The 121,896-nt window shown below is 40.9% G+C and overlaps 4 protein-coding genes and 1 pseudogene across 7 annotated transcripts in view; all 5 read left to right on the top strand.

The window, feature by feature from the left end:
• The first annotated feature begins 251 nt into the window (after positions 1 to 251).
• On the top strand, positions 252 to 17,445 carry LOC100019744 (zinc finger protein OZF-like). Of its 4 annotated transcripts, none has more exons than XM_007490224.3 (5): positions 252 to 5,553; positions 7,197 to 7,285; positions 7,958 to 8,084; positions 8,465 to 8,560; positions 12,647 to 17,445. In XM_007490224.3, the coding sequence occupies exons 2-5, from the start codon at positions 7,250 to 7,252 to the stop codon at positions 14,176 to 14,178; spliced, it is 1,791 nt and encodes a 596-aa protein (XP_007490286.1). In that variant the 5' UTR covers positions 252 to 5,553; positions 7,197 to 7,249; the 3' UTR covers positions 14,179 to 17,445. The 4 variants fall into 4 exon arrangements, with proteins under 4 accessions (XP_007490286.1, XP_016288421.1, XP_056677245.1 ...); XM_016432935.2 differs by having other exon boundaries at positions 7,134 to 7,285; XM_056821267.1 differs by having other exon boundaries at positions 255 to 5,553; positions 7,958 to 8,137.
• Positions 17,446 to 24,715: 7,270 nt separating this feature from the next.
• Positions 24,716 to 44,879, top strand: LOC103098608 (zinc finger protein OZF-like). The gene is made up of 4 exons (XM_007490229.3): positions 24,716 to 26,303; positions 34,487 to 34,613; positions 35,088 to 35,183; positions 36,276 to 44,879. The coding sequence occupies exons 1-4, from the start codon at positions 26,265 to 26,267 to the stop codon at positions 37,442 to 37,444; spliced, it is 1,431 nt and encodes a 476-aa protein (XP_007490291.1). The 5' UTR covers positions 24,716 to 26,264; the 3' UTR covers positions 37,445 to 44,879.
• Positions 44,880 to 45,585: 706 nt separating this feature from the next.
• LOC130458158 (uncharacterized) lies at positions 45,586 to 53,233 on the top strand. The gene is made up of 2 exons (XM_056821265.1): positions 45,586 to 50,546; positions 50,794 to 53,233. Exon 1 carries the CDS (start codon positions 45,603 to 45,605, stop codon positions 46,827 to 46,829), a length of 1,227 nt encoding a protein of 408 aa, XP_056677243.1. The 5' UTR covers positions 45,586 to 45,602; the 3' UTR covers positions 46,830 to 50,546; positions 50,794 to 53,233.
• Positions 51,729 to 111,156, top strand: VN2R520P (vomeronasal 2 receptor 520 pseudogene; annotated as a pseudogene).
• The window catches only part of VN2R519 (vomeronasal 2 receptor 519), a 20,104-nt gene continuing 14,780 nt past the window's right edge, over positions 116,573 to 121,896 (top strand). The window contains exons 1-3 of the mRNA NM_001099556.1: positions 116,573 to 116,748; positions 117,828 to 118,119; positions 120,894 to 121,697. Of these exons, the coding sequence (NP_001093026.1) occupies positions 116,648 to 116,748; positions 117,828 to 118,119; positions 120,894 to 121,697 (1,197 nt within the window). The 5' untranslated portion in view covers positions 116,573 to 116,647. The remainder of the gene's footprint in view (positions 116,749 to 117,827; positions 118,120 to 120,893; positions 121,698 to 121,896) is intronic.

The raw sequence follows: 121,896 nt of genomic DNA, 5'->3' as shown, positions 1-121,896 counted from the left end.
TTAAACATATAGGATTACAAAGGAAATTGTGTGAAATTAAGTTATCATTTAAAAAAAATAAATTTATAGACACCGGGAAAGTGTTCTACAGGCTCTCCTGAAGATAGATGCAGTATAGACAGGGCTGGTTAAAGATTAAAGCTGGTGATATATATATATATATATATATATATATATACATATATATATATATATATATATATATATAGAGAGAGAGAGAGAGAGAGAGAGAGAGAGAGAGAAAGATTTTAATAGCAAATAGATCAAGGCAGAGAGAGAAAGCACTAGTAGCCAGAAAGCTCCATGAAGAAGGCTTTTTTGAGACTGGATATTGAGCTGGATAGTGAAGAAAGAAGATTTGATCAAGGAAAGTTGAAGTATTTTCCAGGAAAAGAAGATGGCTAGTATGAAGACAGAAAATAAGGAATAGTGAGAACTTTGTAAATGTAGACTTAGGAAGTGTGAATTTTAAAACTATTCCACCCTAATTGTCACGGGCAAAGTCCACTCTTGCCGGAGACTCCAGGGGATCCTGACTGGTGGCGAACGATCAGTCAACAAAAATAACAAAGGGAAGACCGCTTAATCGTAACAGCCATGGGATTGCTTTGCATCTGACAGCTACTCCACTTTCCCGATGTCTGATCTTTATTTTTATACCCATTCTCTTGGCACGCAGATACACAAAATTGACGGGCACATTAGCCAATTTTTTAAAGGCATAAATGACTGCAAGAATTTCTGTACGCTGTGCGGAACATTCTCAAGTTTCTTGTATAAATGGCTCATTATTGATCACTGTCCCTTCTTTCCTATTGGATGACCCATCTGTAAAAACCATGGCGGCGGGCAGGGGGAGAGGGTCCGGGGAAAACCGGGAGGGAAAAATGCCTGCCTGTGTCTTTAAGAACTGCAGCAAAGGACTCTGAGGAAGGCGGTAGAGGATTTCTCCAGAGTAATTCGCCAAAGCGATTTTCCAATCGGTGGAATGACAATACTGATGGTCAACTCGCATTGCATTTAGAGGGGTGATAAAGAAAGGGGGGTCCTCGCCAAAGAGTTCCCGGCTTCTCCTATGACCTTTGACGATCAATTCGGTGATTACCATGACATAGGAGGAGATGGCCTTCCGTGTAGAGTTGGGCAGGAGAGGCAAATCTTGCCACTGGCACCCGGTTGGATTGTACTCAGTGGGGAGTATTATAAGAGACCGAGGCTGACTAGAGTCTAAGCGGACCACTTCTGATTGTTAATGGCTCCATTGACTAGAGAGTGCGGGGTGAGGCGGGGGAGGGTCTCCTCTCAGGATCTCAAATAGAGGCTTGAGCTCTGCAGTGGTGATTCTTAAGAATGGCCGGATCCAATGGATGCCCCCTAACAGTGTTTGAAAGTCATTTAGTGTACTGAGATGATCCACTCTCACTTGTAAGTTCTGATGGGAGATCCGATTCTCAGTCCCAATGGTGCGTCCTAAGTACCGGATGGGGAGTTCAGTCTGGATTTTATCGGGTGCCATTTTTAACCCGTTTTCTGCCAGAGCCTGAACAGTGCTGAACATAATCTCGTGCAATTTGGCACGATCAGGGTGGGCCAGCAGGATATCATCCACATAGTGTATTACCTAGGCATCTGGGAATTGTATTCTTATAGGATTTAGGGCAAGATCCACACATTTCTGCCAGAGGGTGGAGCTGGTCTTGCTGCCCTGGGGCAGACTTTTCCAGTGGAAGCCTTGATAGGGTCTTTACTGAGGGCAGCTAAAGGCGAACCTGCTCTATCTTGGGGGGATAAAGGGATGGTAAAGAAACAATCCTGTAGATCCATTGCCATGATCTCATACCCCTTGGGAATGGCTACTGGGGAGGGAAGCCCTGGTTGGAGGCTCCCCATCGCTTCCATGATATTATTTATTGCTCTTAAATCTTGTAAGAGCCTCCACTTGCCTGATCTTTTCTTAATGACAAATACAGGCATGTTCCATGGGCTGTCACTTGGCTCTATGTGTCCCAAACATAATTGCTCCTGTACTAGTTCTTGTAAAGCCTGTAATTTCTCATCTGTTAGAGGCCATTGCTCAATCCAGATTGGTTTATTGACTTCCACGTTATTGGATCAGCTGTTATCTTGGCAATGGCCCCTCCGGAAAATCCGGAGGTTCATCATGGGGGGGGGGGAATTTGGGCATCTTCCTCTGGTGTAACTAAGGAGACCTTCATTTGTGATAGTAGATCTCGTCCCCATATAGTGACAGGGAGAGAAGGGACCATGTGTGGACAGAACTGTCCTGACAGGTTCCCGTCTGACCAAGTTAATATCTGAGAACTGGGCTGCATTAGTGACCTTTCCAATACCTATGAGGTCAGAGGGGCTGATTTTGGTGGGCCACGTCGGTGGCCAGTGTTTTCCTGCTATACAACTAGTGTCTGCACTCGTATCCAGGAATCCTTCTATATTCTTTCCACTTTCCACGAATTTTCATGGGTCTTGAATTTTTTATTTCTTAGACCCAGAATGCCCAATTCGAGGACCCAAATCCTCCCTGACCTCTAAATGTTTTAAGGATTGGATTATCTGTTTGTACATAAGGGAGAATGAGCAGTCAGGCAATTCTCTGTCCCTTCATTATTGTCACAGTTTTAGATGGAGGTTGTACTATTATTTGTAATTCCCCTGTGAAATCTGAGTCTATTACTCCTGGGGTTACAACTATTCCCCTGAGGGAGACAGAGCTCCTTCCTATAATGAGGCCAATTGTCCCCTTGGGCAGGGGATCCTTCACCCCTGTAGGGATGAGTGCAGGGGGAGAATCAGGGGTCAATATGAGACCAGAGGCTGCACAGAGTTCCAATCCTATGCTGCCTGGGGTTGTTTGATGCAAGGAGCGGATTGTTGCGGAAGGAATGGGTTTTTCTGACTGAGCCCTACAGTTGTTGCCCCATTGTTTTGAGGGGCCCCAGGGCTGGGCCCCGTTTGAAGTTTCTCTGCTGCATGTTTTGAGGAGGCCTAGCAGGTAATAAGTGCCCATTATGGTGGTACCTTGATTGACAGTATTTGGGCAAATGGTAACCTTTTCCACATCTGTTGCAGGGACCTGGTCCATAGTTGAATGTGGGTGGTGGGGTTCTGGTGGGTCTGATGTCACCCTGTGGGCATTCTCTTCCATAGTGTCCTATTCCCCCACACTTGAAACATTCTTTTCTTGCTCTTGTATTTTTAATCATCTCTCGATATGCCTTTCCCTGGAGGGCTGCTGCTATGGCCACTCCTTGGACAAAGGAGGGAGTGAAATCCTCACAAGTCTTTACAAAGTCACTGATGTTCCTTGTTCTTTTTACATTTTGGAGCATCCCCTGGCAGGTCTTATTGGCATTTTAGTGTGCAAGCTGATGGATTACAATGTCAGCCGCATCCTCGTGGGGGATAGTTCTCTTGACTTGTTGAATCAATCTATCCAAAAAGTCTGCATACTTTTCCTCTGAGCCTTGTTTGATATCAGCCAGCCCTGAAGTTAGCCCTTCTGATACTGGGATTTTTTTGCCAGGCTTCTAAAGCACAGGTGGTACATTGGTACAGAGCTTTCTTGGGCAGTTTGATTTGCTCTGCACAGTTTGTCCAATCATCCATACCCAGCAACATGTCTTTAGTGATCCTATTTCCCTTTCTTTTGTTGTTAGCTGCTTCTCTCTTAGGGGCTTCTCTCTTAGTGGCTTCTTTGTATTCTGCTTTCCAAAGGAGGAAATCTCCCCATTAGACATGCTTTAGCAGTCTGATGCCACTCATAAGGGGTCATCTAGTTCCCTTCGAGGGTCTCTACTAAGGTTAAAGTGAACAGGGAAGTGGGGCCATATGAGGCACATGCTGCTTTGATTTCTTTAATCATTTTGTAGGGGAGAGACTCCCACTTGGGCTCCTCTTCATCATCTGAGCCTCCTCCCCCCAGGTAAAGGACAGGGAAGAGAGAGAAATCTCCATCACTTTGTGCATTTTGTATTGCCCCCCTGAAAGCCTTGGGTGGGGGTGGAGGTCCACTTTGTTCTCCTTTTCCCTTCCTTTTCCCCTTTTGTATTGAGGTATGTATAGGGGGTGGGGATGACTTGAGCCTAACCAGAAAGTCCAGATCAGTGTTATATTTTGCTGTCTCTCTGGAGGGGAGTTTCTCGACATTGTCCTCCTCCTCTTCAGACTCCTGAGACCCTGAAGATTTCAGCCCTGGAATTTTGCTGAGATAATAAGGGTGTTTTTTCAGTTGCAGACAAGTTTGAGAAAGTCTGCGCAAGGCGAGTGGCCTCCTGAGTGGGATCTAGTGCATCCCTAAAGAGGGACCAGAATGAGAATGCTTCTGTGGGGACATGCTCTGGGCCATGTTCGGTATAAGAGTGAGTGACGCATTTTAAGGAAAATTGAGAATAAACCCCAAACTCCCAAAGTCATAAATTTGTCTAGTCTTGGAAGCACAGAACCATTCAATCTTTCACTCTCCTTCACAGATAACTGGTTTCCTTGGTTCAGCTTGAATGGCAAGGGGCCAGGATAGTGAGGAGCAAAGGGATTTGCAGATAAACTGTTCAGCTCTGATTTGGACTTTAACCTGTCCCATAGTCACTCAGAGTAGGCCCAATAGAAATGATTATTTCCTTCTGGCTCTGAGTCTGAGGCCATGTACGATGATTTCACCAGTATCGTGTTCTTTCTTTGTGACCTCCTCAATGTTTGGTGCCAACAGCTTTGAAACGAAGCCCAGCTCAAGTGGAAATTGGGCTGGATTTGGGCTTGGAGGGGCCAGGCCTAACTCTGCCACTCTTTCAGAAGTGGGCAAGAGACGGAGTCCCTCCTGGCCTCAGAGTCCGCTTTTGTCACATGAGAAGTTGGAATAAACTTCTGTCCCTTCCAACTCTGCCTATGATCCTTCCATGTACGGTAAGCTCCTTGAGGACAGGAAGTCCTCGGCTCTTCTGTATGCCCAGCGCCGCCTTGGAAGCACAAGGCCTGGCAAAGAATGAGAACTTTCTGTGTATGATCTCATTGGATGCTCACGACAACCCTAGGAGGTAAGGACTGTACTAGGGCAAGGCCCAGTGACGGGTCCAGGGTTACCTAACTAGTGTGAATTTTGCTCTAGAAAGATCAGCCCCTGGGATCGTGAAAAATATTCATTCCGGATGCTGCTCAGCTGGTTCCCGCCATTATCTGCCCTGCGTGAGCCGGTTCCTGACACTTAAATCCAACCCACCGGGTGCTTCGGACCTAGCTAGGCTCCCTACTGGGCAAGCGAACTATTCGCCAGCGCTCTCCGTACTACGTTTCCCAGACTTCTTTGCTGGTTTGGCCCGCGGCCTTCCGGGTGGTTGCCATGGACACTCTGACGCTCAGGAACCCAAAGTGGTTAGAGCCAGAAGAGGTATTCTCTTTCCGCTTCCCGCCGACGTCATTTCCGGTCCCTTTCCATTCTTCTCGGCACTGTTTTCGGCCTAGTCAGGATCCCTTGATCCCTTCAGGCCGTCCTCAGCCTCCGCCAACGTAGGGGCCCGAGTCCTGTGTCTGTCCCCGGCCACGGTGAGTGGGAGCTGGAAGCCAGGCCGGGCGGGAGGAAGGGGCAAAGCCCCCGGCTCCTGTTCGCAAGTCCCTGGGGAGGACCTGGGCGGGGGGCGAACCATGCGCGCCCAATGGCTCTGTCCAGGCCCTGCCCGCTAAGCCAGTGGGTCCAGCCATTGGTCAGTGCTGGGACCAATGCCGGAGCTCTAGACTCCGGGGCTCCCGCCTACTTCCAGCCGGCCTTAGTGAAGCTGGGTCATAGGCAGGCTGCGCATGCTCAGGTGCGAGCTCGGCCCTCGCTGCTGGAGTGGAGGGGGGGCTGAGGGCGGGGCTGCCCCACCGCTCCTCCTCCTGTTTGCTGCCACCCTCCTCTTCGACTGCATCCTGAGCATCCGCCCCGGCAAAGGAGCAGTTTGGCCGGGACCACCTACCAGCTCCGCCCCTAGTGGTGAGCTGCTTCTCTTTCCCGTTAGTCTTTGCTCCCCCGCCCCCCCCCCCAAGCTGCCCGCGTTAGGGGAGGCCCAACCCGAGCCCCCCCGGAGCATCCAAGCAGGTAGAGCGGCAGAAGGCGGGCTGCTGCCGAGAGCCCAGCTTCTTTGCCCGAGGGCAGTGACTGCCTGGCCGAGGGGACGGGAGAGTCCGCACTGGCCCTGATGGAGCACGGACCAGGGGCCGTCAACTCCGTTGTGTTGGGTAACGAAAATCCCGGAAGCTTCTAGACTTCTCTGCCCACGGAACATTAGCCCCAACTTGTTCCAAGCACCTTTCTCCCGGGGCCTGGCTTCAAATCCTGCCGCCAACAAAGCTTTCTGTAGTCTCCGAGGCTCATTTCCTGTAGCTGCTCCTCTGGCCGGGCTTAGCATGGAGGAGGTGGTAGATGTAAAGGTCCTCTGGGGGCGCAGGACAAGCCCCCAACCCCCGTGGCCCAGCCTGAGGCCTCTCTACCAATCGCGGGTGGTCATTGCCTTGGCCAGAGGCCTCAGAGCTTCCAGGGATGCTCATTCCGGGCTTGCTACCCTGTCCACTGGTGTAGGCCAGAACCCCAAAACAAGGGAGGTTCCCGGAACCAGTTCTTGTCCAAAAAAGACTCCCGGGACCTGCCCGGCCCCCTCCATCCTCTCCCTCATATGGGACCTCTTTAATGGGCTTCTCTCCTTGGGCCCCCCCCTTTGGGGTGTAAGCGCCCGGCTCTCCACCCCCTTTGTGCTTCCAGAGCCCCCCAGCTTAGGATGGAAGCTCTTCTGGGCTCTTTATTTCTTTCAGAAGATGGCCTCTCCTCATCGTGGGCCTGCCGGCCCTTTGTAGGCTAGCCAAGTGCTCCTTCTCCTCTGCTTCCTCCTTAGTAGAGGGGTGACCCTGGCAAGTCACGTCACCTCCATTTGCCTCCGTTTCCTCCGCTGTGAAAGGAGGAGAACAATAGTAGCCAGCTCCTGGGGTGGTTGGTTTTTTAACCTTTGTGTGCTAAGACCGGAGCTTGGCAAGGGCTTGGCCATGGGGGCACCCAGCTAGGCAGTGTCTGAGGCCCAATTGGAACCCAGGACCTCGTGCCTCTGGGCCCGGCTCTCCATCCACCCAGACTCCTTAGAGTTTGTCTTGCTCAGGCCAATGGGCCCGCTAGGGCGCTGCCCTCCGCCTGATTCCACCTTCTCCACCCCTGTGGACAGCCTCCTGCGGACGTTGGCCCCAGCCCGGAGGAGGGAGCCTCCATGAAGAGAGAATGTCCCCCATGCGCTCGGCAGCCCTCGGCCCGCAGGTGAGCCGCGTGGTGGGGCTTGGACGGGGAAGCTTCTCCCTCCGGTGCTAGAGACGTCGAGGCCCTCCCATCCACACAGTTATAGATTCAGGGCTGGAGAGAAACTGCACTCACAGAAGGCCACCCACTCCCCCAGGGCTAGCCTCCCTTGTGGCCCGATGCTGAGGCAGCACTCCATGCCAGTCACTGTGGGCGAGTGGGGCCGGCCCCCTCCCACAGATCCAGAGCCTCCTCACAGCCCCGCTCCTTCCAGGTACAGCTGGGCCCAGCCCTGTCCCTACACGCTGCTCCATCCGCGTCTCGGGGTCTCACTGTGGACTCCCAGCCCTCCCTCGGTCTACCCAGCTGCCCTTCTGGCGCGTGCGCTGTGTGTGTGTGTGTGTGTGTGTGTGTGTGTGTGTGTGTGTGTGTGTGTGTGTGTGTGAGAGCTCCAGAGTAGCAGGAGCCCCTTGTAGGGGTCAGACCCCGACTGGAGGCAGTTGGAGGACCGAATGCGTTGCCTCCCGGATCCTGGTGACCCGGGACGCAGAACAGGCAGAAGGGACTAGTTCTTAGGTTGTCCGATTCCGAATCCCGAATGACAGAGCCCTGAGGCCACTTGGGCCTCTGGAGGACTGCCGTCTGGCAGCTAGGAGATGGGCCCGGGAAAAGGCACACACTTTGGTCTTCCAGGGGTTGGTGACATTCCAGGATGTGGCCGTGATCTTCTCCCTGGATGAGTGGGGGCATCTGGACCCAGCCCAGAGGGAGCTGTACCGGGAGGTGATGCTCGAGAACTACCAGACCCTGGCGTGCCTGGGTGAGGAGGCCGGTGCTCCCCATTAGAGCACGGTGAAGATTCCGGGATGGCTTGTATGTTTGGCATTTGTGCAGCTGGAAATGAGCGGCTCGTGTCGCCCCAGTAGTTCCCCTTGAGCTGATTTTCCCTCCAGATCCAGAGCAGCTGTCTGCAGATGTCCTAGTGCCCGCAGGGAGTTGGCCGCATGACTTTTGTTCCAAGTCCAAATTCACTTAACGCCTTCATGGTTCAGAACTTTTTTTCGAGGTTCATGCCATTACATCATCCTGGGGGCCCTTTTTACATCCTCCCCCTCCCCCAGACCCCGGTCTGCATGTTTCTAGAGATGGAGGCTAGGCTGGACCTGGGGGAGCTCAGCATGTTCCCATTTCCCTGAGCAGGGCTGGCGGTTTCCAAACCAGATGTGATCGCCCAGCTGGAGCAAGGGGGAGCACCCTGGAAGCTGGAGAAGGACATCCCAGCCAGCCCCTGTCCAGGTGAGCAATAGCCAGGAACCAGGCTGCTGAACGGCAGCGACCGCCAGCTCCACTGGCTGCCATAGGCCAGACACAGCTGGCTCAGGAAACTCCACAGGCTTTGGCAGCCGCCCCTGAGCTGCATTTCTACTTTTCTTTACTTCAAAGCAGCCTCCTGCTTACCTTACCTCCTCAGCAGGTAATCAATCATTCTTGATCCCAGCTCAGGTCTTCCAACTCTGAAGAATTCACAGGTTTTTTTCTATTTGTTACATGGTAGAAATGTTCCTCTTTCCCTGAAATGGGAGATCAGTAACATCCCATTTCATCCAAGTTCTTTTTTAATTGAGAATTTGAAAACTACATGTTGATGATTAACTCATAAACCAATGGTATGTGTGCCTTGAGGCTCTAATTTCATTTTTCATTAGGCAATCTGATTTTCTCAGTATGCTTTAGTGATGAAAAGCCCCTGCCTAATGTTTTATGATCTTATATTTATAAACACTAAACTATTATAGGATTTCTATTTCAATTCTGGACTGTGTGTCTGGCTCTATTATTTTTTTCTAATGTTAATTTTAAAAAATGAATTGTGTCAATGACCTTTAAAACATCAGTGTCACTTGCTAATGATCCACCCCCACCCTAAGGACCCTTTCTTATAACAGTGCATAGTTAAGCAAAACAAATATTGGCCGTCTCTAATAATGCATGCTTACTTATACTCTACTTCCTTGATTAAAAGTGATAATATTGGATACTGGCTAAGCTGCTGCTAAAATACTTTTGACCCTATAAATTTGTATAATTTTGGAAAGCAATTTGGCAGTGTGTGGCAAGAGTTTAAAGCAGGAAGTAACACTTTTCTGCTTCTGTATAGTTACCATCTTTCCATTGTGAATTTTAAAAGTCTCCATCTTGGTCTAGCACCCAAAAATTGTGCACACCCACACTACACGGGCATGTGCTAGTCAATGACAAATCAGAAATAACTAACTGCCCACCTGGGCTGTCCTAAGCCAAGCTAGAGCCAACCATTGGCACTTGTGAGACACAGGAAGTGAGGTAGGGAACAGCCTCTGGAATTCGCTCACTTCATGTGGAGAGAGCGAGAAGGGAGTTGGTGTTAGAAGCTTGGACAGGGAGGACGCCCGCAGACAGCTTTCCTTCAGATCACTCACATGAGTTAAGGACTGATTCTTTCCACCTTGGCCCTTTGGGCCTAGAACTCACTCTGCCTTGGTCAGAGGTTGAGTAGCCCCTTTCCCTTTTCTCTTCTCTCCTTCTCTCCCTCTCCTTTCCCTACTCCCAGTGTGATTAAACCTCCATAAACTCCATTCTGACTTGAGTATTTCATTTTAGGAATTTCATAAGTAAATTCCTTGGCGGCCATTGGTCTGAGAGGCTCTCTCTCTTGGCTCTTTTTGGACTTCCATTTTGGAGCAGGTACATCTCTTGCGTGATGTGAGGTTATTTTGTCTAGGCCTCTGGCCTAGGCACATGTTTCTTACTTGTATATTCTTTAATCTTTAACCTTTAATAAACCTCTAAAAAAATATAATACTTCTTGCACAGAGAAACTAATTTCTTCCTGCCTCAGATGCCTCAGTCTCCCCATCTCCCCTACATTTTAATCTTTACACCATCAAGAATAGACTTTGTAAACTATTGTGCTGAAATTTAGATGAGTAGTGGAGAGGCAGCTAGGTGGAAAGCTGGACTAGAGTAAGGAGGTCCTGGCTTTAGATAATTCCTTGCTGCGTGACCCTGGACAAGTCACTTAACCCCCCTTGCATAACCCTTACTACTCTTCTGCCTTGGACCCAATACTCAGTGTTGATTTTAAGATAGAAGGTAAGAATTTTTAAAAAATCATATTGGAAAGGCAACATGAGATAGGGTAAAAACAATGAATTTCAAGTTGGAGGACTAGTTGGAGATTATTCCTATATCCTTATCCCCTCCAAAGTCACCAATGCCAAGTCATGAAATGTCTGATACATAGCTCCATCTGGATGTTCTATAGGTATCTCCTAGTTAATGTGTCTAAATCAGAATTTATCCCCATGATATGCCCACCATTCCTTTAATCTTCCCAATTTCTTTTAAGGATTTCATTATCCGTCCAGGCATGCAGGTTTGTCATCTCAGGAGTCTGACTCTTTCTTTCTGGCATTGTCCTCTTCCATGGCCAGTATCTTGTTGAACATTTTTTTCTCTACCACTTATCTTACATGTCTCTTTTCCCCTCGTACAACCTACTACCTACCCCATGTCCTCATCTCTTCTCACTTAGACAAAAGCTCTCAATGACTCCCTGCCTGTGCTGAGCCTATCCACTCTAATCTATCCAGCTGCCCAAATCATCTAACTAAAGTATGTCTGCTTACATCATGCCCTTGATTTTCTTGGCCCTCCACTGTAAGATCGAGATTCATGTGCAATCCTTAAAGTATTATTTTTTAAAATTTATTATCTGACAAAATAGAACCATGTGACTAAGTTTTTCTACCTGCTTAAAAATCCCTGCTCCACCAAAGCTGTGACAGGAAGGAAAGAGACCAAGAGATGGAACTCCATCCAGTTTATAACCTGTCTATGTCAGCACATAATGACAGGAAGTGAGCAGGGTGCTGTGAATTGTAGTTTTCCTGGGGATTGTAGTTTTTAGGGTAACATTCTAATTACACAATCACCCCTGGCATCCTTTGAGAGACTAGTCTCCCCAGTGGGTCATGTAAACATAACCAACTTCTAAATTACAGTAATTTGGGGATAAAAGGGAAAGAGAACAAAACCAGTGATTGCTAGACGCATTAACAAAAAGCCAATTAGGGGACTGTCCCCATTGGCATAAGAGTATACATACAAAATAAATGTGTTCAACCCCCCACAGTTCAATTTCACTACAACCCAAAGTTCATTCTGGATTTTTCGGTGCAGTGTGAGGTTTCACAGCAAGGGATTGTGAAGATGGGATTAATTCCCCTTGCCAACTTTTAGATTTAATCACCAGAAGCATATACGCCCCCACATTTCCTTAAGTGAGGGGAGGTCTGCACCCCATGTGCTAGAGTGAGTGACAACTCAGAAACAACTGACTGCCTCTTCAGCAGTCCTAAGAAAATTCCAAAACTGGGATTGGTCCACGTAAAATGAAAGGAAGGCACAGGAAGTGATGCAAAGAAGGGTCTTTAAAAGTAGTTGCAACTCCCTGTGACTAGCTCTTTTACCTTCAAACTTGGCTATGGAGAAGCTCTGGCTTAGGACCTTGGACTGCTTCTGGATTTTCCCTTTGGGTTACCATGTGGGTGAGTGGAAAAGGCTGATTTTCCTTTCCTGACTGATGGGAGAGATGAACAACAGGTTGTCCCCCTTTTGGAGGCCATGTGGGTGATGCCTAATTTACCTCTGGGCCTTCTAGCTGGGCTTCTGGAGCCCTGCTAGGCACCAGAGCAGATATTTAACTTGTTAAGCTAGATTTCCTACTCTGCCCCCTTTCTCATTTCTCTACCTTACTCTTTCCTTCTTTTTTATAAATAAATAACTTCTAAAAAGTCATTTGACTTGAGATGTATTAATTTCAGCGATCACATTCTGTCATATTTAGTCCAACCTTTATTTTTTAACCCTTGCATCACTTTGTCAGTACTTTTCACCTCTTGGAATGTCTTTTACTTTATAATTATTATCTGTATTCATCTTCTCTTCCTCAGTAGAATGTAAGGTCCATGAGGACAGATGTTTTAAGGGGTTTTTTTATTCTTTTTAACACATGCTAAAATGATAATTCTATATGATAGTTGTTTAATAAAGGAACTGAATCTGTAGGCCAAGTAATTTGGGGGAGAGAGGGGAAGGAACATTTCACTTATTAGCAGTGTTAACATGATGAATTACTCTGAGACTTTCCCCTTTTGGAAAACAGCTGCGAACTTTGACTCACAAAATTGTGAGAATCAATGCAAAAGCTTTTATAGAACTGGAAATGATAATCCAAAGTAAAGTGGTATTTCTGCTTTTTAAAATTCAAGAGTAGCTTTTTCTAGGTGGAGCAGATAGGAATGTGGAGGAGAATACTTATATTTTGAAATTTTCTTTCAGATTGGGAGCCTAGACTTGAAGCCAAAGAGTCAGCTCCAGAACTGGGCATTCTTCTGGAAGAGTCATTCCAAAAAAGGCTCACAAGGAATGGCATTTGGGTCACCAAGTTGAGAAACCATGTTGCCACTTTGCAGGGGCAGAAGATAGATAAGGAGGAATATTCCATGCATTTACAGACTGTCAAAAGGAAAATTTCCGATAAAGAGAGAGGTCACGAGCATCAGCAATATGTAAGAATCTTTAATTTAGGCCCAGTTCTTTTTCCACAACAGAGAATATTTATAAGAAAGAGATTTCATCCATGTGAGATGCACAGGAAGAGTTTTAGTATCTATTCATACTCAAGTAAATGTAATAGACTATGCTCAGAGAAAATGTTTTCTCATTATGAATGTAGGAAGTCCTTCAGTCATAATTCAGATACTGTTGATTACTATAGAATGCAGTCTGGAGAGAAAACTAGTAAATGCAATGAATATTTGAAAACCTTTGACTGGAAATCATCTGTTACTTCCCTTCAGACAATCCATACTATAGAGAAACCCCAGAAATGTAACAAAAACATGAGAATTCATACCAAGGAGAGGCCTTATGAATGTAACGAATGTGGAAAATCCTTCCGCTGGAGTTCAGGACTTGCTGAACATCAGAGAATTCATAAAGGAGAAAAACCTTATGAATGTAATGAATGTGGGAAAGCTTTCAACCATAGATCATCTCTTACTTCACATTATAAAATTCATAGTGGGGAAAAACCTTATGAATGTAATAAATGTGGCAAGGCCTTTTGCCGAAGTACACGACTTACTGAACACCAGAGAATTCACACTGGAGAAAAACCTTATGCATGTAATGAATGTGGAAAAGCTTTCCGCTGGAGCACAGAACTTACTCAGCATCAGAGAATTCATACAGGAGAGAAACCTTATGAATGTAATGAATGTGGGAAGACTTTTCGCCGAAGCACAGGGCTTACTCGGCATCAGAGAATTCATACAGGAGAGAAACCTTTTGAATGTACTGAATGTGGGAAGGCCTTCAGTCGAAGCATACGCCTTACTGAACATCAAAGAATTCATACTGGAGAGAAGCCTTATGAATGCAATGAATGTGGGAAAGCTTTCCGCCAGAGTACAGAACTTACCAGGCATCAGCGAATTCATACTGGAGAGAAACCATATGAATGTAATGAATGTGGGAAGACTTTCACTCACAGGGCATCTCTTACATTCCATTATACAATTCATACTGGAGCAAAACCTTATACATGCAATGACTGTGGGAAAACTTTCCGCCAGAGTATACAACTTATTGACCATCAAAGAACCCACACTGGAGAGAAACCTTATAAATGTACTAAATGTGGGAAGGCTTTTAGTCATAGGGCATCCCTTGCTTCTCATCATAGGATTCATACTGGAGAAAAGCCTTATGAATGCAATGAATGTGGAAAAGCATTCTGTCGTAGTGCAGGACTTACTCAACACCAGAAAATTCACACTAGGCAGAAGCATAGGAACTTTGAGTCTTAAGAATGTAATAAATGTTAGACAAAGACCATATGCTTTCAAAGAAATTAGAGACTTCAAATGTGAATAGAAACAATAATTGTGAAAAGAAATATTTTTTTCTCCCAGTAGCTTTTCTGAATGTTTTCTTCTCTCCTTATTCCTTTAGTCACTTCTATTTACAACATAGAATCTGAATTGAGAAAATTGAAATTTTATAAATGTGTGATGCCAGTAATAAAAAATTATTAGATTAATAATCTTCCCACTCATCATAAGAGGGGAGGTATTCTTTCTTCTTACTAAAAAGTCTTATTTTAATTTATATTATTCTTCTCTGGATCTTATCTCTTCTCAAATATTTCAGGTTCTCAAATATTTCAGGATTTTATACCAGCAATGATTAATCCTAATGCATCTGTTATTCAATAGCTACTAAAAGAAGAATGTTCAGATCTTCCCCTTTCTTTAAAAAAAAAAAGATAATTTGGATCCTTTATCATTTAGCTTTCTTCTCTCCGCTGACCTGGAAAAAGGTGTCTCCTGAAATTCCTATAGTTCCTCACCAACCAACTCATTGTGTTAAAATATGGGTTCTGCCACAGTAATTTCACTTTTCTTTTTAGTCATAAATGACTGTCACATGGTAAAATATCTTTTTTCCCAGTTTTTTTCCTTTGTCAAATGGATTTGTGATTTTAATAAGGTGGGAATTCCTTCCAGCAATAGTTTGTAATCCATTCATGCCTCCCCATTTTGTGCAGTTTTCATCCATGTCCTTCCAAAAGTTTTATCATATGGAGTCAATCTAATTTCATCCATTTCAATTTTATATTTCAGCGATACCAATGGAGGATTGGCCAGCCTCCTGTCATTTTTTTTATAACATAATTTAATTAAATCCTGTTCTTTTTAGTCTCTTGATTATGTTGCGGCCAGCTCATACCATCAGGAACCATTTCATTTCCTTATTTGGGTGGCTCATCTTTATCTCTTTAGAGGCATTTGTGGTCCAGAACTTGCTGCCATATTTTCCTAGTAAAATGTTTTTATTAAAAAGATGGGCCTTTAGTGTTAGGGAACGCTTACAGTCAGTAAAAGTGCTTTGTAATTTCTCCATCCTTCACATTTTTTTCATTAGTTCCCTTGAAATTCTTGACCCTTTGTTCTTCCAGATGAATTTTATTATTTTTCCTAGTTCTATAAAAAAAATTTTTGGTAGTTTGATTGGATGGCACTGAATAAGTAAATTAAGTTAGTATTGTCATTTTTATTATATTAGCTTGACCTACCCATGAGCAATTAATGTTTTTCCAGTTGTTTAGATCTAATTTTATTTGTATGAAAAGTTTTGTAATTGTGTTCATGTGATTCCTATGTTCATCTTAACATAAATTTCCAAATATTTTATATTGTCTAGAGCCATTAAGGCAAAACTTTTGGAGACCAAGTGCCCAAACTGTACCCTCATGCCACATGTGAGCTGCTCCCTTATCTCAGACAGGGGAGGAAGTGCTCCCATTGGGCTGCTGGGCCCAGAGGGTCAGGTGATTTGAAAAATGTCCTCATGAGTGTTAGAGAGGGGAAAAAGAGCAGCCCCCTCCAGCATACATGCCATAGGTTTACCAGCACAGGTCTAGAGTGATTTTAAATGGAATTTCTCTTTCTAACTCGGTTCTGAGTTTTGTTGGAAATATAAATGCTGATGATTTATTTGGTATTCTACAACTTAGTCATTATTTTGACTAGTTTTTTCCATTGATTTTATAAAGTTCTCTATATCATCATATTGTTCATAAAGTGATAGTTTACATTCCTTATTGCCTCCTTTAATTCCTTCAATTTCTTTTTCTTCTTTAATTGCTAAAACTAGCATTTCTAGTATAATATTAAATAATAATGGTGATAATGGGCATCCTTGCTTCACTCCTGATTTTATTGTGAAGGCTTCTAATTTATCTCCGTTGTAGATGATACTTGCTGGTGGTTTTAAATATGCTCTTAAGTGTTTTCAATAGGAATGGGGGTTATACTTTGTCAAAGGGTTTTCCTATATTTATCAAGATAATCATGTGATTTGTTTGTTTGTTATTGATATGGTTAATTATACAATGGTTTTCTTAATATTAAACCAGCTTTGCATTCTTTGTATAAATCCCACCTGGTCATAGTGAATACTCCTTGATATATATTACTATAGTCTCTTTGCTAATATTTTTTTAAAGAATTTTGCATCGATGTTCATTAAAGAATTTGGTCTGTAATTTTCTTGTTCCGTTTTTGGTCTTCCTGGCTTAGGTATCAGTATATTTGTGTAATAAAAAGAATTTGCTAGGACTCCCTTGCTTCTCTTGCCAAGTAATTTGTATAGTATTGGAATTAATTGTTCTTTAAATATTTTATAGAAATCACTTGTAAATCCAGTTGGCCCTGGAGATTTTTTCCTTGGGGAATTCACTGATAGCTTGTTGAATTTCTTTTTCTGAGATGTGATTATTTAAGTATTCCATTTCCTCTTTTGTTATTCTAGGCAATTTATATTTTTGTAAATATTCATCTATAGTATTAGATTTATTATATAATTGTGTGGAAAAAGCTAATAATTGCTTTAAATTTCTTTTCATTAGAGGTGTTATAACCCTTTTCATTTTTTTGATACTGGCAATTTGATTCTCTTCTTTTTTAAATCAAATTAACCAATACTCTTAATTGCGTTTTTCATAGAGCCAGCTCTGAGTCTAATTTCTTAGTCCAATAGTTCTTTTACTTTGAGTTTTATTAATTTCTTCTTTGATTTTTAAGATTTCCTATTTAATCTTTAACTGGGGATTTTTAATTTGTTCTTTTTCTACTTTTTTTAGTTGCATGCCCAATTCATTGATCTGTTTTTTCTCTATTTTACTGATATAAAAAATTTAGGGATACAATTTCCCCCCAAGTACTGCTTTGCTGTATCCTATAAATTTTATTATGTTGTCTCTTCAATGAAATCAGTGATTGTTTCTATGATTTGTTCTTAGACCCACCAGTTTTGAAGAATTATTTAGTTTCAAATTGATTTTTAATTTGCCTTTCCATGAATCTGTACTGACTAATGTTACTGCATTATGATCTGAAAAAATTGCCTTTATTATTTCTGATTTTCTGCATTTGGTTGTGAAGTTTTTATGCCCTAGTACACGGTGAATTTTTGTGTATGTGCCATGTGCTGTAGAAAAGAAGATATATTCATTTTTATTTGTATTCATTTTTCTCCAGATATGTATTAAATCTAACCTCTCTAAAATTTTATTCACTTCCTTTACTTTCTTTCTTACTTATTTTTGGTTAATTTATCTAGTTATAATAGAGGTTGAGGTTCCTTGCTAGTATGGTTTTACTATCTATTTGATGTACATATGTTTAGTACTTGATATTTCTTCATTATTTATACTACCTTTTAAAGATGTAATTATCTTTATCTCTTTTAATCAGATTTATTTTTGCTTTAGCTTTGTATGAGATCATGACTGCTACTCCTGCTTTTTTTCTCAGTTGAAGCCAAAACAGATTCTGCTATAGCCTCTTACCTTTACTCTCTGTCTACCTGCCTGAAATGTGTTTCTTGTAAACAAAATGTTTTAGGATTCTGGTTTTTAGTTCACTCTGCTATCTGCTTCCATTTTATGAGTGACTTCATCCCATGAATTCACAGTTATGATTACCATCTGTGTATTCCTCTCTATCTTGACCCTCTCTTTTAAGCCTACCCTTTCTCCTTTCACTCTTTCCTTCCATACCAGTGTTTTGCTTTTAGTCACTCCCCCTTTACCCCCCTCCCTTATGTTATTTCCCTTCCCACCATTTTCTTATTCCCCTTCTATTTCTCTATATGGTAAGATAGGATTCTATACCCAAATGAATCTGACTTAATTCCAATGAGATTAAGGTTTATGTATTAGCCATCACCACTGTCATCCTCCTCTCTACTGTAACAGTAACCTCCCCATCCTCTTTATGTGATATAAATTGCCTCATTTCATTTCTCTTCCCATTTTAGTACAATCCTTTTTTTTCACTCCTAGTTTTTTTGCATATCATCCTAAACAGCACACTACCACACCCTCTATATATACACGTTCTAACTACTATGAAAATAACAATTTTTAAGAGTTACAGATATCTTTCCATATAGAAATATAAACAATTTGACCTCATTGAAGCACTTCAATTTTTTCTCTTATTTACCTTTTTATGCTTCTCTTGAAATTTGTATTTTGACATCAAATTTTCTGTTTCATGTCTGGTCTTTTCTTCAGGAATGCTTGGAAATCTTCTATTTTATTAAATTACCATAATTTCCCTTGAAAGAATATAGTCAGTTTTGATAGGTAGGAGATTCTTAGTTGCAAACCCAGTTCCCTTGCCTTCCAGATTATCATATTACAATCCTTTCAGTCCTTCAATGTGGAAGCTGCCAGATCCTATGTAATCCTGACTGGGGTTCTATGATATTTGAATTGTTTCTTTCTGACCGCTTATAGTATTCTCTCCTTTGCTGTGGGATGGACCAGCCTCCCACAGGGGATGGGATCTTGGAGGTTGGACGGTATCGGCAGAATGATGAATGGGACACAGCTTTCTATTCAACTCCCAGCACAGGTTTCATAAGATAAACTGCTCCCCCTTGGCTGAGGTTTGGCTTTGATACCCTCATGATCACACATCTATTTGGCACACAGTTTCATTCTCAACATACATGTTTCCATAGAACCTAATAATAGGCACGAAGCCTAAGGAGATAGTCAACAAAACATTGTTGCTAAGTGCAGGGTCAGAGGGTAGAATCAACATGACCCAGATTTAGGTTGAGGAATTCAGAGCAGATTTGCCAGAAGTTTTTAATGCCTAGAAAAGAGGATGCAATGTAAGTGGGTACATAAGAATCCTTAGGTTTAATTTTGTGAGTGGAATCTCTTGGTAATATTCTTGGGGTGGGAAGAGTAGGACATCTGTATTAACCAAGCAAGCATGTTGCTTTCATCTACTTTTCCTGGGGCTAAGTAAGAATAATAATCAGCAATTTTAATAATAAGGGGATGTTAGTGAAAGAAGTCACACAGAGGGGTCTGAGTGGGTGATTCCACAAAGAGGAGCCACTTTGTGACCTCTTGTCTTCCATGAGTGACCCTGTCAAGACATCGTGGCTTGATGGCCCCTGGCACTCCTTGGCCTGAGAGTTCTTTAACTTGGCTATAACATTCCTAGATGTTGTCATTTGGGGACTTAATTGCCAGATGTGATCTATGGAGTCTTTCCATTTCTTTTTTACCCTCTTGTTCAAGAACATCAGGGGCAGTTTTCTTGGATAATTTCTTGTAATATGATGTCTAGTGTTTTTGTTTTTTGGTCATGAATTTCAGGTAGTCCAATAATTCTTAAATTGCCTCTCCTGGATCTGTTTTCCACATCAATTTTTAAAAAATGAAATATCTTTCATTTTCTTCTATTTTTTCATTCTTCTGATTTTGTTTTATTGTTTCTTGATGTCTTGTGATGTTATTAGCTTCTATTGGCCCAATTCTGATTTTTAAACACTGAATTTTTTCTATGACCTTTTGATTCTTATCCTTTGGCCCATGGCATTCATTTCTTCATTGGATTTTTGTGCCTCTTTTTCCAATTGACCAATTTTATGTTTTAAGCTATTATTTTCTATTTGCATTACTTTAATTGTTTTCCCATTTTTCTTCAACTAGTCATTTGATTTTTTAACTCCTTTTTGAGTTCTTCCAGAGCTTGAGACCAATTTCCATTTTTCTTTGAAGTTTTGCATATGGTTGCTTGGATCTCACCATACCCTTTTGGTTCTGTAGTTTTCTTTTTGTATCCAATGAAAACTTCATGGGTTTAGTATTTCTTTTGTTTTTTTTTTTAAAACCCTTACCTTCCGTCTTGGAGTCAATACTGTGTATTGGCTCCAAGGCAGAAGAGTGGTAAGGGCTAGGCAATGGGGGTCAAGTGACTTGCCCAGGGTCACACAGCTGGGAAGTGGCTGAGGCCGGATTTGAACCTAGGACCTCCCGTCTCTAGGCCTGGTTCTCAATCCACTGAGCTACCCAGCTGCCCCCTTCTTTTGTTATTTGTTCATTTTTCCAGCCTTTTTTTTTTTTTAACTCATGGACTAGAAATTGTAAGGGAAAAAAGCAGTGATTTGTTTTGAGGGTTGGACTTGATTACTTAAGAGTGGTTGCCAGGAATTTAATTCCAAAGAGATTTATTTTACAATTTATTTACAAAATGTAGGAAGAGTGAAGTAAGAAATCAGCCTAAACACTAAGTAATTTATCTCCAGTTCCCCTGGAAAGGGAGAATTAGTTTCAGCCGGCCTTGGCAAAGCCGAGGACCCGGGAAGCTTCTCAGTAGTCTTTTCCTGAGGTCGGTCTCTTCAGAGAAAAACCAGTAGTTAAGAGTCAGCCTTTCACTCACCACGTATAAGTCCAGTCAGGAACAGGGTCTCTGGTCCCATCAGCAGATCAAAGAATGAAGAATTGCCTCTCAGGAAGTAATAGCTCCTTTTAAAGATGCTTCTTTTGTGTTACTTCCTGTGTCTTCCCCTAATTTTATGTCTACCAATTACAGTTGACGCTCTATTTTAGAACTTCCCAGGGGCAGTCTGTTGATTTTGATTTGTCACCCATTATTTCACACGTGGGTCACAGACCTCTCAATGTGTGAAATGGGGTGTTTACATCTTTAATGATTAGATCTAAAATGGGCAGATCTTCATACTCAACTTTAAGTAGTGTGTTCCAAATATAGGCAGGGATTACAATTTAAATCTTCACAACCAGGAGAGTTAAGTGTTTTCATTTGTTATAATCAGAGGAGAGTTAAATTTAATCTTCACAGAATTCCGAGTTTTTATATGGAGACTCATATCAAGACCTCCATAAGTTTCTCTACCCTCTTGTCCCCAGTAGACAATATTGGCGAATAAACTATTTTCATTATTTAAACCTGTATCTTTTTTGCAAATACTTATCATTTATACTACAATATGTGACACTAAGTGTCCAATGAGATCATGTTTCTTTTGACTTCTGACACAAGTTAAAACCCATTCCACCACCTCTTTCATTTTTCTCTCCATGGGCTACCTATAAACCATTCTCCCATTGCGCTGTAACTTCTCCCTTCTGTCTTCATTTATAATAAGAATGTCAAGATTAATAGCATTGAGCTTATCTACTGATTATACATTGTTTGGCCATCAGACAAGGCTCTTCCTTTTGGAGTACCAGTCATCAAACTGAAAAACAAGAAGGTCAGTATTCCTGGGTTATAGAGTATATGGAGGGTAATGAGCTGTAAGAAGTCTGGAAAGAAAGCAGGGACCAGGTTCTAAGGGACTTTAAAAACCAGAAGATTTTATATTTGATCCAGGAGGTAATAGGGACTCACTGCAGTTTAATGGATAGAAGAGAGACATAATCAGACATGAGCTTTAGGAAGATCAATTTGACAGCTCAATGGATAATCAACAGGAGTGGGGAGATGAGTCAGGGAGACCAACCAAAAGACTGTTCCAGTATAGGCAAAGGATTAGCGAAAGCTTTCATCAGATTGCAGCACTGTCAGAGGAGGTAAAGGGGCATATACAAGAAATGTTAAAGTTGAAATGACAAGATTTGACAACTGATTGGATATGGCAGAGTGGGGGTGGGTGGGGTTAGAGTGAGAAGTCAAGGATGGCAGATAAGTTTCAAACCTATGTGACTAGAAAGATGGTGACACTCAACAGCAATAGAAAAGTTAGGAAGTCTGGCATGCTTGCCTTTATCTACCTACTGGCTACTTTTAAAAAATTCAAAGTACAATTTATTCTTTTAAAGGAAGCCTTTTCCCACACTTCTTAATTTTAGTTCCTTCCCAATTTTAATAAGAGATGAGTAGCTACAAAAACATAAATTGCCTAGGTGAACAGATTTGGAAATGGAATACTTAAAGAATTCTATCTTAGAAAAAGAAATTAAACAAGCCATCAATGAGCTCCTTAAGAAAAAAAAAATCAGGACCATAGTTTTACAAGTAAATTCTCCAGATATTTAAAGAAAACTTAGTTCCAGTAAACTGTTTGGAAAAAATAGGTAAAGGAGTCCTATAACAGAAATACAGTTTTTGATACTTAAATCAGGGAGAGTAAAAACAAAGAAAACTATAGATCAATTTTCTTAATGAATATTATTGCAAAAATTTAAAATAAGATTACATCAATATATCACAAAGATCATACCCTATGACTGGATTTATACCAGGAATGCTGGTTTTAATGTTGGGAAAACTATCAGCATAAATGACCATATAAATAACACCCCCTCCCCCAAATAACAAAATGCATTGATAGATGGAGTAAAGGCTTTTGAGAAAATACAACATCCATTCCTATTTAAAACCAACAAAACACAGAAATAAATGGAGCTTTTCTTTAAAAGATAACTCATCTATCTAAATCCAAGATCAACTACTTTCTCTAAGAAGGATAAATGGAATCCTTTCCAATAATATCAGGAGTGAAGCAAGGGTGTCCATTAGCACCACTATTACTCAATATTATACTAGAAATGCTAGTTATAGCAAAAAGACAAGAAAGAGAAGTCAAAGGTATAAGAATATCAATGAAGAATCAAAACTCACTTTATGCAAAGTTGCAAGGTATAAAATAAACCCACAACAATTATCAGCATTTCTATATATTACCAACAAAATCTAGCAATAAGAGATAGAGAATTCCATTTAAAATAACTGCAAATGGTATAAAATATCGTTAAGTACACACAGGAATTATAGAAATGCAATTCTGAAACACTTCACACAAAGAAATCTAAATAATTGGATAGATATTAATTGCTCTTCTGTAGACCAAGCTAATACAATTAAAATGGCAATACTACTTAATTTACTTATTCAGGGCCATAACAAAGTAAGTTCCTTTACAGAGCTAGAAAAAATGTAATTTGGAAGAACAAAAGGTTAAGACTATCAGGAGAATAAGAGAAAAAAAAGTGAGGAATGTGGACCTAGCAGTATCAGACCTCAGACTACATTGCCAAGCAAATAATCATCAAAACGATTTGGTAACGGATAAATAGAGAGGTTGATCAATGGACATAATATGTAGAGCACAGCTTAGGGTTTGTTAAACCCAAAGATCCCATTGGATCTTACTATTGGAGTAAGAACTTACTATTTGCTCAGAAAGTAGGAAAGTAGTCTGGCAGAAACTAGACACAGACCAGCACCTCACATTGTATATACTAACATAAGCTAAAAATGGGCACATAAGGCATAATGGGTAAATAATATGAGTCAATTGGGGGCCATAGATGGGGGAAGAGTTCATGACCAAACTAAAGATGGAGAGGTTCATGAGAAGTGAATTGGATCATTTTGATTACATAAAATTAAAACCTTTTTACACAAAACGAATGCAGTCAAAATTAGAAAAAAAAAGGAAACTGAGGAAGAAATTTTTATAGAAAGTTTCTTTGATAAAGGTCTTGTTTCTCAAATATATAAAGCATGGGTCCAAATTTACAAGAATAAGCCATTTCTCAATTGATAAATGGCCAAAGGATATGAACAAAGTTTTCAGAGGAAGAAATCAAAGCTGTCAATAGTTATAAGAAAAAATGGCATAAACTGCTAATAGAGAAATGAAAATTTAAATAACTCTGAGGTACCACTTCAAACTCATTAGACTGGATATGTCAGAAAAGAAACATGATGAATGCTGGAGGAAGTGTGGTACACTAACTAAAGCACAGTTCCTAGAGCTGTGAACTGGTCCAACTGTTCTGGAGAACAATTTGTAACTATGGTCAAAGGACTATAAAAATAATGTATACTTTTTGATTCAGCAATACTGCTAGCAGATCAATACCTCAAGACATCAAAGAAAAAGATTCATTCATACCAAAATATGGTAGCATCTTTTGTGATGGCAAAGAATTGGAAACTGAGAAGATGCCCATCAACTGGGGAATGGCTAAACAAGTTATGATATATGATTATTATGGAATATTATTGAGATTTGTGAATTTTAGATGTACTCCACCCTTCTTAGTCTTTAGAATTTTAGCAACCAGGAATGTTCTGTGACTGGCATTTGCTAGCAAGTGACAAATCAGAAACAACTGACTGTCCCCTAAGAATAAATAGGTTTAAATAATGAAGAACAACATAAGTATCTAAATGATTTCTTTTTCCAAATTTCTAAATTCATGTTTATAAGCCACTGGTAAAAAGGAAATTGTGGGAATTATCAAATTTACTTAAGGAGTAAAGGATTAAAAATCTTAAGAGCAAGGAAGATTAATCATTCATCACATGGGCACAAATGGCCCACCTTGGGCCAACCTCTGTCTAAGGAACTGCTGATGTAAGGTGTGTAAGGGATTAATGCTACAGAAAACCTGGAAAAGCAGAAGCAATGAATGGAAGCTTGAAGATCTGTCCATCAAGGAAAATTCCAGAGAAGAATGTGGCCTAGAGAAGGCAGTTAAACAAACTGCTTCTTACTCACTCTTTTTCCTGGGACTTTGGGAGAAAGAGCCAAAGGAGATTTCCCGGCCTTTCTGGTTATTTGCTTCTCTCTGACAGATTTGGAGCTTTGCTCTGAAGACCTTTGAAAGCTGTTAATAATATCCCTCTTAAAGACTATACAACTTTACCAATTCATCTTGAGATTTATAATAGATTAGGGAAATCCTAAAGTCCCTCTCTCCCATCCAGATTCCCTTTACCCCTCCTTCCTTTAAAATAAATCCCCCTTTCTAGTATTTTAGAGAGTGAGTTATCTGTTAAAATGTCCGTCAACTTACCCATTCTGATCCCAGCTTGATTTCCAACTGAAAAAGAGCCGAAGTTGGTGGGGGAGGAGGAGGGAAAGAATTCTGTCTCCCCATTACCTTATTGCTCGGTGTGTTTGCCCAGCACCTCCAATGACCATAAACAACCCAGCAAAGGAGCCACCTAATACAGGTGGAACAAAGAACAGACCCCGCCCTTGAGGAGCTCATGCCTTAGGCAGGAGTGGAGTGGACCAAATCCCACGTTCTCCTGGAAGTGAATCAGTATCTTTTATAAGAGGACACAGCGGAGCTGACGTCATTCCAGCCCAGAGGTCTCCCCTCAGCAGGGAGACGACTGAGGAAGGAGGGAGAGCGGCAGAAAGCGAGTTCTGCCCTAGACATGGACATGGAAAAGGCTCGTGGAAGACCATCCCGGGACGGGGGGGAGGGGAGTGAAGGGTCGGACGGCGCGCCTCTAGGGTAGGCTCTGTGTGACCACCATAGGAGAGTGCAACCGGGGTCACTGGAGCAAGGGTGAGGCCAACGCTCCCTGAGACCTTCCCGGGGACCCCACACCATCGGGTTCACCCAGGTGGACGCTGCTGCTCTGTCCTTCTACGGGGCCAGCGAGGAGCCCTTCCTTGGCAGCTCTGGCTCCCTCCAGGTACCCCAGGATGAGGGAAGCCCCGGCTCTAGGCGCGGAGCCAGTGTGTGAAGAGTTTAGAAGGAGCAGGGTCTAGTCTCTAGGCTCCGCCCTGTTTGCACTTCTGTAGTGAAGGGGAGGATCTGCTCCTGGGCATGCGCACAGAAGCCTTTTTTTCGTCTGTAATGTGTCCTCTCACGCCTTCGGTCACTTCCTCCTACGCGGCTTACGTCACTTCCGATCGTGTTCCTTTCTCTGCACCGCCCTCAACGATCTTTGCCCCAGTTTAATCTGAGCTGCTTCCTTTCCTTCCTCATTCGTAGCCTGGGACCTAGGTAGAGCCCTGCGGCCTCGTCTGGGCTCGGGAGTTGGAGCTGGGAGGAGCGTGAGCTGGGAAGACATCTGCGCGTGCGCCGTCCACCTCTGCCCATTCGTCGGGTCAGGGGCGTGTCCAGCAGTACAGAACAAGTCCCGGACGGCTCGAGAAGGCCAGCCGGGCCACTTTCTCCTTCTCCGACCCCCGGGAGCCTTTATCCCCGGCGTGGTCCGGCTGTCCCCCGCCGTTTGCAGCCTTTGCACCCTTCCGCTCCCCAGATCCGCCCTCCTCGAAGCCGGACCCGGAGCAGCAGGAAGACATGGTGGGCCCCGAGCACCTGACTGCCTGGGCCCCGCAGGTGAGGGGCGGTCGATGCCCAGCGGGAAGAAGCGCTGTGGGGCGCGGGGTTGGACCCAAGTCCAGGCAGGGCTCGGAGGGGTCCGCCGGGGAGCCTCGGTCTGCCCGAGGAGGGTCTCTTCTGTTCCGTCTGAACCGGGGCGGGGTGGGGGCCGCTTCAGGGATGACACTTAATCACCTGAGGGCGGAGTAGGGAGTGGAAGAGGCCAAGACAAGCCCCAGATGGAGACCACTCCTCGGACCGAGCCTCGGAGATAATAGGTGGCAAGGCCGCCGGCTGGCATAGGGTGCCCCGGCCCCAGATCGTCACCATCCCGAGGATTGGAAGGAGGCGCCCCCAAAGGGTGCCCCAGCATAGGATGGACCTCAGCGGCCCAACTTGTTCAAACCCATCCCCTCCAGCAGATCTCTCTGTCATCGCTACTCTCCTTTCTCCTCAGTCTCTCCTTCCCGGCTGGCCCATCCTCTGCTGCCTACAAGCGGGCCCCCGTGTCCCCCATCACTTCTGTTAGCCTGGGCCTTCTGCCCTTTGGAGCTAAATTCCTCTCTCTCTTTTACGTCATCTGGCTTCCAATCTCGGAGTTGCCAGATCCAGTGACCTCTTCATTTTCCTCCTCTCTGCAGCTTTGGACACTGCTGACCACTCCTCCTCCTTGATATTCTCTTCTCTCTAGGTTTTCAGGACCCCCTTCTCTTCTGCTGCTTCTCCTACCTCTCTGACTCCTTTGCTGGATCTTCTCCTGATCGTGTCCTCTAACCATAGCAAGATTGCAGGTCTTATTGCCTCAAATCTGTCCCTGTCCAATCCATTCTGCAATGTAGGTCTGATCATGTCACCTCCTCAGGTTGGGGTTCTCTTTTTTCCCCTCCTTCCCCTCCAGTAATATTTTTATTGTACCCCTCCTTACCTTTAGGAACAGTTTTAACATTAGCTTTCTGATACATTATGATCCAAACTCTCTCCCTCATTCTCCTCCTCCCTCTCTGAGATGAAAAGAAAATTGATATGGGTTATCCATGTGTTATCATGCAACACAGATTTCCATATTCATCTTGTTGTGGAAGAAGACATATATCACACATACAAAAAAAAATGAAGAAAAAGAAATTTAAAAATGCTTTGCTCTGCATTCAAAGCCCGTCAGTTCTTTCTCTGGCAGTGGATAGTATTTTTCATCTTTGTCCTTTGGACTGATAGTAGTTGCCCTCCATAGTTGATTATATACAATTTTGTTGTTGCTGTGTGCAGTCTTTTCCTGGTCTGTCCACTTCATTTTGCAACAGTTCATTTAAGTCTTTCCAGGTTTAAAAAAAATGCATTTAATTAATTAATTTAGAGTATTTTTTCCATGGTTACATGATTCGTGTTCTTTCCCTTTATTCCCCCCCCCCCCCCCCCCGCCCCCAGCCAATGAGCAGTTGCACTGGGTTTTACATGTATCATTGATCAAGACCTATTTCCATATTCTTAATATTTGCAATAGAGTGATCACTAAAGTCTATATCAGCAGTCATATCCCCATTGAACCATGTGATCAATCATGTTTTTCTTTTGCATTTCTACTCCCACAGTTTTTTTTTTTTTGGATGTGGATACATTCTTTCTTATAAGTCCCTCAGATTGTCCTGGATCATTGCATTGCTGTTAGTAGAGAAGTCCATTATGCTCGACTGTGTGTGCCATAGTGTATTGGTCTCTGTGTGCATTGTTCTCCTGGTTCTGCTCCTTTCACTCTGCATCAGTTCCTGGAGATCATTCCAGTTTCCATGGAATTCCTCCATTTCATTATTCTCTTTAGCACAATAGTATTCCATCACCATCACGTTGGGGTTCTGTCCTGAGTCCTTCTTTTCTCACTCTATACAACTTGACATGGTGATCTTAGCCATTCTATGGACCATCTATGCCTGTGATTCTAAAATCTTTGTTTCTTGCCTCAGTCTCTTTGCTGACCTCCAGTCTTGAAGCATCTCAAGTGGCCTTTCAGATGTCTCAAACTGACTGTCCATTTAGCATCATAAATGCATTATGTCCAAAACAATTCCTTATCTTTTTCCCTAAAACACTCCTCCTCCTACCTTTCCTGTTACTGGAGAGGCCACTCTTATTTTCTCAGTCTCTCAGTCTTACAACCTAGAAGCTATCCTGAACACTTCATATCTCTTACTTTCCCAAATCAAAAATATTTCCAAGATCTGACATCTTTCATATATATCCCCGTCTCTCTTGTGACACTGTCTCCTCTCTGGTGTTACAGACAAAAGAGTGGTTGCCATAAACTGTGACCGAGAAAATATGGGTTCAAGACTTTGAATTGCCAAAAGCATAAAGATAATTTTTAGTGTCTTGATTTAAATAAAAAATAAGTGGTCGCCATGGGAAAAATTCCCAAATATGAAATACCCAAGTCAACTGGGTTTTATGGAGATTTTAATTAATATAAATGAAGGAATTAAGAAAAGGGAAAGAGACAGAGTAAGAGGAAATAGGAAAAGGCTAGGGTCTAGGCCAATGGCCTAGGCCTTTCTCTTTGAGAGAGAAACTAAGTCAGTCTTTAATCACTCACCACAAGATCTTTCCAAGCAAAACTCTAGTGTTCAGAGACCCAGCTACTCCAACTAGTCTGAGCTCCAACTCAGCTACCAAAGCTGAACTAACTCGAACTTCCCTGAACTGGTTCAGACAGCTCCTTTTAAAGAGAATTTTCTCCTATGTCACCTCCCCTAAATTTTCACATCTACCAATCACAGTAGACGTTTTCCAAAGGACTGATCATTCTTAATTCACATCTTGTTATCACCTTCTTAATTCACATCTTGTTATCACCTTCTCTGGGTAGACTAAAACTTCTGAGTATTTCACATCTCTTTGCTAAGCTTGCCCTTTTAGTGATTAATTTAACCTTTATAGGTACTTAGTACCCTTTTGTATTAGATCTAAAAATAGACCTAGCTTAAGGGCTTTTGCCTCACTATAAGTATGGGTTAAGTACTTTTTCATTGTTCAGTAAGGAGTTTTACAACTTTATCTTCCCCTTAAGGTATGCCTAAATATGAGTGGAGTAAGGTTAAGTTCTCAATACATTCCTGACCAAGTACCTCCATTGTTTAAATGGAGATAGACTTAACCAAATATTTTAAGGTAGAGTTTGAGCAGTTTTAAGATATGATCATTGGGAGACTAGTCTCCCCATTGATCATTTTAACATAATCATCTTGTAGTCCTAAATGCACTTCAAACTACAGATGTATACGACATTCAATTTTCTTAAGAGGAAATTAGAGTAGTGAGGGAGGAAATAGAAAAGAAAGAAAGAAAAACCAATGTTTTGCTAGGCGAATTGACAGAAAGCCAAATTAGGGGCAGTCCCTTTTGCCATAAAAGTGTACATTTACAATAAATGTTCAATCAAACTTCAGTTCAATCAACCACATCCAAAGTTCATTCTTGATCTTCTTGATGTAGTGTGGTTTTCCTGGCATCTTTCTGCAACAGTTCATTCTCTGGATATAGGAGTTAGCTAGCTTCTTCCTTGAAGATCTTTTCTTGAACAAAAAATTAAAATCTTGAATTTTTATAGAAATACAATCTCAAAAAAAATAAAAAATCTTGGATTTTAAATTAAAATACAATGGTACAGGATCTCATCACCTTATACTTTGATTACTACAGGTCTTCTGTCCCCAATCCAAATCATTCTGCATTCAACCACTGGTGTGATTTTTCTAAACTGTGGGTCATATCATCTCCTTACTCACTAAATACAAGTGACTTCCTATTGCCTCCAGGAACAAATACAAAACTCTCTGTTTGGTATTCAAAAACCTTCATATCCTAGATCCCTCTTGCCTTTCCAGTCTTTTTATACCCCGATTCCCAAATCACGGTCTTTAATCCAGTGACATTGACTTCCTGGCTGTTTCATAAATGCCTCTCAGCTCCAGGTATTCTCTCTGAAAATATCTGAAACTCTCCTTCCTCCAGTCTGACTGTAAAGATTAAAATTTAGGAATATTGGGCAACTGGGGAGGTAGAAATTAGTTTCTCTCTGCAAGGAGTATTATATTTTTTAGAGGTTTATTGAAGATTAAGGATTAAAGAAAATACAGGATAAGAGACACATGTCCAGGCCATAGAGAGGCCTAGACACAACCTCACCTACATTATGAAAAAAAACCACGCCTGCCCCAAAGCGGAAGTCCAAGAGACTGGACAAGACCTTTGCCACTAGCTTAAATCCTTCCTCCATCTCGGCCCACCTCAGAATTCCTGTGAGATTACAAAGCATTTTGGGGAAGTGGAGCAAAGGCTTGTGGGGATTGTAGTCCTGTATTTGAGTCTATTATTTACATTTCTCCGTGTGATCATTTTTGGAAAAATTAATTTTTCCCCAAAAGGATCATAAAAACATAATCAACTTAAAAGATTACAATAATGTGAGGATAAGAGAAAAAAAGAAAAAAAAGAATAAAAACAATAATTGCTGAATGCATTGACAAAAAGCCCGTTAGGGGGCAGTTCACTTTGGCATGAAAGTATACATACAAATAAATGTTCAATCAACCACACCCAAAGTTCATTTTGATCTTGTGCAGCTTGTGGTCTGGAGGCTTCTTCATGGTGGCTTCTCCAACAGTTCAGTTCTGGATTCAGAGATGTAGCATCTTCTTTACCTAAAATTCTTCTCAAAAGGAATTTAAACTTTGCAATTTACAATAATATTTTTTTTTTAACATTTCCCCATGTTGTGGGTGATTGAAAGATACAGAATCAGTTAGGGATGCATGGCTGAGGTATGAGGTATATGAATCAATTGGCAAGAGATATTAAAAAGACATCGGAAAAATCAAAAAGAAAAGAAAACTTTCTGGATGAAAATATAGACTCTCAAAGTCTTATGTGTAAAAATTCCAAGTAGAAGAAAAATAAATCTATAACAGGTCCTTCAATCAGGGCCCAATCAAAATGATCTAAGTAATGATGCATTTACCCAGTCAATAGCCAGGACTACAGAAAGGTACCACACTATGAGAGGCAGAAAAGGAAGGGACCAGATTATAGAAGCCAAGTAGGAGCCAAGGTTTTGGGGATACTCGTCTGTGAGTATCTTCAGAGTGAGTGTGGACACAAGGAAAGCCTATGTCTAGCAATGATAAACACAGTAACCTCGAGTCTTCACACTAGGTTCAAGACCTTTGTATTGGCCTAGAAGTGCATCAATCCATCCTGGATTGGCCTTTCTTTGGCTCTGTGCAATGGCTCTTGTGTGTATATCTTGTCCTGGAATCAGACAGAATCATTAAGCAAAGTCCCATAATTTCTTTTAAATAATTAGTGGCATCATTTTTAGAGTCACAAGCTTTTTGGGCATGCTCTGACAAATGTATTTCAAACTTGTAGCACTGAAAAGTCAAGAAGTTAAAGAAAATCTTAATGCTGGTGACATGTGTTTCAAATATAAAAAGGAGAGAAAAAATAATAAAAAAAACTGAAAAAGTATATTGCACGTGCAAGAAAATATAATAATAAAAGAGCTTTAAAAAATTCAAAAATATAGCTTATAATCATTGACACTCTGTGTCAGCTAAGAAAATATAAAATTCAAGGCTTTCTCACCAAAAATGAGATCCATTTTCTCTTAATATCTGGCCATGATCACTGTGAGTAGAAGGCAAATGAATTGAACAAGGTTAACATTTTTTCATTTTTTAAAAATACAGTAGTACAAATATGTAGTTATCAATATCCCCAAAATTCTCAATAGCCCAATTAATTACAATAGCAAACAAACACACGATCATATTTCACATAAGTTGCTGTATGACATTTTTCAAACCTGTGAATTGATGGACATTTGTCACAATTTTTACAAACATAGCAATCTTTCAACCTTGGTAATAAACATATTTTTAAACAAAGTAAAACTCATCTTGGGCTAAGAACATAATCAAGAAATCTATATATCATTCTGGTGGAAGTTAAATAGTGAGCTGAAGAGTATAAATAAAGGGGTGCTCCTTTTGGAGGCTTTTAGGGATACAAATGCCCTGAGATTAACTGCCCAACTTCCATTCACATATTTAGAAATGCGGGAAGGTTGGGGGTTATAAAATGTATTTCACTTCAGCTAATGGGCCTTACCTCGTGGTAGGGGCAGGCAAAAATAACCAGATTGTTAAAAAAAAATTCCAAAAATCATATTTAAAAAACCCTTAAAATCAAATCATTTGAGGTATTTAGCACATTAAAATTTCCAAAGGTTGTTAATACAATTATAACCAGTTCTGAAGTCCATCTATCCTCAGCAAAATAGAAAAAAGCTGTTTCTTCATATATGGGCTTATTCACAATAATATTTGTTCAACACAGTTATAGTGGAAAAACAACAGAATTTTTAAAACTCAGCACATTCAAAATAAATTCAATCAACCTTCAGTTCAAGCAGAATAATATTGAATCCAGTAATATATGAACTTAAAGTCACAAAGTTAAACCATAACAAAAAATGCAATAGAATACAGAGATTTTTTATAAACCATTGGAGTCTGAAAAGCCTTAGAATATATAGCCTTTAGTCTCTTCAAAGTTCCTTGGGTGGGTTTTTTTGTTTGTTTGTTTGTTTTTAATTATCCATTTAAATGTCTATTGTCCGAAGGTAGAGTAGTAAAGGCTATTGATCTGCTCAGCGCCCCACAGCTGGGGAGAATCTGAGGCCAGATTTTAACCCAGGACCATGCTCTCAGTTCCCTGAGCCACCCATTTGCAAATTCAAAGTTGAATCTTTGGGCTGAATGTTTCTTCTGGCATGCAGGTGAAATCAATGAAATTACCAGAACAGTCAAAAATCCTTTTAAATAGCCCATTGCTTTTTAAGTTTCTGTTTGAAAAAATCTGTTTCTTCTCCTCTAGTCTCTCTTTCTCCTCTCCCCTGATATGATCCCTCCTCCTGCCCCAGTCCACGTGGAGCTGTTTGCTCAGAGGCTTAGCCTAAGGGAAAATTACCCGGTCTCCTTTCCCTCTCCTCTCTCCCTTCTGCCCACGTGACCAATACTGTTACCAGGTGGTTGCAATGAGTCCTCAGCAATCTGCTCCAAGGATCTGGGTGATGAGCCGGCTGGGGTCACACTTGTGGGTCTGGGGCTGGGGTGATGAGCCATCTGGGTCGGAGGCCAGATGGGTGAGAAATAGACCGCCGGGGTGGGTAGGGCCGGGAGTTCGGGCACCAGGTGAGAGGCCAGGAGCAGAAGCAGGAGCCGATGGTTTTCTAAAGAGCATCTCGGAGAACCGTGGCTTTAAAAAAATCATTATCTAGGCTAAAAAATTTGAGAATTTCTCATCCAATCTAGTGGTCACCAAAACTGTAAAGATTAAAATTTAGGAATATTAGGCAACTGGGGAGGTATAAATTAGTTTCTCTCTGCAAGGAGTATTATATTTTTTAGAGGTTTATTGAAGATTAAGGATTAAAGAAAATACAGGATAAGAGACACATGTCCAGGCCATAGAGAGGCCTAGACACAACCTCACCTACATTATGAAAAAAAAACCACGCCTGCCCCAAAGCGGAAGTCCAAGAGACTGGACAAGACCTTTGCCACCAGCTTAAATCCTTCCTCCATCTCGGCCCACCTCAGAATTCCTGTGAGATTACAAAGCATTTTGGGGAAGTAGAGCAAAGGCTTGTGGGGATTGTAGTCCTGTATTCGAGTCTATTATTTACACTGACTACTGACCTCCCTGGCTTCCTTTAAGTCTCAACTAAAATCCCACCTTTTACAGAAAGCCTTCCCTGACTTCTCTTAGATTGTTGGCTCCTTGAAAATATCTCTTTTGGCATCCCTAGACAGCACAGTGCCTAAAACATAGTAAGTGCTTAATAAATGTTTACCAACTATTGGTTAGCTAGTTTAAGGGAGGATATGGAAAAGAGTCACATGGGTTAGACAGCTCGGGATGGGTGGTGATCTGCATGGCTAAAGTGAATGTCCACTTTGATGAGCTCAGACCTTTTGGAGCACATTGAGGATTACTGTTTGGTTCCCTGGTTCAGAAATGAATATAAACCTAGGTGCCAAGGAAGTGAGGGATCTGTTCCTAACAATTTCTACCAATTTCACTCCTATCTTTCTGGGTGAATAAGAGGTATGATCCTTGAGTAACCTCGTATGTATGTGCTGTTTCAGGAATTAGTATCATTCAGTGATGTGGCTGTGGACTTTTCCTGGGAGGAATGGGGGCATCTGGCCCCTTCTCAGAAGGAGCTATACCAAGAAGTGATGTTGGAGAACTACAGGAATCTTGTTGACCTGGGTAAGAATAACTCCCACTAGGACTTAGAACATGGCCTTTAGATGGTCTTTGCTTCCTCCCATAGTCACTTGTTTGACATAGCTACTTCCTGAAACATTTGTGGGTATGAGGCCTGGTACTTCTGCCTCACATAAACATTGGTTGTTTTGTATACGTGGAAGCTGGGTGGCTTGCTCACATTGCCTTAAGTTGTATCTATTCTACTGTTCTCCCGGGTGAGAGACTCTCCTAAAAACCTAGGGCAGATTACAATCCTTTGTCAGGGTTTGGGCCCACTGACCTAATTTTCTTCACGCTCAAATCTATTCTTCAAACTCTTTCCATTTTCTTCTTTGGGGATGCAGTAGAGAATAGCCCCAGAGGTCTTTTGTAGAGTTCTCTGGGGGTTCCTACTGTTCCCATTGTTCCTAAAATAAAGACTGGTTTTCCAAGTTAGCTCTCTGACTCCAGTGCTTTGCTGTTTCTTCTGAGCAGGGTTTGCCATTTCCAAACCAGATGTGATTTCCAAGTTGGAGCAAGGAAAAGCACCTTGGATGCCAGAGGAAAAAGGCCTAAGATGCGGATGCACAAGTGAGTGAGAGAAACAAGGTGGATGAGGATGCTCAGCTGGTCTTTTGAAGATCTGTGTTATCAAGGGAAATAACTAAAAAAAGATAGGAATGGAAGGCAGAATAGTACTTTCAGATATCAAACTATATCATGAAACTGGGGTCGTCAAAGCGTTTTGTTACTGGCAAAGAAAGAAAGGAGTAAATCAATGAAACATGGCAGATGAAGGAGAATCAGAAATCATGGAACTCAATAACCTAGTGTTTGATAAAATACAAGCCATAAGTTAAAGGACTCCATTTTTGATAAGAATTTCTGGGTGAATGGAAAAGCAGACTGGTAGAAATTATGCTCAAATCAATATCTTATACCATATTTTACAATAAATTTAAAAGACATACACCTGAATATTCATATAATAAAATGTTAGCTGTGGGTTAGAGATGTATTCTTAACCAAACAAGGGAAAGCATATTATAAAAGATAAAGTAGACAACTCTGATGACATGAAATTGAAAACTTTCACAGACAAAATTAATGGATAAGAGAAATAGTCAAATGACAATGATAGACTTTGTATTAAATTTCTCTGCTGTGGGTTTGATATTTATGATATACAAACAATTAACAGGCATATCTATATATCTTTATCTCACATTAAATATATACGAGGCCAAAATCTATTCCCTAATAGGTAACTAGGTACAGAATAGGAACAAATAGCTCACAGGAGAATTGCAAATTTATTAAGTATATGAGGAAATGCTCCAAATCGCTAAAAAATGAGAAATGAAAATCAAAAGAACTTTGAGGTTTCATCTGATATCTTGCTAGCAAAGATGACAGAAGTCAATTTTGGAGGGTTTGTGGGAAGATAGGTACACTGGTGCATTGAGTCTGTTTCCTCATTTAGAAAATGAAACAAGTGACCTTGCTATCTTACAAGACCATTCTGATGCTATTTGAGAAAGCCTTTTAAACATTGCAAATAATGCTAGCAACCTATGGTAATTGTTTTGTTTAACTAGTCATTTGAAGTTTTATTTTGAGGAGATACAGATGACAGTACTTAATCATATGATAGAAGATTGTGACATGACTTATTTTTTTCAGCCTGGGAGATGAGGCCTAAAATTCCCAAGATGGGCATTTCTATGGATCTGTTATCCCTGGAAAGACTCTCAAGTGAAGGCATCTGTGACTCCAAATTGGGAAAATCATGTGAATGTACAGCCAGATTAAAGAGGAAGCAGAACAATGAAGAGAAACATTTTCGAGTAAAAATTATCCAAAAGAACTCGTTGAATGCAGTGAAGAGCAACAACTATAACAAGTGGTTTGGTTTATGGCCAGTCCATTCTTCACACCAGGGAAAACAAATAGGAAAAAGTCTCTACAAGTATAATAAAGATCAAAAAAGCTACTCACTCAATTCAGACCTAAGAAGAAACAGTGATATATACTTAAAGAAGATACTTTCCAAGCATAATGAATATGAAAAATCTTTCAGCCATAATTCTACTTTTATGGAATATCAAAGAAATTGTACTGGAGAGAAACTTTGTGAATTCGATGAATGTGGGAAATCGATATGCCTTGATTCATCCATTGCTTCATATCACAGGATTCATTCTGAAGAGAAACAGAATAAATCTGATAATTGTGGGGAATGCTTCTCCCAGAGCCTACAACTTATTGATCATCAGGTAACTCCTCCTGGAGAGAAAGCTTATGAATGTAATGAATGTGGAAAGACCTTTAGATACAGCTCATCCCTTACTTCTCATCACAGAATTCATACAGGAGAGAAACCCTATGAATGTAATGAATGTGGGAAGACCTTTAGACACTGTTCATCCCTTACTTCTCATCACAGGATTCATACAGGAGAGAAACCTTATGAATGTAACGAATGTGGGAAAACTTTTGGCCAAAGTATACAACTTCTTGGACATCGGAGAATTCATACTGGAGAGAAACCTTATGAATGTAATTACTGTGGGAAGAACTTTAGACACAGCTCATCCCTTATTTCTCATCACAGAATTCATACTGGAGAGAAACCCTATGAATGTAATGAATGCGGGAAGACCTTTAGACACTGTTCATCTCTTACTTTCCACCTCAAGATTCATACTGGAGAGAAGCCATATGAATGTCGTGAGTGTGGAAAGGCCTTCCGCCAAAGGTCACATCTCACTTGTCATCAGAGACTGCATTTTGGAGAAAAACTTAGCAAATATAATGAAAATCAAAAGGATTTTAGTCATACACTTTGCTGAAAATTCTAGAATGCATATTAAAAAGAAACTGTAGATGAAGCAAATTCTTTAAATTCCTATAACCATTCTAAATCTTTTCTTCTCTAGTTTCCAGACAACTTCTACATCCAGTGTCAAGACTTACTGCAGATTTTTTCAGTGGGTGTGTGTATATAGTAGGAGGTCACTCCCTCAATTTTCTTTCTTTTATTAAATATATATGTATATATATAAAACATGTCTTTAATCATGACCAGAGAGACAACAATCACAGCCACCACACAGAGCAAACCACTCTCAGATGAACCTTATCTCAGGAAAGATGCAAATAATGGGGAAATCCCCCCTCAAATTTATTTCTATGTCATCATTGCTCTCTTTTTTTCCCCCTTCTGGTCTTTTTGTGTCCTCAGAACTTAGTACATTGCCACTGGCACACAGCAGGAGCAAGCCAATTCCTTTTTTGGCATCTTTGATATTCTGGCATCCTTAATGCTACCCTTCTCACTTGTTCCAGATGTTATTCATATTTCTTAAATCCAGAGAGTATAGAAATAGAAGCCTAGAAGATATGAGTTCCAATCCCATTACTGACATTTATTTTATTTGAATGGAAAAGTTTTCTCAGTGGTAGAATGGGATTAATAATACCTGCAAATGCATAGAGTGACTATGCAGATCAATTAAGTTATAACCTATATGTATAATTATTATTTTAAATTGAAAAGTTTAAATTCCTTTTGAGAGTAATTTTAGGTTAAGAAACATGCTACCTCTCCAAATCCAGAAAGTGAACTGTTTGGAGAACAGATCCAGAGTGAACTTTGGGATGTGGTGATTTGAACTGTGTGGGGTTTGAATGCATTTGTTTTGAATGTACAGTCATGCCAAAGGGGACTGTCCCCTAACTGGCTTTTTGTCAATGTACCTAGTAATCATTGGTTTTGTTCTTGTTTCCTTGTATCCTCAAATTATTGTAATTTCCTAGCTGGTATGTGTAAACCTTAAAATTTCTTAGACTTATAAATGTTGGAAATTTCACCATTGGGAAATTTCATACTTGAAAAATTTCCTATTGAGAGTGGGAACTCATTGGAATGTGAACCCCATTGGCATGGGAGGTTCCTCCTCCTCCCTTCTTAAGATTACTTTAGGACAGAAACCTTTTGCTGAACAATGGAAAGGGCTTTGGCCTATGCTTAAACATAGAACAGGAAGTTCTTTGAGTCATGATTGATTTTAGAATTGATACAATAGAGATACTTGGAATGACAGAACCAGGTCTTGGAAATTACAATCTCCACCCTACTCAGTCCTAACAGGATTTAGGAAGAGCTGCAGCATAGATCAAAATTTAATTATTCCAATCTCTACCCTACTCAGGGTAACAGGATTTAGGAAGGGCTGTAGCAAAAGATCAAGATTTAATTATTTGAGAATATGACCTTCAACAGACATGTGCAAAGCCAGAGACCTCTGGGCGGACCTGGGTTAAGCTAGAGCCACCATTGGCACAGGGAAAATGATGGACAGTGATTGGTAGATGTGAGAACTGAGGGGAGGGAACTTGGATGGTTTCCTTAAAGATAGAGGGGTCTGAGGACGGAGGGTTGGTTGGAGAGTTTTTTGGCTCTGAGAGGTTGTGCTGCTCTGAAGGAAGTTGGAGGTGGAGGCCGCTAAGACTGTTTCTCCATTTTGGTCACGTGAGTAATAGGGACTGATCTCCTTTCTTTGCCTCAGCTATCTAAGGGCTTGGGCCTTTTGGCCCAGCCTAAACAGAAGGGGTATTTAAGCCCTATTCCCTTCTCTCCCCTTTCTCTCTCCCTCTCTCTCTCTATCTCTAATACCTTTCTTCCTCCTGTTTGTAATTAAACTCTATAAAAGGTTGACTGCTGACTTGAGTTTTCATTTAGGAATTACGTAGCTGAATTCCTTGGCAACCTTAAATTAATATATATCAGTCTTTTAAAGTGATTTCCTTGTCACATATGTTTACAAGATCCGGTTGGGGGGGGGGGAGAATGTAAAAATGGAGATTTTGAACTCTAGACTTCAATCCCCAGAAGTCCTTGGTATTTCCCAGAATTCCCTATAATCTCACCTGAGTCTCCATATAGGCAAGATCACAATTGTATTTAACTGGCAGTAACATTGTAATGATGTAGCAAGTATAGTGGTAAGCTAAGTGCGGGGATTTTGAGTGAGCTAATCAGCCATGGGCATGTGGTTTTATTTTGTATCTTCTTTATTCCTTGATTTCTAATGATCCTTAATAAACCTCATAAAATATAGTATTTTATTAGTGGAGATATAATTTAATTTTTACATTTATAAAAGTGATTAGCTGACTTCATTGTGTTATGTGAATACCAGCAGTTTTTAGTAATATTCCAACCATTTCTCCTACAGCTTTCATAGCTGGTTAAGCCATGTGTATGTGTTGTCTGCCTATCATAACCCTTTTTCTCTTCAGTCCTTGACACATCCAGCTGCCATGTCAGCTTTTCTCTCCTTTTCTGCTAAATTTCTTGAAAAAACTAGCTGTACCTATTGTTTCAAGTTCCTTATTACCCCCCCCCCCATTTTAGTGCCTTCCAGTGAATGGTCAACTTCTTTGACTAGTCTTGCTCTAAAAAGGCTGTAATCACTTCATAATGGACTTACTACATCTTTTTCCTGAATTTCTAGATACAATTGAACACCCTTCAGATCCTTTCTAGATATTCCCTTTTCCTTTGTCTTCAAAGTCTCCCAGTTTTGGCTGTTCTAAGACACCACTGACAAGTTTTCTTTTTTTACTTTGGCTTTATTATTTTGTCTATTGTGTTTTCTGGGATCCAATTTAGTTACAAGGCTTCGTGTATGACTTCCAAGCAGCTCTGGCTTTACACTACCATTATCACTTGCCTGTTGTACATCTGATTTCTATGTTGGCACCCTGTTTCACACTCTGTATCTCATGTTCATAATCTTGATGTTCTTTTTAATCCTTCTGTGTCTCTTGCCTACTCTTACTTACTAACATCTACTGAATAACTCTTACTTCTTTGTTTTCCTCTCTTTTCCCAATAGCTATCCTAAATGCAAACCTTCAAGAAGACCTCTCTGGACCACTGCAGCAGCCCCATTCCTTATCTCCCTTTTCCCTTTGATGCCCCCAACATTAACAGATTAATCTTCCTTAGGATCTAATCATGACTAATTTGCTCAAAAATCTTTGTCTTTCTCAAATATTTACAGAATGATTTTCATACTCCTTTGACTAAGATTTAAGTTCCTCCTGCATCAGATACTATTTTCTGTCTTCCAGTCTTCATGATACAACCTCTGGAAAATCTGTGGTACAACCCAACTTGGATCATTTTCAGTCTTATTAATATATCCTATACCTTCCTACCTTTCCTTAGGATATTACCTTTGACTGGAATGCCCCTTATTGCTATCTCCCCAAGATTTTTAAAGCCAAACCACCATAACTCTTTCCTGTAAACCCAGGGGTGGTGTACTTATATGTAATTTGAGGACTTTTTTTCATTGTTTTTTCTAACCAAATTACTAGTTGAGTCATTAAGTGCCTACTATGTGCCAGGCATTATATTAAGTGTTTGCTGCCAGCATAATAAAAAAGAATTCAGAATAGCTTTTTTTTTTTCCCATCATGTCCCCCCAGTAAATGAATGTCTATTTAATTTTAAGGTTGTATTGGTGCCTTTTATTATTATTATTTTTAAATTAGTTTTCTTATACATTATTTTCTAGTTAATGTAATTTCTATGGATTCCAGGCTCTTTGAGGGCAGAGACTATGTGTTATTGAAGCTTTTTACTTTTACAATAATCAGTTCTGTGATCTTAGCAGATGGCATCTTTTTTTCCCTCAAGTACCACCCATCTATTTTTTTTAAATTTAATTTATTTAGTCAATTTAGAAGATTTTTCCTTGGTTACAAGAATCATATTATTTCCCTCCCTCCCCTCCCCCCACCCTTTCTGTAACTGATGTGCAATTTCACTGGGTATTACATGTGTCCTTGATTAAAACCTATTTCCATGTTGTTGGTGTTTGCATTAGGATGTTCATTTAGAGTCTACATCCCTAGCCATTTCCCCTCAACCCATGTATTCAAGCAGTTGTTTTTCTTCTGTGTTTCTGCTCCCACAGTTTTTCCTCTGAATGTGGATGGTGTTTTTTCTCGTAGATCCCTCCAAGTTGTTCAGGATCACTGCATTGCCACTAATGGAGAAGTCCATTACATTCGATTGTACCACAGGGTATCAGTCTCTGTGTACAATGTTCTTCTGGTTCTGTTCCTCTCACTCTGCATCAATTCCTGGAGGTTGTTCCAGTCTCCATGGAATTCTCTCTGATTATAAGAGATGTAGAGCACTTTTTAGAACTGCCAATTCATGTCCCTTGCCCATTTATCAATTGGAGAATGGCTTGATTTTTTGTACAATTGATGTAGCTCTTTGTAAATTTGAGTAATTAAACCTTTGTCAGAGGTTTTTGTTATGAAAATTGTTTCCCAATTTGTTGCTTCCCTTCTGATTTTAGTTACATTGGTTTTGTTTGTACAAAAACTTTTTAATTTGATGTATTCCAGATTATTTATTTTACATTTTGTGACTCTTTCTAAGTCTTGCTTGGTTTTAAAGCCTCTCCCTTCCCTTCTGACATGTATACTATTCTGTGTTCACCTAATTTTCTTATAGTTTCCTTCTTTATGTTCAAGTAATTCACCCATTTTGAATTTATCTTGGTGTAGGGTGTGAGGTGTTGATCTAAACCTAATCTTTCCCACACTGTCCTCCAATTTTCCCAGCAGTTTTAGACCTAGTTTTAATTGTGTGGAGAGTGTTTTGTAGTTGTGTTCATATAGTTCCTGTGTTTGTCTTGGCAGATAGATTCCTAAGTATTTTATTATGTCTAGGATGATTTTAAATGGAATTTCTTTTTCTAATTCTTGCTGCTGAGATGTGTTGGAGATATATAGAAAAGCTGATGACTTATGTGGGTTTATTTTGTATCCTGCAACTTTGCTAAAGTTGTTGATTATTTTGACTAGCTTTTTTGTTGATTCTCTAGGATTCTTTAAGTAGACCATATCATCTGTAAAGAGTGATAGCTTCATCTCATTGCCTAGTTTAATACCTTCAATTTCTTTTTCTTCTCTAATTGCTACTTCTAGTGTTTCTAGTACAATGTCAAATAATAGAGGTGATAATGGGCATCCTTGTTTCACTCCTGATCTTATTGAAAATGCATCTAGTTTATCCCCATTGCAGATGATGTTGGCTGATGATTTTAGATATATACTGTTTATTATTTTTAGGAAAGACCCTTCTATTCCTATGCTTTCTAGTGTTTTCAATAGGAATGAGTGTTGTATTTTGTCAAAAGGCTTTTTCTGCATAGCAGATGGCATCTTTTTTTTTTTTTAAACCCTCACCTTCTGTCTTGGAGTCAATACTCTGTATTGGCTCCAAGGCAGAAGAGTGGTAAGGGCTAGGCAATGGGGGTCAAGTGACTTGCCCAGGGTCACACAGCTGGGAAGTGTTTAAGGCCAGATTTGAACCTAGGACCTCCAGTCTCTAGGCCTGGCTCTCAATCCACTGAGCTACCCAGCTTCCCCCAGCAGATGGCATCTTATTGCATTTGAGTAACTAGATAAAATTCCTTCTGGAATTCTAAAATTTCTGAATTAGAAGGGACATGGAGGCTATTTAGTCTAATTTAGATCTGAATTAGTACCACATTGCAGTATCCTTGACAAGAGGTTATCCAGGATCTACTTAAAGGCCTCTAGTGAGCTATAACTCACATTCTATATCTGGAAGAGCCCAAACATTGGGAAGTTTTTCCTTCATTGACTTGTATAAGCCTCTTTGAGATATCCCCCATTGTTGTTGGTACTTTGAAATGAGCTCTAATGTCTCTCCACTCCCCAACTCCCAATTTTCTCCTGAAAATTTATATTTCTTTCAAATGGTCATAAAAAGATTTGTTCACAGCCCTTTTCTAGAGTCTCCTGGGTTTATTAATGCCCTTTTGAAAATGTGGTCCCTAGTTAAAATGCTCTTGATCTAGTCTCATATCAGGACAGAGTACAAGACTATCATCACCTCTTTATATCTTCAAGTTATTTTCTCAATCTTATTAGATTTTAGCATTTTGAAGTGCCAGATCTGTTGTGATACTATTGACCCATACTGAGCTTGCAATCCAGCAAAATCTTAACGTCCTGGGGCAACCAGGTAGCCCATTAGAGTGCTAGACCTGGAATTGGGGGGAACTAGATGCAAATGTGACCTCAGACACTTCCTAGGTGTGTGACTCTGTGCAAGTCTCTTAACCCTGATTACCTAGCCCTTGCTGCTTTTCTATCTTAGAAGTGATACTAAGTAAGAAAGTAATTATTTTTTAATCTTAAAAGTTCTTTTGAAAGCAATGGCCATCTAGCCATGCCCCTTCCTCATCTTGTGAAGTAAACATGAAATCAAATCTAAGGATATACATTTATCCCCATTAAGTTTCAGCTTTGTTGATTTGATGCACAAGGAATCCATCAGAATCTTTTGGAATCAAGACTTCCCAGGCCAGTGTGTTGTGTAAACCTTAAAATTTCTTAGACTTATGAATGTTGGAAATTTCCCCATTGGGAAATTTCATACTTGAAAAAATTTCCTACTGATACTAAGAACTCTATTGGAATGTGAAACCCCTTGGCATGGGAGGATCCTTCTCCTCCCTACTTAAGACTACTTTAGGACAGAAACCTTTTGCTAAACAATGGAAAGGGCTTTGACCTATGCTTAAGCATAGAACAGGAAGTTCTTTGAGTCATGATTGATTTTAGAATTGATACAATAGAGATACTTGGAATGACAGAACCAGGTCTTGGAACTTACAATCTCCACCCTACTCAAGAGTAACAGGATTTAGGAAGGGCTATAGCAAAGATCAAGATTTAATTATTTGAGAATATGACCTTCAACAGACATGTGCAAAGGAAACAGACCTCTGGGCAGTCCTGGGTTAAGCTAGAGCCACGATTGGCACAGGGGAGACATCGACAGTGATTGGTAGATGTGAGAACTGAGGGGAGGGAACTTAGATTGTTGACTTAAAGATAGCGGGGTCTGAGGACGGAGGAGGAGTTTTTTGCTCTGAGGAGGTTTTGCTTGGAGGAGGTTTTGCTCTGAGAGGTTTTGCTCTGAAGGAGTCTGGGAGTGGAGGCCCCTGAGACTGTTTCTACATTTTGGTCACGTGAGTGATAGGGACTGATCTCTTTTCTTTGCCTCAGCTATCTAAGGGCTTGGGCCTTTTGGCCCAGCCTAAACAGAGGGGGTATTTAAGTCCTATTCCCTTCTCTCCCCTTTCTCTTTCTTTCTCTCTCTCTCTCTCTCTCTAATACCTTTCGTCCTCCTGTTTGTAATTAAAAACTCCAAAAGGTTGACTGCTGACTTGAGTTTTCATTTAGGAATTACATAGCTGAATTCCTTGGTGACCTTAAATTAATATATTATCAGTCTTTTAAAGTGATTTTGATATCACACTGTGGCTGACCACACGGGAGTCTAAAGAATTCTCTCAATAAACTTCTGAAATTCCTTGCCTTTTTACTCTACCTTCTCACCACTTAGTCCCTTTTAACAGCAAACTTGGCTTAAAGACACAGCTGCTAGAACACGTGAGTATAAAAAACTTTTCTCTCTTCTCTTTTCTCCTTAAGTTAAATTGGAATCAGCAGTTTTTCTTCTTCTTCCCTTTAATCTTAAGGGACAGCTGGGTAGCTCAGTGGATTGAGAGCCAGGCCTAGAGACAGAAGGTCCTAGGTTCAAATCGGACCTCAGATACTTCCCAGCTGTGTGACTCTGATAGTTAGATAGAAAACAGCTGTTTTAAATCTCAGCAACAGGACCCTAAAGTCCTGGCTGGAAGAGCTGTTTCTAAATATCCTTTCCCTTAAGGAACAACTTCCTAGATTAGAAAAAAAACCCTGTGGAAAGTTTGTTGCTTTGCCCTGCTCCCCACGTGTTTTGTGGAGACTATTAGAGAAATAATTACAAAATATATATATATATATATATATATATATATATGTATATATATATATATATATATATGTATATATATATATATATATATATAAATGAGTACTACATTCTTTGACATTTATATGGCAGCAGAAGAATTAGGGGCATTGAGGAATGCAGGATACCTCCAAATTTTTATATTAATAGGTACTGTCATTTTTGTACGCCTCAATACTATATTTAGAGATGCTAAAATAAAAAACATTGAGGATAAAATAGAAAATATTGAGGATAAAATAGAAAAAATTGAGGATAAAATGCAAGCCCAATTAGAAGATCTAAAATGTTTCTTACAGGATCAATGGGCAAACACCCACTCTACCAGAAACAGACCTGTTTCTGAACCTTTGAATGAGGAAATTTCCTTCCCTGAAATAGAGATGGAAAACACCTTCCCTATAGCCCAGTTAACAGACTGCTTCTCTCGTGCAGTGCAAATCTTGACTGAATTTAATCCCCAAAACCCTTCCCCTGCAATCCCAGTTTCTCATGTTCCCTCTCCTACAGAAAACCAAATTCCAATGCAAAGGAGATCTTCTCCTCCTAGAGAAACCTGTCCTTGTCAAACTGACCCACAGGTACAAAATTCAACTAGAGGCCTGTTTCCTCTAAGAGAAGTACCTGAAATAGAACGGAATGGGGATGTGGTGACTTTAAGACATAGGATACCGTTTACTCCCCAAGAAATAAATGAATTTACACGAAATATCCCCACATATGAACAAGATCCTTTTCTAGTATCAAAAAAGATGGGAGACATATTTTTTCAGTATAATCCATCTTACAAGGACGTTGAGAACTTGCTACAGGCTTTTTTAACTGAACGTGAAAAAAATAAAATAATTGCTCATGTCAACAAAACCCGGGGGCGTAATGCAGCACATTGGCCATCTCAGGATCCCGAATGGGACTATAACAATCCTGAGGATTGTCTACAACTATACCATTGTAGAGAGGCCATCCTCACGGCAATGAAGGAATGTGCAGACAGTACAGATAAGTGGATGGAACTTGAAAAAATTAAGCAAAATGAGGAAGAAACACCCTCCAGATTCATGGATAGAATAATCGAGTTTGGGGACAGATACTTAGATTGGGACCTAACTAAAGAGAGTAGCTTAAGACAAGTTGGAAGGATCTTTGTAAATAACTCTTTTAAAGCAATTAAGAATTATTTTAGAACACAATGCCCAAGATGGTCAGATATGGACCTTGAAGAATTGCGAAAAACAGCTATATATGTTTTAAAGGGAAATAAAGAAAAGGAGGAAGAAAATAATGATGACATGGAGGAAATGAAGAAAAAATGAGATATTTAATAGATAGGATAACTAAATTAGAAAGTGGGCATGATAATGAACCAATGACAATTGCCCCTCTCCAGAAATCCAATTATCAATCCATTACTTGCCACTTCTGTGAGAAGAAGGGCCACAAAATGATGGAATGTAGAACCTTTCTTAAGATGATTGGAAGGAATACACAGTTTAATAATAGCTTTAGAAATAATAACTATAGAAATGATGATAATGGTTATAGAAACCAGAATTCTAGAAATTATAATAATGACTATGGAAATAACTATAATGAACATAGAAATAAGAACTTTAGAAACCAGAATGATAGAAATAGGAATTGGGAAAATAATGACAATGCTCCAAATGAAGAAAATGATAATACTCAACAACAATATATGAGAAATGGCGCTCGTCCAAAACATGCTCGAGGTGCTAATGAACCTCAGAGAGGTGCCCTTCAGGAGGGTGCCCAAGGAACTTCCCAATATAATGAAGATGATGATTCTTAGACTATTGATTTTGTTGATGTTAATTAACCTTTTTCAGTTTTTTTCTCCCCTCCAAATAGTAGGAATGAATGAACAAAGAACTTAAAACTATGATTGGAAAATTATGCACCGAGACCCATTTAAAATGGCCCGAAATTCTCCCTCTGACTCTATTTTATCTTAGAAGCAGGCCTAGAGGAGACTTAAATATTTCGCCATTTGAAATGCTTTTTGGACATCTACCTATACAGGCTAAGCCTGAGTCATGATTGATTTTAGAATTGATACAATAGAGATACTTGGAATGACAGAACCAGGTCTTGGAAACTACAATCTCCACCCTACTCAGAGTAACAGGATTTAGGAAGGGCTGCAGCAAAGATCAAGATTTAATTATTTGAGAATATGACCTTCAACAGACATGTGCAAAGGGGGCAGACCTCTGGGCGGTCCTGGGTTAAGCTAGATCCACCATTGGCACAGGGGAGACATCGACAGTGATTGGTAGATGTGAGAACTGAGGGGAGGGAACTTAGATTGTTTGCTTAAAGATAGAGAAAGGTGGATACTCGGGAGGAGCTTTATGCTCTGAAGGAGGGCTGAGAGGAGAGAGCTCCTGGAGGGAGAGCTCCTGGAGAGGTCTTGAAGGAGGCTGTGGAAGGAGAACTCAGGAGGAGTCAGGAGGAGAATTCTCTGGAAACATTTCTTGAAAGGAGGCTCTCTTGAAAGTGAAGCCTGAGGTTGGCATGAGAAGCCTTACCTAGAGAGATCTTGGGTGAGTGATAAAACCAACTGACTGATTTATTCATTCTTATTTCTTTCTTACTTTCTCTCTTTTTCTATTGATTAAACAGTGTATTATAAATTAAATTTATCTATAAAACCCAGTTGGCTTGGGCATATTCATAAATTGGGAATATATTCCCTGGCGACCATCTTATATTTATATAAACCCAAGACACAGTAGAAAACATATTTCAGTGGTCATAATTGTTATATATTTCCCTTGCTCCCAAAACATTTTAATTATCACAGTTTATGGCTCCCACTCTCTTATCTACAACTATTTAAAGCCAAAAACTATTTTAAATCTAATAGTTGGCTGTCTTGTCTAGCTTGCCATCTGCACATTGATATGTATTGTCTTTTATCCAAGGCATTGCTAAGATGGCACAGCATTATAATATTGAGAGCAGATGTCTGGGCTGCTCCAGAACCTTTGAAGCTGACATTGAAATGAATTACTATTCAGTCTATTCCAAACCTACCTACTTGTATGGTGACCTATTACATAACATCCTTCGATCTTTTCCACCATGAAAACATACTGGACTAAAATCCAGGTGAACTTTATCCACAATTTTTGCATAGTCTATCCATCAAGCCATCTTTTCAAAAAAGAACATGAGTGTAGAAAACCCCCTTGGGGGTGGGGCAGGACTGGGACCAGAGCTCCACAGGTAAGGTTGGCGAAAAATAATGAGGAAATACAAAGATTGAAATTAGAAGAACCTTGCCTGTACTTAAGGGCAAGAGAAAAGGTGAGAATCCAAGATAACAGACACAGTGTGGAGTCAGAAGGATTTTGCCTTGCTAATGGCAGGCAAATACAGTTTATTGCATGCTGCTCACAACTTTTAAAGGTACAGATCACAAAGAATGAAAGCATTCATTTGAAATGGGTCCTTGGGAAAGTGCAACAAGGATGGTAGATAGGACAGCTGGTGCAGGTTAAGGATCCCAGGAAATAGGGTGAGAGAATATTTCTAAGAAATGTAGATAAGCACTTGGGGTAAGATAATGATTCAAGCACTATTTAAATTCCATGGAATGGTCAGCAATAGCATGTCTTTGCAATACACATGTAATACTATGTGAGGCAAAGAAGGTGTGAATGTTAAAAACTGTAAATGCCAAACTGTAAAGGTTTTGGTCAAATTGTAAAGGATAATTTTTAGTGTTTTGACTTAAAATCTAAAATAAGTGGTTGCCATGGGAAATTCCCAAATATGAAAATACCCAAGTCAGCTGGGATTTATGGAGATTTTAATTAATATAAATGAAGGAATTAAGGGAAGGAGAGAGAGAGAATAGCCAAGCAGTAGAAAAGGGCCTAGGCCAAAATGGCCTAGGCCTTAGCCTAAGGAAGAGCAAGTCAGTCTTCATCATTCACCACAAGATCATCTCCAAGCTGGGTTCTTTCAATCCGAACTCCAACTAACTCCAACTAAAAACTCCAACTAACTACAACTAACTGACTTCCAATCCAAAACTGCATTACCTGAACTGACATCTCCTTTTAAAGAAATTTTCTCTTATGTCACCTCCCTTAAATTTTCATGTCTACCGATCACAGTAGATGCTTTTTCCCATGACTTCCCATTCTTAGTTCTTATCTTCTTTTCTCACCTTCTCTGGTTAGATTAAATCCTCTGAGTACTTCACACCTCTTTTGTTAAGCTTGCCTTTTGTAAGTTGCTTGACCTTTGTAAAAAATAGACTCGAATACAGGACTACAATCCCCACAAGCCTTTGCTCCACTTCCCCAGAATGCCTTGTAATCTCACCTGGGCTGAGATCGAGAAGGTATTTAAGCTGATTCAAAGGCTTTTGAGGGACTTGGACTTCCATTTTGGGGCAGGCCTGGCTTTTTTTTCATAATGTAGGTGAGGTTGTGTCTAGGCCTCTCTATGGCCTGGACATGTGTCTCTTATCCTGTATTTCTTTAATCCTTAATTTTCAATAAACCTCTAAAAAATATAATACTCCTTGCAGAGAGAAACTAATTTCTACCTGCCTCAGATGCCTCAGTCTCCCCATATATTCCCTAAATTTTAATATTTACAGTTGGCGACCATGAAGGGACAAAAAAACTCTCGATCTTCTGATTTAATCTTTAATATCTAGTACCTAGAAATTTTTTTTTTGAGCCATATCTCTCTGGCCAAGGTTTTCTACCCTTGCAAAGCTGCTACAGGCTCCGGACCTGTTGCGTTTGCTGCCCACCCCACCTGGCTCGGCCCCATCGCTTCCTGCCTGCAGCCTGCAGCCCTGATCATCCTTACCTGGTACCTGGTCCCGGCCTTGCCCACCCCCGCAGCCCCTCCTGCTCCTGGCCTCTCACCAGCCTGCTGCCTGACTGTTTCTGAGCCCCAGACCCACGAGCGTGACACCAGCCGGCTCATCACCCAGATCCTTGGAGCAGATTCACTCATCGCTCAGGACTCATTGCGACCAGCTGGTAACAGTATTGGCCACGTGGGCGGAGGGGAGAGACGAGAGGGAAAGGAGAATGGGCAATTTTCCCTTAGGCTAAGCCTCCACGTGGATGGGGGTATTGGCCACAGGGTTATCAGAGCAGGGGACAGAGAAAAGAGAGACTAGAGAGAAGAAACAGATCTTTTCAAACAGAATCCTAAAAAGCAATGGGTTTAAAAGGATACCTTTTGACTGTTCTGGTAATAGCATTAACTTCACCTTTGTGTCAGGGAGAAGATTCAACTAACTTTGAAGGGGAAAATGGGTGGCCCAGCGAAGTGGGAACCAGGCCCAGAGATGGGAGGTCTCTAGTTAAAATCTGGCCTCAGATGCTTCCCAGCTATGGGGCCCTGGACGGGTCCCTTGAACCCCATAGCCTAGCCTTTACTACTACTCTACCTTCGGACAATAGACATTTAAATGGATAATTAAAAACAAACAAAAAAAACAAAAAAAACCCACCCAAGGAACTTTGAAGAGACTAAAGACTATATTTTGAGGCATTTCAAACTCCAATGGTTTATAAAAAATCTCTGTATTCTATTGCATTTTTTGTTTAAGGTTTAACTTTGTGATTTTAAGTTCATATATTACTCGATTCAATATTATTCTGCTTGAACTGAAGGTTGAATTTATTTTGAATGTACTGAGTTTTGAAATTCTGTTGTTTTTCCCCTATAACTGTGTTGAACAAATATTATTGTGAATAAGCCCATATATGAAAAAAAACAGCTTTTTTCTATTTTGCTGAGGATAGATGGACTTCAGAACTGGTTACAATTGTATTAACAACCTTTGGAATTTTAATGTGCTAAATACCTCAAATGATTTGATTTTAAGGGTTTTTTAAATATGATTTTTGGAATTTTTTTTTAACAATCTGGTTATTTTTGCCTGCCCCTACCACGAGGTAAGGCCCATTAGCTGAAGTGAAATACATTTTATAAACCCCAACCTTCCCACATGTGAATGGAAGTTGGGCAGTTAATTTCAGGGCATTTGTACCCTTAAAAAGCCTCCAAAAGGAGCACCCCTTTATTTATACTCTTCAGCTCACTACTTTACTTGCACCAGAATGATATATAGATTTCTTGATTATGTTCTTAACCCTAGATGAGTTTTACTTTGTTTAAAAAAAATATGTTTATTACCAAGGTTGAAAGATTGCTATGATTGTAAAAATTGTAACAAATGTCCATCAATTCATAGGTTTGAAAAATGTCATACAGCAACTTATGTGAAATATGATAGTGTGTTTGTTTGCTATTGTAATTAATTGGGCTATTGAGAATTTTGGGGATATTGATATCTACATATTTGTACTACTGTATTTTTAAAAAATGAAAAATTGTTAACCTTGTTCAATTCATTTGCCTTCTACTCACAGTGATCATGGCCAGATATTAAGAGGAAATGGATCTCATTTTTGGTGAGAAAGTCTTGAATTTTATATTTTCTTAGCTGACACAGAGTGTCAATGATTATAAGCTATATTTTTGAATTTTTAAAGCTCTTTTATTATTATATTTTCTTGCACGTGCAATATACTTTTTCAGTTTTTTTTATTTTTTCTCTCCTTTTTATATTTGAAGCACATGTCACCAGCATTAAGATTTTCTTTAACTTTTTGACTTTTCAGTGCTACAAGTTTGAAATACATTTGTCAATGCATGCCCTAAAAAGCTTGTGACTATAAAAATGGTGCCACTAATTATTTAAATAAATTATGGGACTTTGCTTAATGATTCTGTCTGATTCCAGGAGAAGATATACACACAAGAGCCATTGCACAGAGCCAAAGAAAGGCCAATCCAGGATGGATTGATGCACTTCTAGGCCAATACAAAGGTCTTGAACCTAGTGTGAAGACACAAGGTTATTATGTTTAACATGTGTTAAGACATAGGCTTTCCTTGTGTCCACACTCACTCTGAAGATACTCACAGACGAGTATCCCCAAAACCTTGGTTCCTACTTGGCTTCTATAATCTGGTCCCTTTCTTTTCTGCCTCTCATAGTGTGGTACCTTTCTGTAGTCCTAGCTATTGACTGGGTAAATGCATCATTACTTAGATCATTTTGATTGGGCCCTGATTGAAGGACCTATTATAGATTTATTTTTCTTCTACTTGGAATTTTTACACATAAGACTTTGATAGTCTATATTTTCATCCAGAAAGTTTTCTTTTCTTTTTTATTTTTCTGATGTCTTTTTAATATCTCTTGCCAATTGATTCATATACCTCAGCCATGCATCCCTAAGTGATTCTGTATATTTCAATCACCCACAACACAGGGAAATGTTAAAAAAAATATTATTGTAAATTGCAAAGTTTAAATTCCTTTTGAGAAGAATTTTAGGTAAAGAAGATGCTACGTCTCTGAATCCAGAACTGAACTGTTGGAGAAGCCACCATGAAGAAGCCTCCAGACCACAAGCTGCACAAGATCAAAATGAACTTTGGGTGTGGTTGATTGAACATTTATTTGTATGTATACTTTCATGCCAAAGGGGACTGCCCCCTAACGGCTTTTTGTCAATGCGTTCAGCAGTTATTGTTTTTATTGTTTTTTTTTCTTTTTTTCTCTTATCCTCACATTATTGAAATCTTTTAAGTTGATTATGTTTTTATGATCCTTTTGGGGAAAAATTAAATTTTCCAAAAATGATCACACGGAGAAATGTAAATAATAGACTCAAATACAGGACTACAATCCCCACAAGCCTTTGCTCCACTTCCCCAAAATGCTTTGTAATCTCACAGGAATTCTGATGTGGGCTGAGATCGAGGAAGGATTTAAGCTGGTGGCAAAGGTCTTGTCTGGTCTCTTGGACTTCCGCTTTGGGGCAGGCGTGGTTTTTTTTCCTAATGTAGGTGAGGTTGTGTCTAGGCCTCTCTATGGCCTGGACACGTGTCTCTTATCCTGTATTTTCTTTAATCCTTAATCTTCAATAAACCTCTAAAAAATATAATACTCCTTGCAGAGAGAAACTAATTTCTACCTCCCATTGTCCTTCCTTCTACCTTCATGTTGATCAAAACCCTGCGCTCTTTTTCTGTTTTCTCTTTAGATTATTGGGAAATCATTAAATCTGAATTTCTGCTCCTTTAAATCTATCAATCTTATGCCTATATTCATTGCCCACTAAACTGAGTAAGGCTATTGGAATCATGATTATAGAGGGTAAGGGGTGGGTGGGAGACAGCTTAGAAAACACAGAACAAGTTTTTCTTCCAGTGTGTTTCTGAACTTCCCATGAATAAAGAAGGCTGAAAATCACAGAATTTCTAGGAACCTGAGTAGCAATCCAGGCTAGTCTCCTGCCTAATGCAGAAATTCCCTCTATCTCATTCCTGCCTGGTAGTCCTCCTGTCTCCAATTCAGTATTTCCATGTGTGAAAGTTACCTTTACTCCATTATGGGCAGGCATCAGAGCTCACAAAAAAGAATGCTTGGAAAGAAATTAGGAAACTTCCTAATACGAGTCTGGCCTCTGCTAGTGATCAGCACAAGAATTTTGGAAAGTAAGTCACTCAGAATCTTGATCTCATTCAGAAAACATAACCACTGAGCTATCTGGCTCTCAAAATTCTTGTGAGAAAATACTGTAAATGGTTTTAATAGATTATACATTCCCATATATACTGAAGGCAACATTCTTTAATTCTACTCTTGAAATTTGACTTTTCCAGAGGACACAGAAGAGAGCGCAGTAGTTAGCACATTGATTTATACTTGGCAAGCACCAATTAAATGCTTTGTTCATTCTATGGCAATGAGTACAGGGGCTAGTGATGTGTTTTATTTTTTTCAGACTGGAAAAACCAGACTCAAAACCCCAAAGCTGGGCATTTCTCCAGATCTGTCATCCTAGGAAAGATTCCCAAAGGAGTGCACCTGTGTCTCCAAATTGGGAGAATCCTGTGAATGTGATGCCAGGTTGAGAGTCAGCAAGAGCAATGAGGAGAAATGTTCTCAACCAGTAAAAATCACCCATAGGAATTCTTTGAATTCAGTCAATGGCCAGGAATGCAATGAATGGGGTAAAAACTTCAGTCTAGAGCCAGTGTCTTCTCTTCAGCAGGGAGAATACATAGCAAAGAGTCTCCATAAGTGTGACAGAAAGACATAAAGCACTTCCAACTAAATTCAAATCTAAGCAATAGAAACTGCTCAAAGAAGACATGTTCTAGTTACTGTGAATGTAAGAAATCCTCCAGTTATTTTGACCTTACTGAATATCATATGGTTCATTTTGGAGAGAGACCTTGTGAATGTAATGACAGGAGGAACACAACATACCACAGTTCACCCATTACTTCAAATCAGAAAATTCTTTCTTCAAAGGAACTCAATAATTCTGATAAATGTGGAAAGTCCTATTCCCAGAGCATTCAGGGTGCTGTGATAATTAAAGTGTTTTGGAGCAAGGGAAATATATATATCAACCATGACCGCTGAAATATGTTTTCGACTGTGTCTTGGGTTTATATAAATATAAGATGGTTGCCAGGGAATATATTCCCAATTTATGAATATGCCCAAGCCAACTGGGTTTTATAGAGAAATTTAATTTATAATACACTGATTAATCAATAGAAAAAGAGAGAAAGTAAGAAAGGAATAAGAATGAATAAATCAGTCAGTTGGTTTTATCACTCACCCAAGATCTCTCTAGGTAAGGCTTCTCATGCCAATCTCAGGCTCCACTTTCAAGAGAGCCTCCTTTCAAGAAATGTTTCCAGAGAATTCTCCTCCTTCAGAGCCAGCCTTCTCTCCTGGTCCTCCCACAGAGCAACCTCCTCAGTCCTCCTTCAGAGCCACCTCGCTCAGAGCAAAACCTCCCCCTTCTCTCCTCAGACCCCCCTATCTTTAAGGAAACCATCTAAGTCCCCTCCCCTCAGTTCACATCTACCAATCACTGTTGATGTCTCCCCTGTGCCAATGGTGGCTCTAGCTTAACCCAGGGCCGCCCAGAGGTCTGTTTCCTTTGCACATGTCTGTTGAAGGTCATATTCTCAAATAATTAAATCTTGATCTTTGCTACAGCCCTTCCTAAATCCTGTTACTCTGAGTAGGGTGGAGATTGTAAGTTCCAAGACCTGGTTCTGTCATTCCAAGTATCTCTATTGTATCAATTCTAAAATCAATCATGACTCAAAGAACTTCCTGTTCTATGCTTAAGCATAGGTCAGAACCCTTTCCATTGTTTAGCAAAAGGTTTCTGTCCTAAAGTAGTCTTAAGTAGGGAGGAGAAGGATCCTCCCATGCCAAGGGGTTTCACATTCCAATAGAGTTCTTACTATCAGTAGGAAATTTTTCAAGTATGAAATTTCCCAATGGGGAAATTTCCAACATTCATAAGTCTAAGAAATTTTAAGGTTTACAGTGCTGAGCATCAGAAAATTTATACAGGTGAAAAACCTCATGAATGTGATGACTTTAGGAAGGCTTTTGGTTCAAGCACATGTCTTAATGAACCCCAGGGAATTTACACTGGAGAAAAACCCAACAAATGTGGGAAATCATTTGCTTGAGGCACTTATGTTAGTGTATATCAGAGAACTCATGTTAGGATAAAAGCTGATGAGTTTAATGGATGTCCAGAAATCTCATGAATGTAACAAATGGGGCAAGGCCTTCAAACCCAGCTCAGCTCTTCCCTACCATGACAGAATTCATACTGGAGTGAAACCATATGAATGTAAAGAATACAAGAAGGCCTTCCCCCAGAGCATACAACATATTGGACACCAGAGAATTCATCCTGGAGAGAAACCTTATGCATGTCATGAATGTGGGAATTCCTTCTGCCAAAGGTCACACTGAAATAGAGTGAAACAAAGTCCCTGGTCCATTGGTAAAGGGAGTCATCAATACAGTTTACTCTCCCTCATAGAAAGCAGGCTTAAGGGATGTGCTTTCTCAGACTGTGACAGGAGATGGTCACTATAAAGTAAGAACTGAGTACCTTCATTGTTCAATTTGGAGATTACAATTTCATCTTCTTCATAAAGTAAGATCTAAGTAGGGTGGAGTAATCTAAATTTCACAGTGACAGCAGATGGTCAGGGGATGGTTCCTTCAGGACAAGATAAATCAGGTGTAGGAGAAGATAGACAAAGAATGTCCATCCTCCAGTAGACGGTACATCTGGCTGGTGTCCAATAAGATTGATTTCCCTAGTCAGTCTGGCCCAGGCCACTTTTCATTTTTTTTTTAAACTTAAAGCCTTCATTAGCTTTGTATGAGCTTGTTTGACCTTTTTAGCTCTCTCATGTATGTAAACCTATAAAAACTGTAACATTGCCTCAGCAGCTTTCACTAGGAAGGCTGCCCTGGCCAGTGAGGTACGTATTATTAATAGATTCATAAACAAATGTTGGTTCCATTAATTGAACTTCTGAGTGACTGGGCTGGCTTCATCAAGTGCCCCACTTCAACACCTTGATTGCCATCAGAGGATTCATACCAGAGACAATCCTTACGAGCATAAAGAAAAGAATAAAGATTTCAGTTGTACACTTTACTGAAAATTTTAGAGTACAATCCAAAAGCAAACAAATGGATCAAATCCTCTAATTTCTTAGAACAGTTACTTAAAGATTTTCCTTCTCTCCTCTGGTTTCTAGCTTTCTCCTTTGCCCAGTGCCTAGACTTGCAGCAGATAATTTGCCAGTTTTCTCAGTGGCCGTCTGACAGATATTTCCTAATTCCCATCTGTTCTAGAACCTTATTCCTGTTCTGTCATGTTTCTTCAAATCATACAGTTTGAAGTTGTAGTCTAGAATACCTAGATTCGCTTTATTTTTAAAATTTGTTTTTTAAATCCGAATTGAACAAATATCAAATAAAATGCACATTCCCATAGGCAAAGTAAATCAGATTTTGAGGATCGTGCATGAAACCATGACTATTATGTACATAATTTTTAAAATATCTAATACAGTTATTGTTATTTTCAAAGTTGTCTTGCTCCGTGTTTCCTTCTGAACTCCTATTAGCTTTCGTGCACTAAAAAAATGCTTCTCATTTCTGTTTTTTTAAAACAATTTTATTCAAATCCTGTTTTCCCTTATTCCTTTGTTTAAAAAAAAAGTGAGGAGGGCATAAAAGGAAAAACAAAACCTCTGTAACATATGCATAGTTAAGCAGTGTAAATTCCCACATTAGCCCTGTGTGTGCCTCACTGCACCTTGAGACTGGGACCACTTCTCTGGTAGGAGGTAGGTAGTGTGTTTCATCATGGAGTCTCTGGAATCAGTGCTGGTCATTTCAGTGAGATAAATTCTTATGCAGTTGTCCTTTACTAGCGTTGTTACTGTAGAAATTATTTTGCCACATCTATTGGAGACATTCTGCTTTAGTTTGAGTTTTCCCAGGTTGCTATAACCCTTTGCCATTTGTTCCTGGCTTACGGTAGAAGCCACCTCTAGTTTCAAGCTTTGTTCCCAAACAAATGGAGTTGATATATTTTTGTACATATGAACTTCTTTCTTTAATGCAGTATATATGGGGTAGGACTGGTATTCCTGAGGTTACAGCTCTATGTAGAATTTTGTGACTTTTGGGGTGTAGTTCTAAATTTCTTTCCAAAATGGTCAGACCTATTCCTAGACCCCATTCAGAGGGCATTATTGGGTTGTTCCTTCATCAAATATCATTTCACTGTTTGTCATCTTTACCAATCTGATGGTCATGAGGTGGAACCTCAGTCATTTTAGTTTGCATTTCACAAATTATTGGGCATTTGAAGCATTTTGTCACATGACTTGAGCAATAACAGTTCTACAATTATTTATTAAATATTTAGTTATTTACAAATATTTAGGAGAATTCATTAAATTTTTTTAAAACTTTAAATCCTTTTCAAATAATCACTAAGGGTTCACGAATTGCATACTATATACAAGGCACTGTGGTGAGTCAGCAAGAAGCATACAAAGAAAGATCCTTTAGAATAAGCAAGCATTTATTTTCTCCTTAGAGGTTCATTTTATTTACACATTGATTCATATTGAATTAATACTCATTGTCTATGGAGCCTTTATGCATAATAGTTTCCCTGTTTACATTTTAATTATGTTTATTTTACTGTTGCCTTAACTGAGATCATGTGTAAAAATGGAGACTTGAATCCATGACTTCAGTCCCCAAAAGTCCTTGCTCCACTTCCCCAGAATGCTTTGTAATCTCACTGAATTCTCACCTGGGCCGAGAACAAGTTATTATTTAAAGGGTCTCCACCTAGGGCGGGGCTCTTCTCTTTCCTGTTGCCACTTCCAAGTAGGTGCATCTCTTTTCGTAATGTAGGTGAGGTTGTCTAGGCCCCTCTGAGCCTAGACACGTGCTTTCTTATTCTGTATTTTCTTTAATCCTTAACCTTTAATAAACCTCAAAAAAAATAATACTCCTTGCAGAGAGAAACTAATTTCTACCTGCCTCAGTTTCCCCTAAATTTTAATCTTAACACATGAATGCTACCCTTGTTTTGTTTTTTTGTTCAACTAAAACCTAATACACTCGGCTCCAAATCCTTATTTTAATTTTGTGTGGACAAGCAAACATATTGTTGGCTTCTGCTTTCTAAGTCATTCTGGACCCCCCTTCCATTTAGTGAGTGCATTGTCATTTTTGTTCATGGCTATTATTGTTAATTGCATATTTTCCTTCCTCCTTTCATCTTCTATTTTCCCCTTTCTTTACTCTTGCTTCACCCCTCACCTATTTACAAATAGAATAATAAGAGAGTGTGCTCCACACTACTGGCCAGTCTCTGTTCCAGTACCACCCCAGATGCCAGTAATAGGTTCTACTTCTTGCTATCTGTCTTGCCCATCTATAAGATGATGTCATTCAGGGGCCTGTTCATGATTGCCGAGTCCCTGCCTGCCTGGCATCACCACTTCTTGAAGATGTCCTGCCATGTTGTTTATATCACTTACAGCACAATTCATGTTCTGGATTGCTCCATTTCCCTACTCTTGTGGCTCCCTTTTATCTTGTATCTTATCCCATTAGAATCTAAGCACCTTGTTTTCTGGTACTTGTATTCTCTGTCTTCAGCTGAAGGCCCATCATGTAGTAAGCATTTGTTTAATGCTTTTTCCCTCTTTTCCTTTCCTTTTTTTAATTTTAAAACCCTGACCTTCTGTCTTAGAATCAATACTAAGTATTAGTTCCAAGACAGAAGAATGGTAACGACTAGGCAACTGAGGTTAAGTGACTTGCCCAGAGTCACACTGCTAGGAAGTGTCTGGGGCCATATTGAATCTAGGAAACAGGTCTGGCACTCTATCCACTGAGCCACCTAGCTGCCCTGCTTCCTTTTTTTAAAATTTCCTGTTTACAATTTCCCCTCTAAAGCTGAAATCTCTTTTATTTATAACTAATTCCATGATTGGTCTAACTTTCCTTTTCCCTTGTTCCTGATTGTTTATCTGTTGCTTAATGTTTCCCCAACCCCCACATTCTATGTGTGTCTGTGTGAGTTCAATCCTCTTTAACCAGCTGAAAGTTAGGTTTGGGTCTCATTTACTCCCCTTACCCCTTCTTCCATATATATATGTGATCTCACATACTTATCCCTTTTGTTCCCTAGTGTACTCCTTTCCCCTCTCACTTTTCTTTCTTCAGTTAATATGAAAATGAAACAAATTTAACTTAATTCTTTCTTTGACCCTTGGTGATAAGAGAGATCTGAAGGGAAACTTGTTTTACCTCCATTAAATTTTAACATTTAGTCATTGTATTGATCCATCTGTTTGCTTCAGAGTATTAACCTTTCTAGGTTTCTCTTGTGTTTGCCTTTCAAATATTCTGTTCTGTGTTCTTTGCAGCAGGAATGCTTGGAAATCTGATTTCACATTTCAGGTTCATCTGTCCATCCTCCATCCCATGAGGTTATATACACTCAATTTTGCTGGGTAAGTTATTTTTGATTGTAAGCCTTGATCTTTGGCTTTCTGGAATATATTTTTACCTACTGCATTTTTTCTTTGATTTGGAAGTTCTGGATTTAGGCTCTGACATTACTGGTAGTTTCAAGAAATGAGTTTTTTTGTGAATTCATTTTTTCCCTCTGATGTGAGCAGTTTTCTTTTATGATTTCTTGAAATTTTATATTTAGACTTTTGGGTTGTTTTCAGGTAGTTGATTCTTAGATTCTTTCCCCATGAGCTGATTTCTAGGTCTGTTGTGTTGAATAGGAGATACCTAACATTTTCTTCTGGGTATTTTTTTTTCTTTTTAATTTTCTCTTTTTTTGTGAGTTTCTTATAGAGTTTTAAAAAGTTTCTGTTTATTCTATTTGGATGAAACTTTGTACCACCTGTACCAAGCTGTTAATTCTTTCCAATTCTTTCTACTAGTACTCTCATTTCACTTATAAAATAAGCACAAAGTCATGTTTGGTTTCCTCTGTGCCTGTTCTCCAATGGCATCTCAGTCAAAACTAGTCCTGATTAATTCTGATTGCCTCCGGCCTCCAGGCAGGGAAGAAAGTTGTCATTCTTTTATCAGCAGGTTTAAATAGGCATGTGTTGACCCAGAGTCATGGGGAAGTGAAACTCAAAAACATCTTCTCTAAGGCTCAGGTGCTCAGGATATCACTTGCTCTGGATTGGCAAAGGACACTTTCTCTGGGAGGTAGGTTTTCTTTATCTGGGGTGTGCACTGAAGAAGTGAGTCTATGGCTAGTGCTTCTATGAATACAGTTGAGAAATAAAGTGCATATTTAAAAAGCTAACCCTTAACAGAAATTCAGCATTTTCTTCAATTGTGAATTTGTTAAAAAAAAAAAAGGTCAAGACCCTTAACACAACACAGAAAAATTTGAGAACCTTGGGTTTGGGGAAGGGTGTGGAAAACTGCTGTCCTGTCATTTGATAGAGCTTACTTTTAACTGAAGATTTTGATTATTATTATGAATTTAACAAACACCAAATTAGATGAGCATTTCCACTGTAGACTACGTTGGGAGGACTGTATATGAAATTCTCAAGAAGTATAATTTGCTTTCCATTTTAACTAAATAGACTACCCCAGAAGTCTTAGTGAACTTTTAAGCTACTAAGTCATAAAACTACACTCAGACATTTGACACAACCTGTATGACAAATTCAGCCTGGCACTTTCAAAGCTGTTCTGCTTGCTGGTGATTCTTCCAGGTCTTCCTTTTGTTTTCTTCTATGTGGTTTAAAAAAATGCTGCAGTGGTACTCTTATTTTTTTGCCATTCTATCCTTAATGTCCTTCTTATTCCTCATCTGGGAGAGAAAAAATAAGCTAAACTCTTGTAACAATTAGGAATAGTCAATCACAACACATTTTCGCATTAGTTGTGTCCAAAAATATATGGATTCTTCTGCATCTTGAGGACATCCCTTCTTTGACAGGAGGTGGTGAGCACGCTTCATCTTCCTGACCCTAAGGTTTGAGGAGAGAATGGAAGGACTTCAGTAGTAGTCTCAGGAGAATGGTTCAGTTAGGGAAGGCTTCAGGGTAGAGGTGAGATGTTGGAAATTTTGGAACCAGGAAGGACCATGCTGTTCAAGTCAAAGTAGAGAATTCAAAACCAAAAAGCAGTGGAGGAACAGAATCCTCATTTGTCAGTGGGAGCAGGGGTCAGACTGTGTGGGTGTAAAGAGTGAAGAGTAGAGGGGATGGGGAGATGGTGTGAAAAAGGAGGAAATGAGAGAGAACCTCCTACTGATGAAACATGCAGGCTGGATTCTAGGTCTAGACTCTAGAAACAACCTGGCTTTTAAGAAGCTGGTGGTTCCAGATAAGCAGCAAGTGTAGCAGCAGATTCTGGTTAAGAATGAAGAGCCTGTCGACCAATGTGGGAGACATAGCTGCATCTCTGGCATGAGCTCTCAAGCTGATTAGCCAGTTAGTTCTACTCCTGCCCTCCCTGGTGTAAATGTGGAGCTTGTGCTAGACCATCTCCCAGGTCTCCTACAACTCCAAATCCCTAAGACTCTAAGAAGAGTTGAGGAAAGGGAGCCAGCTCCAGGGTTGGATACTGGTCCATCTGCCTTAGCTGGTCCAGTGAGTAGAGACTGAGTAGGGACTTCATCAACATGGGATCAGTGTTAATGACTTCTCTGTAGGATGTCTGGGAGATCAATGGCTGAGTGTTAGTCTAGTGGACAGTCCAACTGTCAGTGTGTCATCCTCAAGAGAATGGGTACTCACAAGCCAGCGTTATATCAAACAAGCCAGTCCCAAGTGAAAAGGCCAATGACTTCCTTGTAGCCTGATGTGAATTTTAGATTTACTCCACTCTGCTTAGTCTAACAAAACAGGAATGCCTACACCCCTACATGAGGATTAAGTGTTGAAAAGGATGGCCTATGACAGACGTGCTAGCAAATGACAAATCAGAAACAACTGACAGACCCCCCTGGGCCGTCTTAAGTCAAGCTTGAGCTACCATTGGTACATGTGAGATGCAGGAAGTAATTTTAAAAATCTATATATTTCACTTCACTTCTTCTCTCCGGTCTCTTTTGGCGGAGAGGTGGCTGGTGGCAGCATGCTGGGCATCTTGGTGTGGCTGCAGCTATTATCCAGGTTTGGCTGTGAGCGTCCTTGATACAGTAACTGGGAGAAGCTTAATATTGTGGGTCAAGTGAGGTGTCTTCCCTGAGCTCTCTTGGAGTTTAGGCTGATTCCTCTTTTTCCTTTACCTTTCCTAAAAACACCATCCTCCTAGGAGGCCTAAAAACACCTCATCTCAGAGGAGGCCTTGTGGCTGGAAGGTCTCTGAACTCCCCTAGGCTCAGGCTAGGCCAGAGAAATCTTATACCCTTTGTAAACCTTAAAATTTCTTAGACTTATAAATGTTGGAAATTTTGAAATTTCCAACATTTATAAGTCTAAGAAATTTTATTTCCTTGTCACACCTTTTCCCTCTCTCTTCTTAATCCCTTCCCTCTATATTAATTAAACCACCATAAAATTCCCAAACTGACTTGAGTATTTTATTTGGGATTTGAATTAATCCCCGGCGACCATAAGGATAATTAGTAGTAGTCTCTCGGTAACTGAGGATGACAATTGTTTTTGTGCGTTTTTGTGCACAAAGACACTTGTGCATGAAAATTTAAGTGGAAAAGTCAATGCACAGAGACAGTCCCACTCTCTTGGTGTTGGAAGCCTGGGTCCAGTGGCACGAAGTCGGTACACCTGGAGACTTCCTCAGCTGCATTGGATGGCCGTGTTGTCTTTTGTGCTCCAACACGCCCTGAGCACTCCACAGTGCCTTGTTGCATCGCCATCTCAGCCGTTGAACCTTCTTGTTGGTTTCTTCCTCCTGTTCCGCTGAAGCAGTCTTCACATGCTGGGTGAGCAAAGCCTTAGATCACCAGGGGTCTACGACCCGATGGCTACCCTCACAAGGTTTGGCCGGCCTGTCGAAGCTGTTGCCGCATGCTAGCAGCTACTAGGAGCCACAAGTGAGAGCTGGGTATCAGGTGGGGGTCAGTGGCTGGAGAGCTGCCCTAGGAGGGCACAACAAGCCCTCCATACCAGAGATATTACTCCTCCCTGAGGACCCCATACACCCCAATATTATCCATAAGGATAATAAATTGGTCAAAACCTCTAAATGTACCCCTTACACTAGTCCCTGAGCAAAGATAGTCCCAGCTCTCCTACACCACCTGCTGGTTACTAAAGAGTCACAAACTTGGCTCAAATCCAACTTACAAATTCAATTATCCTAATTATTCAAGCAGGTTTAACCAAGCAAAGGAGGAGGAGGTTCTATGGGGCTCTTAAGTTACAGTTTCCACAAATCCCTTATCTGCCACTTCTTAACTCCTCAGCCCTTAATACTTCCCAGAGAGGAGTCATGCTATCTTTATTCCCCACAATAGAGCACCTGGCCAGAAGTCAGGAGGTCCTGGGTTCAAATGTGGCCTCAGACATGCCCTGGCTATGTGACCCTGGACAAGTCACTTCACCGGTGCCTCAGTTTCCTCATTTGCCAAATGAGCCTCTGGGATCAGAAAGAAGCCACACTCTCTCAAGTCAGGAGGTGGCCAGCTCTGTGGCCTCAAGAGTGAGTCTTGCCTCCCCTTTACTCCACGCTGCTCCTGCCTTAGGGGCGGGGCTGGGAAGGGATTTCAGTACTACGTTCCCTTCAGGGTTCCTCTTGCAGCCTAAGTCACATGGGCGAGGAAACGCCCCTTCCCAGACCCCTTTGCAGCCGCTTCCCTCTCGTGGTCAGGGTGCCTGGACCCTCAGCCGCACCCTTCAGAAGGGGGGAGTCGGGTGGTTCGCCGGAGGCCCTTCCCTGCCTCACCCCCCAAGTGGGGCCAGGATACAGATGGGACAGGAACGACAGCAGGCCGGGCCGCCAGAGCAGCAGGGGGCGCCCATGCACACCAGGTAGTCCTGCCGCGGCAGCGACCTTCGGAGCGCATGCGCAGAACATTGTCTCGGCCTGTCCTCGCTCCCTCCCTCCCTCCCAAACATTATTTCCTCCCACTCATCTGACATCACTTCCGAGTTCCCTCCGGCTGCTCTGCAGTCAGTTCGGCCGGCTCACCGCCTTGGTCCCGACTCATCCTCCGCTTCAGCTGCCGGAGCGAGCCCGAGCCCTGCGTCCTAGGTCGAGGTGAGTGGGAGAGTGCTTGAGGCCCGGGACAGGGCCGAGCAGCTCCAGTGCCTGGATTCGAAGCACACGGGGAAGGGCGGGGAAGGGAGACGGGGAGGAGCGGCCCCTCCCATGGCCGCGGCCATTGGTCCATTCCGGGATGGGGCGTGGCCTAGGAGCCAGTCAGCGCTGAGCCGCCTCCCAGCCCGGAAGTCACTTAGATTGAGCCCGGAGAGCCTTGTATTTGGAGCGTTCGGGCCAGGCCTCTGGGAGACGCCGGGCTGGGGGCTAGTGGCCTTCTGCCGGTGGCCGGGTTGCCTCGCTCCTACTGCAAACGAACAGTCCGTCCGACCCTGGACCGGGACAAACCCTGCTTGGGAGGCGCGTCCTCAACCCCTCGGGCTGGGGGCAGAGGTTCCCCCTGTGGCCGCCGCCTCCCCGCCTCCCCCGCAAGCCTGAGGCTTCCCACCTTTCCGCCCCTCCTGTGACCCTTGTCCTTCAGCCGAAAAGTGCCAGCCCCCAAGTCACCGCGGCCCGCTTCATGGCCTCTTCTTGAAGCCTCTTCCTCCTTGGGCTCTCCGAGCCTTTAACGGGGGCCACCACCCGCCGAACAGCCCAGAACCTCGGAGTTGGATGCCAGACGGGAAACCCACGTGCCCCCAAGGCAATCCGTTCCTCCTTGGGCCACCTTCCGGAATGCGGCGAGCCTTCAGCCTGGCCTCATAGCACTTGAGCCTCTCAAGACTTCCCCGGCCTTTTCTGGAAACTCCGCTTTTACTAGCGACCCCTTAAACCGTGACTCCCAGAAGCGAACAGGATGCTTCCTAAGGATCCCGTCCACGCCCTTCTCACCCTGACTGCCACGTGACTGACTCAGTCCGTTAACCGACATCATCAAGCCCCTCCTCTGTGCCTGGAGGATCCAAAGAAAGGCCCAAAGAAGGTGGAGCAGACGACAAACAAACGGTATCTCCTACTAGATTTGGACCGGATGAACCGAGACAAAGGGGGAAGGTACCAAACAGTAAAGCTGAAGGCGGAATTGTAGCCGAAGCTTGACAGAAGCCAAGAAACAGCCATGGTTTGGGGGGTTTGGTAGTGGTTCTTTACAGTTTACGTGGTAGTAGTCACTGTGGATATTATTTTTTAGCTCGGCTTCATTCTGCATCTTGATTGTGTATATTTTTCCAGGCTTCTCTCTTCATAGTTGTCATTTCTTATCATCAGTTCTCATCAATAGCCTCTTTGAGGTGTGTGCCAGCAGTGGAATCTCTGGATCAAAGTACTGTAAAGTAATATTTTAGTCTCTTTATTGGCAGAATTCCTAGTTGCTGTGGTGGCTGAATGTTGAAATGACTGAAGAAACAAAGGTTGGCACTTCGGAGCATATCAGTTTATAAGCAGTGCAGGTTAATTGCCCGGCAAATTGGGACCAGGCCTCCTTGACTTTGGCATTGGACTCCAAATACAGGGGGAGAGAGATTTTTTATCCTATTAAACAGTTACTCATAATCAAGTAATTAAAAAACAATTAACCAGGATACAAGATTAGGTAATCCCATGTCTAATTGGAGAAAAGATTTGGGACTTTCCAATTGTGGAAGGGCAGAGTGTATAGTTGTACTTCTGTGAAATCAGAAAAGGTATCTTACTTCTCCAAAGCGTCTGTATGTGATCAAAGGAACATGGATACAATTACTGATTAACTAGTATGGGGCCAATTTTCAAACAAGGTCGATGGGTTCCTTGAGATGTATAATTGTGAAAAAACTCCTTGCCTCAATCTTCAGATCATACTGGGTTCTAAGAGCCTTAGTTAAGAGTCTCTAAGCAGCAGGGAGAGGTGGTTCAGCTTCCCAATATGCAAGACTAGGTTCAAACAATACAGTAAAGTTTTTTTTACAATTCTCACAGCTGAATAAAGTTTTTTTACAAGACAGAAAATTGGACTAGATTCATAATTGAATAGGAAGAGAACTAAGCTAGCTACAAAATTGAATCACAAGATTGGGACAGTGTGGTTCACTCAACCCCAATACCACTTGCTGTTCTAATCTCATTGTTTTGCAAAATGGTTTATGTTGATTCAGTGCTCCACCATCACAATGCATTAATGTGCTTATCTTCCAGTATTTCATCCAATTTACACTTTTCTCATAGTTTCTCATAGTTGTCTGGGCATCTGTTCTTTCCTTCTTGTTTGACCACTCCTTATCGATCAGTCTCCTTCCCTAGATCATCATCCCTCTCTTCTTTCCTCAAACTTTATCCTGAGAAAAAGGATTTTTTGTTCTCTTAGTGTATCACTTGGTGGCCCCTTGGGTTTGATTACCATACTATCTCTACGTAGATAAGTCCCAAATTTAGATAAAAATTCTAGTCTTCTGAGATAAGAGTGTTGCATCACCAGCTGCCCTTTGGGACATTTCATCTACATGTTCTCTGGGCAACTCAAGCTTAACATGACCCAAACTCACTATTCCCCAAAAGCTCCTATTTTCCAAATTTATGAAAAAAAAATTTTTTTTTTTGAGGCAACACTATCCTTCTATCTTATTGAAGTTTAGGACTTGAGTCACTTTCCTTCCCTTCCCTTATATGGCTAATGAGCTGCCCAATATGGTTGCTTCCATCTCCACTGCCTTTCTTGTTTCTATCCACTCTAGTTCAGGCCTCCATCACATCACAACTGGACTAGCACAGTAACTTTATTGTTTCTAAACATAATCTACACGGCTGCCAAAGTAAAATGGTTAAAACACTGTTCTTTAAACTCCAGACTCCTTTCTTTAGCATGTAAAGGCCTTTGTTACTTAGCTTTGAACTGCATTTCTAGACATTATTTCTCTTCTTGTATACTGCTTTACAGCATTCTTCCTTAAAACATGATGTAACTTCTCCATCTTTGTGCTTAGAATACCTTCTAATCTCTACCTCTTAGAATCCCTAGTTTTCCTTCAAAATTTGATTCAAATTCCAACTACCACTTGAGGACTTTCCTGATCTCAACTGTTTGTGACCTACACCCAGAAATTGCCTTACATTAATTTAGTCTATATTTATTTTCTCTATATGGATAAATTATTTCTTCCAGCAGAGTGTAAGTTCCCTTAGAGCAGGACCTATTTCATTTGTGTCTGCATTCCAGATGCCTACTACAAAATGGGAGCCTAATAAATGCTTATACATTAAATCTAGTCCTCCCCTTTATCTCCACAGCTTTGTCTTATGAGGACTCTGCTCTTTCCAAAACTAGGAGGGCTTGAGGAGGAGGAAGAAATGGCTCCTGTTTTCCTGACAGCAGAGGTTCTGGAAGTGAGTAAGAGTTTGTGCTTTCCTCAAGTGCCGAAGCCACAGGAAAGTGTGAAAGTGTGGATACATCTTTCCCATGGCCTGGAGCCTGAGCAATTGGAGCCACCTAGATTTAGAGAGAGAAGGAGGGCATAGATCATGGTTTCCAAATCCCCTATTTTACAGAAAAGGAACTTGAGGCCCAAATGGGGAAGACTTCCATAGGTACATAGCTGATAATCAAGGGAGTGACTAATATGGTGAAGAGAAACAGAGTGAAGCTGACTGTGAGAACCTTTCCTCAATGAGTCCCACTAGGGGCCTGAGCCTTTCCAGAAGTATGGCAGCTAGCACCTTGACATTCCCCTGTAGCTGCCTTCCAGTCCTGAGTAGAGACTTGTGCAGAGCTCAAGATTCTGGGATTCTGAGCTGACCAACCAAGATAGGCTTGTAGATGATTGCTTTCAATCCAAGAGTAAAGAAGTCCAAGATGAACTGCCAAGTGTCAGTCTACCCTTTCCTGTAGATTGTTAAGTTCTTCCCATTCAGTGGGGCCAGGCTTGACATGCTTTCTGCATTGAGAGATTGTAACTCTTAGGTGACATTTATGACAATTTTTTTTTTTAAACCCTCACCTTCTGTCTTGGAACCATTGGTTCCAAGGCAGAAGAGTGGTAAAGGCTAGGCAGTGAGGTTTAAGTGACTTGGCCAGGGCCACACAGCTGAGAAGTATCTGAGGCAAGATTTGAACCTAGGACCTCCCATCTCTAGGCCTGGCTCTCAATCCACTGAGCTACTCAGCTGCACCTTATTTATGGCAATTTGTAAAAGACTTTTATTCAATTATCCCATATGAACAAAAAAGACAGATAAGTTCTTAGATTTTTTCCTTTTATGTATAATTACTTTCTCCTCAAGGGAACTTGGAGATTGGACTAAAGGTTTTGTCAGTTTGCCCTTAATTTAAAAAAAAAAGGTTAAATTATGGGACAGCAAGAAAAACTTAGATGGAAACCATACTCTAGGGTTAAGCAAGATTGGGGGTGGGAAATGGGAATAAGTTATTGAGTATAACATGCCTTGTTGTCAAAGAATTGGATGTAGAATCAGAAGGTGGTCATTAGGGCCCAAGGACTGACCACAGGCCCTGTTAATATTCATTCAGTGTCGAACAAATTTTTCAAAACTCCCACCATGATGGATGTCTTGGTTGATAAGAGTCTGTTAAGGGTAAATTTAGGGGTTGAGACTGAATATAAATTTAGTTGGTTGCCTGGGATTTAAATTCTAAAACCCAATGAAATACTCAAGTCAGAATGAACTTTATGGTGTTTTATTTACAATAGAAGGAAGAAATTAAGAATGAGAGGAAGGGAAAAGGGAATTGAATTGCTCCAGCCTGGGCTGAGCCGGGCAGAAATTCAGAGGCCTCAGCCAAGGGGTCTCTCCAGAAGCCAAGGGAAAAGGGAGCCAGCCTTATCACTTACCACAACGAAAGCAGTCTGAGGTCTCAAGCTGAGCTCCTCCAGGGTTGAGTTCCAGGACCAAGTTTGCCAAGTGTTCTCACAGGAAGTGAAGCGAAATATAAAGGCAGTTCTTTACATCACTTCCTCTGTCTCACATGTACCAATGGTGGCTTAAGCTTGGCTTAGGACAACCCAGGGGGTCAGTGAGTTGTTTTTGATTTGTCACTTGCTAGCACATGCCTGTCATAGGCCTTCCTCCCCGACACTTAATCCTTAAGTGGGGGTGTGAATTCTAAAGACTAAGCAGGGTCGAGTAAAACTAAAGTTCACAAGTCACAGGGGCTGGACAGCTAGGAATGAGTGGCGATCTGCATGTTTAAAAGAAATGCCCCTTTGATGAGCTCATAGACCCTTTGGAGTACATTGAAGGTTATCAATTGATTCTGTGATTGAGAAATGAATATAACTGAGGTAGTTGGGAGGTATGAGGTCTGCTCCTGTCAGCTTCTGCCAACTTCACTCCTCTCCTCCCAGGTGAATAGGAGGGATGGTCCCTGGGGAAGCCCCTATGTGTGTGCTGTTTCAGGAATCAGTGACATTCCAGGATGTGGCTGTGGATTTCTCCTGGGAGGAATGGAGGCACCTGGGCTCTTCTCAGAAGGAGCTGTACCGGGAGGTGATGCTGGAGAACTACAGGAACCTGGTTGGCCTGGGTAAGGACATATTTCCCTGGGACCCAGAATCTGGCCCCTGAAGGATCTTTGCTAAGTTTCCTTAAAACTGTAAAGGGGAAAAGGGGCTTATTTATAAAAAGGTTGGACTGGATTATTTACAAGTGTGGTCCCCAACAATTTATATTAATTCCAAAGAGATTTATTTACAATTTATTTACAAAATGTAGAAAGAGTGAAGTAAGAAAAATCAGAGAGGATAGGGTAAGATATCTAGCCTAAGCACTAAGTAATTTGGCACTTGGCTCAACTCAGGCAGGGGGAGTTAGTTTCAGCTGGCCTCAGCAAAGCTAAGGACCTAGGGAAGTCTCTTCAGAAAAATCTAGCAGTTAAGAGTCTACTTTTTTAATTACCATGTGTCAGTTCAAAGGAAGAGATTTTAGAAAAGCCTCACCAGGAAAACAGTCTCAGGTCCAGTCAGCACATTCTTCACCAGCCTCCACTTCAAAGAATGAAGAACTGCCAGTTGAACCCCATTCAGGCAGTTGGAACTCCCTTTTAAAGACACTTTCTCTTGCATCACTTCCTGTGCCTTCCCCTAATTCTACATCTACCAATCACAATTGAAGCCCTGCTTTAGGGCTGCCCAGGAGGCAGTCCGTTGATTCTGATTCGTCACCCACTATCACACACGTGGGTCACAGACCTCTCCCACTCAAGTGTGAATAGGGTGTTTATACCTTTGGTGATTAAATCTAAAAATAGGCAGGGAGTTACAATTTAATCTTCACAACCAGGGGAGAGTTAATTATTTTCATTTTCACAATCAGAAGAGAGTTAAATTTAATCTTCACAAAGCCACTGCATGATAAACTGAAGACGTGAAAAGTCTGTCTTTTTGTTAGTGATTGGGTTCAATGACCTAATTTTCTTTCTCAGCTCAAATCTGCTCTGTGAACATTTATGAGCAAAAGATGAAATGACTGAGGAAACAAAGGTTCCATCTTCTGTGCATATCAGTTTATTAAGCAGGACATGCCATATGCCCAACAAATCAGGATTAGGCACCTTCCTCAGGTTAGGGCTAGGAACATGGGAACAATAACTGATTGATGAGAGTGGGGCCAGTCTTCAGATAAGAAATATAGGTCATTTGAAATGTATAATTATGAGAAAAATTAATCTTAGAATCTGACTGTGTTTCTGGGCAGCATAACCAAGTCTTTGGTTAAGAGTCTCTAAACAGCATGTTCACGTGGTCCAATTTCTCAGGCACTCAGGGCTGGGAACAAACAGTACCATAAGGGTTTCTCCCAATTCCCACAATTGAATAAAGTTTTCTCACAGGATGGAATTTGAACTAGGCCCATAATTAAATTGAACTGACTCTAGAATTGACTCACAAGGTTCATGGTTCACTCAATTCCCACAGTTAACCACTTGCTGTCCTAATCCCCTCCATTTTCTCACAGAGTTCTTCCCTCTTAGGGACACGGGAAAGATCAGCCCTCAGACAGCTTTTGTCTAGTCCTCTGGGTGTTGCTACCATGGCCACTGTTTCCAGAATAAAGTGGAGTCAGGGGAGTATTCTGAGCTATCTCTGACTCCAGCACTTTCCTGTTTCCAATAAGCAGGGCTCGCCATATCCAAACCAGATGTTATCTCCCAGTTGGAGCAAGGAGAAGCGCCTTGGATGCCCAAGAGAGAAGGCCTGAGATGCCAGGGTGCAGGTGAGTGAGGGAGACTAGGCCTGGCCAATGACAGCTCAGCAGAGAGAAGGAAGCACATCAGATAATCTGCCCCTGGCCTCACCTCCCATGATCCTTCAATCATGCTCTCTCTCCTTTTGAAAGTGAGTATGCATTTAGGGAAGAAAAGAACCCAAATGCCCTGTTTCCTTGTCCAGTCATCCCTTCTGTTTTTGTTTCCTCTTGCATAGTTTTAGGCTTCTCTCACTGATGTGTCTTTACATGATGGTATCTCAGTGTGTGTGTCAGATTGTGCTGCCTCATTCTCCCCATGGACTTTGGAGATCTGAGGAAGACAAACAAAAAGGGGCTGATGAGGGCTTGTCCCAGAATTTGTCCCTCGATCAACCTGTTGTTAGACCCATGGGTTGGTTCAGTCCTGGTGCTCTTCTCAAAAGGCCTCAGGGACTGATACTGTTTAGAGAGGGCCTCATTTCCCTTCCCTAGCACCTCCAAACTAAAATCCCAGAAGCCTGATCCCTGGGGCCTTGAATGGAATTGTCTTGTTTACTTACAAACAAATGGGGCAGACTGACAGCTTCCCCAGCCTTTAATTTGGCGGCTTTTACCTGCCTTTGCAAAGGTAATAGGTTCCAGGTGGTGTTCCTATGATGCCTGAAGTTTGAACATTTCTTCTGATGTTTGTAGATAATTTTGGTTTTCTGGAGAAGTGTTTGTTCATTTTATACATTCTTTGAAGATCTTTAATGTTGATTTTCAGCCAAGATAATTGATGGAAAAATATGTTTTACAGTTTTTTCCTTTTTTATTCTTTAAAGTCTCTCTAATTTAGAGTAACAATAATAACAGCATTTATGAACACTTGGGGAGTTAGGTGGCACAGTGGATAGAGTGTCTGACCCGGAGTTAGGAAGACTCTTCTTCCTGAATTAAAATCTGGTCTCAGGCCCTTACTAACTGTGTGACCTGGGCAAGTCATTTAGCCCTCTTTTCCTGGCTCCTTATCTGAAACATGAGCTGGAGAAGAAAATGGCAAACATCTCCAGTATCTCTGCCAAGAAAACTGCATAAGGGGTCAAGAAGAGTCACACTAAACATGAATGCTTTGATAGTTACAAAGTACCTCACAGACGTTATTTCACTTGATTTTCTAAACAACCCTGTGAGGTTGGTTCTATTGTTATTCCCATTTTGTAGATGTGTAAGGATAATTTTAGGGTTGTGACTTAAATCTAAATTAATTTTGGTCACTAGAGGAAATCCCAAATAAAATACCCAAGTCAGCTGAAAATTTATGGTGATTTTAATTAATATAGAGGAAAGGAATTAAGAAGAAGAGAAAGAAGGAGGGTATAGGATTTCTCCCACCTATCCTGTGCCAGGGGAAGTTCAAAGACCTTCACAATGAGGTCTCTGAAGAAGATTAGAGGCTTTCTAAGATGATACTGTTTGGAAGGTAAAGGAGAAAGAAATCAGCCTAAACTCCAAGAGAGCTCAGTTAAGATGCCATGCCTGAACTAGGCTACTCAGCTTCTCCCAGTATAGTATCAAGGAAAACTCACTGCCCAAACCGGACAATAGCTGCCGCCACACCAAGATGCCGGAACGCTTAGTATGCTGCAAGCCAGAGCCAGCTCTCTACAGAAAGAGCTAGAGAGAGGAAGGGACACAAAATATATAGACGGTTTTTACATCACTTTCCTGCGTCTCACATGTACCAATGGTAGCTTAAGCTTGACTTAGGACAGCCCAGGGGTCTGTCAGTTGTTTCTGATTTGTCATTTGCTAGCACATGCCTGTCATAGGCCAGCCTCCTAAATACTTAATCCTTAAGTATGGGTGTAGACATTCCTGTTTTTTGTTAGACTAAGTAGGGTGGAGTAATCTAAAGTTCACAGATGAGGTATCTGAGAATCAGAAAGGTTACGTGATGGGTTAGGGGTGAGACTTGAATCCAAATCTTCTGACATTGAGAGCAGCTCTCTCCAGTGGAACATCTTGTAAAGATGGTGAAATGCCCTTATTTCCTCTCAGGTTCCATTCCAGAAGCATTTATATACATACATACATATATATATATATATATAAAATATTATATATATATAAAATATTTTATATATATATATATACATATATATAAAATATTATATATTGTAGTAGTTTCTCGGTGACCGAGAATGACATTGTCTGTGTGTGTTTTCATCTACGGTGTACCCTCATGTGGCTTTGGAGTCCAAAGGCTGAGGCGCAAAGTTTGTGACATATGGGGCATGGAACACCAGTTGTTACTGGAGGTGCGGTTGTAGCCTGGTGTCGGCGTTCACGCACTGCGGCAAGATGTCAATGTTGCTCATCTTCAAAGGTGGCGGCGGCGGCATGGTTAATGTGGGTTCGCCAGCTGCTTCTGTCAGAGGCAGAGAGTTCTAGTTGCTTTGGTGTAATGCCAGCCCACTTCAAGTTTGACTTTAGCTGATTCTTGTACCTTTTCTTTGGTCGGTCTTGTTTCCTGAGTCCAGCTGACAGTTCACCATAGAATACCTGTCTTGGTATTCGCTGTGGGTCCATGCGGATAACGTGTCTAGACCATCGTAGCTGGGTTTTGAGGATCATTACTTCGATGCTGGTGGAGTTGGCTCTGTTGAGGACTTCCTGGTTGGTGATTTGGTCCTGCCATCAGATCCTCATGATTGACCGGAGAGAGCGTTGGTGGAATTGCTCCAGCTGTTTCATGTGCTTCCAGTACAGTGTCCATGTCTCACAACCGTATAGGAGTGAGCTGAGGACCACTGCGTTATACACTTTGAGCTTCATCGCAATGCTTACACCGCTGTGTTGGAGGACTTTGGACAGCAGCCGCCCGAGTGCCTGGCTGGCCTTTTGGATCCTGGCATTAATCCCATGGTCTAGGGACCCGTTGTTGGCGATGGTGCTGCCCAGGTACTTGAAAGGGTTGATGTTAGAAAGCTGCCTGCCATTGATTGTAATGCACGACTAGTTAGTTGGCCTCCCTGGTGCAGGTTGGAATAGCACCTCTGTTTTGCTGAGGCTGATAGTCAGGCCAAACAGTTTTGTTGTGGTAGAGAACCTGTCCACAATGATTTGAAGGTGATTTTCTTGGTGGGCCATGAGAGCACAGTCATCTGCGAAGAGAGCTTCCAGGTTGAGTCTCTCTGTTGTCTTTGTTTTTGTGGTCAGGCGGCGAAGGTCGAATAGTGAGCCATCCAGTCGGTATTTGATGTAGACGCCCAGATTTAGATCCATCACAGCATGTCATAATACTTGGGTGAAGAATAGGTTGAATAGTACTGGAGCGAGGACACAGCCTTGTTTCACGCCATAGTAGTAGTCTCTCGGTAACCGAGGATGACGATTGTCTTTGTGCGTTTTCATCTGTGGTGTATAGATGAGTGTGCACAAAGACACTTGTGCGTGAAGGAGATTTAAGTGGAAAAGTCGTTGCACAGAGACAGTCCCACTCTCGGCATTGGAAGCCTGGGTCCAATGGCACGAAAAATCGTTACACCTGGAGACTTCCTCAGCTGCATTGGATGGCCATGTTGTCCTTTGTGCTCCAAAACGCCATATATATATTATATAGGTGCTTAAACCTACTTTAGGCCAGATTGACCGTATTCGGCTTAGGAAATAACCAGCCCAAAACAAAGCTGGCCACTGTGAACACTCGAAAGCTGGAGGAGTTAGGGTGGAATGGAAGCCTGAGGAGACTTTGGGGTCTGTCTGGGTGGTAAATACCTGGCATCCCCTTTGGGGTGCTGACTCATGAAGTATACCAGAAGCCGCTGTACATGCCACGGGCTCTCCTTTACAGAACCCAGAGCATTCATGGGGGGCTGGCTAGAAAACTGAAAACATAATTAGAATGAGAAATATTCTAGGTTTGGGTTAAGCTAGAGACATGTAGCTAGATAGCATTTATACAGTGCTTTAAGGTTAGCAAAGCAGTTCAGACACATTACTTCCTTTGATCTCTAGCCTTTCGAGGTAGCTGCTATTGTCACTGCATTTTACCAATGAGCAAACTGAGTTTGAGTGGTTAAATGACTAGGCCAAGTTCACATAGTTTGTAAGCATCCAAGGCAGGGAGTTGTTCCCCTAGGGGTAGAGCAAGGAGGAATAATGGATAGGACCACCCTTAGCTGGCTTTTCTATTTTAAAGTGACTCAGTTGGGATGACCTACATGATTGGGTATTGAAAGAAATTGTAAATAGGCTCTCTAGACCATCGCATTGGATTTTTGAAAGATAGGAGAGGTATGTCATGGCTGTGGGACCTCCCAAGGAAGCCAGTCGATTTCTGTTCCTTGGAGGTTATCTAGTGGGTTAATATGATCGATAAAAGTTGGCGTGTTCTTTTTTAGATTGGGGTTGAACTAATTGGGTAATGGCATCTCTTCTAACACTGAGATTCTAGGATTCTAAGGAAATATTATAAAATGATACCAGATTATATTAGAATAACTATTGTTGGAAGGACATGGGAGGTTGGACACTGCATTGGTAGAACAGTGAATTGACCCAAACAATCTGGAAAGCATTTGAAAGTATTCTGTGGAAATGACTAAAATGTCCATCCCTTTTGATTCAAAGATCCTATTTCTAAGCTTATATCCCTAAGGAGGCAAAGGAGAAAAAAGTCTGTCTCACATACACCAGAATATTTATTTACAGCTGCACTTTTTTGGTACAAAAGTAGTTAAAAAATAGATACCCATTATATGAGGATTGGCCAAACAAATTATATTACATGAAGGTAATAGAATATCCCTTGACTATAAGAAAGGATCAAGAATTTAGAAAACCTTGGGAAGGCTTATTGTGAACTCAAGAAAAGTGATATAAGAAGTAACAGGAAAATAATATACATACTGACCACCACAGTGTAAATACAAAGTCCACTGACTTCAACCAGGAACTCTGAAAAATAGAATAGAAAATGCATGGCTTCCATTTCTGGGAAGAGGTTTGGGCCTGGGGATCTGGCACTTTGCATATCATGGCAGATTCAATTGTTATGGAGATTAATCTTATTGAAAAGCTTCTTCCTCCCCACACCCTCTTTTGTGCTTTAAGGCATGGTGTAAAAATTAAATTTATATCTCTAATAATAAAATTATTATATTTTATGAGGTTTATTAAGGATCTTTAGAAATCAAGGAATAAAGAGGATACAAAATAAAAACCACATGCCCATGGCTGGTTAACCATTTTCAAATTTTCCCTGCCTTACCACCATCACTACTGATGCTACATCATGCAAGATGTTGTAGTAAAAATTTCACCTTTTAAGATTGTTATAATATTGAACAATGGCCACCAAGGAATTTACTTATGAAATTCCTAAAATGAAACACTCAAGTCAGAATGGGGTTTATGGAGGTTTAATCACAATGGGAGTAGGGAAAAGGAGAGGGAGAAAAGGAGAGAGGAGAAAAGGGAATGGGGTTACTCAACCTCTGACCAAGACAGAGGGAGTTTAGGCCCAAAGGGCCAAGGTGGAAGGAATCAGTCCTTGACTCACGTGACCGATCTGAAGGGAAGCTGTCTTGGGGCCTCCTCCCTGTCCAAGCTCCTCACACGAACTCCTGTTTCTAGGCATCTTGCTCCATTTTCAATTGGGTAAGTCTGAGACATAGAAGGGTTGGGCACATTAAAAGGAGGGGTTTATTGTAATCCCATTGTGCCAGAAAATTCAGAGGTAGGGTGTGTACTTAAAGTTGATTGTGTTGTGTTGGAAACCTGGGTGGGGTATGGACTTAGAGTTAATTGATTAGAATTAGTTTTCTGAGACTAAGGGAGCAGGGGGAGGGGTGGGTTCATTATGAGGGTTAGAAGCAGGGGGTTCTAAGGTTGAGTTGACAGGAGGAGCTGTGTCCCCAGTTTCTGATAATGTTCTTAATTCTCTTTTAATGCTTCTCATAAAAGCTACAATCTCTCCCTGACCTTCCTCTATGAGCTCGAGCTGAGTTTTTAGCTCTGCATATTGTTGAGTGATAGAAGTAGTAGAAATAGAAGGAACACTCGGTTGGTTTGACTGTGGAGTGGGTTTTGTAAGGAAATACCATATTATAGCTATAACAATACAAATCCCAAGGGGGAGTACTGTGTTGATTGTAAATTGCCATAAATCCCATGGTATGAGAAATCTTAGAGAGAAAAAGAGTGCAAATTTTACAAGGTTGGCCATGGTGATGGCTAGCCAGTTGTCAAGTATGTTGTGAACTGGTTGTAACCACATATTCCTAAGGTAAACACTTGGGGAGAAGGACATGGCCAGAACTTAAAATCCCCAGGTTTTTCTAGTCTTAATTTAGGCAATTGCTAGCCAGGACCTTAGGGCCCTGTTGCCAAGATCTAAAACAGCTTAATTTAAGGAGAAAAAAGGTTTTTTACTTACCCGTTCTTGCAGCTGTAAATTTGAAGTCAAGTTAAAAAAAAGAAAACAAAACTGACTGATATGCAAGTAATAAAGCAAAAAAAAAAAATAAAGGAAAGAGATTTCACAGAAATATTTTGAGGGTTTTCTCACCAAATTCGTGGTCAAGGTGTAAGGCTTCTCATGCCAACCTCAGGCTCCACCTTCAAGAGAGCCTCCTTTCAAGAAATGTTTCCAGAGAATTCTCCTCCTGACTCCTCCTGAGTTCTCCTTCCACAGCCTCCTTCAAGACCTCTCCAGGAGCTCTCCCTCCAGGACCTCTCTCCTCTCAGACCTCCTTCAGAGCAAAACCTCCTCCGTCCTTCTGTCCTCAGACCCCGCTATCTTTAAGGAAACCATCTAAGTCCCCTCCCCTCAGTTCTCACATCTACCAATCACTGTCCATGTCTCCCCTGTGCCAATGGTGGCTCTAGCTTAACCCAGGACCGCCCAGAGGTCTGTTTCCTTTGCACATGTCTGTTGAAGGTCATATTCTCAAATAATTAAATCTTGATCTTTTGCTACAGCCCTTCCTAAATCCTGTTACTCTGAGTAGGGTGGAGATTGTAAGTTCCAAGACCTGGTTCTGTCATTCCAAGTATCTCTATTGTATCAATTCTAAAATCAATCATGACTCAAAGAACTTCCTGTTCTATGCTTAAGCATAGGTCAAAGCCCTTTCCATTGTTTAGCAAAAGGTTTCTGTCCTAAAGTAGTCTTAAGTAGGGAGGAGAAGGATCCTCCCATGCCAAGGAGTTTCACATTCCAATAGAGTTCTTACTATCAGTAGGAAATTTTTTCAAGTATGAAATTTCCCAATGGGGAAATTTCCAACATTCATAAGTCTAAGAAATTTTAAGGTTTACAAAGAAGAGAGGATGTGGGAGGAGTTACTGCCAGTTAAATACCAATAATGTGATCTCGCCAATGTGGAGACACAGGAGAGATTCTAGGGAATTCTGGGAAATACCAGAGACTTCTGGGGAATGAAGTCTGAGGTTCAAAATCTCCATTTATACATTCCTCCCTGAGACCCGCAGAAGACTAGGCTCTCCCAGTGGGTCGTGTAAACATAACCAGCTATGAAATTACAATAATTTGGGCATAAAAGGAAAAGAGAACAAAACCAATGATTGCTAGGCGTATTGACAAAAAGCCAGTTAGGGGGCAGTCCTCTTCAACATAAGAGTATACATATAAAAACAAATGCATTTAAACCCCACACAGTTCCAATCACCACATCCCAAAGTTCACTCTGGATCTTCTGGTGCAGCATGTGTTCTGTGGAGGCATCTTCATGGTGTTTTCTCCAAATAGTTCACTTTTTGGATTCAGAGAGGTAGCATGTTTCTTAACCTAAAATTACTCTCAAGAAGAATTTGAACATTGCAATTTAAAATAATTATATATACTCCTCCCCCACCCCCACCCCCCCATAGTGATTGAAAAACCCAGGGATCACTTAGGGATGTATGACTGAGTTATATGAATCAATTGGCAAGAGAAATAAAAAACATAAAAAAAATCCAAATAAAAGAGAAAATAATTTGTGGGTGATATATAGACTATCAAAGTCTTATTTGTAAATATTCTAAGTAAAGGAAAAACATCTATAAAAGATCCTTGAATCTCAGGGCCCAATTAAAATGATTTAAGGAATGATGCATTTACCTACTCAGTAGCCAGGACTATTAGAAAGTTTGCCACACCATGAAAGACAGAGAAGGGACTAGAATATAGGAGCCAGCTAGGAGCCCAATTTGAGATACTTGGTAGGCTATGGGACAAGGAAGACCTGCCTTTAACACATGTTAAATAGCCACAACCTTGAACCCCAAACAAGTTCAAGTTCTCTTGTCATGGCTCAAAATTTTCATTAATCCCATCGGAATTGGTTGGTCTCTTTGACCTTGTGCTTCATAGGCACTATGCAGTTTAGCTTCTTTAGCATTGTGCAATGGCTTTTTTTGTATTATTTTGTCCTGGAATGAGACAGAATCATTAAGCAAAGTCCCATAATTTTTTTTTTAAACAGTCAATGGCAACATTTTGATAGTCTAAAGCTTTTTGGGTATGCATTGACATTATAGCAAATATATTTTAAACATATTACTACAAAATCAAAAAAGTTAAAGAAAGTCTTCTCAGTACTGTAACATGTGCTTCAGATACAAAAAAGGAGAGAAAAATAATCTGAAATAGTATATTATAGCACATGCAAGCAAAAACAATAAAAGTTTTAAAAATAAAAAATTTAGCTTATAATCATTGACAAACTGTGTCAGCTAAGGAAATGTAGAATACAAAGGTTTCTCACCAAAATATGAGATCCATTTCCTCTTCAAACCTGGCCATGATCCACTGTGAGTGCAAAGCAAATGATTTTTACAAAGTAACAGTTTTTTATAAAGACAGCATGCAATGCACATTCAAAAAGTATCAAAATATCCCCCAAATTCACAATCACCCAGTTAAAAATGACAATAGCAAACAAACCTACTGTCATATTTTACATGAAACTGCTGTGTGACTTTTAAAGAAAAAAAATCTTGGAAGCTAATGGATACTTGTCACAAGTTTTCAAGTGTTGCAATGTTTCAACCATGGCTGAGATATTTTAAAACTTCTATAACTGCCATCATTACAGAAATGTGGCAGGAGTCTAGAAAAGACCAAACCTCTGTACTGTTGATGTTGGGTCTAAAAATGTCACCAAGAATCTAGAGATCATTCTCGTGGAAGGGTAAAGTGAGCTGAGGAGTTACAAATGAGAGATGCCCCTCTTTTGGAGCCATCCAGGGATACCATGCTCTGGGATCAACTTCTAAGCTCCTTTGGTATGAGATTGTGATGTCCCATCCATTCACATTTTTATAAGTGCGGGAGGTGGGGATTATAATTGTACTTCACTTCAGCTGCTAAAATGGACCTTACCTCTTGTTACAAATAACTAAGAGGCAGGTAAAATGATTAGAGTTGAGGGGGAAAAAATCTTAAAAATTATGTCTAAAGACCCCTTAAAATTAATTTGAGATATTTAGCTTATTAAATTTACCAAAGGTTGTTATACAGTTGTAAACAGTTTTGATGAAGTCCATCCATCCTCTATGTGACAATTTACAAGGTCAAAATAGGAAAAAGGCTATTTTTTTATATGGGCTTATTCAGTAATATTTGTTCAATAGTTATAGGGGAAAAGCAATAGAATATAACAGTAGTTAAAGCCCAGTACATGAAAATGATTCAGTGTAACAGAATAGTATTGAATACATTAATATATGAACTTAAAACCAACAAAATTAAATCTTAAAACAATCAGCAAAATACAATAAAATACAGAGGCTTTTATAAAACATTGGAGTCTGAAAAGGCTCAAAAATTTCACCTCCAGTCTCTTTAAAGTTCATTTTTTTTTATCCATTCCGATCCTTTTTTCAGTATTGTGGGAATTTCCCATAGCAAGGGAGAACATGGGTTTTAGGAATCTCAAACTGGGCAGGCCCAAATTGCAAAGAGTTGCAGGAAGATGAATTTCTTCTCTGAATCTCAGGTAAGATAAGTAAAAGGTTCAGTGCACTCATGAAAAAACATTCTAAAGCTGGAAGTTGTTTGAAATAGGCAATGCACTGCTCTCATAGAATATGCCATGCTTGTAATCATCTTCCTATTTGGAAAAGTCTCTTCCTTCTCCTTGTTCCCCTGCCCCCCCCCCTCTCCCCGTATTCTGCCACATGTAGGCTAATTGTTGCCCAAGGAAAGAACACTCCAGTTTTTACCAGTTGGTGTGCGATTCCAAAGACACAGTGGCAGCTACCAGCAGCCTGGGTCCTGGGTTCTGAGGCTGGGCCTTGGTTTGGATGAACGATCTGTGTCTGAGGCAAGAGACCAGGAGTAGAGTGGCTGAGCGATCTGGGTTGAGGTTAGGAGTGGATGGCTGGAGGCAGGAGTGGGCAGCAGGAGCAAGAGTATAGACACAAGCCATTGGAATTTAGCAGAAGGAGCAAGCGGAATCAGGAGAAGCGGCTTTGCGAGGGTGGGTGGACGAAAAGCTGTGGCAGGAGAAACATGGCTTAAAAAAATTATCTAGGCTATCTTTAAAAAAATTGAGAAGTTCTCGTCTGGCTAGTGGTTGCCAAAACTGTAAGAATTAAATTTATATCTCTAATAATAAAATATATTTTTTGAGGTTTATTAAGGATCTTTAGAAATCAAGGAATAAAGAGGATACAAAATTTAAAAAAAATGTGCCCATGGTTAGTTAGCCATTATTAGTAAAGAGAGAAAAAAGGAGGGTTACCAGCCTAACTACCCAAAATCTGCCCACATTGTAAATCCTTTAGTTCCTGGATTCCAGGTGGTGGTCCCAACAGAGATGGCTTATATAAATAAGCTCTGGGACTGCTTGCCAGCCAGAGAGCTTCTTCTACCAGGAAAAAATGCCAGAGAGATCTTTCCACTTCATGTGTTTGTCTATTTTAAGCTTAGACTAAACCCTTCTCCTAAGATTTTCCAATTGGCTAGGGTTTTACTCCATACTTCACATGCCACATGCCTTGCCTTCTGCCAGTTAGGAATTTTGCCCACCACTCTGGCAAATTAAAACACATGACTCTATGGTGCCTACTTAATGTGAATTTCCCTAGGATTAGAATCCCCTAAATATTTAATTCCCACAAAAATTAAAAGTTTATTAAGATTAGATGAAGGTTACTGAATCAAGACATTTTCAATAGAGAGATTTAAATCTTTTTTTTTTAATGTTTCTGGTACTTGTACTTATTTTTAGCTTTCTCTTGCTAACTTTTTTCTTGCTATATTTTAGAACTAAGATATTGAAAAATTCTCAATCATTAATTTTTTTGACGCATCTCTTTTGATTACCACCTACTTAAATAGAATTCCAAAGGCCTTTGAGAGGGACATGATCAAGGGTCCCCAGACTTTTTATACAGGGGGCCAGTTCACTGTCTCTCAGATCATTGGAGGGCTGGACTATAAAAAAAAAAAACTGAACAAATCTGTATACCACTGTCTTGGATAGCGGAGGTTGCAGCGCTGGCTAGGATGGGCCTGTCACACCTTGCACAGGCCCATCACTGCCACCACTCTACTGGGCAGAAGTCTACACAGTGAGGAATCCCCTCTCCCAGATTGCCGCTCACCATGCTGACGTCTTCCATTGTGCAGCCACATAATCCTTTGTGTGGCACCTTGTTCTCATTCATTTACTCTCAGAACAAGGCGCCACACAAAGGATTATGTCACTGGAAGTAGTACTGTATGCGAGCTCTGCTGTGCACAGCAATCTGGGGGAGGGGATTCCCCCACATAGAGAACTCCTCTCACTGACCACTAGTGAAAGAGGTGCCCCTTCTGGAGGTGTAGTGGGGGCCAGATAAATGTCCTCAGGGGGCTGAATTTTGGGGACCCCTGGATGTGAGGGTTGGAGATGTGTTCATAGGACTTGTGGGGTGTTTCCACATAAAAGCTGAGACAGAGTCATAGTTACCCACAAGTAACAATACCCCACTTGCTTCTGACCAAAATTGCATTCAAGATGGTTACTCTTAAAAGAAGTAAGAGAAGACATATAAAAAAGTCTAGAGAAACTGGAGTGGCTCTCCTGAGGAAGATTGACCATTAGAAATATCCTTGTAATCTGAATGAATAGAAAGGGAGAGTAATATCTCAGCTGATGCAAGAGGTAATGGAGTTGAAAATGTCCATGATTTGGGGAGGATAGGACAGTGAAAAAGCCTACTGGAGAGGAAGGGAGGGTTCTTTGGGGGGAAATGGATAGATGTAAAAATTAAAATTAGTCTACGATAGCCATCATTAAAAATTAAAATTAATATGCAATAATAAGAAGCTTATATTTAAAAGATTTATTAATGATTATTAGAAGTAAACGAATAAAAAGGTAACAAAATAAAATACCACATGCCCATGGCTAATCAGCCTATTCAAAACCCCTGCTTACCACTGTCGAGACAGGAAGCCAAAGAGAGGCCAGACCAGGAATGCCCACTGAATTTATCCCCTGTCTACAGGAAGTACATAAAGACAGGAAGTCAGTGGGCTCCCAGGAAATGTAGTTTTTAGGGTAACAGATTTCTAATTATACATATAAGAGTAGAAAGGTTCATTATCTGAGGGTTCCTCTTAACTTTATCTCTTTGGCCTTTCTTTGGGTTCTAGCTTCTAACCACCGACAAAGATTCTTTTTATTCTTTGTATTTTACCTTTTTCCTTCCTACTTCATATGATTATCAAAGCCCTGTGCTCTTTTTTTTTCTATTCCCACTTTAATTATATTATTGAGAAATCATTAAGTCTTAAGCTCTATCCCTTTAAGTCTACTAACCTTCTGCACTGTAGCCCATTGTAAAAAATAGACTCGAATACAGGACTACAATCCCCACGAGCCTTTGCTCCACTTCCCCAGAATGCCTTGTAATCTCACCTGGGCCAAGATCGAGAAGGTATTTAAGCTGATTCAAAGGCTTTTGAGGCAGGGTCTCTCTCTTGGCTCTTTTTGGACTTCCATTTTGGTGCGTCTCTTGCGTGATGTGAGGTTATTTTGTCTCGGCCTCTGGCCTACGCACATGTTTCTTACTTGTATATTCTTTAATCTTTAACCTTTAATAAACCTCTAAAAAATATAATACTCCTTGCAGAGAGAAACTAATTTCTACCTGCCTCAGATGCCTCAGTCCCCCATCTCCCCTAAATTTTAACTTACAGTTTTTGGCGACCACTAGATTGGATGAGAACTTCTCAAAAATTTTTTTAGCCTAGAGAATTTTTTTAAAAGCCACGATTCTCCAAGATACTCTTTAGAAAACCATCTTGATCGGCTCCTGTTTCTGCTCCCCAGATCCTTGGAGCAGATTGCTGAGGACTCATTGCGAACAGCTGGTAACAGTATTGGCCACGTGGGCAGAGGGGAGAGACGAGAGGGAAAGGAGAATGGGTAATTTTCCCTTAGGCTAAGCCTCCACGTGGATGGGGGTATTGGCCACAGGGGGATCAGAGCAGGGGAGAGAGAAAAGGGAGAGGAGAAGAAACAGATTTTTCAAACAGAAACTTAAAAAGCAATGGGCTGTTTAAAAGGATTTTTGACTGTTCTGGTAATTTCATTGATTCCACCTGCATGCCAGAAGAAACATTCAGCCCAAAGATTCAACTTTGAATTTGCAAATGGGTGGCTCAGGGCACTGAGAGCATGGTCCTGGGTTAAAATCTGGCCTCAGATTCTCCCCAGCTGTGGGGAGCAGATCAATAGCTTTTACTACTCTACCTTCGGACAATAGACATTTAAATGGATAATTAAAAACAAACAAACAAATAAAAAAACCCACCCAAGGAACTTTAAAGACTAAAGGCTATATTCTAAGGCATTTCAGACTCCAATGGTTTATAAAAATCTCTGTATTCTATTGCATTTTTTGTTTAAGGTTTAACTTTGTGATTTTAAGTTCATATGTTACTGGATTCAATATTATTCTGCTTGAACTGAAGGTTGATTGAATTTATTTTGAATGTACTGAGTTTTTAAAATTCTGTTATTTTTCCCCTATAACTGTGTTGAACAAATATTATTGTGAATAAGCCCATATATGAATAAACAGCTTTTTTCTATTTTGCTGAGGATAGATGGACTTCAGAACTGGTTGTAATTGTATTAACAACCTTTTGAAATTTTAATGTGCTAAATACCTCAAATGATTTGATTTTAAGGGTTTTTTAAATATGATTTTTGGAATTTTTTTAACAATCTGGTTATTTTTGCCTGCCCCTACCACGAGGTAAGGCCCATTAGCTGAAGTGAAATACATTTTATAACCCCCAACATTCCCACATGTGAATGGAAGATGGGCAGTTAATTTCAGGGCAATTGGACCCTTAAAAAGCCTCCAAAAGGAGCACCCCTTTATTTATACTCTTCAGCTCACTACTTTACTTGCACCAGAATGATATATAGATTTCTTGATTATGTTCTTAACCCTCGATGAGTTTTACTTTGTTTAAAAAAAAATGTTTAAATACCAAGGTTGAAAGATTGCTATGTTTGTAAAAATTGTGACAAATGTCCATCAATTCATAGGCTTTAAAAATGTCATACAGCAACTTATGTGAAATGTGAAAGTGTGTTTGTTTGCTATTGTGATTAATTGGGCTATTGAGAATTTTGGGGATTTTGATATCTACATATTTGTACTACTGTATTTTTAAAGATGAAAAAATTGTTAACCTTGTTCAATTCATTTGCCTTCTACTCACAGTGATCATGGCCAGATACAAAGAGGAAATGGATCTCATTTTTGGTGAGAAAGCCTTGTATTTTATATTTTCTTAACTGACACAGAGTGTCAATGATTATAAGCTATATTTTTGAATTTTTTAAAGCTCTTTTATTATTATATTTTTCTTGCATGTGCAATATACTTTTTCAGTTTTTTTAAATTATTTTTTCTCTCCTTTTTATATCTGAAGCACATGTCACCAGTATTAAGATTTTCTTTAACCTTTTGATTTTTAAGTTTAAGATACATTTGCTAATACATGCCCTAAAAGCTTGTGACTATAAAAATGATGCCACTAATTATTTAAATAAATTATGGGACTTTGCTTAATGATTCTGTCTGATTCCAGGAGAAGAGATACACACAAGAGACATTGCACAGAGCCAAAGAAAGGCCAATCTAGGATGGATTGATGCACTTCTAGGCCAATACAAAGGTCTTGAACCTAGTGTGAAGACTCGAGGTTACTATGTTTAACATGTGTTAAGGCATAGACTTTCCTTGTATCCACACTCACCCTGAAGATACTCACAGACGAGTATCCCCGAAACCTTGGCTCCTACTTGGCTCCTATAATCTGGTCCCCTTTTCTGCCTCTCATAGTGTGGTACCTTTCTGTAGTCCTGGCACTGACTGGGTAAATGCATCATTACTTAGATCATTTTCATTGGGCCCTGATTCAAGGACCTGTTATACATTTATTTTTCTTCTACTTAGAATTTTTACACATAAGACTTTGATAGTCTATATTTTCATCCAGAAATTTTTCTTTTCTTTTGGATTTTCTGATGTCTTTTTAATATCTCTTGCCAATTGATTCATATACCTCATACCTCAGCCATGCATCCCTAACTGATTCTGAATCTTTCAATCACCCACAACACGGGGGAATGTAAAAAAATATCATTATTTAAATTGCAAAGTTTAAATTCCTTTTGAGAAGAATTTTAGGTAAAGAAGATGCTACGTCTCTGAATCCAGAACTGAACTGTTGGAGAAGCCACCATGAAGAAGCCTCCAGACCACAAGTTGCACAAAATTGAACTTTGGGTGTGGTTGATTGAACATTTATTTGTATGTATACTTTTATGCCAAAGGGGACTGCCCCCTAACGGCTTTTTGTCAATGTGTTCAGCAATTATTGGTTTTATTCTTTTTTCTCTTATCCTCACGCTACTGTAATCTTTTAAGTTTATTATGTTTTTATGATCCTTTGGGGGAAAATTAATTTTTCCAAAAATGATCATACGGGGAGATGTAAAAAATAGACTCGAATACAGGACTACAATCCCCATGAGCCTTTGCTCCACTTCCCCAGAATGCCTTGTAATCTCACCTGGGCCAAGATCAAGAAGGTATTTAAGCTGATTCAAAGGCTTTTGAGGTGGGGTCTCTCTCTTGGCTCTTTTTGGACTTCCGTTTTGGCGCGTCTCTTGCGTGATGTGAGGTTATTTTGTCTCGGCCTCTGGCCTAGGCACATGTTTCTTGTATATTCTTTAATCTTTAACCTTTAATAAACCTCTAAAAAATATAATACTCCTTGCAGAGAGAAACCAATTTCTACCTGCCTCAGATGCCTCAGACTCCCCATCTCCCCTAAATTTTAACTGTTACACCATATATGTTGTATGATGAATTGCATAAGGGAGAGGAGCATGATACTTCTCCCCTCCAGAAGCAGAAGGGGGAGCAGCTTAGAAACCACAGAACAGACAGAATTTCTGGGGAAGTGTGAAGACCAAGATAAACCCATTGTTCTTTCTTACAGTATGTTCCTGAACCTCGGAAATGTATTTTTGATGAATCAGGAGGGCTCAGAATCAGAGAATTTCAAGGAAACTCAGGAACAATATAGGCTAATCTCCTACCTAATGCAAGAATCCTCAATTATTTCTTGATAATAATCCAGCCTCTGATTCAGCATTTCCATGTGTGATACTTTCACTCCATTGTAGGGAGGCATTTTTCATAGAAAAGAACTTGGATGTAAGTTAGGAAGTGGGAGTTGGGCTCTGCTACTAATTATCACAAGACATTTGGAAAGTCACTTGGTCTTAATTGGCTCATTCAGAAAACATAATAAATGAGGGACCTTGCCTTAAAATTTTCTGGTAGAATACTGTAAATGACTTTAGTAAACTATAAATTCTCATTCAAAATTAGCATTCTTATTCTGCACTTTTGATGTTTGACTGTTTTCTAGAGAAGAGAGCTTAGTAGTTAGCACATTGCTTTATATGTAGCAAGCATTCATTCCTTTGGCAGTGCATACAGAGAGTTGTAACATGTTTTATTTCTTTCAGACTGGAAAACAAGACTTGAAACCCCAAAGTTGGGCATTTTTCTGAATCTATCATCCCAGGAAAAACTCCCAAGGGAATGTACCTGCATCTCCAAATTGAGAGAACACTGTGAATGTGATGCCAAGTTAGAGAGTCATCAGAGCAATGAGGAGAAATGTTCTCAACAAGTAAAAATCATCCAAAATAATTCATTTAATTCAGCCAGTGGTCATGAATGTAAAGAATATGGTAGAAACTTTAGTCTAGTGCCAGTCTCTTCTCAACAGGGAGAGCAAATAGCAAAGAGTCTCTATAAATGTGATAGACATAGCAAGAGCTTCAGACTAAATTCTAGCCTAAGTAAATGCAATGGAAACTGCTCAAAGAAGACATATTCTATGACTGATGAATGTGAGAAATCCTTCAATTATCATTCTGACCATATTGAATATCATATAATTCATATTGGAGAGAAAACTTGTGAATGTAGTGAAAGTGGGAACGCCATATACCACAGTTCATCCATTACTTCAAATCAGAAAATTCATTCTCAGAAGAATGTTGATAAATGTGGAGAGCCCTACTCCCAAAGCATACAAGTTGCTGAGCATCAGAAAATTAATTCTGGAGACAAAGCTTATGAATGTCATGAATGTGGGAGAACTTTTGCTCAGAGTGCACATCTTGCTCGACATGGGAGATGTCATTCTGTTGAGAAATCTTATGAGTGCAATGTATGTGGGAAGACCTTCAGCCGAAGTGCATATCTTACTGAGCATCAGAGAATTCACACTGGGGAGAAACCTTATGAATGTAATGAGTGTGGAAAGTCCTTCATCCGAGGCACTTACCTTACTCTACATCAGAGGACTCATACTGGAGAAAAACCTTATGAGTGTCATGAATGTGGAAAGGCCTTTCCCCAAAGTGTACAGCTTCTCGGACATCAGAGAATTCATACAGGAGAAAAACCTTATGAATGTAGTTACTGTGGGAAGACCTTTAGACATAGCTCATCCCTTAATTCCCATCACAGGATTCATACTGGAGAGAAACCGTATGAATGTAATGAATGTGGGAAGGCCTTCAAACATAGCTCTTCCCTTACTTACCATCATAGAATTCATACTGGAGAGAAACCATATGAATGTAAAGAATGCGGGAAGACATTCCCCCAGAGCATACAACTTATTGGACATCAGAGAATTCATACAGGAGAGAAACCTTATGAATGTAATGAATGTGGGAAAGCCTTTAGCCGGAAAACACAACTTACGCGACACCAGAGAATTCATACTGGAAACAAACCTTATGAATGCAATGAATGTGGCAAGTCCTTTTGTCAAAAGACCCAACTCACTAAACATCAACGAATTCATACTGGAGAGAAGCCATATGAATGTCGTGAATGTGGGAAGTCCTTCCGCCAAAGGTCACATCTTACTTACCATCAGAGAATTCATACTGGAGATAATCTTTGTGAATATAATGAAAAGAAAAAAGATTTTGATCATACATATTTCTGAAAATTTTAGACTACAAATTGAAAAGAAATTGTAGGTGAATCAAATAATTATCTTATTTCCCAAAACAACTATTTCAAACTCTTCTCAAGTCACCCATCTCCTTTGTCCAGTGTGCAGAAGAATTATAGCGGCTAACTTGGCCCTGTTTTTTCAGTGATAATCTCACTCATACATCGTCCTGTTCTCTTGTTTCTTTTTTCCCCTCCCCTTTTTCCTGATGTCATCTTTTTTTTAATCCATAGAGTGCTGAATTTGAAGTCTGGGAGATCTTATTTCAAGTTCAATTTGTAACAACTACTAGCTTATTGATTGGGAGCCATTTCCTTAAACTCTCAACTTCAGTTTCCTCATCTCAGAAGTGGAGATAAAAATGCCTATAATACTTATTTCATGTTGCATCTGATTATTAAATGAGGTAGGGTATATGCCAACATATTTTCCAAATTTAAAAATGCTATCTAAATGTTGGATGTTATGATCATTCTCCCTTCTAGTAGATCATTTGCAGCTGCTCACAAACATGTTAGAGGCTGCCCCCAAATCATCAGTCATTATAATATGACTTGTCTACTTTTATTTAACTCTTTCAAACTACCATCTTAACCTCTTTTCTCTCCTTTTCTGCCAAACTTCTTGAAAGAGTTTTCTATACTCAGGCAGGATCTTTAGTTTCTTCCACCTACCATTTGAATGCCTTACAGTGTATCTTTGCTAAACTTTCAACTGATCTTGTAATCTTGGTAGTGATTAGGCCCTTCCTACTGGACAATTCCACCCCATTCCCTTCCCACCCCTCAATTCCCGTACTCTTCTTTTTATCTGTAACTGGCTGGAAAGGAAGAAATATGATTCCCTACATGTAGCAAGGCATTATGAGGTCTGACTACACTTATGGAGCAGGTCACTCAACCTCTGTGTTCCACTTGACTTGTATATCATATCTAATGTCTTCTTTACTCTAGGCTAAACTTACACAATTTCTCTGAGCCGTTATATTGTATAAGTTTGAAACCCAACACCTTCCTGGCTATACTCCTTTGCATGCCCTCCAGCTTATCAATGCCCTTGCAAAAATATGGCCTCCAGAACTGAAATCTATAGACTACTAGAGATGTGGTCTGTCCAGGACAGAATACTCCAGTACCGTCACCTCCTTATTCCTAGGAGCTGTGCAGCTCAAAAAGGTCACCATACCTCCTGGGCCCCCAAATTAGACCGACTTATACGGAGCTTGGAATCCTCAAAAACCTCATAATCCTTTCAGAGGAATAACTGTTTAGCCATACTTACACTGTCTTGTACAAATGCAAGAATTGACATTTATTGCTATTATATTTCTTCTGAGTGGACTTGGCATAAACCTGGTCTGTTAAATTGTTCTGAAACAAGGATTCAATTATTGCATTGTTACTGACCCTCTCAGCTTGTGTCATGTGTAGACTTGATCACTTTATATCTTTGATAACAATGTGACATTGCATGTGTGTCTGGACCTCTCCATGATCTCCCTTCTAGGCTGACATTTAACTATTAATGACTGCTTTTTGCTCTGGCCATTCAGCTAATACCAAATTTCTTTAATTTGTACTATCACCTAGCCTATATCCATTTCTGGTCTATCAGACTAATTATCCTTTCCAAAAAGAATAGGAAGTTAGTGTGGCATGTCTATTCTTGATGAATCAATGTTGATTATTTGTTTTCACTGGTTTCCTATTCCTCAATGTTTACTAATGTTTACAGCCTTTTAACAAAGCTTGTCAAAATTTTGCTAGGGAGGACCTTGGAGCTACAGGATCTGAGTTTGAATTCTGGCTCTGCTTCTTACCTGTGAGATTTTGGCCAAATTGTTGAACCTTAGTGCCTTTATTTTCCCATCTCTAATATGAGGGGTTTAATTAGATTATTGTTCTGGGCCCTTCCAGTTCTAAATCTATGAAACGAGAATAACTAATTTGTAGACTCCATTAAAAAAAAATTGAGACATTTACTGTTCTTCAGTTCTTCCTCCTCACTTCTTTTTCAGATCACCTTATGAGCTCCAGTCTCAGGCCAGATGGGCCACTTGCTGTCCTATCTTTTTTTCCATATCTTAACATTTTCTTTTTCTTCAATTACATTTAGAAACAATTTTGACCAATTGTTATCTGACATTTTTATGTTCAGATTCCCTTCGTCCTTCCCCTCCCCCCATGTGCCCCCTGCCCCCTTCCACAGCAAGAAGAAGTCTGATGTAGGGTTATATTACTGCTGTCTGTCATGTCATAGATATTTTTTATATTCCTCACGCCATGAAAGAAGACATCTTGCATATGCAAGAAAAAACTCAGGAAGAAAATAAAGTGAAAAACGGAATGTTTTGATCTCTGGATTCCAACAGTCCTTCTTTGGCTGCTGCACACATTTCATCTATTTCCATGCCTTTACACACGCTTCTTTGCAGGACTATAATGTTGTTCTTCCTCACCTCCACCTCTTAGAACCCCTGCCTGTTTTCAAGGCTCAAATCTACTGCTTCCCTCTTGAGTATACATTTATTAATTCCTCTCCTTACTAGTGTCTTCGTCCAAAATCCTAGTGCACTTATTTTCTCTGTATCCTAGATTTACTGAACTGTAAATCTACTCATTGAATTTAGGAACTGCCTCACAATTATTTGAATCTCGGGCTCTTAGGCCAGTGCCTAGCACATAGCTAGACAACTAGGTGTCCCAGTGGATAAAGCCCTGGAGTTGGGAAGCCCTGAGTTCACCCTCTCCTGTAACCATGAAAATGTGGTTTGCCAAGACTGTGAATTGCCAAACTGTAAAGGTTTCGGCCAAACTGTAAAGATAAATTTTAGTGTCTTGATTTAAAATCTAAAATTAAGTGGTCGCCCTGGGAAAATTCCCAACTATGAAAATACCCAAGTCAGCTGGGTTTTATGGAAATTTTAATTAATATAAATGAAGGAATTAAGGGAAGGGGAGAGAGAGAGAGAGAATAGTAGAAAGGGCCTAGGCCAAATGGCCTAGGCCTGAGCCCAAGGGAGAGTGAGTCTCTATCACTCACCACAAGATCGTCTTCAAGCAAGCTCCAGTCCTCCACTGAACTCCTGAACTCTCCCAAATGAGTTCAATCCTTTTCCTTTTAAAGAAATTTTCTCATGTCACCTCCCCTAAATTTTCACGTCTACAAATCACAGTAGACGCTTTTCCCCAGGACTGCCCATTCTTAGTTCACATCTTCTTTTGTTCTCACCTTCTCTGGTTAGATAAAATCTACTGAGTACTTCACACCTCTTTTGCTAAGCTTACCTTTTGTAAGTTGCTTGACCTTTTAGTGATTAATTTAATCTTTGTAGGTACTTAGTACCCTTTTGTATTAGATCTAAAAATAGACCTAGCTTAAAGTTCTAGCTTTACAATAAGTATGAGTTAGGGACTTTTCAATGTTCAATCAGGAGTTTACAATTTTATCTTCCCCTAAGGCACTGTCTGAGTAGGGTGGAGTAATTTTAAAAGTTCCCAATACATTCCTGATCAAGTACCTCCATTGTTAAAAATGGGGAATAGCTTAATCAAATCTTCTAAAGTAGAGTCTGAGTAGTTTTAAGATTCACACACCTTCAGACACTTACCAGCTTAGTATACACCTGAGCAAATCACTCTTTCTGTGCTTTACTTTCTTCACTGTGAAATAGGGTTGATGATGATGATAATACCTCCAAAAACTATTGGCAGGATCAAATGAGATCATATTTGTAAAGTGCTTGGCATAGTTCTTGGTACATAGTAGGCACTTAAATGCTTATTTTCTTTCTAGCATAGAATCTTAGAATTTCATATTTGTAAAGGTTGTCAGTGATTATGCTGCCCAACCTTTGTCTGAAAAAGACTCTTCTACAACATGGTTGGCAAGTGGTTATCTAGCTGGCCTTTTCTAGAAAGCCTCTGATGATGTAGATCTAACTCCTAATTAAACTCAGGGCACTTAGGGATAGCAGAATGTTTAAGAAATTTCCCCTTAGAGGAAGCTTCAATTAGTATAGTACCTGGCACATGGTAGGCACTACTTAATGCATATTTATAAATGGACTGAACTTTTAATTAAGCTAGGGCTTCTAAAAGGCAATGGTGAATACTCTTCTGAATCTTCCTCTTTCCAGATGAGGTCCTCTCCCTGGGTCTATTTTCTATGTAAAGCCCTCTCTTAGATCTTCCTCTTAGGTCCCCTGAAGTCAAAAGTATGGAATGTTATGGAGGAGGAGCTTAGAGATCACCTCATCTAATCCTTCCTTTGTAGCCAAGAAAACAGGTTTTAGAAATACTTAAGTGGTCTAATTACTAAATGCATGCAAAGAATTAGACTGTAGTAAAGCTCAGGTTTCCTGATTTAACCAGTCAGCAGACCTTTATTAAGCACCTTTTTTTTTTTTGGCTAAGCTTTGGCAAAGATAAAATGAGATTCTCTGTGTACGAATGGAGCTTATTTTCCCTAAGAAATACAACAGCATGATAGCATTTATAATCTCGTAAGGGGCTGGGAACAGCTAAATGACATAGTCTGTAAAGTGCCAGGCTTGGAGTCAGGAAGACAGCTCTTTGAGTTCAAATCTGGCTTCAGTCATTTACAAGTTGTGTTGACCCTGGATAAGTCATTTAAACTCATTTGCCTCAGTTTCCTTATATCTGTGAAATAAGTTGGAGAAATGACAAACCACTCCAGTATCTTTCAAGAAAGCCCTAAATGGGGTCATGAAGAGTCAAACAACTGAAAAATCACTGAGCAATAAATAACATACAGAAGTAGGAGCTACTATTATCCACATTTACTACATGTGAGCCATACACAGCGACAGGATATATAGGAAGCAGTTTTAAGAGGGAGAAAGAAAGTAGCCACCAAGAGTGGCAACACAAAGAAATACATTTTACTCCGCACCTATGTTCTAGACACTGTCCTAGGTGCTAGGGTGGGGAAGCAAGACAAAAAACGAGACACTCCCAGACCTCAAGAATGAATAGATCAAGAAACATCATGAAGCTACTAGGGGTCAGCTGTTGTCTTTGGTCCTAGACGGCAAGATGAAAAAGAAACATTCCCTGCGCTCAAGGAACTTGCATCCTTTGGGGGAGATATGGACACATAAGTAGGAGGAAAAGAAATGGAAGTTAAAGGACTGCTACGAGCAGTCTAGGGGAATTAGGAAAGGCCTCATGTAGAAGATACTCTTTGACCTGAACTCCAAAAGAAATTTGGCATTCCAGGAAGCATAAATGGGGAAGGACCAGATTCGTGGCTTGGAGGACAGCTTGGGCAAAGGCAGAAATGAGGGATGGAATGTCATTTAAGAGCAACTTTTGGACAGGCTGCAGTGGGTGAAGGAGTCGTATACAATAAATCTGGAACATCAGGTTAGAACCAGAAAATGAAGGGCTTTAAATTCCAAAGAGAGGGATTTGGTTTTGATTCTAGAGGCAATAGGGAGCCATTGAAGATATGTGAGAAGAGAAGTGACCTGACCCGACAGCCTAGTCTAGAAGCAAATTTTTACCACTAATTTTTTTTTTAATCCTTCAGTGTTAGAATCAATACTGTAGGTTGGTTCTAAGGCACTGGAGTGGTAGGGGTTTAAGTGACTTGTGCAGGGTCAGATAGCCAAGAAGTGTCAGTGGCCAGATTTGAACCCAAGATCTGTCTAGGCCTTTGCTCTCTAACCACTGAGCCACCCTGCTGCTCCCCTCCCAGGAGTGCTTAAAGAATGTAGATTGCCTACTAGGTGTAGTGAAGATTCCTTTCTGGTGCAGGTTAGATGATACGCTTGCTAAAGCCCCACCTCTGAAGTTTTGTGATTCAATGACTGTCTTGGCAATAATTCCATTTGTACGCGTGTACATGCATGCATGATATTTGCTATTAGAATGAAATATGCCTCCTACGGATGTCTTTGTACTCCTAGACCAGCGGGCAGGCTAAGCATGGCTCTGCAAAGACTCAATAAACGATTGTTAAATTGCACTTCAGTTTTGTTTCTGGTTCCTTGAGCTGCAGTTGGAAGTCAAAGCGGTAAAGAATGTCATGGCCCGAAAGGAAGCAAGTGTAGAAGGGAAGTCCCAAAGCTTGGGCCCTGGAATCGGTGGCAGCCTCCCACCAAACCCCGCAGACCCGGAGAAGTCTCGGCCCCACCTCCTGAAGCTCGCCCACTCTGCTCCCTGCCATGTGATGAGCTGCCCCCACAGTCCCCCGGTTCTTTTTCGAATCCACAGCTTCAGGCTTGGGGGGTGCGGGCCTCTGCTGGATAGGGAAGAACAGAATAACCTGATAACTGCATCGGCTCCCTTGAGCCCCCTAATTCTACCAGGCTTCTGTGTGGGGTGACATTGGGCATCATTCCCCAACACACCTAGATTAGTGTTAGTCATCCTGGATGGGCAGCTTCCTAGAGTGAAGTTTGGTGCCCTCCACTCGGAGCTGCCAATCTCTGCTTTTGAGAGAAGAAACCCCTCCCGGAGCAGCTTCATGTATGCGTGTCAGTGGAGATCCTCGATGTTCCCTCCAGGGTGGATAAAAGCCCCCTTTTCTGTGTCCGAGGGAAGCCGTTTGGGGGTGACCTGGTGGGAGAGAGAAACCTCCACACGGACAAGTTACGACCGTCACGTCCTCAGCGATGCTGTAACGGGAAAACGCTTCCGAGTGTTCCAGCCCGACTTGTTCGTCTGATCAGTCCTTGGACAGGCCTGAAAACCTGACCGGACTAGGAAGTGGGAACTTCAGGCTCTTCCCCAAGGCTGGAAACGTTAGAGGACACTCCGCGTGCTGGGAAAGCCCAAGGAGGACAGGAGGAGGAGGCAGAACCAGATGCAGAGGATGGGAAGGTGGAGCCACACTGGGGGGATCCCTGTGACCTGAGTCACTTCTGAGCCCCCCAAGTGGAGCCTCCCTCCCTGTGTCTCCCTTGGTGCCCCCCTCACCCCATGCTCCTGGGAGGGTGCCGTCTCTCCCCAAGCAGTGTTCCCTCACTACTCCCCCCAATAGAGCCATGTGAACTCCGCCATGCTCATGAGAGCGATTCAGATTCAGAGCCAGGACCTGACTCTCCATCCACTGAGCTAGCCAGCTGCCCCTCAGCCATTTCTTAATGGTCGGGCAGCATCCGTTTCGTTTTCAGCTCTTTAATACTACAAAAACTGCTGCCGTGAATGTGTTGGCTGATTTGGACTCTTTGTCTTTGACTTCCCTGGAGCGTACGTCCGTAGCAGCAGGTTTCTGGGTCAAGAAGCTGGGAACAAGCCGTCTTGCAGAGTGCTCGGAGCCGTTCACGGCTCTACCACGTGGGGCCTTATTGTCGCGCCTGACCTTTCTGGGCCTTTGCAGCCATCGGCTGTCCTCCATCTTTGTCACCTTCTTGGGTACGAAGCGAAATCTCAATTTTGCTTTCCATAGAAAAGCAGATCAGCGGAACTGAGCTAGCCGAGGAAGAACCAGAACCAATATTCAGTTATGAAACTCAAACTCGTGTTCAGGAGCCCTTGGAACACGGACCGTGTAGGGAAGAGATCCCTAGTTGACAGGAACTAAGTGCCGATTTCTAATACATGAAATCGGAAATCTTTTGCATGAATAAATTGGGGCATCCATGATAAGACATGGTCATAGCTTTAGAGATAGTCCGGTTTCCTCACTTTACACAGGGAAAAAGCTCCAGAGAGCTTCAACAGTTGTTGTTGTTTGTACAATCAAACAGGTAGGAAGTTCTGGAGCTGTAATTTGAATCCACGTCTTCTGACTCCAAATTCAGCTCTTTCCACTGCACTATATTACCTCCTAGTTGGAATGGTGGCTAGGCCTCATGTCTAGGTCATATAAGGATCAGTGAAAAAGCTGGGAATGTTTGACCTGGAGAAAAAGGCAAAGGTGGTGTGTGTGTGTGAATTATAACTGGGTTTTTTTGCTACAAGACCGTCACATGTAACAAAGATCAGAGTTCGTCTCATCGATTCCAGACGACAGTCCTGGCAACAGTGGACGGGAGTTTGTTGGTTGCTGTTGGGAAGTTGTTTCTGCCACGTCCAACTCTTCCTGACCACTTTGGGAGGTTTTCTTGGAACAGATCCTGCAGGCCTTGGCCATTTCCTTCTCCACCTCATTGTGCAGGTTAGGAAACGGAGGCCAACAGGGTTAAGGAACTCGCCCAAGCTCACACAGCTAGCAAGCGTCTGAAGCTGATTTTGAACTCGGTCTTCCTGACTCCAGTCTTGGTGCTGTATCCACTGCACCACCTCATTGGAAGCTGCATGTGGGCAAATTTAGATTTTTCAAAATCTCCTTTAATTAATATGATCTAACATTGGATATTCTGGGTGGGGATATAGACTATTCCACCCCCTGTGAGGTCTTCGGAGAGAGAGTGGATGACCCTTGGTTGGGTTCGTTTTTGCAAGGGTTCCCCTTGTGTTAGACATGGTGGCTGATCTATTCCTTCCCAAAGGGCTGCGATTGTGAGGAGACGCTGTAGAGAGATACAGGGGGGAGGCATGGGAAGGGCTTTGCAAACAGGAGGAAACCTAGGCCTGGACCCAATCCAGAGGGCCACTGGATGGGAGAATATTGAACTGACTCTTCCTGGAGAGACTTAAGCGTGCTGCTGAGGGTTGCTGGGACCAGGGCTTCATTCTGGTTTTTCTGTCGTCTCATCTCTACTGAAGAGCTGAGCACCTTCACGATTCCCGCTCCAGTTTCTTTTTTAAAATGTATTTTTAAACAAGTTTATTTTCCCAATTACATGTAATTGCAATTTTCCACATACATTTTCCAAAACTATAAGATCTCAGTTGTCTCCCTCCTTCCCTTCCCTCCCTCGTCCGGGTCACGCGTGGCAAGCAATCCGATCTGGGTTATACACGCATTCTCGGGTAAAACTTCCTTTCATGTTGGTCATTGTCGCAAGAGAAAACTCGTATAACGGATAAACTACAGAAGCCGTCTGCTCTGTGTAGAATCTAAAAAAGTCCTTCAGACCGAGGCTCTTCCACCACGTTGCCACTGATTTGTCAGCGAAGTTATAAAGTGTTTCTAGCCCTGATGGGCGTTATTAGTTCACAGCCCTCCAGGGTTTCACACTCAAGATCAAAAGGAGAAGGCAAAGCTGGGCTCAAGAAACAGCCAGGAATAAAGAACGTTGCAGCCTTCTTCTGTTAGAAGCAGTGGCCAAGGTAGTGAGCCCTTGAGGGATTAAGAGAGAGGGACGTTCGGTGAGATCGAGTCTTCAGCTGAGTAGCTTGAAGGTGATCGAGGAAGGCTTCTCTCTCAGCCATTGGGGAAAAGAACAGATTAGTCCATACAGGAAGATTCCAAGTGTGATTTTTAGGTGCTTCTTGCAGACAAGATCTTCCAGGCCTTCTTTACTGTCTGTTATTTCTCCATATTTCCATTCCTTCCTTTTCTCTTTCCTCCTTCCTCCCTGGATTGGTTCTCCTTGTTTTTCTAGTTACCTCTTCCTTTCACCTTTTACATCAATCAGAAATGCCTTGCAGTTTTTTTGGAGGTGGGGAGGGGGCTTGCTTTTTTTGTTTAAATGATAACTATTCATATAGTCCGGTTTTGGTTATTATCCTGGTGTTTATGCTTTCGTTATATCAGAGAATAATGTGCCTTTTAAAAATATATTAACGGGGGCAGCTGGGTAGCTCAGTGGATAGAGAGCCAGGCTTAGAGACAAGAGGTCCTGGGTTCAAATCTGGCCTCAGATACTTCCCAGCTGTGTGACCCTGGGCAAGTCACTTGACCCCCATTGCCTAGCCCTTACCACTCTTCTGCCTTGGAGCCAATACACAGTATTGACTCCAAGACAGAAGGTAAGGATTTAAAAAAATATATATATATATTTGTATATATATATATTAACAATCTGTAATTGGACCTATATAGGCCCATTGCCACAGGCTCCTGAACGTAGTAAAATAAAAATCCTTCCTATATGGGTGGGAGATAATATCCACCCACCTAGGGGCCTCTTAAGGGCCAGTAAAGTACAAAACCTCTTGGGATCTAGAAACAAAGTTTATTTTATTTTATTTTTTAAAATCCTTGCCGTCTGTCTTAGAATCAATACTAGGTATTGGTTCCAAGGCGGAAGAGTGGTAAGGGCTAGGCAATGAGTGTCAAGTGACTTGCCCAGGGTCACACAGCTGGGATGTGTCTGAGGCCAGATTTGAACCTAGGAACTCCTGTCTCTAGGCCTGACTCTCAATCCACTGGGCCACCCAGATGCCCCCACAAAGTTTATTTTTTATAACAGGAGTAAAAGGGAAATGGTAGGTAGGTTTCTAAAACTATAGATCTACTCTCTACCCAACCTCTTTCACCTTACGGTGAATTATTTCTACTTGAGAATTCACTCAAGCTACTCTAAACTCCTTATCTCTGACTAAGACCCAGAAAACCCAGCTATCTGACTATAAGCTAACCTAATTAGTATGTATTATCAAAAAAGGATAAAAAGGAAGGACTCACAGATGTATTTTAGCCCTTATCTAAAGCCTGGGGTTGTTTCTAGGTATACCCAGAGTCCCAGATGACCAAACCCTGGGGTTTACTGTCACCACGTGGATTTCTGACACATAGTTCTCAGGCGGATGGTCTCTGTACTTCAGGGAGAAAGTGGCCCACTCCAAGACAAATTCTCAAACCAAGGAATCACTCACCTTTCCACAAGATTAGGATTTCCAAGGGAAAATTTTCAGAGCAAAGATCCTCCTTCCAGCTCAGCCAAAACAGGAACGACAGTTCATGTCAGTAAAAACTACCACAATCCTTTTCTCCTTGTCAGAAACTTCTCCCAGGGCTTGTATCCAAATTCTCCTCCTTTCCTTTTAAAGCTAATCCATAAAATTTACTCTTTCCCTTACTTACTTGGGACTCCTAGGCCTTGGAGGAGAGAGGGCTGTGTGCCTGGTGGAGTAGACAAGGGATAATCAGAGCCATGGCCCTCTTATCATTGCATTCTTAGATTATAGAAATTCATCTAGGATAAATAGTCAGAATCATAGAAATGGGGGAAACTGCCAGGAAATGCAGGAATCCTTTTTATTTTATTCCTGATGGATGCTCCTACAGCTTCTGATGAAATATTTCCATGTGTAAGAGCTTAGGTCATTGTGGGAAGGAAACATTGCTCCATGAAAGGGATCATTAAAGGTTGGAGACCCAGGTTTGAGTCCTGCTTCTGCTCCTCTGTTTCTATTTAGTCCTGAGACCTTAAGGAAGGTGCTCATCATTCTTCTTTACTTGTTTGGAAATTCTAAGAACTGACTTTTATATTTCACTGGCTCGCTGGGAAGCCATGACGAAAACCTTTTTTATTTTTAAAAATAAATGATCCGTTTGACCTTTTGAAGTCTGAGTTATTTTTTGAAGGAGGTAGGGAAGGCTGGGTGTGAGGACATGAGAGAAGATTGAAAGTATTGTGCTGGGCAGAACAGATGGTAACTATTTAGTTATTTTCCCCAGGCTGGCCGAATAGGCCTGGAACACCAAAGCCTGCTGTTTCTGTGAGTACAGCATCCCAAGAAAGACTTCCAAGGAAGGGAGTCTATGTCAACCTGATGGGAATCCAGCTATTCCTGGGATACTTCCATAGCTTTGGAGGCTGACAGAGTGCCTTGATCCACCTTATCTTACTTGATCCCCACAACAACCCTAGAAAAAGAGACACTGCTCGTGTCGTTATCTTTCTTTTACAAATGAAGAAACCGAGGCCCAGAGAAGTGATGTGGTCTACTCTTGATCTCCTACTTGGGAAGCATTGGGAAGTCTAGGCGCCAGCCTTGGTGTCTCCTTACAAACAAGTTCTAGACTGTTTCTACTATCTAAGATGTCTCAGGAGTGAGGCAATCTTGCTGCTAGATTCGGTCATCTTATAATCTCCTTAAAAATGTCATCTGACAAGCCCCTTCCTGGATGGTGTGCAAAGCCCCTGCCTGAGATTTACAGCCCCAGGAGGTTGGTCTTTTTTTTGTCCAAGGCTGAGAGAGGCTAGATGGCTCTTGCACCCCTCTGGCCAGAGAGACCAGACTGGATCTCGGATCTCTGTGACTCCCAATGCAGCACTCTGTTGCACACTAGAACCATGTTGACGTTATATCATAGAGAATCTGACTTTAGCTTTAATAGGTTGAAACCTTGAGACCTAATCTATGAGCTAATCAGAAGAATGTCTTTGAATGGCCCCAGGACACATTCTGGGAGATTACCAAACTGGAAGATGTCACGGTAACCAAATACACCCCCTCCTTGATCCCAGCAGTTTTTGCCCGTTCTTTTTACTCTCCTACACAGCCACTGGACAGCAGCCAGCTTTGACTTGAATTATCCAACCACTGCACAGTGCCAAGATGACCCCAAATCACTATGGAATATCTGCTTGGACAATAAAGCTCACTTAACTTGTCTGCAGGCTCTCTTGAAGAATTGCTGGTCGAGGGCTCACAAGCACAGCTTTTGTCTGGAAACTTTCCATTATCACTACAAGTAAAGTGATCTTATCAGTTTGGGTATGTGCCCTAATTAGTCTCATGGGGAAATCCCGAGTCCAGCCAAAAGTGAATGGAGAAAGAGTCTTGATTGAATTGATTTGTAGAAAGGCCCAAATTGTGTGGGATTGAACAGGTGATTCTCTTTGCTAGTAAAAAGACCCAGCTCCAAATTTTGGAGGTGACCCCGCCTCTTCAGACCTGTCTTTCACATGTCTAATGGAGGATTTCCTCCCAAACTCCTTAACTTATAAGCTGTGAAAGCCCCCATGTTGGAAATCTGCGTCAGCGCTTGAAGAGGAACTCTATAAATTGTTCTATCTAGCTTGAAGTTGAAAACCTGGGAAGAGAAAATGAAGCCTGATGCAGCCCACACTCAAGGTTCTAAAACTAGACTCCATGGTGCCTTGAGATAAGAGTGAAGAAAATCTTGTTATCTTGCTCCTCAGCCTCCTATCCCTGCTTAGTGGTTTTCTCACCTCGCCTCCCATTCCCTCACCACCTACTTATAGTGACACACATTTGAGAGTTGATGGATGGGTGGGGTGCACCAGAATATTGAAGAGACCCCGATATTGTAACTGACTAAATCTGCTCCTCCACTTGTATAAACAGCTGGCTAATTTTGCCTTTTCTGTCGTATCTCTGACATATGACTCCTCTTCACACAACTACCACCTCATTTTAGACCCTTATCACCTCCCGCTTAGATGATTGCAAAAGCCTCTAATTTCCTACCCACAACCAGTATGCATTTAAGAGCCTACCATGTGCCTGACACCATTCCAATGGGGATATGAAAAGTGGCAAATGACAGTCCTTGCCCTCAAGGAGCTCATGGTCTAATGCAGGGCTCCCCAAACTACGGACCACAGGCCACATGCAGTCCCCTGAGGCCATTTATCTGGCCCCCACCGCACTTCCAGAAGGGGCACCTCTTTCATTGGCTCTCCTGGAGTACTATATGTGGCGCTGTAAAGCGCGGTGTTGCTCACATACAACACTACTTCTGGTGACATCATCCTTTGTGTGGCGCCTTGTTCTGAGAGTAACTGAATGAGAACAAGGTGCCCTGCAAAGGATTATGTGGCTGCACAATGGAAGACATCAGCATGGTGAGCGGTGATGTGGGGAGGGGATTCCACACTGTGTATGCTGCTGCCCCATAGAGTGGTGGCAGTGATGGGCCTGTTGCAAGGTGTGACAGGCCCATCCCAGCCGGCGCTGCAGCCTCTGCTATCCCAGACAGCATATACAGATTTGTTCAGAGTTTTGTTTTTTTTAATAGTCTGGCCCTCCGACGGTCTGAGGGACAGTAAATTGGCCCCCTGTGTAAAGAGTTTGGGGACCCCTGGTCTAAGGGGATAGGCAAACATGATACAGAATACATAGGAAATAACTAAAAGAGAGAAAGCACTAGAATTAAGAGGGATTGGGAAAAGCTTCCTATAGAAGGTGGGATGTTAGTTGGGACTAAAAGGGCCTTGAGGTCTTTGGTAGTGGCAGGGGCCTGCCTTGGTCTGCTCCCAACAACTACTGACTTAGAAATAGGAATCTAACTGTTTAATTAAATTTTAATTTAATTATAAAGCACACCATGGCATTGATGAATATGATTTCTGCTCTGTTCTCAATTTCAAAGTGAAAAACTTAACCTAGGACACGTCAACAACAGAATTAACTGAGTTGCTTAAGCTAGCCAAATGCCTTATCATTTAATTAGTGGTGCACATGACTAGATGAATGAGATCTCCACTGTCTCCACTGTAAGGATTATTTGTGAACTGATACTGATGTTACTTGAGGATGATAAATGATGGATTAGAAGAGTTTGTTGTGAAGGAGGAAGGTGTTGAATAGGAGGAGCCTTGATGGGATGACTCTTCACTCTCACATTCCTGCTTGGGCTGTGCTAACAATGGGTGTTACTCTAGAAATGGGGGGTCCCCCATTATAAGGGGGTGATGGAGAGATGAAGGAAAGTCTCCCCATCTGATGATGTAAAGGGTACCCCCAAATTCCTTCACACAAGATGGCCCAAAGGACAAACCTCCAAGTCTTCTGACATGGTGGGAAGGGGTCTTGATTTGCATTCTGTTGTGGCTGATCAATAGCCTCAACGAGTTGCTTTACTCTAGCTCCTTAAATAAGCCACTTGAAATATATCTGACTGTGAATTATATTATTTAATTGTCAAGGAATATAAGGAAAGATAGGGAGTTGGGTTGTGGAAATTGGAGTCCCTGATTTCTATTCCCTGACGTCTGTGGCCCTGGGAGCTGTCAAGCTTCCCAGAATTTCTCCTCCCCATACCCACTATTTCTCACTCCTAATATAATACTACTAGGACCAATGACTAATCAGAGCAAAAGGCTGAGGGGAGAGAGCCAGGCTCTCAGGCAGAGAGTCCACAGCCCTCTTGGGTCAGAAGAGGCTTGACACACTGGTTAGATGTTCTTCAGAAGTCGCTGAAATACTTTGTGGGAGTAATCTCAGGGCTAGTCTCAAGGTAATCCTTGATTGGCTCTTGATAAAATCTCCAGCAAGGAAGATGCTTCCTGCCTCTTTGAGATCCCGGTTCAAAAGCCCAGAATTCTTCTTGGAGCTTTGCTAAGTCCCTTCTACTCTCCCAGCATCCTCCGCTACCAACGATCTTTCCTGTCAATCATCTCTTCTTTCAATGTTCCATCTTTCCCTTTGCAACCTGCCCTTACAATTCCCACTTTTTGTTTTATGCGATGTTCCAAAAGTCACACTGGGATTAATTTATGAGAAATTACTACGGTCTAACCCTAACTAATGTTTCCACTCCCCAAATAATAAATTCTTATCTTACCTCTCCTATACAATGCGAGACTAAAGCTAACGCTAAGCGAGGTGTGTGGAAAGGTTTGGGGAAAGGAAGATTTTTTTTTGGTTACATAAAATTTCAAAGTGAAAAATATGGATTTGATAAAATGTTTCATATAATAATACTTATGTCTAACATACTGTGACAAGGAAATCACTTTTAAAAGACTGATATATATTAATATTAATTTAAGGTCGCCAAGGAATTCAGCTATGTAATTCCTAAATGAAAACTCAAGTCAGCCGGCAACCTTTTATAGAGTTTAATTACAGACAGGAGGAAGAAAGGAATTAGAGATAGAGAGAGAGAGGGAGAGAGAAAGGGGAGAGAAGGGAATTGGGCTTAAATACCCCTTCTGTTTAGGCTGGGCCAAAAGGCCCAAGCCCTTAGATAGCTGAGGCAAAGAAAGGAGATCAGTCCCTATTACTCACGTGACCAAAATGGAGAAACAGTCTCAGAGGCCCCCACCTTCAGCTTCCTTCAGAGCAAGCTTCTCAGAGCACCTTTCCAACCACTCAGCGCCAAAACTCTCCAACCACCCCCTCAGTCCTCAGACCCCTCTCTCTTTAAGGAAACCATCCAAGTTCCCTCCCCTCAGTTCTCACATCTACCAATCACTGTCCATCATTTTCCCTGTGCCAATGGTGGCTCTAGCTTAACCCAGGACCTCCCAGAGGTCTGTGGCTTTGCACATGTCTGTTGAAGGTCATATTCTCAAATAATTAAATCTTGATCTTTGCTGCAGCCCTTCCTAAATCCTGTTAGGACTGAGTAGGGTGGAGATTGTAAGTTCCAAGACCTGGTTCTGTCATTCCAAGTACCTCTATTGTATCAATTCTAAAATCAATCATGACTCAAAGAACTTCCTGTTCTATGCTTAAGCATAGGTCAAAGCCCTTTCCATTGTTCAGCAAAAGGTTTCTGTCCTAAAGTAATCTTAAGAAGGGAGGAGAAGGAACCTCCCATGCCAATGGGGTTCACATTCCAATAGACTATCAGTAAGAAATTTTCCAAGTATGAAATTTCCCAATGGTGAAATTTCCCACATTTATAAGTCTAAGAAATTTTAAGGTTTACAATACCCAACGTAACAATTTTTCTCCCTCTAGGTTGTTTAAACAGTATTACCTGTATATCTAGTAACACAATGCTATCTTATTGCTAATTTACTCTATTCTGTCACTATTGATCTCTGGCTAATACAATTTATTACCTTTCTTAACTATACTTACATTTATATAACCCTATTCTGGCTAGCTAGTTACCAAAACTTTCCCCAAGTCCCTGAACTATGCTTTCCTTGTTTCGCTATCTATGCTAATTATGTTAACTTATAGAACCTTATCTCTAACCCTATAGTTATTTTTTCAACAATGGTACATGTATTTCTACTTTGTACAACATTTACATATACACACACACACACAATGTATACATAGTCCTTACATTGGTGTTAGTCATACGGAAAAATCTGTAGATCTTTTTCTTTGACTAAGACCTTATAGGACTCAATATTCACATATATACATACTTGCAGTTTGCAAAAACTGTGGATACCCATTTATCTACACAGAGTTCTTATAAATCAGTTTGTGCTCTGTATGTGTTCTATTTATATCGTGCTGGATGCATATACTCACCTCTGAGTTGCTTGTTGTCCCTTTTGTCTAGCTGTAGATTGATTATCTCAGCTTCAATCTTGCTGTTATGTATTATGTTGCATGCATTTTCCCTACAGTGTGAAGTTAATTGTGTTTTGTGTTATCAGTGCAACACCTTCTGTAACATCCTTCTGTCATTTTTTTTTTTGAAAATTGTATTTAATTAGTCAATTTAGAACATTTTTCCTTGGTTACAAGAATCATATTCTTTCTCCCCCCTTCCCCCAGCCCTTCCCATTGCCAATGCACAATTCCACTGGGTTTTACATGTGTCCTTGATCAGAACCTATTTCCATATTATTGATAATTGCACTGGGGTGATTGTTTAGAGTCTACATCCCCAATCATAGCCCCCTTGACACATGTAATCAAGCAGTTGCTTTTCTTCTGTGTTTCTACTCCCACAGTTTTTCCTCTGAATGTGGATAGTGTTCTTTCTTGTAGATCCCTCCAAGTTGTTCAGGATCACTGCATTGCCACTAATGGAGAAGTCCATTACCCTCGATTGTACCACAGTGTGTCAGTCTCTGTGTATAATGTTCTCCTAGTTCTGCTCCTCTCACTCTGCATCAGTTCCTGGAGGTCGTTCCAGTCTCCATGGAATTCTTCCACTTTCTTATTCCTTTGAGCACAATAGTATTCCATCACCAACATATACCACAATGTGTTCAGCCATTCCCCAATTGAAGGGCATTCCCTCATTTTCCAATTTTTTTCTACCACAAAGAGTGCAGCTGTGAATATCCTTGTACATGTCTTTTTCCTTATTATCTCTTTGGGGTACAAACCCAGCAGTGCTATGGCTGGATCAAAGGGCAGACGATCTTTTAGCACCCTTTGGGCATAGTTCCAAATTGTCATCTAGAATGGTTGGATCAATTCACAACTCCACCAGCAATGCATTAATGTTCCAACTTTGCCACATTCCCTTCAACATTCATTACTTTCCTTTGCTGTCATGTTAGCTAATCTGCTAGGAGTGAGGTGGTACCTCAGAGTTGTTTTGATTTGCATCTCTCTAATTATAAGAGATTTAGAACACTTTTTCATTAATAGTTTTGATTTCTTTATCTGAAAATTGCCAATTCATGTCCCTTGCACATTTATTAATTGGGGAATGGCTTGATTTTTTGTACAATTGATTTAGCTCTTTATAAATTTGAGTAGTTAGACCTTTGTCAGAGGTTTTTGTTATGAAGATTTTTCCCCCAATTTGTTGTTTCCCTTCTAATTTTTGTTGCATTGGTTTTGTTTGTACAAAACCTTTTACTTTAAAGTAATAAAAAGTATTTAGTTTACATTTTGTAATTTTTTCTAACTCTTGCTTTTTTCTTAAAATTTTTCCTTTCCCAAAGATCTGACATGTGTACTATCCTGTGTTCACTGAATTTACTTATAGTTTCCTTCTTTATATTCAACTCATTCACCCACTCTGAGTTTATCTTGGTGTAGGGTATGAGATGTTGATCCAAACCTAATCTCTCCCACACTGTCTTCCAATTTTCCCAGCAGTTTTTATGAAATAGTGGATTTTTGTCCCCAAAGCTGGGATCTTTGGGTTTATCATAGACTGTCTTGCTGAGGTCTCTTACCCCCAGTCTATTCCACTGATCTTCCTTTCTGTCTCTTACCCAGTACCATATTGTTTTGATGGCCACTGCTTTATAGTATAGTGTGAGATCTGGTACTGGTAGGCTCCCTTCCTTCACATTTTTTTTCATGATTTCCCTGGATATCCTGAATCTTTTGTTCTTTCAGATGAACTTTGTTATATTTTTTTCTAATTCAGTAAAAAAGTTTCTTGGTAGTTTGATAGGTATGACACTAAATAAGTAAATCAGTTTGGGTAGGATTGTTATTTTTATTATGTTAGCTTATCGTACTCATGAGCAATTAATGTTTTTTTCAATTATTTAGATCTAGTTTTAATTGCGAGGAAAGTGTTTTGTAGTTGTGTTCATATAGTTCTTGTGTTTGTCTTGGCAGATAGATTCCTAAGTATTTTATATCGTCTAGGGTGATTTTAAGTGGAATTTCTCTTTTTAATTCTTGCTGCTCAAATGTGTTGGAGATATATAGAAATGCTGATGACTTATGTGGGTTTATTTTGTAACCTGCAACTTTGCTAAAGTTGTTTATTATTTCTACTAGCTTTTTAGTTGATTCTCTAGGATTCTTTAAGCAGACCATCATATCATCTGCAAAAAAAAAAAAAATAGAGTGAGACTGGATTGGGTACTAGGTTACTTATCAATGACCTCCTCCCAGTATGCCTTGGGAATTAATCAATACTATTTTGAGGAATTATAGCTCTTTTCTCTGTGTGTTGACTAAAATCCTAAGAACTTGTTTGTCCCTGTGCAGATGTGAAGCATTGTGCGAAGTGTCAAGAAGATGAGTATCCAAATAAGGAAAGAAATCAATGCCTCCCCAAGGTTGTGACTTTCCTGGATGTTTCAGACTCTTTGGGTGTGATTCTGATCTGTGTGGCTCTTTCCTTCTCTCTCATGACAGTTCTGGTTCTTTGGATATTTTTGAAGTTTCAAGACACCCCCATAGTGAAAGCCAATAACCGGGCTCTCAGCTACACTCTCCTCATCTCCCTTATCTTCTGCTTCCTCTGCTCCCTGCTCTTCATTGGCCGCCCTTCATCAGTCTCTTGTCTCCTCCGACAAACTACATTTGGGATTGTGTTCACTGTAGCTGTGTCCTCCATTTTGGCCAAAACCATCATGGTCGTCCTGGCTTTCAGGCTCACAATACCAGGGAGCAGGGGCAGAATGTGGGTCCAATCCAGAGTGTCCAACTCTGTCGTCATTATCTGTTCTGGGATTCAAGTGATTCTCTGTGGCATCTGGTTGGGAATCGCTCCCCCTTTCCCTGATACAGACACACACTCTGAACCAGGTCACATCATCATTGGGTGCAATGAGGGTTCTGTCATTGCCTTCTACTCTGTTCTAGGCTACATGGGATTCCTAGCCTTGTGCAGCTTCACAGTGGCTTTCCTGGCCAGGAACCTCCCTGACACCTTCAATGAGGCGAAGCTCATCACCTTCAGCATGCTGGTGTTCTGCAGTGTGTGGGTCTCCTTCCTGCCCACCTACCAGAGCACGAAGGGGAAGGCCATGGTGACTGTGGAGATCTTCTCCATCCTGGCCTCCAGTGCTGGCTTACTGGGCTGCATCTTCATTCCCAAATGTTATGTGATCCTGCTGAGGCCAGACAGAAATACGCAGGAGAGGATAAAGAATAAAGTGGATCCCAGAGAGAGGAATTATTCTGGATCATTGCCTGCTCATTCCCACCAGAAGTGTAATCCGTTTTGAGGATAAGTATAAGCATATGGTCCAGGACCTGGTACATTCCACCTCTTGGCTCTTGTGTTGGATAGAATAATTCCATATGATGCCTCCCCTGAGTTGTGTCCACTGTAAGGTGAGCTTTCAAAGCCTCCTGAAGGCATGCAAATACAATTACCATAAAGTCAGAATTGAGGAATGATACCAACTTATCGAACCCCTTGTCTTCTTCAGCAGATGTCTTGCCATTTAATGACGTGCTACCTAGACTTATAATAAAATGTCCTCGATATCACCGTACTCTTTTATCTGAACAATTATAATTGTAATGAATTTCAAGCTTCCAAATAATTCCCCATTCCCAATATCATGTGTCTTCTTTCTTATTCCCATTCACCTGAAAACTTCCACCAAATGCCCTACTAAATATTTGATCCTTCCATTTTTTGTGGACAAGGAGTAAGATATATCTTATAATCACAAAAGGGATGAAGAAATCTTTCTGGTCATAGATAAAGACCTAAAATTTCTTTTGGGGTGGACAGCAAAATTGAGCATAATCTACACACTTTGTTTTTGCGACCTAAGTTTATAATTTCTAATATTCAAGATAATTTCTCAATTAAAGATACTCCCATACAGTTAAAGGCAAACTTCTTACAAGTAGGAAGAAAGTATTTCTAGCTGTTTCTCAAAGTTAGACAAAGTTCCTTGCAACTTAGCTCTAGTTAGTTTTTTTTTTTTTTAACAACAGACTTCTCGAGAAAATTACCTTGAGACCCATTGAAATGTCCTAGATTTTATAACTTTCAAACTACAGTTTGGAAATTCATGGTAAAGAAATTACATTTTCATCTCTGATTAATTTACAATGCCATAAAATTCTGTAAAGTAAGAGACAGATCTCATCTCTTTTATCTGTATCCTCTTTATGCCTACCAACATTGCACAAATAAGCATATATAGACCCAAGGCTAGATACATTTACAGAGAAAGGCAAACACACAGAAAAACAGCAAAAAGCAATGATGCAGGGTTCCCAGTATTTCCCTTACTGGTGAGACTTTCTTTTGACTATTTCTCCTTGTGTAATAATTTATTAATTTTTTGCCTCTGAAGAAATTAAAGAAATGTTTTATTGCCACTGACAAATCTCTTATATAAAGAAGTCAAAACACACAAGTGCATTGCTATTTTCAATTTGGTCACTAGATATGCTCAGAGATCATGCCATCTCACCTTCACCAGGCTAATGAGACAATGGAATGAAAATGTCCATTAGAAAACAATCAAAAATCAATTTTAAAATAATTTATATATTTTCCTTAGGATCTAGTCTAGAGAACTAGGCAGTGATAGTTCCCTAGGCCCCCCTAAACATTTCCAAGTAAGAGAAGCATTGAGAGTAAAACAGTAACATTTTGCAGCTAGAGATATAACTTTCCCAACCTTAAAAAATTTAGGTGAGCATTGTGTCAAAATCAATATAGTGTGTCTACTTTTGTGGTTGGAGATATAGGACTCGCTAAAATTCTTAACCTTGAAAAATCATCAAAATGTTGTCTTCTTAAATTACACCATATAATGAAGTTGAGGAATTCCATGTGAACTGGAATGCCCTCCAGAAATTGATGCAGAGTGAAAGGAGCAGAACCAGGAGAACAATGTACACGGAAACTGATACACTGTGGTACAATCAAGAACTGTGGGAGTAGAAACACAGAAGAAAAACAAGTGCTTGATCAAATGGGTTGATGGGGATATGATTGGGGATGTATTATCTAAATGATTACCCTACTGCAAATTTCAATAATATGGAAATAGGTCATGATTAATGACATATGTAAAACCGAGTGGAATTGTTCATTGGCTATGGAAGGAGGAGAGGGGAAAGATGATTCATGTAACTATAGAAAAATATTATAAATCAATTAATTAAACAAACTTAAAAATTACATCATCCTTGACTTTTGGAGGTCTTCCTTGAAGGAAAAGCCAAAAATATTTATGTTTGAATTCTTCTCTTTATTTATTTTAAAAGGTCCATTTATTTAAATTATTTCATATGATGAGGATCACCATATTCAACTCATTCATTGCCAAAGATTTAAAAATGGTAGCCTTTTAGAAAATTCATTCAAAGGGACATCCCATAATCCTATTTGGAGATATCTTTGAGGGAATAAATTCCTTACAAGTTATGGTCCAGAAAATGTGCTCAGGTTTTAGATATTGCCAATTGTTTCCAAATAAAAAAGGTGAAACATTTTAATACAAAATAGAGAGCACACAATTATTCTCAACAGGATATTTGCCTTCCTAGCCTGAGAAGGTCTGACTGTAGTAAGGCCACAGGGAAAGAGTAAATTCACTAAACAGATACCTTAAAAAAAAAACTCTCTCCTTTTCTGGAAAAAATTTCCACCAGGAACCCCAAAGGAGGAGGTGTTCTGATAAGAACCCTGGGAGAAGCTGTTTCTCCCTGATCCCACCACTTTACCAAAACCGTCACAAGTCAAGTTCAGCAAAGGTAGACTTAGGCACAGTTTTCTGAGTAAGGTAGCATTTCATTAACCTGATAAGATGGATCAACGATTGCCTCAGTTTCCAGGCAAAGACTCCAAGCAGAAGGATACCTCCCTTTTTATAGGTTTGGGGGAATACAGAAAAAGAAGAGAATGGAGTAGATGAAGAAATACTACAGTTGATTATAGAGTTGGTGACATCAAAGGATTGAGGGCAGTAGTATGGGGGAACAACATGATTGTTTGGGAATTGGGAATAAGGGGTTAGTAACAACTTTCTTTTTCCCTCAGTAAATTAAGAAATGTTCATTGTTTACTCCACCTGCAAAATTAAAGACGATGATCAATTAGTTAGAGAGCAACTAGCCATTCTGGAGGAATAGTTTAGCAGTTGAAAGATGCTAGATTAGATTCTGTGGTGTCTCAAGGATAGCAGAACTCGTTGGGGCAAAAGTAGAAGAGTGACTAGCAAGAGAAATGTGTATCTCCACTTTGCTCATTACTCCCAGCTGAATTTCTAAACATAGTTAAGAGATAAAGAACTATGGAAGAGTTCTAGAAGAAAATCAATCAATTTGATAAATTACAAATAACAAATGATGCAGAATCAATCGCTCTTTTCAGTTTTGATATTTTGTTGTCTATTGTTCTTTTAAACAAGTTGTATTTTCCCTGCTTTTCCATTTTAAGTAGATTTATTTTTACCTTTACTTTATCTGAGAATATGATTATTATTTCTCTTTTTTACTACAGCGTATGCATAATAGATTCTGTTCCAGCCCGTTATTTTTTTATATGGATGTCTCTCTGTTTCAAGTGTGTTTCTTATAAATAATATATTGTTGGATTATGGTTTCTCTAGAGGCAACAATAATTCAATGGAGAATATCAGATTAGATGTCAGAAAGACTTGAGTTCGAATCCATTCTCAGATAATTCCTGACTCTGAGACCTTAGGAAAGACTTTGGATCTCTCTCTAGTCTGTTTCATCATCAGTAAAATGGTGATAATAATAGCATCTATGTCTCACACGTTATTGTGAGCAAAAATTCAATCACATTTATGAGATGCTTTACAAACTTTAATACACTAGATAAGTGCTAGCTGGTATGATTAGTGCATTAAGCAGCTTATTAATAATGCGACCTTAGAATTATGTCCAAAGAGTTTTAAAAGAAATTATGCCATTTGATCCAGCAATACCACTACTAGGCCTATTTCCCAAAGAGATAAAACAAATGGGGATGGACCTATTTGTACAAAAATATTTATAGCTATGCTTTTTGTGGTGGCAAAAATTGGAAACTGAGCAGGTGTACTTCAATTGGGAAATCGCTAAACAAATTGTGGTGTGTGATGGTGATAGAATACTATTATGGTATAAGAAATGATGAAATAATTGATTTTTATAAGAGCTGTAAGGACCTCCATGAACTGATGCAAAGTGAAATAAGGAGACGCAGAACGTTATACACAGTTACCAAAACATTGTGGGATGATCAAATGTGAAAGACGTGGCTACTACCATCAATACAACGATCCAGGACAATTCTGAAAGACTTATGAAAAACAATGCTGCCCACCTCCAGAGAAAGAACTGTTGGAGTAGAAATGCAAAAGAAAAATGTGATTTATCACTTGTTTATTTAGGTATATAATTTAGGGTTTGGGCTTTTATAAGAATGAATATTATGGAAATAGGTTTTTGAGTGACAATACATGTACAACCTAGTGGAATTGCTTGTCAACTCTTGGATTGGGGAGGGAAAAGGGGAAGGAGACAACATGAATATTATAACCTTAGAAAACACGTATAGATTTGTTATTGGAATAAAATAAAGAAAAATTAAAAAAATTAATGTGACCTTAGACAAATCCTTTGACTATAGGTTTCTAATTTATAAAAGATGCATGTTGGATTCACTTTGTTTCTATGGCTCATTCTGGTTCTAAAACCCATTATGCTAGGATTATAGAGAAGTTATTCATTCCCAGAGCGTGTCAGTATGGCAAGATATCAGGTGATGGAACTCAGTAAAGCTGGGGATCAGAGTGGATGATTCTTTTTAGATACCAGTTAGGGTAGGTGGTGCCTGATGCTCCATTTTTGTCCTCTGAGGCTCTGTGATTCTATGGTTCCCAACATGGTGAAAACTTAGACTTGGATTTTATCCAAGGACAAGATGGATTCTGGCCTTGAGTCCTGAAGGCTCTCAGCCTAACTGCCTTCTCTCAAAGTGTTTTATTTTGTCTACTCACATCAAACTCTGCCTGTAGCACCATCTGGCAGCTCCAGGATTCTGACTCGGGGACACACAAACTCCTCCATGGGTGCTCCTGTCCAGTGGTCTTTGTTGATCCCATGGGCAGAGATTCCAAAACATGTTTTTCCACGTGTGTTTTTGCCTTGGATGTAGGGACACAGCTGGAGATGCCAGAGGCAGCACGGTCCCCAGAACTCCTCCTGGGCCTCCAAGTCTCTGTGGACACTGATAATCACCATTATCTGTGACTAGGCACTGAGAGATGGAGCACGGTTGAAGGGCCAGCGAAGCCTTATAATCATCCCAGTTGGTCTAATCTCTGCCCTTCTTCTTGACATGGGCACAGCTGTGTGTTTTCTCAGGTGTGATTGTAGGAGTGGCTGGAACCAGGACATCTACACTAGAACTGCACATTCCAGCTCCAGGAGTTTTCTCAGTATACCAAGAATCAAAGAGTCGACATTGCTCTTATTCTTATTGCTCTTTGGCTCTTCCTAGGCTTGGGACTTTTGTTAATGTCCACTGATATGTTGACTTTAATTCAGAGAAAGATCTTTCTGTTGCTTTCTGTCCTGCTCCTGGCACTGCTCTTGAACCTTCCAGCCTCTGAGAACAGGACAGAGAAGGCACCCTGCTTCTCCCAAATCAGCCCCAGCCTTATCCAAAATGGGGATCTTATGGTTGGGACTTTTCTCTCCATGTATTCAGTTGAAGTGAGCGATGTCACAGAAGCAGAATTCTTTAGAAATCAACCTGATGAAGACTGTAGGGATTATAAGTAAGTGTCTGTCTGGCAGTGCCCCAGAGAGAGCTGATGATTGCAAAGGTCTTTATGTCATGACAGGCAGGACAGTAAGTCCTTGGCCGCTGATCCGAAAGTCTCTTGTACCCCCTCTTCTCTGACTTTGGTTGCTGATTCCATCTACCTGATTTTCTTTCATAGTTAAAGAGCAAGAGAATGTTGAATTGTTAATCACACACGCTTGTAACAGGAGAACTCTCTACTCACTGGCATGCCAGGGAGGTTCAGCACCACTGACAGAGCCAAAAGGAGGTAGACAGGGAAACGAGAGCAAAGAAGATATTTGAGGGGTCAGGGAGACGCTAAGGCAAATGCAGGTTGGGCAAGAAGGATGGAGATGGATTTGTGGTCCTGGATGGAATTAGGTGTCTGAGCTAGGTGAAGAGGGGTAGAATTATACAGGAGTATTAGCTGGGACATCAGCATTGGCCTTTGGGGACAGGTACCCTGGGGTGTGCTCCAAGGTTTGGGATCAGTGCTGACTACAGGTTGGTGAAAAAGGCCTAAATCATGAATGAATTGACTTTTGAACTCAGATTCCAGAAGGGAACGTGGCTTTTGACTATCACTTCGGGTCATGCTCTTATAGGATGATTACAATTTTTGCTCATTTTTAAAACTTCCTAGAACTTCTTTATTTCATAGGGAAGGCAACTATATTCCTTACACTTAATGTTACAGTGAGAATTTCTTCTGAGAATGAATTAGATTAGTTGACTTCTAGGCTGCTTTCTAAATCTCAAATTCCGTGATTCCCAAGTGGTAGGAGTTCATTATATATTTAGTGAATGAATGAATGAATGAATGAATGAATGAATGAATGAATGAATGAATGACTCTGGGAGGCAGAACCATACCAGGAATTAAAAGGAAATGTCCTCAACACTCCAGAAATCACAAGAGGGGAATGGTACAGGAACAACGGGAGCTGTTATTAATGCACTCCCAATGTACTAGACCTTAGATTTGACACTCCTGTGACTGGAACATCCTTCTTTCTTAAATGAATTCATTTTCCAAGTTTTGTTAATGATTTCTGACTCTCTCCCCTTTAGGTGGCTACACAAAAATTACCAACAAGCCCTGACTCTAATATTTGCTGTAGAGGAGATTAATAAGGACCCCAACCTGTTGCCCAACATCACACTGGGCTTCCACCTCTACAACACCTACCACAGTGATGACAGGACCTTGGAGAGTTCCCTGAGGTGGCTGTCTGGGCAGGGCCAGCTCATCCCTAACTATGGCTGTTGGGAGCAAGACAAACCTGTGGCAGTCATTGGAGGAGCCACATCAGCTCTGTCTGTCCAGATGGGCACCCTGCTCGAGCTCTACAGGTATCCACAGGTGAGTGATGCTGATGCTTCATCAGACCCCAGAGAGGAGCTATAGTGTAATGAATATACCATTGACCTCAGAGTCAGGAGACCCAAGTTAAAAATGATACCCTTGATTCAAAGTGGTTGTGTGACCCTGGCCAAGTCCTTTTCAGCATGTACTCTAAGCAATTCTCAGAGACTAGAAATTTCAGAAAAGCTGTCCACCTGCTTTATTAGAAGTTTTGTCTTGCCTGGAAATTCCTACAACAAAGATCTCATTAGTACACTTTAAAAAACCTAATCGTGGGAGAAAGAGAGTCTACCTTTGAGCATTGCTCCTTCCCAACTTTATTGTATAGCAAGTGTAAAAAATAAGGGAGGCTTCCTTTTTATAATGAAAAGGGTTGATTGGTTTGTCTCACTGGTTAAGATGTAATACCAGTGGAGCAACTGAGAGAACCAAGTGATCAGGGAATAGGGGTTAAGTTAAACCCTGTTGATGGAGGGAAGATGGCAGGATCTCTCCCTCCTTAGGGTGAACTGAAGCAGGGGTTTCAGATAACCTCCAGAGCAAAAGAAAGATGACTTTCTCTCTCCATTCTCAAGGGTTATCTAACATACTATATCTCTTGAGTCCCTATGAAAACAAAAGCTGAGGGTAAGAGATAGCAGTTCCCCTGTCAGCAACTTATGAGGAAGGTTTCTGATCTACCTTCCTCAGTAGAGAATGTGTTGCAGAACTAGTCTGGTCTTGCCACAGAAAGGGACTGGACTCAAGCTTTGAGCCCTGTCCCCAATTACCCAATACCCTTCCTGTTGTAGAGATAGACCAAACCCAAATCTGACTTATAACTAAGGATTTATTGAAGGGATGGGGTAAAATAAGGTTGAAGGAAAATGGGACGTGGTTGCCCTATCAAGTTAAACCCACAGCAGCTAGATCAAGAGGCTGGTGCCCAAGCCCACAAAGGCCTCAGTCCCTTTCCCAACTGACTGCTCTCTTTAAGATCTCTAAGCTAGTATATCCTAAAACTAAATCTTAAATCAGTTCAGGGAAGGCAAGGAGAGACCAAGTGTGAATTTTAGATCACTCCACCCTACTTAGTCTAACAAAAACAGGAATGTCTACACCCATACTTAAGGATTAAGTATTTAGGAGGATGGCCTATGACAGACATGTGCTAGCAAATGACAATTAGAAACAACTGACAGATCCCTGGGCTGGCCTAAGTCAAACTTAAGCTACCATTGGTACATGTAACATGCAGGAAAGTGATGTAAAAACCGTCTATATATTTTGTGTTACTTCCTCTCTTCGGCCTCTTTGGTGATGGAGAGGTGGCTGGCAGAGCATGCTGAGGCTGAGCGTTTCAGTATCTTGGTTTTGTCAGGGTTTCGCGGTGAGTTTTCCTTGATACCATACTGGAGGAAGCTGAGTAGCCTAGTTCAGGTGAGGCATCTTGACTGAGCTCTATTGGAATTTAGGCTGATTCTTTCTCCTTTACCTTCCAAATACTATCCTCTTAAAAAGCCACTAATCTTCTTCAGGGACCTCGTGGCAAAGGACTTTGAACTCCCCCTGACACAGGCCAGGTGGGAGAAATCCTACACCTTTTCCCTCTCCATTCTCCTTAATTCCTTCCCTCTATATTAATTAAACCATCATAAACTAAAAACTGACTTGGGTATTTTATTTGGGATATTCCCTGGCAACCAAAAATAATTTAGATTAGGTCACAACCCTAAAATTATCCTTACACAAGAAGAATCAGGAGGACTGGACTCTGAGTTTTGAGAGAGAGTCCAAGTCAGTACTTCTTCTGGATCTGAGATTCTTGGAAGCAGGTGGAGGAAACAGTAGAATGATTTCTTTGGAGAAAACAACTTCAGGAATTTCTCTCATGACTTTAGGGGTCCTTTCAGCCACTGAGAAACTGAACTGATCAGCTTTCAGTCCTGGGACTGAAGATCTCCAGGCTTTTCAGAATACCCCCAAGCCAATCTCCCATAATCCCTTGTTCTCTAAACTGTCACTCCAGTTCCTTTCCATCAAATGTAGGATGCCAAAAGCTTTCCTTTCCAATCTCTACACAAGGACGAAATTAGTGTAATCTGACTTCTGTCACAGGAAGGGATCTTAGAGGTTTTGTAGACCTCCTTCTCCATTGTCCAAAAGAAGTCCCTGATGATTAGGGGAGGAAACGGCCTCCCTAGAGCCTTAAATGGAATTGATGGAAGAGTCAGGAGTCAAACCCACATGTTTACAATACTCCTTCATTGCTTTGAGCACTATGTCTCATTATTTACATTTCACTCTTATGTGATATGTAGTCTGTGAATATTAATATCACCTTTCTTTTCCCAAATGATACTGCAATTCATTTTCCATTTAGTCATTGAAGTGATTTTCTAAAACACATATCTCACCATGTTATCCATCTCCTCAATAACCTCTAGTCATCTCTGTATCACCTCCAAAAGCAACTGCAAAATCCTCAGCTTCCAAAGCACTTCATAATTTTGGCCAGACCTATACGTCCGACTCTCAGTCCACTAAGCCACCCAGCTGCCTCCCTTCCTTAGACTTTTGAAACCTTTCCCGTTCAGCTTCATTTCATTTCCTTCACTGACCTCAAAGATGTTTCACATGTAGTTTAAGGTCTCTGATTAATTGAGACAGAGTCTAATCTAGTTAATGTATCAAATCCAAAATGGATTTTATTGCTTTCAAGCCCATATTTACACATTCAGCAAGATCATATCCTTAGATCTCAGATTTTTTCATGTTTCTTTCACATCCAGATCGTCTATGGGCCATTTGATCCCATCCTGAGTGACAAGGCTCAGTTTCCTTCTCTTTACCAGCTAGCCTCCAGAGACTCTTCTCTCCATATAGGCATGGTCAGATTGATGACTCACTTTCAGTGGACATGGGTGGCTCTGGTGACCGTAGATGATCTGAGAGGGGAGGAATTCCTTCAGAAACTGACATCGGAGATGGCAAATCATGATGTCTGCGTGTCCTTCATAGAGAAGATCCCTGTCAGTGAGAGAAGACACACGGAATCTCACATACCATTTATGCCCAGGATCATGGCTTCAGCCGCCAGAGTGATCTTCATTCATGGTGACACAGATTCTTTAATGATCTTGAGATATTCACAATTTCCTTTTCTCCCAAACTGGAAGGTGTGGATCACAAGCAGCGACTGGGACATTACCATGAGACCCCAATATATTGATGGTTACAATTTCCATGGGGCGCTTACCTTTTCCCACCTAACAAGTGATGTTCCTGGCTTTGAGCCTTTTCTCAGGACAGTGAATCCTGTTATATATCCAGAGGACATTTTATTGGGAGAATTCTGGCACTCAACCTTCAAATGTATAGATGAACTGGAAAAGCGGAATCAAGAGGAATGTTCACCCAATGCCTCCCTGGACACTCTGCCTTTGCTTTACTTTGACATGACCATGTCTGACTTGAGTTACACCATCTATAATGGTGTATATGCTGTGGCTTGGGCCCTCCATGAGATGTTCCTGATGAAATCAGAGAAAGGATCCACAGTAGAGGGAGAAAACTCAATGCCTTATCCATGGAAGGTAAATCACGTGCTTTCCTTTGCTGGACAGTGGCAGCCTATCCGGTTAGTGCATAAGTCGGACTCTTCCCCAAGTATATTGAGTTGGGAATCAGTCAGTCGATAAATATTTTGTATTGCCAGTTATCTGTTAGGCGCTATGTTAAGCACTTGGCATATGAAAAAGTTAAAGATAGTGTCTGATCTCAAGTAGCTTAGTC

Source organism: Monodelphis domestica, chromosome 3, assembly GCF_027887165.1.
Source record: "Monodelphis domestica isolate mMonDom1 chromosome 3, mMonDom1.pri, whole genome shotgun sequence".
NCBI lineage: Eukaryota > Metazoa > Chordata > Mammalia > Didelphimorphia > Didelphidae > Monodelphis > Monodelphis domestica.
Note: the sequence above shows the minus strand (reverse complement) of the source record. Positions and strands in the feature narration are given on the sequence as shown.

Coding starts and splice junctions, on each gene's coding strand:
- LOC100019744 (XM_007490224.3), top strand. CDS start 7,250: ATGTCCCCCATGCGCTCGGCAGCCCTCGGCCCGCAG. Junction 8,085..8,464: donor CCAGACCCTGGCGTGCCTGG/GTGAGGAGGCCG, acceptor TTCCCTGAGCAG/GGCTGGCGGTTTCCAAACCA. Junction 8,561..12,646: donor CCCAGCCAGCCCCTGTCCAG/GTGAGCAATAGC, acceptor ATTTTCTTTCAG/ATTGGGAGCCTAGACTTGAA.
- LOC130458158 (XM_056821265.1), top strand. CDS start 45,603: ATGGCAGCAGAAGAATTAGGGGCATTGAGGAATGCAGGATACCTCCAA.
- LOC103098608 (XM_007490229.3), top strand. CDS start 26,265: ATGGTGGGCCCCGAGCACCTGACTGCCTGGGCCCCGCAG. Junction 34,614..35,087: donor CAGGAATCTTGTTGACCTGG/GTAAGAATAACT, acceptor TCTTCTGAGCAG/GGTTTGCCATTTCCAAACCA. Junction 35,184..36,275: donor CCTAAGATGCGGATGCACAA/GTGAGTGAGAGA, acceptor TATTTTTTTCAG/CCTGGGAGATGAGGCCTAAA.